Raw genomic sequence first — 138,565 nt, forward strand, 5'->3', positions numbered from 1 at the left:
AAGTTGCTGTTAAAAGGCCACTGCTTTTAAAATAATCGGGATATTTTATTTTTACCAAACACCTTAAACTGCTTAACTTTAAGTGAAGCAGGTTTTTGGCCAAAAAAAAACAATCCCAAACGGAGTCTAACTTCGTTAAAACAGGTTAAGAGAAATTGCACAAAAAGAAAGAGTCATAATGTTGATCTTATCTCACGACATTTGTTTTGGTATTGTGTCCATTTATTTATTTATTTTCTTTGGTTCAAACTGTCTTTTATTTTAGTAAGTGGTATTTTAGGTGTGCCATAATATGACACAGCCTATATATCTCAAAATTGCAATGTTCTTCCTTTTTATCTCATTATATGCCAGCTTGTGAATATTGTTGCTTGATGCCCTTGGATTTCATCTTTCATCTCTCCACCCGCTCTCCTAAGCATTTTAAGGCAACAGCTTAACATACCAGCTTTTCTTCTAATATTTCCAGTCACAATCATAAAATGGCTAGAAAGATGAAAAACACCCAAAACAAAATAAAGTGACACAATTTGGAGCTGGAGGGAGAGATTCCAGCAGAAAGTCAATAAATTTCCACTGATAGACCTTTCTTCATATTATATATAAACAATTAAGTGTAACAGAGATCTCATGCGGCAATGAACCAAACTTTCCCTGCTTCCTGCCTTCTCATCTACTGCCAGACAAGATTACAAATTTGAGACAAATGAATATATATTTTTAGGATAGGATCGTGGCAGACAATTTTGATATATCAGGCACCGGCAGCAAGATTCGGAGGTTGTTACTCGCTTAAGATTTGGAAGGGCCAGCACCCATTGATAAGCTCCTCACCGCAATTCTGACTGCACCAACGGCGCTAAGCTGCCTCATCTCAGGGCTTAGCCCATGTCCAACCTGGTTTTTACACCCTTCTTCCATCTGAACACCCACAAAGTATGCAATCTGAACAGCCATAAACATAGTAAGGGAAACAGAGTGACATATATAAAATAACCACAAGTTCTTTCTGGTCACTTAACATCAGATAGAGTCAAATGGAACTAAACTGATACCGTCACTTAGAGTACTAATTTTGATACTAAGGATTGAGGGATCATATGTCTAAGACTCTAAAGGGATCTGCAGGTTATACAGAAGAGGAACAGCCACATTGCAACACGCCAAAATATCAAGAGGTTAAATTATTCATCTAATGGAGAAAGATTAGAAAATGGTAAGCTGTAACAGTTCTGATATAGACACCAATGACTCCAGTTGTTATTAACACGCATACTAATGGCCAATAGCTTATTCTGATTATTGTGAGCTGAACAGGATGATGGAAATTGGTTAAGTAATCAAATAAATGTGCCACGGAAATGTTTACAGCAGTAAACTGAATCACTCCTCAGAATAGAAATACTTGTGCAACACAAATTGCATAGTTACAGCTCTGCCAAAACTTCTCCCAAAGTTAATAAAGTCTAGGCTAACATAAGCTTCTCATTTGTGTTTCATGCAAACATAGAAATCCACTGCAAGTGAATCCAAGCTAATCCTCTGTCAACCACATCCCACACTCACAAGCCAAGCTATTATAGTAATTGGAAATAAACTTAAAGTCCAAAAACTTCAAATTTGCATGTAAGAAAAACTTTTATCTCCTGTTTGTTTAGACCAATAAACAAAGTTGACAAGAGGTTGATCAGTTTAAAGCATATGCTGCTTTACTTTGCTCTTAATGAAGCCAAGGGCACATCAAGTAGACACCATACATGTCATTGACAAAAACAATAAACAGTAAGAAAATTAAGATTCAACTAGACTCATGAAAGCTTAGCATATAAAATACCTTGCCAGAAGCATTACGAACAGGTGATATGTGTAGGAGATTCCAAAATGAACTCTTATCCTTCCTGAGAATGAAGCAGAAATAAAAGTCAAAACGGATGAATAATGTGCAGTTCATGTAAAACATATTGAATAAGTAGTCAAGTAGCGACCTGTAATTCAAGATACGTACTGTGCATGCTTTTTCGTTTTGAATGCTTTCCTTTATCTGGGGAAAAAATGAGAAAAGATGGGATGGTACGCTAAAGACTATCTATTCCATCAAGTCACCAAAGTACATGGCGAAAACCAATAACCATGACAGAAAAGGAAAAATACCCGATATATCATTGAGGAATCTGTATCCACCCCACGTAAAAATCTACAATTGCGCCCCAAGACTTCATGTCTGTCATAACCTATATAGGTAAACAACTGAGTTGAGTAACTGCATATGCTGGATTCTTGAAAAGATTTGCAAAGAACGTTAAGTCTAGAATGGTTTAGCATCCCTCTGGAAAATAGCATTGTGAATGTTACCCGTCAATTTGAAGAAGGCATCACTTGCATAAACTATAGGTATGTCTGGTAAGTGCGGATCAGTTCTGCAAGGCAACACAATCATATCGAAGCAAACACAAAGTATAATCATCAGAAATCTTCAGAAGGTATGATACCTTCTGCAAAGTAAGAAAATGAGAATTTGCAACAACTCACAATACAAAGCTTTGTTTGATTCTACCAAGAGATATATTTAAGGATGAACTGAGAAGGCCCACCCCGGATAAGCTGCATCTCTTTCCACAGACCAATCTGCCCGTTAACTCGCTATAGTGAGTTAGCACAGACAATATGTTATTAATGGCAGTTGCAGCTCTTGTCTTCTCTACATCACTTGCCTCGCACGACTCTTCAATCTCCAATCCTGTATGTTACATAGTAAATGAAAACTCAACCACAACCAATACTTGGTAACAAAATAAAAAATAAAAACCACAAAATCACATCAAAACTAAACTAAAACCGCAACCAACAGAGCTACAACACCTAAAAGGACAGATCAGTTGCTAACCGTAAATGAATGTGTGACAAGTAACTTCAAATCCACTATCAACATTCATAGATAACAGAAATCATTAATTAAGCAAGTAGCATAGTCAAATATTACTTGGAATAGAAAATTAAACGATGCCTCTATCATTACACAAGTAAAGTATACTGCATTAGTCATTTATAGAACCACAACGCAAAATGATAAAGAAACAAACCTCTGTCATCAGCATCATCCAATGCCGACTCCAGAGACAAAACACGACCCAATTCAACCAAAGAATCGGAGCACACTTCTTTTCTACAAGACCCATAAAAGATATCATTCATCCTAGACCCCTCTTCGCACAAATTAACCCCATTTCTGCCAGACCGCCTCGGCTTCCTCGAAATCGGAATCTGAACTCCCACAAAATGAGTCACCCTCCCATCTTCTTTGTTAAAAACAGGGCACATATGAAACAACATCCAAAAGGGTGTCCCATCTTTGCGATAATTCAGCAAATTAATCTGAATAGCTCTCTCTTCCCTGATGGCCTCTCTAATTTCCATAACCGACCTTCTGCAAGTCCCCGGACCTTGAAACACTCTACCATTTCTGCCAATCACCTCGCTTTTCGAATAACCCAACATTTTCAAGAACCCTTTGCTCGCAAATACAATTGGGTGGCCAGAGAGACAAGGATCAGTGATTGTGAAACTGTCGGGCAATTCGCTCAGAGCTTCCTGGACCCAAAGCGAGTAACGTCTATTGAATGATTGCTCTATCAAACCCAACTCCGATTCCATCTTCCTTGTTCTTCAATCTCTTATACAAAACCTTCGTCTCTCTCTGTGTTCGAGTTAGTCCCAATCCCATGTGGGCACCTAAGCGGGTGTTTGTGCCGCTTGCAGCTTCAAAATTCAAAGACAACCCAGTAAGAAGAAGAACCAGAGCACCCAGAAATTCGAGGAATTATAGCATACAGGTCTCGCCCATTGATTTCTCAGATACTCTTTTCGATAGATGAAATGTAAAAATGGCAGCTTTGATAAAAACAGAAGGGTAGTTTTACGTGAAAAGGCTTACATCTCTTGGGAGAAAGTCAGCTGATAGTGAACTACACACACCCTATCTATCCATCACGACTTGCAGATGAAAATTAAAAAATATCTGGTGCGGGTTGTGAACTTGTGATTTTCGAATGAACAATAATCGTTGAGAAATACCCATCAATCGTTTTTGGTTCATTAGTGGAAAATTAAATCTGAATTTTTCTGATGCAATATTATATAGGACACAATAGAATCCACGACACAAAAGGCCTGATGCGGCTGTGCAGAGTCACAAAATATTCTATTTTAATTTTATTTTCGTATTATTTTTTCCTCATTTTATTTTTTCACTTTGGGACTGTTATAATTAATTTCTGTCTATTTATGGTTTACCATGAAAAGGACAAGAGTTAAGACCAACCACATGCATTGAGATTGAGATTGAGATTGAGATTGAAATTTGACACACAAACCAACCTGGGATTTTATGCGTTTCAGTAACTTTACAACGAGTCACTTTATTAATGTGACACTATAGAAGAACAGCTTCTGAATTTAACAATTTGAGATCACTGCAAGGAAAACCACAAAGAAAGTTCTAATTTTTTTCACAAATCTGAACTATTTTGTTTTCTTTGGGTAAATGGATGTACCAAAACAATGGACGTGAGATAAAGTTAGTGAATGAAATCACCTAGGATCCTTCCATAGTCATTGTTTGTGGCCATCCTCATATCATCTCACATTCCACAACACATCAACTAAGCCGCCTCTGGTTTGGCCTATAATGGAAATGAAGTAGCTCTCGTCTACATGTGGACCCCAACTCCACTCCATTATTGATTTTACACGTACAAATTCATAGATGTGTTAGTGATAATCGCCTATATATACGAGTGACTTTCTATCTTCAATGAAAATTGAATTCATTAACGAACGAGCGAGATTTCCTCACTTATCCAATCTTCAAATGAGCTGAGGTTAGTGGATTTCCAATCATTGTCGAATGAAGTTGGTTCGAGAAAACCAAATGGATTAAGTTCGTAAACCGACAAAACTAATAACAAAAAACAGAAAGGAAAGAACCGACGCTGATGATACTTATCCAATCCACCTCATTTGGTGTCGTCCCTTCTCATTTGGCATGTAACCACAAGCTGCCTTCTGTTTTCAAGGCCAAACCATAATGATAATATTGTTAACTTAACCTAAAACTAATCGCATGTGTCGTAATCACAAATCAATAAAATAGTTTTTGGGAAAACAACAGAAACATCAGGATATGGATAACGTAATGCACCTCCCAATATGAGTGTCAGTCCAAGCGGGTACCTTTATTGTATGTTGTTTGTGTTGCTACACACGACACACCCCAAAATAAAATTTCATTAGTTTGCCCTCTTTATTTTGGTAACAGGATAAATACTTTCTCAAAACAAAAAAGTTTGGATATTCACAACAAAATACAAATATTATCATCTTACAAAGCCGAAAGGTTGACAAGAACAAGGGTTCCTTTATGTTTATTTTGTGATTAGAGATTGGCTATATTATATAAACAAATTATTTTCCATGGGGCCTAATTTTACATTTCATCTTATTGGGTAAATTCACTTCACATAGAGGCGGAATTAGGATTCTCAATGTGGGGACGCCAAAATTTGTTAATCACTTGCATTTAACTTTCTCATCTTTAATCGAGTAACACTTAATTGCATTTAACTTTCTCATCTTTAATCGAGTAACACTTAATCACTTGCATTGTAAAAAATCAAGGTCACGACACGCCTTGTTGTGGCTCCGCCCTGTATTCACACCTAGAACCACATATAAGAAAACAAAAATTAAAGGTTTACACTACACACCTTGGTATATCCAAAAACACCAATTTATTATTTAGGAATAACATTATTATTATTATTATTATTATTTAATAAATTCCATCCATGGATGGCCCAACCTTAAGATTTGGGCTCCGTCTATAGTTGCGTTCTCTTCTGTTTTGGGCTTTATGAATTTGAAAGTTTCCGACAGAAAAACAACTCTCTTTTCTTCTTTTCCAGCGACGGTTATAGTGGTAGTGAAATGCAACCTGAAGTTTACAATTAGAGCTCTCAGAGGCTCCCTTCTGAATTCTGATCGCACACCACCGAAGTATCAGAGTCTTGCGTCCTCCGGAGCTCACAATTAGGACTTTTCCGGCAGAGAAGAATCAGAATCGGACAATTAGGGCTTTCAGCTTTGAGACGTTTCTGGCTTGCGATCACCTCTGAGGTTCAGGGGAGAGCTCGATCTCGGGTAAGTAGATTTGGTTCTGACGAACAGTTAAATCAAATTTCGATTTTGAGTCTCAGCCAAATGTGATATTGGTACGCATTTGGTGTTCGATTATAGTGCCAGCGTTAGACCCAATTACTGTGGATTCGGCATTGGAAGGCCAAACTCAAAACCAATGCCAAATCGTTGGAAATAGAAAGCGCCTTGTAGATTTCATGTGATATCTTTAGAGTATGCTTTTTATTTGCTTGTTTATTATAGATATGCCATGAGTGTGAGATTTATAGTGCTTTAACTGTTTGATCAAGTGCTCATTGTTGTAGTAGTGTGATAATAAAGCCTCTGGTTTGGATCCAGTGGTTGTTGATTGTAAATGTTGAAACTTGGTGTTTGAAAAAAGTGTTAGGAGGAGGTGATATAAATTTTTTAGTGTGGGGTGTTTCACTAGCCACTAGGCACTGCTGGTAATTTGAAGTTCTAAGTGATCTTTCAATGGGATTCAAACACCAGCTTCAATGACGTAGGTTTGCATGTTCAAGTCAGATATACATATATGCTTGCTTTAACATAACCCATGTTGTAATTGAATGACCGCATTTATAGATTTTGCAGATACTTATTTTGGTGGGACAATGAATTTCCTTATGCGGTCAAGTCATGTACAACGTGTGTCGGCAGAACAACCGTCTGTACCTGAACCACCTGCAGATGCTCATCCTACCCCAAAATCAGCAACAACATTGGAGGGTCTAATTGCTGAAGATTCATATCCACAATATTCCACAATCGATGATCATGTTGGAGAAAGTGAATATAGAGGTGAAAATGCCATTGGTGCAAATAATGAATCTTCTGTCATAGCAAAGCATTATGACGTATCTGATGAGGAGGGATGGATTACCATTCCATACAGTAAGCGATTTCCATTACACTCAACATACATGTTTTAATATTTTTATAATGTTTAGGATCGCATGCACACTTTTAAGTGTGCTCATAAACTGCGTTATAATACACATGCACATAGTTGATTAGGTGCCTATATTATATATATTCAATATGTAAAATATCATGGTCGTGATATAATATTAGTATATCTAAAGCTTGTTTTGCTCTTGCAGAAGAACTCCCTGATAATTGGAATGATGCACCAGATATACATTCATTACGCTCTCTGGACCGCTCCTTTGTTTTCCCCGGTAGCTCTTTCTTGAATTTCTTGACTCTTTTTCTCCAAATGGGAGATATATCCTTTGTTTAGGACCTGAAATTTATTTTTTAATCCAGGTGAACAAGTTCATATCCTTGCATGCTTGTCAGCTTGTAAGCAGGATACAGAAATTATTACTCCCTTTAAATTAGCTGCAGCCATGAGTAAAAATGGCATAAGACAAAGCCCAAAGAAACAAAATGGAAATGCTGAAGAGGGTAATGGTGCATTGTTGAGAAAAGGAGAAATGAGTCCTGACAGTCAAGGTGCAGAACAAAATGGTGAAACCCTGTCAAAAGAGAAGACTGATCTACAAAAGGATGTTACTGATAGTGAATCCCTTCTTAGAATGGAGGATCACAAAAGACAGACTGAAATCTTATTGCAAAGATTTGAGAGGTCTCATTTTTTTGTTAGGATTGCAGAGTCAAGTGAGACACTTTGGTCAAAAAAAAGTGCTCCTAAGAAATCTTCAGTATCTCTTGGGATGGATGGTCAAGAGTCTAAGGAAAATGGAACCCAGAAAAATGCTGTAAATGTGTCTCGACTTAATGCTATTATTGATAAAGGAAATTTTGATCCCAAAGTCTCTGGTGGTGTAGCAAGAAATAATGTCAAGTGTTGCTCTCTCTCTAATGGAGACATAGTGGTATGTGTAATGAAGCTTCTAGGTTCTTCCTTGTATACATACATATGTGTTACTTATATTCTCATCTTATTTCCACGATTATTCTCTTTTTTGCTAAATGATGGGTATTAATAAACTCATAGTTGTAGACTTCAGTTGTGCCAACCTAAAACGCAAAGGTTACGAATATGTATATTTGCGAGTCTGTGTGTGTGTGTGTGCTTATGCATCAATATATGTGATAAGTGACAGAAAAAATATGAGTAGTTGTGCCTTTTATGTTTGACATGCACCTATAAATCTTAAGCTTTCTGCAAGGTTTTACTGGAGGAAAGCCCTGGTGGGTCTTAGTTTGTACCAAAATAAGCAAGAGTGTTGTAACTCTGATAACAATTTGCTGACCCTGAAGTTAATTTTCTGCTGCTGCTTTGTTTATTCTAGACCTTCCAATTTTAAATATCTTAGATCTGATTTTTTTTTTCCTCTCACATTCATGGCTGGTTTAAGCAGTTGTTCAGATCACTGATTCTCATTCTATTTTCTTCTTTGGAAGGGTGCAGGTTCTTTTACAAGTGAATGTTGGTGTAGATTTTTTGAATGACCCTGTTATTGAGATTCTTCAGTTTGAGAAATCTCGTGAGAGAAGTTTGTCTTCAGAGACTCAGGAAAACTTAGTTGATGCAAATCAGGACCCATGTGGAGAATTGTTAAAATGGTTGCTTCCATTGGATAACACACTTCCGCCTCCAGCTCGCCCTTTATCTCCTCCTTTAACTTCCAATCCAGGAATGGGTAGCACATCTCAAAAGTCTGGTTCTCAACTCTTCTCCCATTTTAGAAGTTACTCCATGTCATCACTACCACAAAATACTACACCACCACCTGCACCTATTAAAGCCGCCAGTTCTAAGCCAACCTTTGATCTTGAAGATTGGGATCAGTATTCATCTCAGCAGTTCTGGAAGAGTCAAAAAACTGGTTACGAGGTGCTTTTATCTTTTCGAGGTGTGTCATTGGAGCGAGAACGATTTTCTGTTCGTTGTGGATTGGAGGGAATCTATACTCCAGGAAGAAGGTGGAGGAGAAAACTTGAAATTATACAACCTGTAGAAATCCATTCTTTTGCTGCTGACTGCAATACAGATGACCTTCTCTGTGTCCAGATCAAGGTGTGAGCAATGATTGACTAGATCAAGGTGTTTGTTAAATATGCCTGTCTTTTCATATCTTTCCAATTCTAATCACTCTTGTTAGAAATGTCATGTTTGTTAGGCTGTCTCACATTCCTGTTAGGTTAGCATTTTGTTTTGCGGAATGTTTCTCCAGAACGTATGTTTGTTAATACTTGATTTTGCCTGAAATTTTTATAACATCATTCTTGTTAGGAATGAGATGTTTGTTTGGCTTCGTTCCACATTCCTATTAAGTTATCATTTTGTTTTGCAGAATGTTTCTCCAGCACATGCACCACATATTGTGGTGTATATAGATGCTATAACAATTGTATTTGAGGAGGCTTCGAAAGGTGGACAATCCTTATCATTACCAATTGCATGTATTGAAGCAGGAAACGACCACAGTTTGCCAAACCTAGCCCTCAGGTTGTTTTTATGTCTTGGTATTTTAATTTGGTATTCATTTTTTTAATGCTGATTGTCCTTGTTACAAAATATCATGTTTTCTTCATGGTGATTGTGCATGCATTCTTGGAGCACATCAAATATCTGGGATTAGAAAATTGTATGGGTTGTCAACCCCAGGCAGTTGGGGTTAAGTTGCTGTGGAATATTGCTTAGTACTCTGTGTTGGTGGACTCTTAGTTTTGCATTTCTTCTTGGATGCTCATGCATCATTATTTAATGTCATCGCACTTCTTAAAATAAGACTTTCAGGATGTGATTACCTATTTCAATTCTCATTCCTGTTAACTCTAGCCTCCCTACAGAGAGAGCAGATGCTTATTATCTGGCAATGGTCATTTAGTGTGGATTGGCTGAACCCAGTACGGAGGTTTCTATTGTGAACTTTGTAAATTTGATGTTCACCAGAAACATGGAGTCTGTAATTGGAACATTTTTCTGTTTAGTTATTGGAATCCTAAGTGTATTTGTTCTCTTCTCATTAGAATTTCTCATGGCAGGAGAGGTGAAGAGCATTCCTTTATTCTTAAACCGGCAACATCCCTGTGGAAGAATCTCAAGGCTGGTGGTGATAGAAGAACTCAATCATCACAACTGCAGGCTGGAAATGCAGCATCAAGTTTGCGTCCGCCATCCAAGGCTGTTGAATTAAAGAGAAGTGCTTCAACTGCTGATCAGTATGCAATTATGGTATCATGTCGGTGCAACTACACTGGTAATTATATTCCTTTTAGTATACCCTATTTGGAGAACCTAAGTTATTCGTTTCTAATTCTTCATCTTTTATGTTACATCTGTAGAGTCGAGATTATTTTTCAAACAGCCAACAAGTTGGCGGCCACGTGTTTCAAGGGATCTTATGATCTCTGTAGCATCTGAAATGTCTGGACAATCTAGTGCACCCAGTGGAGGGGTCTCTCAGCTTCCTGTTCAGGTTTCATACACTTAGTAGTTCATATGCATATGTGGTGTTTTCTTCTTTTTTCCCTTGTATAATCACGTTTCATCTAATTTTTCAATTTGCAGGTCTTAACTCTTCAGGTTTCAAATCTAATGTCAGAAGATCTAACTCTGACGGTTCTTGCTCCAGCTTCATTCACTTCCCCTCCTTCAGTGGTCTCCTTGAATTCTTCACCTTCTTCACCTATGAGTCCATTTGTTGGCTTTCCTGAGTTTACAGGAAGGAGTCCTACAATGCAGAGGCTAAGCTCACCACTCCTTTCATCAGAGAATCAGAAACAAAATGGTAAAGGTGGTGTTTGGCCAGCTTCTTTCAACGAACAGGCTTCTCCAATATCTGACGCCATTCCTAGTAATGGTTTGTGTTGTACACATCTGTGGCTTCAGAGTAGAGTTCCACTAGGGTAATACTTCCATCTTTTTTCTTTTTTCTTATTCATAGATATTCCAATTATTATAATTTTCTATGGTCACAACAGATGCGTTCCCTCCCAATCTATGGCAACCATCAAGCTTGAGCTACTTCCATTGACTGATGGCATAATTACACTGGACACACTACAAATTGATGTCAAGGAAAAAGGTACTCATCCTATTATTTATACTATTTTATTTTTACATGCATCCTTGTCAGAAGAATGCTTATTGAGTGGACTCTATTAGGCTGTTAATATAATCAATAAAGAATTAGTATACCAGAAGACACTTGGGCTGGTCTTATGCACTCTCTGGTTCCTCCTTCAAAACAATAATTTCGGAGGGTTATCCTTAATTAAATGAAAAAACCCAACTGTCGAATTTGTTCTGATGGAGTTTCATGTTCTGGCATAACAGGTCTTACTTATATACCTGAGTACTCACTGAAGATTAATGCGACTTCCAGCATTTCAACTGGGATTATTTAGGAAATATCTAGTGCGCCGTGCATTTCTTTCAACATCTTAAACTGAACCGTGAAGGAATTTTTGAACTGTCACTTGTGTAGCGATCAAGCATCGGGTGCGCAACAACAGGCACCAAGGTTTCCCTTGGCTTTGTTTAGCTGGAATTCTCATGTCAATTCGTTCTAGTAGAAATATAAGGTCACAGTGTGTGTTGTAAACCCTGGTTTGAGAATGGGGATTGTTTGATACCCCTTTACCCCTTCCAGTGGGTGACTGTATTCTCTGTAGATGAATCTACTTGTGTGATATGTAATCATTTAATACAGAAAAAATTGTGTAGCTTCTTATTAAATTGACTCTTTGTTTCCATTCAAAAATTAATTTCAAGTTTTTATTTTTACTTCTTCCAATGTTATGTTAGTTTAACGGTCCTAAACACAAGGACCAAATTGGCCAAATTAAGAATACAGGGAATAAATTGGCCAATGTTGTAAAATACACGGACCATTTTGACATTCAACCCTGAAATAAAACCGATATTCAATTAAATTTGCTAAGAGTGAGGTGCCGCCCCATTCTTCTCTTGAATCAATTTTTCTCTACCTGTTGATGAAGTGATGTCAACCCCTTATGATTTGATGCTTTTTACAAGGATTTCCTTCCATGTGTCCATATTCCAAATGTAGACTTGCTAATCTATAAAATATGGAAGTGCAAATGATAAAATATGATCTTTCTAATTTTTAATCTACACTTAAAATAATGGGTTAGCCAAAAAAAAAAGTCATAAAATAACTATAATGCCTGAAAATGCAGGCAGATGATATTGAGTGGGTAATTTGTTACCAATATCATGATATAGGACAGGGTGGCCTAATCTACCCTGATTTTTTTTTTTTTAAAGTACCAATCATATGTGATTATTAATATCATTAATTATTCTCATGCCAAACTTGTTATAATTAGGTAGAAACTTTAAAGGGGAACATGTGTGTTTAGATCAGAGTGTTGCAAGCTCTATCTTTGTACTCAAATATAGTGAGAAATTCGAATTTGAGAGAATTTAAGAAATAGTTTTGTTGCATCTGGAATATATTACAACAAAATTTTGGACCCAACTAATTTAGTCATGGCTCTGATCTCGTCAGAGAAGAAAAAAGATAATCACTATCAAGTTCCACCCAAAAAAAAAAAACACCATCATCGAAAGGCAGGCACAACATTCTTATTCGCCATTTCAATGAGTATATTATAGTAATTAAAAGCAATAAAAAAAGATTAATTAACATATTGGATATTTGAAAGTCAATCTCTGTGTTGCAGGCGAGATTTCTTAAACCAATGAACAAGCTCTTATATTAATAATCTTAATATTCTCGTTGAATTTAATTTAGCTCTTGATAAGTATAATTCTCTAAGCCGCTCTTCACTCTGTTTTTGAGAGTACAAATGATGCCTTTTTAAAAAAAAAATAAAAAAATAAAATAATGGATACCTTTGAACACGGTTCATCTTTTATATATAATTCATATTGCTATTGCATTATCTACATCCCATGCCTTTAATAATTGATCACCCTTTAGCAATACAACATTACCAAGAAAATCTTATAAAACCAATATTATTTTTTTTGCTATGAGCATTTTTTTTTTTCCTTTTTCAAAGATATTACTTGCCTCTTTCCACTTTCTTGGAAGGAGCTCATTCTTGCAAATCACGGTTTGATACATGTGCAAAAATAATTCATAAAAAACATACAAAAAAACTTATGCACACATATCATGCCACTATTGGCAGTAATATACGAATTCCTACTTACATGGAAATGGGGTAAGTATTTTCCTTTTTTCAAAGCAATTTTTTTAATGGGTTTTAAATCAATTCCATATTAGAAGACAGATTCTAAAATATTTTTCATGTTTTAACATAAAGAAAACAAGGGAAAATTAGGGAAAAAAAAAGAGAGACGAGAATAAGAATGCATTACAGGCTTGTAGTAGTGATGATATCAACCTGACGCGCGCGTTTCCGTCCGCCCACCCAAGCTAGACACGTCACCATCTCAGTGGGTCCGGCCTCTCTCTTTCTCTCTCCTGCCCGCTGTCCCCATTTTTCCACTTCTCTCTCTGACCGAACTGCCCGGCCCCGACTCCCTCCTTTCCCAAGCCTTAATGCCATGCACCTCGTACGGTCAGCTACATAACGGGCAGTCCGGGCAACTATACTCCCTGCCCGTTTTCTCCGGGTAGTTCGATTTGCTTTTTTCTAGTCTTCGGTTCAATTGAAAATAGGGAAAAAAAGAAGAGAGAGAATCGATAATTCAGAGTATTATAAGTTTATAACGATATTTTGGAAAATATATAAAAAAATTTCACCCAACTTTAAACTGGTCAGCTTGTGGGAGTTCATTTCTGAGATTTATGTGTCTTTGAGCAGACATTTCTGGGTTAAACTGAAATTTGGTTGTTCCTATCTGTTAAAAACGGACACTTGCTCCTTGGTTTTTGTCTTTTTCCTCACTAGCTGTTCAATTTTGAGCTTCAAGGGTTTGTCGAGTTTGATCTACTTTCCGTGTGATCTAGCTCTTTTCTCAGCTGGGTCATCCTTTTTTCCACCAAATTTAGTTGGGTTTTGAGGAAAGTTTGGAAATTTCAGAGCTTTTTGGTGATTTTTTATATGGGTTGTGTGGAGGGCTAGAGACAGTTTTTGACTGGTTTTGTTGTGGGGGTGGGAGGGTTGGTGGTTGGGTTTTTTTATGGTATCTGGATTTCATTCTTTAGGGTTTGTGAAAGATGGGTTTGGGAGCTGAGAATGGTAAAGTGGAGTCTTGGAGCATGTGCAAATCGAAGGTGAGGAAGAAGAAGAAGAAAGATGATGATGATGATGATGTGGAGGAAGAGGAGAGTGGGTGTTGGGTTAGGCTGAGGTTCTTTGGGAGCTGCATTTCTTCAAGATCCAAAGTTGATAGCTCAATCAGTGGAACCAGTACTCACTGTGGTAACTTTCTATTTTCTTGGAATCACTTTTTACTAGCTCATATGCTTCAAGTGTTCTTGTTGATTTCTTTCTAGGATTGTTCTGTTGTTTCTATTTTAGCTTTTGTAGTCTGTAGTCGTACAGTTCTTCCTTTCTCAGCCATATCATGTTTGTCGCGCATATAGTCGTCATAGACAATAAAATTTAGGCCTGGAGATTCTGTAAGTAATTTTACAAATAATTGCTGTTAACATAGCCATTTCTGCTTGGGGCGCCCATAAGTTGGCTGCATTATACCACTATGGTCAATCTAAAGAGCTTTGCTCTTGATGGATTCTAATCAAAGCATGAAGGTCCCCATTGTTCATGAAGAGTATACCTGCAATAACCTGGTTAAGTTTTGGGTTTGGAGGCTGGTTTTAGAGCTCAAACCCAATTGAGCCCTTTAATCTATCTCTCATACGAGAAGAGCAGATAGGTGGCTGGAAAAGCTTCTTGGGCCTGGAAAAACATTTCACAGAAACATGTGAGCTTGCTTTTGAGAACACGAGTTATCCCTCCCTGCAGTCTCCTATAGCTGGGAAACAATAATTTGAGTCCAGACTGTATGACTAAATAAATACATAATAAGACATATGTTTTAAGGCAACTTAGGTATGTTCTGCCCAATATAAAGGATGAAGGGTTAGGCATTCTGATGTTATACTTTCTCTTGATTTGTTGTATGCTTTGTGTTAAACTTATCTGCTTGTGAGGATTTTCTCAATATAATACTGGTTGTGAGTTAGGGACAGCGGGTTAATTGGTAATTACAGGATTCGCTAGGAGATGGTGGGAGCATGCAAATAAAATTGTGGTAGCAGTGGTGAGGATGTGTCATATTGGTATGGAAAGTGAAGGCGTAAGAGATGTGTTGTTATTAGAAAATAGATTTTATGGCTTTAGGAATATTTTTCCTGATGTGATGAGGTTGGAAGAGTGGTCATCGAATTGGGTATACAGTAATTCTTGATAAAAACTGGTTTTTGAAAATACATGATTCATGTCAGATGGCTATGCTTATGGTATCTAGTTTAGATAATCTTCTAATTTCCTATTCAACACTTATTGACTGATATGATAGTCAGATTAAGTCTATTTAAGGTTTTATCCTGTGTTGGTCATGTGTAATTCTTACATCAGGTCCTATGTATGCTTAAACTTAATTTGCTTAGGGGCAATATTTTTTCAACTTGGTGCTATTAGAAGAACACATTTATTCTTTATTTTCAGTATTCTAATGTATTGGTTTCTTTTTTGGGGTTTGCAGAAACTAAATCTACAAATGATACAAGCAGAGACCAACCAACAGCTACTGTAGTCTCTTCCTCAACCACTAGTAACACAGAAAGTAATGCATCCACTTCCAAACTTGAAGAGGAACTTAAAGTTGCTTCGCGGTTACGAAAATTCACATTTAATGATCTTAAATTGGCAACAAGGAATTTCAGACCTGAAAGTCTTCTTGGTGAAGGTGGTTTTGGTTGTGTGTTCAAGGGGTGGATAGAAGAAAATGGAACTGCTCCAGTAAAACCTGGCACAGGGCTTACTGTTGCAGTTAAAACTCTTAACCATGATGGGCTTCAGGGTCATAAAGAATGGCTGGTTTGGAACTTTCCTGATTTGTTTTAACTCTTATACTACATAATGTTTTGGTGTTCTCTGCCTATGTTGTATACAATTTTTTATTCTTGTTCGGCTTTCTATGTCTCAGGCTGAAGTAAATTTCCTTGGTGACCTTGTCCATCCAAACTTAGTTAAACTTATAGGATACTGCATTGAAGATGATCAAAGGCTGCTAGTGTATGAGTTCATGCCTCGAGGGAGTTTGGAGAACCATCTGTTTAGGAGTACGTAACTGCGTTTCTGAAAATCTAATTTTCATTCAATCCCATTTAGAAGTATGGTCTTTTGGCTTTCTCTGATAATATCTACTATATGTAGGGTCCTTGCCTCTTCCATGGTCAATTAGAATGAAAATTGCATTAGGTGCTGCAAAAGGTCTTGCTTTTCTTCACGAGGAAGCAGAAAGACCTGTTATATATCGGGATTTTAAAACCTCCAACATCTTATTGGATGCAGTATGCCCTTAAAACTTTGACAAACTTACATATTCCCCCATAATATGATTCACCTTTCTAATAAAGTACCATTACAGGATTACAATGCCAAACTGTCTGACTTTGGACTTGCCAAAGATGGTCCTGAGGGTGATAAAACCCATGTCTCCACCCGTGTGATGGGAACTTATGGTTATGCAGCTCCGGAATATGTAATGACTGGTGAGTGCAGTTACCCTCAATCTTTTATCTTCCTAACATAGAATGTCTGCTATTTGTACCTATTTATATTTTCTTAAAGGATATCTTCCATTATCTGGAGTTGTTATTTATACATTAGCTAGGTCCAAAGAGAAGGCTTATCGTTTAGGATATTATGTTTTGGATACATGTAAACACGTCTTGATACCTTGTTGAAGTCCAAGTAGATTCACTTGTATTTTGTTGCAGGACATCTTACATCCAGGAGTGATGTCTATAGTTTTGGCGTGGTTTTACTTGAGATGCTGACTGGCAGAAGATCTATGGACAAAAATCGACCGAATGGTGAACATAACCTTGTGGAATGGGCACGGCCACATTTAGGCGAGAGAAGAAGATTCTACCGATTGATAGACCCCCGGCTTGAAGGCCACTTTTCAATAAAAGGTGTCCAAAAAGCTGCACAACTAGCTGCCCATTGCCTTAGTCGAGATCCTAAAGCCAGGCCCCTAATGAGTGAAGTTGTTGAAGCCTTAAAGCCGCTGCCAAACCTCAAGGATATGGCAAGCTCATCATACTATTTCCAGACCATGCAATCTGACCGCGTTGGGTCCAGCCCAAATACCAGAAATGGTGTCAGAACACAAGCAGGATTGCTAACAAGGAATGGGCATCATCAGCAGAGGAGCCTCTCAATACCAAATGGTTCCCATGCTTCTCCATATCACCATCAATATCCCCATCAATCACCAAAACCTAATAGCAAACCTTAAGATAGGGTTGGCAGCTGTCTGTATCATTTCCCACCCCATTGTCAGCAATCATTTTCCTTTTTTATCTTTTTCTTTTTTCCTTTTCCCTCTTCTTCGGTATAGATGTGTCATCTGTTAAAGCATTTGTTCATGGACAACTCAAAAAGCAACAGAGAAACATGTTTGCTTGATGTTATGTTTAGAGTGATGACCTCGAAGTAAGGGCATGTGAAGTTTATTGAGCAAAATGTATCGGTTAGAAATACCAAGACAAGATTGTTGCCTCCCGTTACATTATATCCTTTGTCATCTTGTTCCTTCGATGAATACAAGTCCTTGTTTCATGGTCATATGTCATATCCCTTTCTGGTATAAAACAAAAGACGCTACTACTTGGCTTAAGTACATGAGAAGAACCAATTTCAAATAAGCTACGTCTTGTCTCGTGGCCTAATATTTTGGACTTGGTGGAAAGTTTGGCGCCATTCAACGAGAGGTGGAGGGAGAGAGAGAGAGAGCGGGTTTGGTAGGATCTCACCATCAGATAGCAATATATATAGCATAAGATAAGGAAATTTAATCTTAAATTGAAATAAAATCATTATCCGCATCTTTTGCCACAACAGCTACAGCTAAGAGTCAATTGGACACATTTCCAAAGAGGCTTATTTTGCATTGAGCCCATACGACCAAAAAAAGAAAACCCATAAGACCTGCCTTTTGTTATTATTTCTATCAAATAGATATATACATGCTCCAACTCCTCCAATGGTGGCACATATGTATTTACATTACCATCTCAGCCTTGATGACCACTTTGTTAGATGCACACATAGCATGTTTACTAATCCGTAATTGGATTAGGGGGAATTGAATTAAGGATGAATTGAATTGATGAGAAGTTTGATTGAGGAGAATTATATTCCGGATTCCTATTGAAGTTGTTTACTAAACCATATGGAATTGAGGTAGGAGTTATACTAATTACTCAAATGTCCCCGTTGTTGGGTTAAAGTAGATGAAAATTTTGAAATTTTGAATATTATGTGAGGATATAATGGGTAAAAAAGATGAATTCCTAATGGGTTCATTCTTCAGGAATTAGAATACCATCTCCCACTCAGGAATTGAATTTCTCCAAATTTAAGAATTCAATTCCTAATTTTGTGTGGGCCCCACTTACTTTTCAATTCCTTGATGTGAAGTAAACGCAGGAATCCTCCATATGCGGAATTCAATTCCTGATGAGAATTCTAATTTCTGATTAGTAAACACACCAAACTTAATCCCTGAAGAGGTTTTATTTTTTGTTCCCCCCTTCTTTTTGAAGGATCTTCAAAAGTGAAATCCACTTCATCATTGTAAAGGATCATTCTTTCATGCAGCCTTCCTGGTCAGCTGCTCCTTGGATGTACTCTCGAAGATCTTGTCAGCATTTCCAACCTCAAATCCATCTCGCCTGTGATGCTCTTTGACCTGTGCAAGTTGCTAGTTCATAATTGTGCAACACAAAAAGCAACTTGAAAAACCCAAAATACCAACAGACAAAAGTTTGGTTACCTCTTCAAGGGGTAGATTACTGTACTGAGGCAGCACCAGGCGCTCAGCAAACTCGATATAGGAGCAGGGGACTGATTCAGTTAGACCATCAGAAAATTGGAAAAGAATTGAATCTGCGACAGTTGAACTTTGCTGAAGAAGACCATCGGGGCTCACTGTTAATGGAAGAAGTAAACTCATAATAATCAGCATTGAGTAATATGCAATAAAAGATATTGCAAGAAATTTCACTTAACTCAACTTCAGCTTATGGCATGCCACATTAATTCAGTTGATGATATGCACAAAGGCCCAGTCATGTGTTCCAACAAACATATCAGTTTCTGAATACCAATAATATCATTCTCTACTTTCCTATAAAAGAAATTATATCAATCTCTATCTCTGTTATCGTTCTTTTTTTTCCTTTTTATTAACAGAAGATGATGTATATTTACTCAAACCTTAGCAAGACGCTAACAGCATTTGCATGTTCTGCCTAAGAATGAGCAGCTTAGGTACATGAAAATGAACATGGTTTAATCTATAATCCTAGTATCATATCAGAAAAAAATATTGAACATATACAAAAATCACCACAAGATCGCTCCTAAGACATGTTTGTTGTGCTACAGATCATGTAACAAACCTTTCAGAGTTCCCCCTTCAGAATTCAACTTGAACCCATTCTTCTCAATGAACTGATTGAGGTTTTTAATATCTCTCAATCGAGATTTCAGCTGATGAGTTGAGATAGTGGCATGGTTTAGTGCATACCCATTGACAAGGGTCCAGGCAGCATATTCGCTTTCCCTACATATCCATAAATCAGATATAAGCCTTATATCATGCCAGAAGATAATATGCTACAATATTCAAATCTAACCTCTTTGGCTAAGATATGAAAATTTTGCTTGCACAATGAAAACCAAGTACCTAGCCAATTGTTGAAATTCAGAATGCAATGGCTTTTCCCACGTTAAAGATCCCAGTGCACTTGCTAGAGCAGCATGTTTATTTCCAGAACCAGATATTCCAGTGTACTTTCTGATTATATCCTGAATGTTGAAGAACACTCAAGTTTCAACTAATGGGAAATAGGACAAATATCAAAACATATTTGCGATAAACAGAGTAACATATATGTATATATACCTGAGTTTCTGGACTCATCTGATCCACAAGAAGCTCAGATACAAACACTCTTGGTAAAGGTCCATTAACACCGCTGCCACCATGAGGAGTTGGAACACTGGGAGGAGAAAACCACAATGCTCTCAATTTTTTGGCAGGGAATCTTAACTCCTCCCGAGGCGTGTACCCGAAATCCAGGAAAAATTTAGCCATGGAGTCAATCCCATAACCATTCACCTATTGATTGTTCCAAATGAAAACCAACTTCAATAACAATGCTAACAAGATCAATTGAAATGAATGCACATCATATGCACACTTGTTTAATGTCTTAATAATGAAAATAAAAATCAACACTATTTGGTATTAATCGAAGGAAAAGAGAAATTACCCCAAATGTCCTAAAAGCGAAATGATCATAGCAAATTTGGTCATCAGCAACCGACCCAACGAGCTCCAACACTGCTTTTGCTGTTGGGTTCCTGCTCAAGTAGACAGCCTCCATACTTGACAACACTTCCCTGAAAAATGATTCACCTCCCTGCAATCCACTCATGTATATAAAAATCATAAATAAATAAAAACGAAAAGTTTAATAGATGAGAGGAAAAAAACCTGGAAAGGGGAATCATGGGACCCATTGTCAGACTTGGAGCTACAAACGGTGGACATATTTTGCTTGTTGGTGAAGATTGAATATTTGCGGGGAGGAAACGATGATTTGTTGAGGGAGATGAAATTCCTGGTGATTGGATTTTTGGGGTTAATGCTGGGTTGGCGAGAAGTGAGAGAGTAGAAGGATGGGGGCAAAGTTGATGAGGAAATATGAGAGCCGTTGTTAATGGCTGATGAGCTTAAGGGCAACATTCTGGACAGTCTCATTTCTCTGGTAGCTTCAAATTTCAATCAATCAAACACAAGACCTTCTCTCTCTTTCTCTGACGTATTCATATAAAAATCTTCTTTTTGTTTGTAGCATGCGTCCGCTTCACGCAGCTCCACCCGCCACCTGGACCTTCACGACAATCAAAATCACGGCCAAACCAATTACAATACAACGATTTAATTCGGTTCGATTTGAATAAAAGTTATAAAGGAAACCGAATCAAATCAAACCAATTTAAGACGGCTTGGTTCGGCCGATTTGAGCCTAAACCCAATTCTTTTTCTTTTTGCATTTTTTCAACATTGTTAGCCCAATTATAACCAACAAATTCACAACTTACTTCATACATAAATCATTTTCTAGAATACAAAACCATCCTAAAGCTCAAAATGTCATAAAATTTTATATTTCACTAACTAAAATAGCTCAATTTAAATATTCATATATAGTTATTAACTAATCAGAGTATTACACATGTAAAATAAAATATAAATAAATAAATATTCGGTTCGATTTTTAAACCATTTAACTTTTTCTTGGTCAAAACCAAACTAAACTGATAATTATGGTTTAGTTGAACCGGTTTTATCAATTCAGCCGGATTGATGCCCACCCCTAAACAAAGCGTATCGATATTATTCCACTATCAGTCTTGTAAATGGTATATCTAGATATACAATTTTACAATCTGACACAAATTTAAAGTATTCTTTTACACAACTAAAAAATTCATGAAAATATTGTTGAATTTAAAATTTCAAAAGTACATTGCAACAAATAGGAATTGAAGGGTAAGCCATGTGTGGAGGTCTTTTTGTTCTAGCAGCCTGACGAATGGGCTGGGCTGCCGTAAGAAGCGAAAACGGGTAAAATTACCCCCTGTGTCTAAGTTCAAAGATCAAGCCCCAAGAATGCTTCGAAAGGACAGTGAAGCCTTAGGAAACACCCCGGTTACATTCACCAACAAAAACAACATCTGCTTATAGATAGATTTTTAACTTGGTATGAGAAGCTTGTGGCATGGGAGCAAAACCATCATGAGTTTAGCATAAACAGAGAGAGGGCTGTGAATTCCTATGAGAAACAGGGGTTCTAAGGAAAGGAAAGTGATTCTAAGAAGGTTGGCTAAGGGGGGAGAGAGATGAGGAGGAACGATGGGTTGTTTGAGTAATTTCCAGCAGCTTGACGAAAAGTCTGTTAAGATTTGGAATAGCTTGCCAGAAGAGAAAATTGGAGGAGATGGATAGGTGTGGCTCGAAATTGAAGGGTTCCAGAGGTGAGAGATGATGCTTTGTTGGACAGATTTAACTCTAATACTCTATCTATTTCTCGCAAGTGCACGAACCAATTATAGTATAGGAATGCAAGCACGAGGTCGTTCCACAGAGACTTGGATGAAAGACACTTAATACTACTACTTAGACTCACAAGTAATCCTAAGACTAAACAGAATTTAAATGAGGTTGTGTTGAGTTTGTTTGGAGTAACAACTACAAAAAGGGAAAGCAAATAGCAAGTGATTGAAAACTACTAGAAGGGAATGCAAAATAGCAAGTGACCAGCAAGTAGATGTTTAGAAAATTTAGAGACAAAGGAGACAAGCACTAGGGTTTCAACTTCACCATGACAATCCAATTTCAAGCTATAAGTTAACAACACCTAAGTTGATTACAATTTCTGGAGTTCGTTCTTTCTTATGTATGATTATCCATATGGTGTTTGGTTTTAATCAAGTACTCAGAAAACACAACTTAGCTATGGTGTTTAGTCTAGGCTATGAATCTGAATCCATTAAGCTTAAGAAGAACACAAAGGAACCAAGTAAACATTTAAACATGGTGTTTGTCCTAAATGCATTACCCATTCATTCACTAATCGGTTCAAGAGTCATATGGTGTTTATGTAAACTTGAACTAGATAACCAATATGCATGTGTTCATAGTGGCCAGTTATTTAAACATGCATAAAGATTCAACTAAGAACAAGTGAATGAGACCAGGAAATTAGAAGTAATCAACAAGGCTAACATTAACTTGAAAACATGAAATTGTCTTGTCAGGTTACATTGAAACCCTAGCTATGGTAATTAGTGTTAGAAATATGCCCTAAGAGCCAATACATTTGATGTAATCTCCTTAGAATACATTTCATATATGATATATAAAGGGCAAACTTAATTTGTTACCTTTTACATCGTGTAAAGAAACAAATGTCCAGGGTATGCTAAATAAGAGATAAAGTAATCTAAAGAAGATTAGATTCATGAGACCTTTAATCTCTAATTGTAGTATCCCAAAATGTTCCTAATCATAGGTTATCAAATGGGCATTGATAAACCGTCAAGATTAGCGCATATTATGTATGCTCAATTGGGAGGATGGTTAGTCTCAAGCCATTTGTGTAGTTGACACTAATACAAGTATGTGGGTGCTCATTAGTGAATGAGTACACTGAACGCGATCAACCGTAGTTCTCATATGGAGTATTTATCTACATGTCAAATGAGAACTCATAGTTGCAATAATGCAAATTAGTCCTTAGACCTGAGGCATCATGGTTGTCTTGTGATGCGTTATTGATCTTTGATAGCTCTTAAAGGCAAGCCGTAAAAGATTTGTCTTAAGTGTTGTTGGGATCTCTTAATTCATCATAGGGGCATGTGAATGTACAATAAGGAATCTCTACTTTTGATAAAGAAGGAGAATGTTTCAAGATGTGATTCAGTAAATCTTTGGCCAAAGTATTTTGAGCTTGATTTAGAAAGTTGTTCTTAATCATGTTCTTTTGAATCACATGAGGTTATAAATCATATTAGGGGTTTGACATAAACAATCCGTACCCTAATAATATGATTTGAAACATTGTATAAGAGAAGGACCGTATTGCATTGCAATTCCAACTGAATAGGTTCTTCATCTATTCTGGTTAGCTTGGGTAGCCTTGATATATTGCTAGATGTCACTCTTGGCTTGTGGAAGTCCTAGGATTGATTGTGATTGATCCAAATAAAGGAAGAATTAAAAAGATGGTTTTAATTCCAGTTGGTTAGAAAGAGTTCTAATATTTTCCCACTGCCTTGCTAATTAGAACCTAATGGATCGCACACCTTAAATTGTTAACTTTGAGTAATACAAATGAGAATGAGGAAATCAATTTGATTGATTTGATGTGGATGATTTACTACGTGTAAAAAACGTATTTGGGCCTCTTTAATAGTTAACGGGAAGCCTAAATGGTTGGGTATCAAGCCCAAGGGCTTAAGACAACTAAATATTATGTTTAAGTGTCATAAGGCCCAATTTTGGAAGCCCAATGGGGTTTGGCCGAAAATGCTTAAGTGAATGTGTATGGAAATTGTTTCTATAAGCTCATTGACACACAAACACAATCCAACATCAACCAAATGAGTTTGGGAGATCAAAAAGAGATAAAAGAGAGTTTTCAAGAGTGAAACACTTTCATCTTTCAAAGTGATTCAGATTGAAACCAATCTTGAGAATCTTGCACTAGCATCCAAGTATTCTCAAGATACTTATTCTCATCTCAAGGTTCCATTGGTGTGGAGACTTAGAGGCCATATACTTTTGTGGCTCACATGGAGGAGAAAGATCAAGGAGCAAAGATCAAAGATCAAGGAGGAGATCAACAAAGAGGAAATCATCAAGGGAAGACCAAACACAAATTGGTTCATATAATTGCTTCAAGGGTAATTAGATCTTATCCTTTCTCTTGAATTTTCATTTATGAAAAACATATCAATGTTCATGGCTTAAGATACTTGGAAGAAGTTTTGTTTTTGAATTTAAACAACCACCATAGACTTCCGCTGCGATTAATTTGATTAAATGCATGTTTAATATTCAAATGAACTTTGGAAAAATGTTTTGGAAATTCCTACAATTAGTTACACTCCATTAATGGAAAATGCATTTGAATCATAATAAACATGGAGAGAGTAAGAAAAACCCGTGAAGAACGAATTATGTTGTTGTAGAGCTTCTCACAGCTTCCACCATATATGCTGCAGCAAGAGATGAAGAGTGGTGTAGATGGTGTGGATTGTATGGATTGTGTTTGGGATTGTGGGAGTGTTTGAGAATGGCTGGAGTGAATTGTGAGGTTGTGAATCCCATGATTTTTTTGTGTCTTGAATGTGGAATGGAAGTGGTATTTATAGGGAGAGGTGAGTGACAAATCTGAATTCAATATGGCTAATGCATACAACACTTGTATTTAGAAAATCAGAATTGGTTGCTGCACTTCACCAATAAATCCCACCAGCAGCCCTAGCTTATCTTCATGTCAGCATGACCAAACTTCCAACCAGAAACAATAGCTCATGCCTAGCTCACCATGACCAAGCTTCCAACCAGCTCATCCTCATGTCAGCATGATGAACAACTTCTTGGGCTTACGAATTGGGCTAGGCTGAATCAAATGATGACTTTAAGATGTCCATTTTGAAGTTCAGAATGTCTCTGATCCAACCACACAAGTATTGGCCCAATCCAAGTTCGGATGAAGAAGATAAGTCCGAAATGAAATTCTATCTCAGTCTCCAGTTTTTGCACGTTTTTGCACCATTTTGCTTCAAATGCCTCAAGTGGTACCTAGAGCTTAATGAACTGAATAACAAACACAAAATGGATTAAAAGCACAAGTTTTACTTAAAAACATAACCAAACAATAGGGTAGAGTGCTACAAAATGATACAGAATTATGCATTGATCAATACCCCAAACCTATATTTTGCTGGTCCTCAAGCAAAACTAAAACTTAAACATCACAAAACAACACACAAAAGAAACTTATTACACCATTTTCGTAGATGACACGATTGCATTGAGCATATGCAATAAGCCTTTAAACCTCTAGGTGTCCCTAGTAGGAGGAGTTGTGTCTCCTGAGGGTTTACAGTTATGACTCCCACAAACATCTACAAATTCTGCAAGACAACTAATAGTTAAAGAATCACTTTTAAACAAACTAAGGAAAACCAATGAATGCACAATCACACTTTCAAAACTAATGGTATGCCACTTCAGATCTTCACACCAGGGTGTATAGTGTATTGCCATTGCAAAAAGAATTCCAGCATTGAAGTCACCGTACTCAAATACTTAGATAGAAATCGCCTCAACTCTAGGTCTCACGGGTATCGCTCAAATCTTCACAAAGAACCTAGGGTTTAGTTTCTCAACAAGCATATGTGAATGACGTTATGTAAAAGGAAACAAGATTTCACATATGAAATAATCATAAAACAAAAGCTCGATTTCTGGAAATAAGATCTCATGAAAGGAAATCAAATGCTAAGAACATAGAAAGAATACATTGCATACCAGCACCCATGAACCGGACTTCCCCAAAGATCAGTTAGGTCTTAATCAAGCTTGTAATGTCAGGCTGAGGGTAAAGGTTATGAAAAGAAGGGAAATAAAAACTAAGAACTCAAGAACATGCCAAGAGTGCTTCTTCTTGCTGCAAGGTAAATGGCTACACTTTGTGAATATTCAAGGCAATGACTTGTGCTCTATTGAACTGAATTTGAACTTTGATCAAGAACATGTTTTGTTTTGTTTTGTTTGGTTTTTTTTGTTTTTTGTTTTTTTATAAACGAATTTGGCCCTCTTTTTCTTTTCTCCTTGAATTGCACTATCACACTGATTCTCTCCACAATATAACGTCCATCCTTGCTTCTTCATTTTGTTGAGATCTTGACATGTTCTCCAGTTATAGGGTATGGCTAAACAAGGGATGGTATCTTAGATTAAGATACAAGGGTAGGAGTAATGTGGGTGATGAAAGAAAGGCTTAAGTATTTGGATGCAAAATTGGGTAAATGAAGCACACAACAGGGAAGGATAGCAAAGCCTTTTAGTGACTTAAACACACATAGCCTACATCATATCAATGGGTACATCCTTTCCACAAATGTCAGCAAGCAACATAGCATCTGCAAAAGATCAAATAGTTCTTAGTATTCGATGAATATAATGAGATCATCATAAAAGGAATTTGGGGAGTTGTAAGAGTAGAAACAAATAAAACCCTCTCAAGGAATGGAATAGGCTCAAATGAGCTCACTAGGGTAGTCTCCGCAATTCTTCTAAAGATATCTGAGTATAGCACCTTGTGAACCGAAATTCCAATTGCATGACAGTGTGTATGGTAGAAATTCTGATGCAAACACTTTCATGGCAACACACTAGCAAAGAATTAGTGACAATGACATTGCATATACATCTTCATTAGTAAGCAAAAAGAAATCTTTCACTAAGACTCAGAAATTCAACAACAGACTCAAAAATTCAACAAGTTTCATCCCACACCCCAAACCTGAATGAAACATTGTCCTCAATGTTTAAAGGAAAGGAAACAAAATGCAAAAACCAAACTAAACATAAAACGCAGGAAAGGAATCAACTCTAAACTAAAACTAAAACAAAACAACAAAACCTGGTTGGGTTGCCAATAGTTAGGGTGTGGTGAACTCAAGAGAGTCCACAGCTCGTGTTTCCACTACATCATCCAAGTATTGTTTCAGACGCTGCCCATTCACCTTGAAAGTTGTCATGTCCCTTAGGTTCTCAATCTCAACAGCTCCATGAGGGAAAACTTGAAGCACCTTGAATGGCCCCAGCCATCTAGATTTCAATTTACCTGGAAAGAGACACAAACGTGAGTCATACAACAAAACTTTCATACATGGCTTGAATTCTTTCCTGAGGATGGCCTTGTCATGATAGCGTTTGGTCCTCTCTTTGTAAATTTTTGCATTCTCATAAGCTTCGTTCCTTAGCTCCTCCAATTCATTGAGCTGCAATTTTCTGACATTCCCAGCTTCTTTGAGATCAAAATTGAACTTTTTAATTGCCCAATATGCTCAGTGCTCAAGCTCCATTGGTAGATGACAAGCCTTCCCAAACACAAGTCTATAAGGGCTCATCCCGATAGGAGTCTTATAAGCTGTCCTATATGCCTAAAGTGCATCATTGAGTCGCAATGCCCAATCTTTTCGAATAGGATTGATAGTTTTCTCCAAAATATTCTTGATCTCTCTATTGCTGATCTCGACTTGTCCGGAAGTTTGAGGATGATATGGAGTTGACACTCTATGTGTGATATTGTACTTCTTCATTAAGGCCTCAAATGGTTTGTTACAGAAGTGGCTGCCACCATCACTAATGACAGCCCTAGGAGTTCCAAACCTAGTGAAAATCACATCTCTCAGGAATTTCAGAACAACTCTATGATCATTAGTCCTTGTAGCCAATGCCTCCACCCATTTGGATACATAATCTACAGCAACAAGAATGTAAGTATAACCCAAAGAGGAAGGAAAAGGTCCCATGAAATCTATACCTCATATGTCAAATAGCTCCACCACCAAAATGTTGTTCAGTGGCATCATATTCCTCCGGCTTATGTTTCCCATTCTTTGACACCTATCACATTTAGAACAGAAATAAAATGCATCTTTAAAAAGAGAGGGCCAAAAGAAACCAGATTGAAGAACCTTAGCTGCTGTTTTCTTGGCACCAAAATGACCTCCACATGCAAATTCATGACTAAACTTGAGTATGCTTTGCTGCTCATTCTCTGGGATACACCTCCTTATGATTTGGTCGGGGCCATGTTTGAACAGATATGGATCATCCCAGAAGTAATGTTTGGCTGTGGCAAGGAACTGCTTTCTTTCCTGAAAAGTTAGATCATCTCTCAAAACACCACTAGCAAGATAATTAACAAGATCAGCATACCATGGTTCTTGATCATGAATGGCCAATACCTGTTCATCAGGAAAAGATTCATTGAGGGGTAGGACATCCTCAAACTTGTGGTTCCCATCGATGAGACGAGAGAGATGATCAGCAACAACATTCTCACACCCTTTCTTATCTCGAATTTCTAAATCAAACTCTTGCAACAGCAATACCCATCGAAGCAAGCGTGGCTTAGCATCCTTCTTGGTTAACAAGTACCTAAGTGCTGCATGATCAGAATATACAATCACTTTAGAACCAACAAGATATGAACGAAACTTCTCTAAAGCAAAAATTACAGCAAGCAACTCCTTTTCAGTTGTTGAGTAATTGAGCTGAGCATCATTTAATGTTCGGCGAGCATCATTTAATGTTCGGCTCGCATAATAGATGACATGAGGGAGCTTATTCACTCTTTGACCTAGAACTGCACCAAGAGCATAGTCAGAAGCATCACACATTAATTCAAAAGGTAATGACCAATCTGGTGCCTTGATAATTGGAGTTGATGTTAGTTCAAGTTTCAGAGTGTTAAATGCATTCAAACAATCTTTATCAAAGTTGAAAACAGAATCTTTAGCCAAAAGATTGCATAGAGGACGAGTGATTTTGGAGAAATCTTTAATAAAACGACGATAAAAACCTGCATGTCCTAGAAAACTCCTCACACCCTTCACTGAAGTAGGGGATGGCAAATTAGAAATCAAATCAATCTTTGCTTTGTCTACCTCAATACCTTTGCTGGAAATAGCATGGCCTAACACAATACCTTGCTTCACCATGAAGTGACACTTCTCCCAATTCAGAATTAGATTAGTTTCCTGGCATCTTTGAAGCACTCATGACAAGTGGTTAAGACAATCATCGAAAGAGGATCCAAAAACTGAAAATTCATCCATAAATACCTCAATGAACCTCTCTATCATGTCTGAAAAGATAGCCATCATGCATCGTTGGAAGGTAGCTGGGGCATTGCATAAACCAAATGGCATTCGTCTATATGCAAAGGTTCCAAAAGGGCATGTGAATGTTGTCTTCTCTTGATCCTCCGGGGCTATTGCAATTTGATTGTAACATGAAAAACCATCAAGGAAACAATAATGTGAGTGACCAGCTAGCCTTTCAAGCATTTGATCAATAAAAGGCAAAGGAAAGTGATCCTTTCTAGTGGCAGTGTTTAGCTTCCGATAATCAATGCAAACTCTCCATCCCGTGATGGGTCTTGTTGGCACCAGCTCATTGTCCTCATTCTTGACCACTGTGATGCTTGACTTCTTTGGGACAACTTGGATAGGACTCACCCATTTGCTATCTGAGATAGGATAGATGATTCCTACATCAAGTAATTTGAGTATTTCAGTTCTTACAACATCCTTCATATGTGGGTTGAGTCTCCTTTAGGGCTCACGAGTTGGCTTGGCATCCTCCATCAAAATTCGATGCATGCACATTGTAGGGCTTATTCCCTTGATATTTGCAATGGTCCATCCGATGTCATTCTTGTGCTCTCTCAAAACTGTAATCAACTTATCCTCCTCTAATGGTGAAAGGTCAGAAGCTATAATGATGGGAAGGGTTTCTGTCTCACCAAGATAAACATATTTAAGGTGTTGTGGAAGAGGTTTTAGCTCAAGTTTAGGTGGCTTGACAATGGAGGGAACTAGTTTAGTGGTGGCAGGTATAAGAGGTTCAACAATGGGTGAAATGGAAGAATCAAATGGTTTCGAAACCTCAAGGGCAGCTGCCACTTCAATGAACTCAGATTCATCATCAAGGTCACCTAAAGGTTGTGTCAAAACAATTTCTAAAGCATCATCAGATTGTGCCTGCACAAACTTAGACAAAACCAGGGAATCCAAACAATCAATTGAAAAACAATCAAGTGAATTAGAAGGATGAGTTAAGGATTCAAACACTTTGAATTCTATGGTTTGGCCAAGGACTGTCATTTTCAGAATGCCATTTTTCACATCAATAAGAGTGTTTGCTGTGTCTATGAATGGTCTTCCAAGCAAGATAGGCAACTCACGATCATGAATGGGTGCATCTTCCATGTCTAACACTACAAAATCAGCAGGCAATATTAGCTTATCAACTTGAACCAAAATATCTTCAACTATACCTCTAGGATATTTCACTGAGCGATCAGCAAGTTGTAAGCTGAGTGGTGGATTTTAACTTTCCCAAACCTAGTTGCAGGTACACTGAATAAGGCATTAGATTGATACTTGCACCTAAATCCAACATGACTTTCTCAGCTCGTTTATCTCCAATGGTTATGCTGATGGTAAAACTGCCTGGATCCTTGAGCTTAGGAGGAAGTTTTCTTTGAAGGACATCACTCACATTTTCAGACACCAACACCTTCTCATGAGGACTATACCTTCTCTTGTGTGAGTTCAACTCCTTAAAAAATTTAGCATAAGTTGGCATGTTCCTGATCACATCAAGCAAAGGCAAGTTAACATTGACTTTACTAAGTATATCATAGATTTCATTAAAAGACTTATCCTGTTTGCTTTTAGCAAGACGTCCAAGAAAAGGAATTGGTGGCACATAAGGGTTCTCGGCCTTGTGCAATATAGGTGAAATTGTTGACTTGCCAATGGGAATTTCTTCTTTTGGTGTCGTCTCTTCCTTGCGTTCATCACCTGCATTCACAACATCATGATTAGTAACTTCATTGCCAACTTTATTATCAATAACCTTACCACTTCTGAGAACTGAGATTGCTTTGGCTTGCTCATGATGCTTGGGATTCACATTTGGCTGGCTAGGGAATTTTCCAAGTTCTCTTTGGTTCAAAGTATCTGCAATTTGTCCCAATTGAATCTCCATCTTGGTAAGGGCAGCAGAATGTTGTTGAAGAGCACCATTAGTAGTTTGCTGGAATTGCAAAGTATTTTGGGCCAACATCTTGACTGTGTCCTCCAATGAACTTGGTTTAGGCTGGAATGGTGAACTTGCTTGATTTTGATTTTGATTGTTGCTCCAAGAGAAATTTGGGTGATTCCTCCAACCAGGATTATAAGTGTTTGAGAAGGGATCATTTCTTGGCCTTTGGTTGTAAGAATTCATCATGTGGGCTTGTTCTTGGACAAACTCAGGATAAGCATTACTAGCTGAACACATGTGAGTTGAGTGTCCTTGAGAATTGCAAATAGCACAAACTTCAACTTGAGAAGCTTTAGGTACCATATTGAGCACAGCATCAAGCTTCCTTTGTAAACCAGCCACCTGTGAAGCAAGCTCATTGTTAGGACTAATCTCATAGATACTAGCTTTACCTCTTGTATCTTTGTGTTGAGCATTGGATCCCAACATCTCAAATATGTCATATGACTCTTGAGCATTCTTTTTCTTTAAAGCTCCACCTGCAGCATTATTGACAGTAGATTGACAAGTTTCGGTTAGTCCATCATAAAAAATTTGCATTTGTAAGTATAGAGGTAACCCATGATGTGGACATTGCATTAGAGTTCCTTTGAAACGCTCCCAGCATTCGTTGACTGGTTCGCCGTCATGTTGTGAGAAGTTGAAAATCTTGGACCTCAAGGTGGCTGTCTTTTGGGCGGAGAAAAACTTCTCTAAGAACTTCTTAGCAACAGCATCCCAAGTGGTTAGTGATCCAGGGGTTAACGACATCAACCAAGTCTTTGCTATATCTTTCAAAGTGTAAGGGAAAACCCTCATCCTCAGATTTGCTTCAGACACATCCTTCAAAGGCAAAGTACAAACAACAGTATAAAATTCTTTAATGTGAGCCAAAGGATCTTCGTTAGGTAAACCATAAAAAGAAGGAAGCATTTGAAAGTGAGAAGATTTAAGCTCATAGTTTCTAGCTTCTCTGGACAGCAAGATGCATGAAGGTGAATTTGGTATGATTGGTTGAGCAAGATCCTCCAAAGCAAGTTGGTCATTAGCTGCCATCTTTTCTTCTTCTTCTTCTTCTTGATCTGAGTTAAAGATGTTGAACAGAGAGTACTCTTCTGAGCTTGCTGAATTTGAGGTTTCTGCTTCTAAGGGATTGAGAATAGATTCAATGGCTGCCTCCCTTGCTTTAACAAGCCTTTGTTCAAATTCAGCCAGTGATGGTTGTTGTGTACCACGGATTGGTTGGATCCTAATGGTTCCGGATTGAGAGTGTTTCTTGACCGTTGATACAACTTGTTCAAGCAATGGTTTGCTCGACATGCAAATACCTGAAAACAAAGAAAAACTAAAGAAAGTAAGCAATAGTAACAAGACTCTTAGGCTTGGTTTGGGGTTGCTGCGCTTAAAAAATAAGCAGCTTTGAAAAGAAGTTTTGGAGGTTTAAGTGTTTGGTAAAACCAATCCAAGCTGCTTATTTTATAATCTGCTGCCATTCAAAGCCAAAAAGTAGAAGCAGCTCAGACCCTGCTTCTGAAAACTGCTGTGCGGAGAAGCATGCGGAGGGTTTAATGAAACTTTCAAATTGCCCATATTGCCCTTATTTGTTTCAAACAATTACATGCTATATCCTCATCATCCCGAGTTCGAGCCTCCCAAGTGTCGTTTCTCTTGGATTTTCTGGATTGCTCGATTCATCCTCTCTCTGCAACCTGCTCCCTTTCCTCAATCCGTCAAAGCTACCATCTCAACCCAAAACCCCACCAACCCACCTCCCTATTTTACAGACCCAGAACTTCTTCCCCTCCAACCCAAAAAACCCCAACCTTAGCTCCGCACTTTATCATCTCCATAGCCACAAAAAATCCAACATCCAGATTACCCACCAGTTATCTCCTCTAGCAAAAGAAAACCAAACCCCCAACTTCCTTGTCTTCCCCACCAAAACAAAACCCAATATTACAATCCCACTATTCACATTCATAGAGCAAAGAGAGAGAGGTGGGGATGTAGCATCCACGTCCCAAGCGACATCGCCAAACCCAAATACCAACTCAAGGTTGCCGACATCCCAAGCCCCCAGATCTTGATGAAATTTAAGAGATGGATGGATGGAGAGAAAGAGAGAAAGGTGTGAGATGGAAAAGCTTACACTTTTGACTAAAAAAAAACAGACTTGCAGAGAAGGGAGAAGAATGGTCTCCGTCAAAAAAGAGAAAGAAAGGAGAAGAATGGTTGAGAGAAAAGGGAGAGAGAAAAAATAAAGAAAAAAGATGTATTGAAATTTTTTCTCTTTTGAAAAAGAAACATAAATAAATAATTTTTTTTATCGTACCCTTTTGGTCATTATACACAATCACATCACTTTTACAAAAAAGTTGACCAAACACCACAACACTGCTTTTTATATTCACAGCACTTTTATAAATATATATTACCAAACACTTAGCTGCTTCACTTCACAGCTGTTTATTCTCACAGCACAGCAGAAGCAGTTTTTTTAAAAAAGCACAGCAATACCAAACTAAGCCTTAATCAAGTCCCCGGCAGCGGCGCCATTTTTTTTGTTGGACAGATTTAACTCTATCTATTTCGCGCAAGTGCACGAACCAATTATAGTATAGGAATGCAAGCACGAGGTCATTCCACAGAGACTTGGATGAAAGACACTTAATACTACTACTTAGACTCACAAGTAATCCTAAGACTAAACAGAATTTAAATGAGGTTGTGTTGAGTTTGTTTGGAGTAACAACTACAAAAAGGGAAAGCAAATAGCAAGTGATTGAAAACTACTAGAAGGGAATGCAAAATAGCAAGTGACCAGCAAGTAGATGTTTAGAAAATTTAGAGACAAAGGAGACAAGCACTAGGGTTTCAACTTCACCATGACAATCCAATTTCAAGCTATAACTTAACAACACCTAAGTTGATTACAATTTCTGGAGTTCGTTCTTTCTTATGTATGATTATCCATATGGTGTTTGGTTTTAATCAAGTACTCAGAAAACACAACTTAGCTATGGTGTTTAGTCTAAGCTATGAATCTGAATCCATTAAGCTTAAGAAGAACACAAAGGAACCAAGTAAACATTTAAACATGGTGTTTGTCCTAAATGCATTACCCATTCATTCACTAATCGGTTCAAGAGTCATATGGTGTTTATGTAAACTTGAACTAGATAACCAATATGCATGTGTTCATAGTGGCCAGTTATTTAAACATGCATAAAGATTCAACTAAGAACAAGTGAATGAGACCAGGAAATTAGAAGTAATCAACAAGGCTAACATTAACTTGAAAACATGAAATTGTCTTGTCAGGTTACATTGAAACCCTAGCTATGGTAATTAGTTACACTCCATTAATGGAAAATGCATTTGAATCATAATAAACATGGAGAGAGTAAGAAAAACCCGTGAAGAACGAATTATGTTGTTGTAGAGCTTCTCACAGCTTCCACCATATATGTTGCAGCAAGAGATGAAGAGTGGTGTAGATGGTGTGGATTGTATGGATTGTGTTTGGGATTGTGGGAGTGTTTGAGAATGGCTGGAGTGAATTGTGAGGTTGTGAATCCCATGATTTTTTTGTGTCTTGAATGTGGAATGGAAGTGGTATTTATAGGGAGAGGTGAGTGACAAATCTGAATTCAATATGGCTAATGCATACAATACTTGTATTTAGAAAATCAGAATTGGTTGCTGCACTTCACCAATAAATCCCACCAGTAGCCCTAGCTCATCTTCATGTCAGCATGACCAAACTTCCAACCAGAAACAATAGCTCATGCCTAGCTCACCATGACCAAGCTTCTAACCAGCTCATCCTCATGTCAGCATGATGAACAACTTCTTGGGCTTACGAATTGGGCTAGGCTGAATCAAATGATGACTTTAAGATGTCCATTTTGATGTTCAGAATGTCTCTGATCCAACCACACAAGTATTGGCCCAATCCAAGTTCGAATGAAGAAGATAAGTCCGAAATGAAATTCTATCTCAGTCTCCAGTTTTTGCACCATTTTGCTTCAAATGCCTCAAGTGGTACCTAGAGCTTAATGAACTGAATAACAAACACAAAATGGATTAAAAGCACAAGTTTTACTTAAAAACATAACCAAACAATAGGGTAGAGTGCTACAAAATGATACAGAATTATGCATTGATCATGCTTGCTCTCTGGGTTTGGTTTGCTTGCCTTCGATTGAGTTGTTTTCAATGGGTAGAAGACACTCCTTTTTATAGCCAATGGAAGCTCCTCCTTCCCAAGAAACCCTAATAGCTTTTCTCCAATTTTCCCAAGTCTCCCCTTCCCTTTTTCTTCTCTCCTTTCGATTCATCCTCTTTTATGCAATTTTCCTCAGTCCAAACACATCAAGACAAGGTTTTTGGGAGCTCTAAAGCCTTCCCGCAGCTGTTCCAGTGTTGAACTCCTATTTTTGAACACCTTCGCACCTTCTTTCCTTCCCTCTTCAATGGTAGGAGCTGGTAGGAGAAAGAAATTGGTAAGGGCGTTGGTTGGAAGAGTGCCCCTCCTTCTAGCAACCTGTTCGCGCCATTATCCTCTGGATCTTTGCATGTTTTTCTTTGAAGTTTGCTATGCCTATGTGTTGGAGCCTCTCAGCAGCTCACCGACATACACTTTGGCTTTCATCATGGTTCACGTTTCCAGCTAAGTGCTGGAGACTAGATATTTTCTTGGCTGCTTGGGTTTTTGCTAAAGTGATAGGTGTAGGGGCCTTTTTCTTCCGGCAGCAGGTGGGCTGGGCTGATGAAATTGTCCCCTTTGTCTGAGTTCGAAAATTAAGCCCCAAAATGCTTCGAAAGGGCAGCAAGGCCTTAAGAAGTATTTTGGTTACCTTCACCAACCAAAACAGCAGCAACTTACAGATAACTTCTTCAGGCTTGCAGAGAAACTTTTGGGCTTGGCATGAGAGGCATGTAGCATGGGAGCAAAATTATCATGGGTTTAGCACTTTATGAGAGAGAGAGAGTTATGGGTTTCGATGAAGGTCAGGGGTTCTAATGGAAGGGAAAAGAGGTTCTAAGGAGGATTGGGGGAGAGTTTTGGGTGATTTTTGTAGCTTCCGGCAGCTTGACAGTGACTCTATCCAAGCTTCTATCAATCTGCCAAAACAGGGGAAGCAAAGGAAGATGGGCAAGGATGGCACGAAAATTGCTAAGCTTGCAAGTGAGAGAGAAAGCTTGCTCTCTGAAGGCTGTGGGTTGTGTTGTGTTGGGTAGAAGAGGCCCTATTTATAGTTGCTGAGGTTTGTTCTTCTCCAAGAAACCCTAATGGTTTCTTCCCAACCTAGCTAAGCTTTCTTCTTCCTTTCTTCTCTTCCTTCTTGACCTACCCCATGGTGGCAAAGTCAGCTCTACCTAATCCTACAAAATCAGAGATTTTGGGTGCTCCAGGCTTCTTCCAGCGGCTACCTCAGAGGGGAACTTCCCTTTTTCACCCATCTTCTTTCTCATCTTTCTTCCTCTTTCCATGGCCAAATCTGATGAAGGAAAGAAAGTGGGTGCGCCTGTTGGTTTAAGGGAAGGCATCCTCCCTTGCGTGCCAAAATCCCTTGGTTTCTTGAATTCTTGCACTTGGAACTTGTTCCTTAGCCCCCCAGCAGCCACTCACGTGTAGATTTCCAAAGTTCCTTCGTGGTTTTGTCTCCAAGCTGAGTGCCAAGGCTTATGCTGGTTTTTGTTCTAATTATGTTGGCTTTTAAGACAACCACATGATCTATCCAATGGATGAGATGGCTTTGTCAAATGTTGGGCTTTTGGTTAGTTTGTTCTAATTGGATCAATGGGCTATTTTGGCTAGTTTATTCTAATTGGGTCAATGGGCTATTTTGGTTAGCTTATTCTAATTGGATTAATGGGCTATTTTGGCTAGTTTATTCTAATTGGGTCAATGGGCTATTTTGGTTAGCTTATTCTAATTGGATTAATGGGCCATTTTGGTTGAAGCAATGGTCCATCTCCTCTCTTGTGCTTACCCACGTTTGGGCCTAAGAAAATGGGCTTGAGTCCCGATGCCCCCAAGCGACCCGAGACTTCCATTTCTTGACCCATCAATGGGCCCCATGACAACTTGTTACCATCCATACCACAACCCACTCACGCAAGCCCCGGGCATTCGAGTGGCTTGGGCCCACTTAAGCTTGTTGTGGGATAATAATTTCTCGCTTGGCATGGCATGTCGCTTGGCGTGCTTTTTAAGTATGACGCTTGATAGGATGATTGATTGGCACAAATTTGCAGTGCTAAATGCATCCTTATAATTTTAATCTCAGCTTCTATCATGATAGATTTCTATTTTGGCGCGGCATGTAGGATATGGCTCGTGCATGGCAGACTTTTGTGCACTTCAAATTGAATAATATGTCGTCTTGGGCCGGGAATTTACTCGGGCCCAACCATGGATTTTTTGGGCCTCAACAATAGGTTAGCCCATTAAGAGAATGGGCTAATTTCCTAGGGTATTTGGCTCCCTTTTCTCTCTTTTTTATTCTTACCCGCATATTTGGGCTCAAGAAATGGGCTTAAGTTTTGGGGCTCCCAAGGGGCCCAAAACTTCCATTTCTCGGCTCATCAATGGGCCTCATGAAAGCTTGTTACCATCCATACCACAACCCACTCAGCAAGCCCCGAGCATTTGAGTGGCTTGGGCCCACTTAAGCTTGTAGCGTGGTTGGGTGTGAAATAATAATTTCCCACTTAGCATGGCGTGTCGCTTGGCATGCTTGAATTTTGTCGCCTTTAAAAGGGATATGATGCTTGACTGGATAATTAGCTTGGGCTCGTAGAGCCAGTGTATTTTATAGGCTATAGCATGGCAAATTGCATATTTATTTGGCATGGCACGTGATCGTGGCTCGTGCAAGCGTGCATGACGAATTTCGCGTGCTCTAAACCGGGTCTTTTCTTAATAAGGTGTCGCACTGGGCCGGAAATTTATTTGGACCCAATCCTGAATTTTTTGGGCCTCAACACTATGCAACTCCTATAAATAAGGATTTCTAAGCATGACTCGGTTGATGAGGGGACAAATAATTCTTGGGTCTTTGCTTCTTTTTTTTTCTTCTTTCTATTAAACAATCAATTAATTAATGTTTATCTGTATGACGTGACGATTGAATGAGAAGACAAATAAAGAAGGTTGACTTCTAGGCAAATGGATAAATATGTGATTAATAAGTGAGTGAGATAATATTGAAGAAGATCTTAATTTGATTGGCCCATCATATATATCATTACTCATTCGTAGAACGAAACTTCGTGTACCACATGTGCTGTCACTTTCATTAATTGGAGTTGTTTTATGGTGAGTATATAAGGAGATTTCTAATCGTATATCATGGTGAGAACTCCTTTAATTAACGGTAAAAAATCTTCCATGTAAGTAAAAACCCTTTTGTCAATATTGATGATCTATTCGATGATGCAATATATGAATGTAACAAAGAGAAAAGTTTCTCTAAAATTAGAAATGCAATTAGTAATAGGGAGTTATTCACTACACGAAGTACAAACAATGGTAATATCTATACTTGGAGTGGCCATGGTTGTGCTTCGAGTGATGGTGTTCGTGTTTGGAGTAGTAGTGCATTAGATGCGTGTGCTTGGAGTTTGTACGCGTGATTGGAATGACATTGTTGTGCCAAGAGCGATAGTGTACTAGTTCAACGACTCAAGTTACCATCCAGGTAATCAATGTACTAGTTAGACGATGTGAGAATGCGTTTAGATGACGCTAAAGAAAAACTGGTTGATGTGGATGCATGAGAGAATGACATTGGAGACACCCGGACACAATTGATTCGTGGTTGCAATCATACAATTGGAATGTAAACAAGGCACAAAGAAAAGAGGTAGATTCTCGGAAAAAGTTAGTGGTGGTGCAGTGTTTTTCATGTTGTTTGTGTTTTGGACAATGATAATGCGCATTGATAAAATGTATATGATATTTTGATCCTTATTATTGTTTTTATGAAATCAAGTCCACTGCCTTGGTCAATACGGCTGTTTGGGGCTGTTGAAAATCACGGGCAGATTTGAAGCTATGTCAAGAGATTTTGGCCGGGCTATGTGAAGAAAGAGCAGCTGGAGGTTTAAAGGTGGATGAGTTATTGAAACTTGGAGATCAATATTTAAGTTCTTTGTGGTTGGGTGAATGCGGCTGAACTTTGGTTAGTCTCCAAAATTGGGGCTGAAAAGTTTGTGAGGAAAAAACTGATTTTATATACATACATGAATGAATGGGTGCAAGCAAGGTACGGCCAAACTTGGAGCTTTTGAATTGATTGGGATGAGGGATTTATCCTATTATATATATATATATATATATATATTATATATATAATAGGTGGATGGAGAAGAAAAGTAGGCTGAAGAAAAGTAGAAAGTTGGCTGAAGGAGAGTTGGCTGAAGAAAAGTTGGCTGAAGGAGAGTTGGCTGAAGAAAAGTAGGCTGAAGGAGAGTTGGCTGAAGAAAAGTTGGCTGAAGGAGAGTTGGCTGAAGAAAAGTAGGCTGAAGGAGAGTTGGCTGAAGAAAAGTTGGCTGAAGGAGAGTAGGCTAAAGAAAAGTTGGCTGAAGAAAAGTTGGCTGAAGGAAAGTAGGCTGAAGAAGAGTTGGCTGAAGAAAAGTAGGCTGAAGAAAAGTTGGCTGAAGGAAAGTAGGCTGAAGAAAAGTTGGCTGAAGGAGAGTTGGCTGAAGAAGAGTTGGCTAGAGAGATGGCGGCTGGAGGCATTGGAGTTTTGCAAAAAGAAACAATGCAAGTGCGGCCAAGGTTGGATGTTTTTTGAGAAGATGGGCCAAAAGTTATTGTGTCCTATTGTATATATAATAGGGAGATGAATGCAAATTGCAAAGGTGCAGCTGGAGCGGGCTGAAGAGTTTGTTATTAAATTAACAGATTGCAAGTGGCGGAGTTTAAAGACAGGAAGACATTAATATCGGGAAGATTTCCAAGACGTCGGGCAGTTCGTGCCTAGAGCTCCCGAAAGCATTAATATTGGGAAGATTTCCAAGGCAGAGTTAGTTGAATGGCCAAACCCATGAGCTGAGGAGCTCTATAAATAGAACATCAGATGAAGAAAGAAGGACCTCCGACTCAACACACAAAATCTATCTTTCTATCTTGTACTTTTCAATTCATAGTCTAGGATTTTATCTTTCAAGTTCTTTAGATTATCTAAGTTCTTCGTTTTCCTAGTGTAAGCTTACATTCTTGCAATTTAATTTCAATTGTCTTTACATTCAAATTTAATTCAAGTCTTTATCGCTTTAATCTATTTTATCGCATTTACATTTCTGCCATTTCATTTATCGCACTTACATTTCTGTCATTTCTTTTATTGCATTTACATTCAATACACTTATCACAAAAATCCTAAAAATAGTCATACAAAGCTCAATCATCCTTGACCTCAAGGAGGAAAAAGAACCTAGGCCAAGAGGAGGTTCCTTGCTTGGTCGATCAATCGTTCGATTAAGAAGTCAGAAGCGCAAAACATTCACACAATCTTTCCATCCAAGCCATCAAGTGGTTTGGTGGTGGCACGCCTACGCATCTCAAGAGAAGAAGGACCAAAAACTCCTTCCGTCGGCCTACTCGGCCGAAAAGAGGGAAACAACGGCCAAAGGCTAATCCCAATAATATTGTCCAAAGAGCCATAATAGTTGCTTTCAAGCCATTACAAGTTGCAATATCAATTCATGGTTGCTTTCAGTAAAATTGGAACACTAAATATAATCCAATCAATAAATAAAAAAATATGTTGATGCAAATTCTAAAATTTAATCATTAAATGACTGCGAATCACCATTAATCATAATCTTTCTACGAAAGAACATGGCACGGTGTCCACTACCCACACTTTAAAAGGTGACAAACAAATTGCCTTTCGCGCACTCGGAAAATTCAGCGAAATAGCTGTCCGCGAAAGCGACTCGTAACTTCCCCGAGAGGCTTGAGGCTGATCCGAATTTTTACTTGCCTTTCTATAAGTATCTATTTCTTTGCAATTTATTTCCCCCAATTTCACGCGGTTTTGTGAATTTGTTCTCTCTCTCTCTCTCTCTCTCTCTCTCTCTCTCTCGCTCTCGCTTCCTTTCTGTTAGATTTGCAGACGAACGCTTCCAGTTCCGAGAGGTACATAGCCGGAATTCTCACTGTAATTTTACATGCCTTGTAGTTCTAACTACTGTAATTGTCTGATTTTGCCTGCTTCTTCTAGCTCTCGATTTTATATAGTGTACTGCGCTTGGAGCTTTACATGAACTGCCGAGTGAAACTTGTGTGATTCGATTTGACTTTGTATTTGTATCAACCATTGCTCGGCAGATTTTCTTTAGAAATTTTTAGGTTTCTTATTTTGTAATTGTTGATGTTTATATAGGATTGAGTTGCATACAAACCCAGTTTTATGTTTTTTTTTTGTTCGAAGTTTTATGGCTTTGAATTGTAGATATGAATTGCTTTTTGCTTTGATCTCTGAGATATATGTTAGTTTTATCATAGAGTTCGCCTTTAACGCTTTACTTAATTGGCTTTTGTTCTCTTGTGTTGGTTTGTTTTCTTTATTCTCTGTTACTTTATATGGTAGCTTTGCATTATTTATTAAAGATACTTATAAATATTGCCTCTACGGTCTCCTGTACACACACAAGACATACACGCGCCTCGCCAGCTTGAATGGGTTATAAAAGATATTCATTGAAAAGAAAAAAGAACTAAAAGACTACCAAGTTCTTGTTATTTTTAATTGTAGATATACAGTTGCTACAACCCATTTTAGCATCATAATTGAGTTGTTTAAGGCTTAGGTTTGTAAGAACCCAACTCCGCTTGACCAATTCAGCGTCGAAGCAGTTAGCCAATTGTTCCATTTGGCAGCTCATCCATGTTATCCAGTAGTTTATATGTTTTTCTGACGGCCTATGAAGATTTCATCATATTTGCTTCTTTATCTTGTTACTTGTGCACTTGTCAAAGGTTTCATCTAGTATTATACAGTGACACAATATATCTTATTCTTTAAGCAAGTGTTGCGTGTATAAACCTTTAAGTTGAAATTCAAATGTAAAATGGTTATTGCCATTTATTTTAAAAAATATTGTAATCCTTTTCTTCTAAAACAAATTAAAATTTTCAACTCTAACTCTGACCAAGAAACTAGATAATGTTAACTATACTTTTATGAATTAAATGGTCAGGTTCATTCTCATGGTTTTGCTCATCGAAATTGGGGTTGACATCAACTATTTCCTTTTGTGGTTATAACAATAATTTGAGGATAATTGTTTAATGTTCTTTAATTCCCATTCCCTTCTGGGGTGGTAGTTGATGCGGCAGCAATGATATGAGGTACCACCCTCAGTTTGCTCCTTAATCTAGGGTCAAAATTTTCATATTATTATGTTTTTATGGTTACTTACTTGAGGATAAATTATTTGGAATACATTGTTCAACGCTTTTTCTTGACTATTCCTACTACATTTCTCATTGAATTGGTTATAGAGGTCTGAGATACTACCTGGGTAAACTTTGTTTAGTTCAGTGACCTCATTTCATATGTATGCATAAATCCACACACGCAAACAAACATACACACCCGTGCATCTTGGTATATATGTTTTGACGATGTCCTCATCACTTTGTGATTAATATATTCTATTTTGACTTGTATAAAAAGCAGTGTCTGTGTTTTTACTTAACAAATACGGGTGGTTCCAAATTCTTTCTAGATATTGTAATGCACATACAACTGACCGTCTGTTCAAGTTTGAAGAAGCATACGTTTCATTTGATTTTATATAATCTATTTTGAATTTCTTGGGTAATCCATTAGTACTTAAGTTTGATTCAAAAGCATGTCGGTGATCCTGGTGAACAGATGGGGCTGTGATATACATTTATTTTTGTTTATTGTTGACATTAATCAGAAAATGGGACAAGCTCTTGGTTGTGTTCAAGTGGACCAGTCTACTGTTGCTATCAGAGAAACTTTTGGGAAGTTTGATGATGTGCTTGACCCTGGTTGTCACTGTTTGCCTTGGTGTTTGGGTAGCCAGATAGCTGGTCATCTCTCTTTACGTGTGCAGCAATTGGATGTTCGCTGTGAAACAAAGACAAAGGTTTGTTTCATATTGATTCTCTTTCAACATGAAGATTTTGCTATAACCTTCTAAGTACACACAGTAAGCACTGCATACGCACAGTAGGAGTGTCTCTTAGTATTACTGTAACAAATTAGGAAGAATATGTTATTGTGTGAGAGTTATGTGTAGGGTCGGATCTAGGAATTAGAAGTGCAATCTGTCAGCCAATTCTGATCTATGGTATCACTTCAGGATAACGTTTTTGTTACTGTGGTTGCATCTGTTCAATACCGAGCTTTAGCTGAGAAGGCTTCAGATGCCTTTTACAAGCTCAGCAATACCAGAGGGCAGATCCAATCTTATGTCTTTGATGGTATGGATTTGTTACCGAAATTCGTAATTACTTTCATAAGTTTGTGGGTTTTTGTTTGTCGTTTTTTTCCTTCTAACAATCAAGATATCCATTTATAGCTAGTTCAATTGTGTCATGTATCATCATTTATCCCAGGGTAGCAAATAGTGCAGCTTGTGAACGATTGTGATAAGTTTTCTGTAAGTTTTGGTGGGGTTTTGATTTAAATTTTCTTTTAGATCTGATTTTGAACTTCTAAAACATAAATTTGCTTGGAAACAGAGATGGAAAAACAAAAAGAAGCTTTCCTTTTTTTTGCATTTGTATCGTTTGAATTCTGGTGTAGAATATTTCTTAGCTTGTGGTTTTGCTTTGAAATTCTAGCTAATTCTTGTTCTTGTGTCATTGTACCTTGGAGAGGAATACAGTGTGGTTTTTTTAGATTGTAGCTTGCAGATAGAATTTACAAAATTCTATTTTTCATTTCAGTTATCAGGGCAAGTGTTCCGAAGTTGGATCTAGATTCAACCTTTGAGCAGAAGAATGACATAGCCAAAGCTGTTGAAGAAGAACTTGAAAAGGTGTGGATCTGTATGCCTTGTTTGGTTTAGAATTCCCTAAGAAACATCTTGGTAATTTATTGTGTATATGCAGGCCATGTCACATTATGGGTTTGAGATAGTTCAAACACTAATTGTGGATATCGAACCAGATGAGCATGTGAAGAGAGCAATGAATGAGATAAATGCAGGTACAATATGTACATATGATATATGGAATGCAATGTGTTTTTTACTCCTTTTCTATAGGCTATTTTTTTCCGCATGCCATTCCAAGTAAAGATTCATTTATTTAGAAACTTTACCAAGTGCTAATGATAATTGAGCCCTGTTGCATTTGGTAAATAGAAGTATTAGGAAGGTTTGCTCTTGTATGGCCTTCGACTCCTATCATCCAAATAGCATCAGTGTGTCTTAAAACAGAAAGATGGTACCCATTCTTGAGATGCAGTATGCAGTAGGATTCTCCTCCATTTCACCCCTGGAACCAGAAAAGTATTGAGACCCGAAGTCTCATGGGTCTCTTTGGAATATTGATTCCTTTTTGTAGGACACAAACAGAATGACATTTGCAGTAAAATGTCTTGCTTAGAATAATTAATTTTGTTTTTAAAAATGAAGTTTTCTTAAGCTATAACAGCTGCAGAATGACTAATATATGCATGTTTTCCAATAACCAACAGCTGCAAGGATGAGGTTGGCTGCAACTGAGAAAGCTGAAGCAGAGAAGATATTGCAGATTAAGCGAGCTGAGGGAGAGGCAGAGTCCAAATATCTGTCAGGGCTTGGAATAGCAAGGCAGCGCCAGGCCATTGTGGATGGGCTGAGAGACAGTGTGCTGGCCTTCTCTGAGAATGTGCCGGGGACATCATCAAAGGATGTCATGGACATGGTTCTGGTGACCCAGTACTTCGACACAATGAAGGAGATCGGTGCATCCTCAAAGTCCAATTCGGTTTTCATCCCACACGGCCCCGGTGCTGTGAGAGACATTGCTTCACAGATACGAGATGGCCTCCTTCAAGCAAATCCACCTCAGGTGTAATGTCATTACATGGTACGAAGTTGGAGGCCGGCTCTTTAAGCTTCCGATTATGCAGGACTGAAGTTTGTGTGTGCTTTAGGATCTAAGAATGTGGTTTCTTTAGTATTTGACATATAATGTATATAATTGTAGGTGATTTCTCCATGCTTGTTGATACCTGGCCTCTAAAGGGTTTGAACTTTATATAGCATAGAAGATGCGATTCAATATATTTGGTTGGTTTTTGTTAGAGCGTGTTTCCTATTTGAATTGTCTTGCTCTAATCGTGTTTAAAATTTGCTAGCTTTTTTCGCCTTTCGATTTCGTGACTAGAGTTTCTTGAAAAAAAATATTTTTTTGAAAAAAATTGAAGAAAAAGAGTACCATCGTCCACGCCCACTGACCTTACCCCCCTACCTTCCCCTTCTGTATTTTTGGAAAAAATTGAAGAAAAAGAGTAAACCTAATGCCAACCCCTTTCATCTCCTCCTTTCCTCCTCCCACTCCCCCATGACCACCATCCTTTACTCCCAGACCAATCCCCTACCCCCACAGACCCTTCCCCCCACCTCCCCCTTCTGTATTTTCATCCCCCGAACCCAGCCCACCCCCCCTTTCGTCTGGGTTTTTCTTCTCCTCCCATTCCCCCATGACCACCACCCTTCACTCCCAAACCAACGCGCCCCCCCCCCCCCCCCCCCCCCAACCCCTCCTGACCCCCACCCATAGAACCCAGCCTACACCTGCACAGTGAGTGAGAGAGAGAGAGAGAGAGAGAGAGAGATTGAGTTGCATGCAAACCCAGTTTTATGATTTTTTTTGTTCGAAGTTTTATGGCTTTGAATTGTGGATATGAATTGCTTTTTGCATTGATCTCTGAGACATATGTTAGTTTTATCATAGAGTTCGCCTTTAACGCTTTACTTAATTGGCTTTTGTTCTCGTGTTGGTTTGTTTTCTTTATTCTCTGTTACTTTATATGGTTGCTTTGCATTATTTATTAAAGATACTTATAAATATTGCCTCTATGGTCTCCTGTACACACACAAGACATACACGCGCCTCGCCAGCTTGAATGGGTTATAAAAGATATTCATTGAAAAGAAAAAAGAACTAAAAGACTACCAAGTTCGTGTTATTTTTAATTGTAGATATACAGTTGCTACAACCCATTTTAGCTTCATAATTGAGTTGTTTAAGGCTTAGGTTTGTAAGAACCCAACTCCGCTTGACCAATTCAGCGTCGAAGCAGTTAGCCAATTGTTCCATTTGGCAGCTCATCCATGTTATCCAGTAGTTTATATATGTTTTTCTGACGGCCAATGAAGATTTCATCATATTTGCTTCCTTATCTTGTTATTCGTGCACTTGTCAAAGGTTGCTTCTAGTATTATACAGTGACACAATATATCTTATTTTTTAAGCAAGTGTTGCGTGTATAAACCTTCTTTAAGTTGAAAACAATATTGTAATCCTTTTCTTCTAAAACAAATTAAAATTTTCAACTCTAACTCTGACCAAGAAACTAGATAATGTTAACTATACTACTTTATGAATTAAATGGTCAGGTTCATTCTCATGGTTTTGCTCATCGAAATTGGGGTTGACATCAACTATTTCCTTTTGTGGTTACAACAATAATTTGAGGTCTGAGATACTACCTGGGTAAACTTTGTTTAGTTCAGTGACCTCATTACATACGTATGCATAAATCCACACACGCAAACAAACGTGCACACCCGTGCATCTTTGTCCTCATCACTTTGTGAGTGTATAAAAAGCAGTGTCTGTCTAGGTTTTTTATTTAACAAATACGGGTTTCAAATTCTTTCTAGATATTGGAATGCACATACAACTGACCTTCTGTTCAAGTTTGAAGAAGCATATGTTTCATTTGACTTTATATAATCTGTTTTGACTTTCTTGGGTAATCCATTAGTACTTAAGTTTGATTCAAAAGCATGTAGGTGATCCTGGTGAACAGATGGGGCTTTGATAAACATTTATTTTTGTTTATTGTTGACATTTTGCTTTCGAGCCTTGTGTTTCTTTGAAAAATTCATAGAGTTTATGACAGGCCTTCTGGGTAGCCTATATAGCTATTAAGTATTTATTGGCAACGCAATTCAAAAACTGCATTTACAAATTACCATTGGATAACCTTGATTTTACTGTTCTTGGCAGAATCCGAAAATGGGACAAGCTCTTGGTTGTGTTCAAGTGGACCAGTCTACTGTTGCTATCAGAGAAACTTTTGGGAAGTTTGATGATGTGCTTGACCCTGGTTGTCACTGTTTGCCTTGGTGTTTGGGTAGCCAGATAGCTGGTCATCTCTCTTTACGTGTGCAGCAATTGGATGTTCGCTGTGAAACAAAGACAAAGGTTTGTTTCATATAGATTCTCTTTCAACATGAAGATTTTGCTATAACCTTCTAAGTACACACAGTAGGAGCGTCTCTTAGCATTACTATGTTATTGTGTGAGAGTTATGTGTAGGGTCTGATCTAGGAATTAGAAGTGCAATCCATCTGCCAATTCTGATCTATGGTATCACTTCAGGATAACGTTTTTGTTACTGTGGTTGCATCTATTCAATACCGAGCTTTAGCTAAGAAGGCTTCAGATGCCTTTTACAAGCTCAGCAATACCAGAGGGCAGATCCAATCTTATGTCTTTGATGGTATGGATTTGTTACTGAAATTCGTAATTACTTTCATGAGTTTGTGGGTTTTTGTTTGTCGTTTTTTTCCTTCTAACAATCGAGATATCCATTTATAGCTAGTTCAATTGTGTCATGATTCATCATTTATCCCAGGGTAGCAAATAGTGCAGCTTGTGAACGATTGTGATAAGTTTTCTGTAAGTTTTGGTGGGGTTTTCATTTAATTTTTCTTTTAGATCTGATTTTGAACTTCTAAAACATAAATTTGCTTGGAAACAGAGATGGAAAAACAAAAAGAAGCTTTCCTTTTTTTTGCATTTGTATCGTTTGAATTCTGGTGTAGAATATTTCTTAGCTTGAGGTTTTGCTTTGAAATTCTAGCTAATTCTTGTTCTTGTGTCATTGTACCTTGGAGAGGAATACAGTGTGGTTTTTTTAGATTGTAGCTTGCAGATAGAATTTACAAAATTCTATTTTTCATTTCAGTTATCAGGGCAAGTGTTCCGAAGTTGGATCTAGATTCAACCTTTGAGCAGAAGAATGACATAGCCAAAGCTGTTGAAGAAGAACTTGAAAAGGTGTGGATCTGTATGCTTTGTTTGGTTTAGAATTCCCTTGGTAATTTATTGTGTATATGCAGGCCATGTCACATTATGGGTTTGAGATAGTTCAAACACTGATTGTGGATATCGAACCAGATGAGCATGTGAAGAGAGCAATGAATGAGATAAATGCAGGTACAATATGTACATATGATACATGGAATGCACTGTTTTTTTGACTCCTTTTCTGTAGGCTATTTTTTTTCGCATGCCATTCCAAGTAAAGATATTCATTTATTTAGAAACTTTACCAAGTGCTAATGAAAATTGAGCCCTGTTGCATTTAGTAAATAAAAGGATTAGGAAGGTTTGCTCTTATACGGCTTTCGACTTCTATCATCCAAATAGCATCAGTGTGTGTAAAACAGAAAGATGGTAACCATTCTTGGGATGCAGTATGCAGTAGGAGTCTCCTGCATTGCACCCCTGGAACCAGAAAAGTATTGAGACCGGGAAGTCTCATGGGTCTCTTTGGAATATTGATTCCCTTTTGTAGGACACAAACAGAATGACATTTGCAGTAAAGTGTCTTGCTTAGAATAATTAAGTTTGTTTTTTAAAATGAAGTTTTCTCAAGTTATAACGGCTGCAGAATGACTAATATATGCATGTTTTCCAATAACCAATAGCTGCAAGGATGAGGTTGGCTGCAACTGAGAAAGCTGAAGCAGAGAAGATAATGCAGATTAAGCGGGCTGAGGGAGAGGCAGAGTCCAAATATCTGTCAGGGCTTGGAATAGCAAGGCAGCGCCAGGCCATTGTGGACGGGCTGAGAGACAGTGTGCTGGCCTTCTCCGAGAATGTGCCGGGGACATCATCAAAGGATGTCATGGACATGGTTCTGGTGACCCAGTACTTCGACACAATGAAGGAGATCGGTGCATCCTCAAAGTCCAATTCGGTTTTCATCCCACACGGCCCCGGTGCTGTGAGAGACATTGCTTCACAGATACGAGATGGCCTCCTTCAAGCAAATCCACCTCAGGTGTAATGTCAATACATGGTACGAAGTTGGAGGCCGGCTCTTTAAGCTTCCGATTAGTGCTATTATGCAGGACTGAAGTTTGTGTGTGCTTTCACCAAAAAAAGAAGTTTGTGTGTGCTTTAGGATCTCAGATTGTGGTTTCTTTTGTATTTGACATATAACGTATATAATATGTAGGTGATTTCTCCATGCTTTGTTGATACCTGGCCTTTAAAGGGTTTGAACTTTATATAGTATAGAAGAAGCGATTCAATATATTTGGTTGGTTTTTGTTGGAGCGTGTTTCCTATTTGAATTGTCTTGCTCGAATTGTGTTTAAAATTTGCTAGCTTTTTTTGCCTTTCGATTTCGTGCCTAGAGTTTCTTGAACTTCTAAATTTGTTCAGTAAATCCTTTTAATCTACTTACGTATAAAAAATTACGTTCTTATTCTGTTTTTTTTTTAACTATTCCATTTGTTCAAAAAAGTTAGGAAAAAACCTAATCACATCCATCATTAAATATACAAATGCCACGTTTTGATCTCTCATTTTCTAACGAGGCGAGTGGTAGGAAAGAATTCTTGCAAATAAGAAATTAAATTTTTGGTACCTGATAATTATTCAACAGAAATATTTTCTTCAATTTTTTATTTTACAACGGTGAGAATGCAACACTTCCCAGTTGTTGGAGAAATTTTTGTAGGTATCCGATATATGGTGTACCCACCAATAAGAATAAGACACCTGTAATAATTTATTTTTAGCCTTTTAACTATTTCTTCCGTTAGCATTCTTCTATTAGCCTTCTTTCGTTAGCCTTTTAAGGGAAATAGGCACCCTCCCAAGGCACTCGACTTGCTGGACAATCTTATTTTGTGAATAATACCGGGAAGCTTATATTTTTGCAGAAGTTAGCATTTATTTGATGTCAGTCCTTCGAAGCATACTGATGCTAAGTTTCGTTTTCTTTTTAAAAAAATCCACACTCATTTCCAGCCACTTAGTAAACTTAAATTGTATTTGCACCAGAGCTAGTTGCATTTGATTGAAACTGAGAGAACAATCCAAAGAAGCACTTTGCATAAATTATCAGAAGACTACTTCCAATCATTTGAATAAAAAATTGAATGAAAAATTCGAACACAGCAATAGAATCTACAAGAACAAGAAGGCAACCATAGACCCACAAGGATAGGCATGCATAGCTTCAATGGCTGCAGCTCTGCTCAAATCAACAAGAGCATACCCATTCTCCTTTGAATCCGAACGGGTGGACCCAACAATTTGTTTCACTTTCCCCTGAAACCAAATCAACATAACAAGTACAGAAAATCAACAAATAAGAAGATGAGAAGACTAATAACCATACCACTATTGGAGCAAACCCCTAAGCATCCAAAACCAGTGCTCTCTCCAATCCCAAACCCAACACTTCCAAGTGCACCCAAAATCCCATCAACTCCTCACCCAACCCTCACTCTCTCCCCAACTTATAACCACACCCACCTCCTCAACTTCCTCAATTCTCTCTTTTGTTCAGATTGTGCTTTGAATTTTAACAAGGGGGAGTTCGATAAATTTGGAGAACAAAAGAGAGAATTGAGAAATAAAAATGGGAAGACAGCAAAAGCCTAATGGAGAGAGAGTTAAAAGGCTAACGGAAGAAGGCTAACAGAAGAATGCTAATGGAAGAAATAGTTAAAAGGCTAAAAATAAATTATTACAGGTGTCTTATTCTTATTGGTGGGTACCTACAAAAATTTCTCCAGTTGTTGGGACGAGATCCGTTATTTTCTTAAAATAAGCTCAACGTCAAAACCTAACAAAAAAACCCAAAACACTCAAAACCAAAACGTAATACCGGAAATTAGTATATTAAGTAAACTCAAAAATAGTCCGGATCCTCTGCTCTGATTTTCTCTGCCATGATCTGCTATACTTTTGTTCTCCATACGCCACATCATTAAAATTTAATCTAACGGATTTAAAAGTTGACACATCAAAAACTCAATTTACTCCTAATTAAAAAAGAATAAAAAAACCCTAACACCCAACTAACTGTAGTTAACGTCCTCCTCTTTTTTCTTTTTTTTTTTCTCCTTCTTGCTTCAGGTTCTGTGCTCCTCTCCTTCTTGCTTCAGGTTTTGTCCTCTTCTCTTTATTCAATAGTTAACATCCAAAGCTCTTTTTTTTTCTTCTTCTTCTTTGTTCTGTCCTCCTCTCTTTTTTTTTCTTTTTTTTTTCTCCCATACATATTAATTAGGAAGAAAAGGATAGAATTCTTGTCCCGAGGACCCAATACATATTAAAGCTAGATTCGATACACTTACACGGGGGTGAAAAAAACAATTAAGAAAAATGTATTAACCAATAACCTCATGCTGGGTTCGGGGGTGAAAAAAAATAGAAGGGATGAGGGGTCTGTTGGGTGGGGGATTGGCCTGGGAGTGGGGGGTGGTTGTCATGGGGGAATGGGTGGAGAAGAAAACGGCAGGTGGTGGGGAGGGGTGGGTTTTGGGAGAAGAACAGAAAGTGAATAAGGAGAAGAGAAAAAAAAAAAAAGCTGGAGGACAGAACGAAGCAAGAAGGAGAAAAAAGAAAAAAAAAGAAGAAGAGGGCTTAGGACGTTAACTACAGTTAGTTGGGTGTTATGGTTTTTTTATTCTTTTTTAATTAGGAGTAAATTGAGTTTTTGATGTGTCAACTTTTAAATCCGTTAGATTAAATTTTAATGATGTGGCGTATGGGGAACAAAAGTATAGCAGATCATGGCAGAGAAAATTAGAGCAGAGGATCCGAATCCTAGTTGGTAATAGTGAGTGCAGTTTTCCTTTTACCATTTCTCCTGTGCCCACTTATCACCCATATAACTTTTTGACATTTGTCCTTCCATTTAACTCTAAGTTAACAGTGTTAAGTTTAATTAAATTAAAAAATGAAAACTAAAAATTGAAGGAAAAAAAAGACCCAAGAGCGAACACCCCCCCACCCCCCACCCCCACCACCCCCAATCCTCAGCAACCCCAAACCAGCCGGCAGCAACCCCATCTCCTTCTCACCATCGGCAAAGCCTCCTTTTCTCTACCTCTGCCCCCCTTCTCTCTCTCTCTCTCTCTCCCCCCACCCCCCTTTTGATTTCTCTGCGTCCCTCTTGATCTCCCTCTCTTTCAAAGCAGAGCAGTGCTCGATTGACGTTTCCTTGGGACAAATATTTCATGGAAGCACTTTATCTATATGGGTTTAAGAGTTTCTTGAAGCAAATGGACACAGTGAGATGGCGGGTCTGATGAATGGGTGTGGTGGTGGAGATTATATATAACTTGCGGTCCATCATCCCATGAAGCCATAAACAAACCCTTGGCGGATTTGATGAACTTGGTCTGGAGCAGCAAAAACAAAGGCAAGGTTTTTGCTGAATAGATGAGGCAAGGAAATGGAGTTTGTTTTTTTCAATAAAGTTAACAGTGTTAAATTTATGTTAAGTCATGTAACACATATAAAAAAATATAAGAAGAGAAATATGGGGGCACAGGGGAAATGGTAAAAGGAAAATAGCACTCGATAATAATAGGGTGTTTTTTTGAATTTGTTTATAGAAATTAAATGGTATAGTATTTATCTATAACAATAATACTAAGAATAAATATATTACTAAATATTTTTAATGGAAATACTTGCCTACTAGAGATGGTATTAGTAGACACATGAACAAAAGTTTAAATTATCATTTTTTGTACAATTCTTTGTACGAGTATCAAGTTTAAATGATCAAGACTGTTCCTCAAGAAAAGAAAACAGCACGGGAGAAAAAACAAAATTCTTTTTTTCAGCAACGTGTCACAAAACAGCACCAAAAAGGCGAATATGCCAAACACAACCTCCCCTACGATTCTCGAGGTTATAAAAGCACCAAGACCTTTCTTTATATCAACGGCCAGAAAAGCCGTACCTCTACCGAACCCAAGATCCAACGGTCCAAATCTGTCCTCCCAACAAACACTGATTCTAGGGTTTCTTCGATTATACACATTATGCTTCTTCTCTAGTCTGTCTTTCTATCAACAGCTGAGCCAAACACAAATACCCCTCTCACTTTCTCTACAATTTTCCTTTCGAATTTTCTCGAGAAACAATCATGGTGAAGGGCCCCGGTCTCTACTTGGATATCGGCAAGAAAGCCAGAGGTTCATCCTTTTCATTTTTCTGTTAATTTATTTTTCAGACAAATTGTATTTTCCAATTTTTATCGATATTTTTCTTTTTCGCTGATAAATATGTATTTTTATTTTTCCCCCCAGATCTTCTTTACAAGGATTACCAAAGCGACCACAAGTTCACCGTTACAACTTACACTTCTACTGGAGTTGTAAGCTTCTAGTTTCTTTTTATTTTTTATTTTTATTCCGGTTTTGATGTTTTCATTTTTATCCGCGAAAGGAATATGCATCTCATTGTTCGAATTTTTTTCTGTTTGGTTGCTGAGAAAGCAGTTGAAACTAGAATAAGAAATAAATAATATACTGAGCTCCATGCTTTATTTTACTGTATCGAATAGTTTAAAGCTCCTGATGTGTACGGCTGAGCTAAGTTGAGTTTGACCATCAAAATAAAATACTTACAGTTAAATAATATTCTTACATTTTCTGGTCAAACAAATGGAAGGTCTAGTTGTGTGTTGAATCTAGAGGACTGAATGATTGTTTTTAAGCTAAATGATAAATAACCTGTTGGATCGTGGGTAATCTGGAAAAGAGAATTATAATGTATGTTGTACTGGCTTCTGGATGCTTGTAGTGTATGATTTACATCTAAGTTTTATATCTTTTCATTTTATCTGACTTTGCTTTCTTCTGTTATTTTGATTCATTGTACTTCTCAAGGCAATCAGTTCAACTGGAATTAGGAAGGGTGACCTCTATCTGGGAGATGTGAGCACTCAGCTGAAGAACAAGAACATCACAACTGATGTAAAAGTTGACACTGACTCTAATGTAAGTCAAAACAGCTTATCACATGTCTGTTTAATTTGCCCCTCTCCATTGAGCATCTTTTCTTCTCGTGTAAATAAATCAATGTGTTAACCAGAAACCCCGGGGCCTTGAATTTACAATTGCTTGGTTCACTTGTTGGATGGATGGTACAATGAATTTGTTTGGGTTTGTTTGCTAATGTACATGGAAGCGATGCTCCATGTAATTAAACATAAAAAATTGTTATATAAAATTTCCGAAGCAGACTTTGTTTTATCATTTTAAGTGCTCTGTTTTTTTCCCCAACTACTAGATAAGACCATAAACACACTAGGGCTGCGTTTGGTTCATGGGAAAGCAGGCCTGGGGATGGGAAATCAATTGCTGTCCCATGTTTGGTAAGTCCATGCATGGGAAATGGTTGCCTGTCACATGGGAAAATAGGGGGAAAATGTAACCCTCCTCCCCCCTTGGGTTTCATTTTCCCTTCCCATGGGAAACTTTGGGAAAATGGGCCAGCATTAAATGCACATTTTTCATGACCATTTTGACCCGTCAACAATTTAGAATTACAATATATCATTAAATGCATTCTTTTTTCAGAATTACAATTTAGAATTACAATATACAAACTTTGTTTTCCATTCCTACTCAAAACAAACATGGGAAAGGAAATAAAGTGATATCTCCTGGTTACTTTCCCAGCATTACCAAACATGGGAAAGGAATCTTCCATTTTCCATCCCTTGGGAAATGACATGGGAAGTGATTTCCCCTCAAATCCGTTCTGTGAACCAAACGGGGCCTAGATGGTGTTATTTCAGCCGTACAGGCCAAAATTGTTATGAATTTCGTTACTCATTGCATAAGGTGCTGTTAGTATTGTGTCAATTGAAATGCATTGATTTTTCCTTCTTGTATGGCTCTTATAATTATGTTCTTATCTTCTATGATTAATTGGTTGTAGCCAGAGTTATGCCTTTAAATGTTTGTATTCTCCTTTTTTTTTTGGCATGTGTAAATTTCATGTGATGAACAGGAAAAAAAGTTATGTGAATGAAGTAATTTGTTTATCTGAATATGAAGTTCATACTATGATATTTTGACTTATAATTGCCTGTTACATGCAGCTTCGCACAACCATTACCATTGATGAGCCTGCACCTGGTCTAAAGGCAATCTTTAGCTTTATTGTACCTGACCAGAGATCTGGCAAGGTAAGAATCATAGTGTCCGTTTCTTGACTTATTAGTTAATGTTGTTGAAGATGTGAACATTTTTGCTCTATTGCTGCATGTCATATTGGGTTTGATGTGCATGAGAATCATTGATTTATGGTCCAAACTTGGGTATTTTGTTAAACAGGTGGAGCTCCAATATCAGCATGAGTATGCTGGAATAAGTACTAGCATTGGGTTGACTGCCAATCCGATTGTTAACTTTTCTGGTGTTGTTGGGAACAATCTTCTCTCGCTTGGAACAGATCTTTCCTTTGATACAGCCTCTGGAAACTTCACAAAATGGAATGCAGGGTTGAATTTCACCCATACTGATCTCATTGCTTCCCTTATACTGTGAGTACTTCTTTTGATGCCCAAACAAAAAACTGAAAGAGATTTATTTCAGTTGAGTGGTGCTTATTGCATGTGTATTTCAGGCTGATGTGCTTATTGCATGTGTAATGTTCATGCTGATGGGCTTCTTTGTGTGATCTACTGATATTGTTGATGCATACAGGAATGATAAAGCCGACACTGTTACTGCCTCCTACTACCACACTGTAAGTCCACTCACCAACACTGCTGTTGGCGCGGAGCTCTCCCATAGCTTTTCAAGCAATGAAAACAGTCTCACAATTGGAACTCAGCATGCGCTTGACCCCCTAACCACAGTGAAGGGTCGTGTGAATAACTATGGCAGGGCAAGTGCTCTCATCCAGCATGAGTGGCGCCCCAAATCTTTCTTCACCATCTCAGGAGAGGTTGATACCCGGGCAATCGAAAAGAGTGCAAAGATCGGTTTGGCCTTGGCACTCAAGCCATAGGCTTAAGCGGGTATCCGGTGCAAATGGGAAGGTGGGTTCAGTTTTTGCATGGTGGAGGGCAATAAGGGTAGTTAGATAGAAGAAGAATTTTCTCTGATGAACTTGTGGTCCTATTGTGGTGCTATTCGTTTTTCATTTCATATCTTGGTGGTAATGGGTTGTATAAAATAATTGGCACGGACCGATATCATATTCCTTCCGAATTTCCGGCCATCCCAAAGTCAATGGAGGGTGTACTTCGAAGTTTAAACACAATTTTAATGGGGAGTTTCGTCACCTGATAGTTTCATGCATCCCAAAGTTCTACCCTCCGAGTCTTAATATTTCTCCTCTGGTTCTGCAATTACATAATGACGTTGCAGATTCAGGATTAATTTGAAGCAAGGGTTCAGTTTTGTTTATGTGTTACTTAGATGGAACACAAAGAGCTGTTTCAACCCTTTCCGATATCACAATCAAGTTTCAGGTTTTTATGCAAAGACGATCCGACTTTTTTGGTTAATTTGTCTTTGAATCTCGCAATCTGATTCTTAAGTGCACAAATCTCTTAACGATACAAAAAATGCCTTACGCATGTGTACATGGACAAAAGGTTCCCATGACCCGACCTTAGTGAAAGGGAAAAAAAGACTAAAGAATATCCAATGATACTATTTGCGTGAACGTAAATATTTCACAGTACATAATGATGTTCATTTTCTTTCTTGTGGAGAGCATATCAATCAAGTGGCGATGAAAATATCTGGCATGACTTTTATCTATAAAAAAAATAAAATTCTTATGAAGCAGTTATTCATATGATTTTTTCTTTTCTCTCTTTTGCACGCATTTGAAATGTGCTTCAAAAAGTACCAATGATGTGTTAGTTGAATTGGCCCGGAACTTTGGTATGCGCTCAAGTGGTTTTGAGACTCTTGAGTTCTAGCCCTTATGGTACCCGTGTGTGTAAGTATTCTCTATTTATCTTTCTAACTCTTTTTTTAAAAAAAAGCTTCAAAAAGTGTAATTATTTTTTGACACGGAAAAACATAAATGCTTTAATAATTCAATCCACAGAAAAAAACAAGACGCTCTTAAATATCTATTTGACCCGTAGTCGAAGTCGGCACGCTTGCTCACCAAAAAGCAAAGGACTGGGCGTGCTTTATTCTTTTATTTATTTATTTTATGGGGTTTCCAAATTTGGGATGTTCTTGCTCACCAAAAAGAAAAAAGGTTGGGCTTGTTTAAATTTTTTAAATTTATTTATTTTAGAATTTTTGTCATTGAAAATAAAAATATCACTTCAAAAATTATGAGCTAGTTTATATTATGCATCTTATTCGCATACAGTCAGCGTGGTTTTTACAGCAACGTTGATAAATAATATAAAATTTTAAAAAATGGAAAAAGCTAAATAAATAGAGTTCCACCTGTCTCGTTCCTTCATTAATAATGTCCATAAATTTCGTTTCATTTCCATAGTCTCAGTGGCGTGGCTCAAACAATGTCGACGGTTAGAATAGAGCCTCTTCTCCACTACTATCGCAGAGAAAAACCCAGCTACCGTCCTCCATCGAAGTCATTCAAGCTCAGCTCTTTGAATGCTTTGCCTAAGAAGCTGGTCTACAATGGCAGGAGCTTCTGCAACTTCGAGCCTCCCACTCCCAGGGCTCTCACTCTCAGAGCTGCCTCTACCGACGCAGCTACAGTCGAGACCTTTGAATCGACCGACCTCTTCTTCAAGGAGACCTTTCCTCTCAAGCGGACTGAAGTGGTTTGAGCTTTTCCTTTCTGGGTCGTCGTCTTTTTCTGTTGGTTTGTCGAATCTGTTTGTATTGTATTCAGGGAAAAGAAACTATTGAGATTGAATTTGAAAATAAGCAAGAAAAGAGACTTTTGAGCTTGAATTTGAAGCTCTGCAATTTCTCTTGATGATCAGTGTTTTCGAAGCTGGAAACTTGTAGTGGTGTTCGTTTATTTCTTATAAATTTTACTCTTTCCTCTGTTTTCTCGGCTACCATACAGAGCGTCAAGTTTTATTTCTGAGTTTTAGCGATGTCTTATTTAGTCTACTTGAACTTGTAGGTGGAGGGGAAGATCTTTGTCAGATTAGATCATGGGAAGAAAGCCAAGAATTGGATGCTGACCGTTGGTTGTAGTCTTCCTGGAAAATGGGTTCTTCACTGGGGAGTTTCTTATGTTGACGACGTTGGCAGGTAAAGCTTCCACTTAATGTTAGATTGCAATTACTCTCTCTCTCTCTCTCTCTCTCTCTCTCTCTCTCTCTCTCCATGGTGTTATACTAATCTCATAATAACTTAAAGAATGCAAATGTATTTTTTTGCAGTGAATGGGATCAACCTCCTAGTGAAATGAGGCCACCTGGTTCAATTCCCATCAAGGTATGTATTGGGTTCTTAAGTTTGATTGTGGAGCTCCGTTCAATATGAATTTGAAATACATGTGGAATTTCAGGACTATGCAATAGATACACCCTTGAATAAATCAGCGTCGCCCGTAGGAGGTGATCAATCTCATGAAGTGAAGATTGATGTTAAACCCAACAGTGCAATTGCAGCGATAAATTTTGTTCTCAAGGTTCGAATTTTCAACTATTAACAGTTGAGAATTTCGTCCCTTTATGTTAGATATGCTGGCTGTTATAATGTTATGCATCTTTTAGTGAGAATTTCTGCCCTTGTTGGGGGGTTTTGGTGGTGCAGGATGAAGAAACTGGTGCTTTTTATCAGCACAGAGGGAGAGATTTTAGAGTGCCTCTTGTGGACTACCTGCAAGAGGATGACAATGTGGTTGGAGCAAAATGGGGCTTGGGCGCATGGCCAGGTTGTCAAAGCCATTCTATTCTCTGGTCTACTTGATTTATTTTGTACGTAATACTGTTGGATCTTTTATGCTTTCCAACGATTTGCAGCCTGAACCAATTTGTGATTTTCCAAGAAATGGTGTAACAAAATCCTGGAGGAGTAATGAGTGTCCTAGTAAAACATAAGAGTGAAACTGACTCCCTTGTTTCTATACATCTTTAAAAAATAAATTGAGGACAGGACCCACTTTCAAAACAGACTAGTAAGGTCAATATGTATAAATGATTCCTTGTCTAGTTATTCTTGTAGTTATATACTGAAATGGAAATCAGGTGTTGTTTAGTAGCATGAATTCTTCCTAAGTTTATCTAGCGTGAATTTATGTCAATGCCAATAGTTGAGCCAAGTGGCTGTCTCGCAGTCACTGCTACTAAGTTGTATAGGCCAAACATGCCCACTCTTGTCGGCTGTGGAGGTGGGTTATGGGTGGTTGGTTTATGATCTTCAGTTTTTCTCCAGAGTTATCCAACTTGAACTGAAAGAAAGTTGCTCGTCTCCTTTTCAATTCTAGGAGCTTTGGGAAAGCTATCAAATGTGTTTGTCAAAGCAGAATCATCGCACTCCAAAGATCAAGATAGCAGCAATGAATCCAGAGACCCTCAACAGAAAACTAGGCGTGTAGAAGAGTTCTATGAAGAACTGCCTATTGCAAAAGAAATTGCTGTGAATAATTCAGTAACTGTTTCTGTAAGGAAGTGTCCTGAGACTGCTAAGAATCTTCTATGCTTAGAAACAGATTTGCCTGATCATGTTGTTGTTCACTGGGGAGTTTGTAGAGATGATACTAAAAGATGGGAAATTCCAGCTGCCCCACACCCACCAGAAACAGTAGTATTCAAGGACAAGGCTTTGCGGACTCGATTACAGGTTTCTATGACCTTTTCTTTTCTTTTCTATTCCCTCCCCTTTCTTGTGCGATTATTTCTTGATGGCTTTGCTATTGGCTTTTTTTTTGTTTTTTGTTTTTGTTGGTAATATAACATTGAATATATATATACCGCTTTTAGATATTATCACAATGTTACTATTCTAATTACGGGATCACTGTTAATTTCTTTCTGTTTTTTTTTTTAAAATTTTAGATTTTTGCTCAAAGAAACAATTTCGAATACTTTTGCAGGACAACATAATAACTGGAGATCAAGGAGTTGAGTGCGAGTTTGTGCTCACTTGATCATGCACAAATATGTACCTTTTAAATTTCTACTTAAATTACTAATTAGGTCATCATCTTTGAAGATCATGAAACTCATGCTACATTGTTAGTTTTAGATAACTCTTCAGGCATACAAATACCTTTGTGTTGGTTGGAGCATGATTTTGAACAATGGAGACATGGGATTGTTTTTGAGAGCATTTATATGATCAAAACCCAATCTGAAGATTTTGTTAGCAGTTCAGTGCACACGTACTTGGTGTACATTATTTAGATGATAGAGAAATGGTGAATGCATATAAGTTCTGGCCATAATCATCTTCATGCTTGCAATTGTTTGGTTAATCATTAATCTTAAATTTACTGTCATTATACTATATGTTCTTCTCCAGAAAAAAACACCTTTAAAATCAAGGTTTCCTAGTTGTGTTGTGCCTACTTGAGAAATTTTCAATTAAGCTGATCAATAATGGATTATTTTCTTGATCAATTTTGTTATTTTCATGGGTATCCTTTTTTTGTTTGGTCGAATTCTCATGGGTATCCTGTGTGCAGCAAAAAGAGGGTGGAAAAGGATGTTGGGCATTGTTTACTTTGGAAGAAGGACTCGCAGGATTTCTTTTTGTTTTCAAACTAAATGAAAGTATGTGGTTGAAATGTGCGGGCAATGACTTCTACATCCCTCTGTCCAGCTCAAATCACTCAATTGCTCTACCAAGAGAGGTTCCATCTGAAGATGCAAAGGTACCTGACAGTAGTACAGAAGCAGTTGAAGAAAAAAAATTTACTGCATATACCAATGGAATAATAAATGAAATAAGGAACTTGGTGAGTGACATTTCCCTTGAGAAGAATCAAAAGACAAAGTCCAAAGAAGCACAAGAAAGCATTCTTCAAGAAATAGAAAAATTGGCTTCCGAAGCCTATAGTATCTTCCGAAGCACTGTTCCAACTTTCACAGAGGAAGCAATTTCAGAGACTGAAGAATTGAAAGCCCCCGCCAAAATATGCTCAGGGACAGGCACAGGTTTTGAAATATTGTGCCAAGGTTTTAACTGGGAATCTCATAAATCTGGAAGATGGTACATGGAACTCCAAAGTAAAGCTGCAGAATTATCTTCACTAGGTTTCACTGTGATTTGGTTACCACCCCCTACAGACTCTGTGTCACCTGAAGGGTACATGCCGAAGGATTTATATAATCTGAACTCCAGGTACCATATCTTAAATTCATAATACACATAATAATTTTGTCATGGTCTTCATACTTCATTCCAAATAATTGAGCTAGCTCTGTAATGCTTTCACTTTGATTACTATTTTCACTTGTGTTTTTCAAAAATTTATAACTATTTTTGTAACATCTCTTGAAAAAAAAAAGATAGTTTGGCATACCTCTGCTTGCTTGGTTTATGCACATTCTGATCAACATACCAATCACTTGTTGAACCTTAAGGTTTCATTCTTTATCGTTTATGGGAATGGTAGTAAATTTCCTTTTATTTGGTTCAGAGGGTTACTTTTCTTTTCTAGTCTTCATATTGAACTTTCATATAAGAGATGCTAGTTAGTATCATTGTATAGAGTATACTGTAAAAACTAAAAAGTACTGATTGCTGCTGTCTCATACTTCTCAGATATGGAAATATTGACGAACTGAAGGAGACTGTGAGGACATTCCATAAAGTCGGTATAAAAGTTCTTGGAGATGCTGTGCTGAACCACCGTTGTGCAGATTATCAGAATGAAAATGGTATTTGGAATATCTTTGGTGGTCGTTTAAATTGGGATGCTCGTGCAGTTGTTGCCGACGATCCACATTTTCAGGTATTTATTTTTTCTTCCACATTTTCAGTTCTTTAATTTTCTGTGTCCGTCTTAATTTGATTTCTAGAATGTTCATGGGTATGCTCAGAAAGAGACATGATATTTAGTTTATTTCATGTGCTCACGTGTGTACATCTGATACTGTAGTTTATGAACTTGTTAGCATGTGATGCTGCAGTTTATTTCATGTGCACAGATGTGCTCGTGTGATACGGTAGAATATGACCTTGCTAGCATGTGACAATCATACAAAGTAACCTGAAATTTGTTTCTGGAATGTTCACGGTGCTCAGCATTACAGGGGACAAACATAGTGCATTTATGGTCCAAATCGACCAAACGGTGACCCTAAATTCGTGTTTGATTTCAATAATATGAATAATGAAAAGAACTCTTTACTGGAACATGTTACCTGTTCTTTAGACTATCTTCTTCCGTCCCCCTTTCTTCACATGTATAGTTAAAAAACTGATTGTCTAGGTCTGTTCATTTTATGGTTGATTGGATACTAATTTTGGAAAGTATTTTGTAATCTCTATAGGTTACTAAAAGTAATATAGAATAAATGTGATATGTAGGAAGAAGAAATTATATTACTTATAGATTTGTATTAGACTACTTTTGTTGAAGGGGTAAAAAGTGTGAACCTTGCAGCTTATGGAATTGCCTTCGTATGTCTATCATATGTGCAGAGTGTATGTTTATATGCCGAAGTTTGCCTAGTACGTTATCTTGGTGACATTTTGTATGCGGTATGTTTTGAGATTGGTGAAAATGCCTTCTTTCTGTTATACAGGGCAGGGGCAATAAAAGTAGTGGGGAGTGTTTTCATGCTGCTCCAAACATTGATCATTCACAAGATTTTGTGAGGAAGGATATCAAAGAATGGTTACACTGGCTAAGGTTAATAGTCTGGACTATTTACTCCATTTCCTAAGATGTTCTTATTATTTGAGAATTCAACTTAAGATTTGTATCACACTATCACTAAACACAAATACTGTATGTAAAAGAGAAATGCACATCCTAGAAACTAAAAAGTAGATCCTGAAGCTAGATCATCTCTCTGTTATAGGACGTGTGTTAGTTCGGGCACATTCACATGCTAGATCATAGACTTGAGTTATTGTGCTATGGAAATTAGAGTAGAGGTCTAGTACCTTCAAGGGGTGTCTCATAGCATTTCTCAGGATTTTCCATAGAGTAAGTCCTAGTTGCCACCTAGCCTTGAGACCCTTTGTTCTTTTGAGAAATAAATGTACTGATGTCTTCTTGAGTGGGTTCATGGTCTTTTGAGTTTAAAGGCAGTCTGTTAAAGGTTTCATTGATGGTATAAACTTACATTGTTTTTATTTTGACGAGAAAAATGTAGTATACTTTTACTGGTTGTCTTTTCTTTCCATGGGGCCATTTTATGCTTTCTAGTGAATTGCTTCTAATTTGGGTTTTCCAACAAGCAATTGGTTCTTTTCATACTTCTCCTTTTCTTGAATTGAATATTTCAAGAGTTCTTGAGATGAGGTTGTCTCACACATTTCTTATACATATGCTGACGTACAATATCAGTTTGGCCTTCACATTTAATATTTATGGACGTTCCTTCAAAAATTATGGACTTGTTATATTTTATCGTATTGAAGTGCATTTCCCTTATGCTGCATATGTTGAAAGTTTACTCTATCATTTTGATGTAAACGTATGAGTGACTGTCACAGGGAAGAAATTGGGTATGACGGATGGAGGCTTGATTTTGTTAGAGGATTTTGGGGTGGTTATGTCAAGGACTACATAGATTCTACTGAGCCCTACTTTGCTGTAGGCGAGTATTGGGATTCCCTATGTTATACATATGGTGAAATGGATCACAATCAAGATGCACACAGGCAGAGAATTGTTGATTGGATCAATGCTACTAATGGAACTGCTGGTGCATTTGATGTCACAACAAAAGGGATTCTCCATGCAGTAAGTGTTCATCTTTGTAATTTTAAATTGCAACTGCCAATTTTGTACTCAATTGGTCCCTATAGTACACCACAGTGGTATCAGATGGGCTTGTATTGATTCATAGGTTTATGTTAATTTTATTTTTCTTCATACTATAGTGTTGACTTGTGTGTTGAATTTTAGCATCCATTTAGTAGGTGCCGCATTATCAGGCATTATAGTAAAATATTGCTTATAGTTTTTGGCAGAATTCTGGTTGTTCCATAAGAAGCAGTATCACCTAGTGGCAAACCATGTTTCTAAATCAAAGAAAAAGGGCTTTTGAGAGTGCACACCCTACTTAGAAAGGACCTAGTTTGCACCTCAAGTGTTGGCCTAAAGTTAGCATTTTAAGTGGTACATAATACTCGAATGCGTATATGTGATATGATCAACTATATTAGCTTGTTTTCCTTTTATAATCTGATTTTGTTCGATGTCCAGTCAAGAGGTTCAGTAACTGTTCTGAAGAATGATATGCTTTTGGATACACTAGCCATTGTCTATAAACCATAGTTATTTGCTTTCCATGTTTGTATGATACTTTTGTTCACATAGAATATATTTTGTAGGCACTGGAAAGATGCGAGTATTGGCGATTATCAGATCAGAAGGGAAAGCCTCCAGGGGTTCTTGGATGGTGGCCATCTCGTGCTGTCACTTTCATAGAGAATCACGATACTGGTTCTACTCAGGTTTGAACTTCTTTGATCTTGAATCCCCTGTTATTTTCTAGCCAAGAAGAATATTGATCTGTCCCTATCGGGCAGCTGAGGGTAAAATCCACCTACATCCAACAGCCCGTATCAGATTCAAGCTTGGGTAGGACATTGTTCTAAATTTTACCTTTTAACATGATACAATCCAATTGAGAATGAAGGCATTTTCCTACACTGAATTGTTTTCCTTAAATAAGGGGCAACGTTTATTTGTAGACGACATTCATGAGAAATCCTGTAGATGATTTCAAATTTTGTTGTCGTTTTAAGACCTCTTTGCTAGAAAACTTAAAGTTCACTACCTGGGTTTGAAATGGGCCCTTCCATATGAGCTCTTCCCAAGTGATGGAATTGGTCTCTTTTACATTCTGGATGGATCACCATATATCTTGAGTTATCTCTTGCTCCTCCAACCTTCTTTTCAGGAATTCAGATAAGTGGAGAGCAGAGAGTAGTGTTTGGACCTTTCTATAGTGTAATCGTTACTTTTGATATTTTAGGAGTAACCAGCTACAAATTTTTACTTTCATTCTTTCCTTTTGAAGGGTCATTGGAGGTTTCCTCAAAATAAAGAAATGCAAGGATATGCTTACATTCTGACTCATCCAGGAACACCGACAGTTTTCTATGACCACATTTTCTCTCACTACCATTCTGAAATTAAAGCTCTACTCTCTCTGAGAAACCGGAACAAGCTTAACTGTCGGAGTAGAGTAAGTATCAATAACCAAGTTGTAGGCTTCATTCACTATCAAACTAGATGTCTGTTTCCGTTCTTCTGTGGAACATATTATCAAAGCATCGATTTGATTTTTCATTTTACAATATAGGTTAAAATTACCAAGGCAGAAAGAGACGTGTATGCGGCCATTGTTGATGAAAAAGTTGCCGTAAAAATCGGACCAGGTCACTATGAACCCCCAAGTGGACCTCAAACATGGTCTAAAAGTGCGGAGGGCAAAGACTACAAGGTCTGGGAAGCATCATAACTTTGTCCACAACGATATTATGTAGCTATGAGTATATAAAAGTTGATTGCAGGATGATTCAATAAGTTCGTTCCCATATTTTACATCTAAGCAAATCAAAGGGTGCCAAGATAGAATAATATGTACTTCTCTCTGGAGGTCTGGCTGAGAACCTTGAATTGAAGTTTTCTTGCCATGCATTTCCGGAGTTCAAGGGATTGCTCAAGAGACGATCGGAAAGACCTGCTTTCAGCAATAGAAAATTGCAGCCAGTCGGCTAGGTGTAGAAGTGGTGAGCATGTTTTAGGTTCAAAAGGGCAGTGTTTCCATCATTACACTATTGATATTTATTGTGATTCCTTCTATGCAAAAACATGTTCTGGTGTATATTCCATTAATGTGTAAACAAGTTATTGTTCATTGATTAATTAATAAAGCAATGTTTTTAACTAAAAATGTTTTAATTGCATGGAGCTTGTAGCTCAAGAGGTTAAGAGTATTTACTCATGTTCATGAGGTCTTAGGTTTGATTCCCTCCTCCCCAATATCGCTTGTATATAAAATATTTTAAAAAACTCATAATGTTTTAATTAGTGCATCACAAAAATAACTTTTTTTAGTAATGGAAACATAATGACACGTGGGATAACTTCCTCGTGTCATTGTGTTATTGGTTCCCCGTGTCATTGTGTTATTGGCCGGGGATACCAAAAAGTGCTATCCTCATTGCATGAGTCTCTCTCCATGGACACTGAGCCGATTATAGCAGTTTTATTTAAGCTTATTTATTGTAGTATTCCTTGAAACTTCAGTCAAATCTCATTTTACCCCTTCTACCCCAAAGTTAAAGTGGCCCACTTAACCCTTTTGACTGCGGTTTTGTATTTCACTTTACCCCCACCATTAACGCTATTCAAAAGATAGTAAAAAATGCTGACGTGATGGTAAAAGCACACATAGTGGCCAATTGCTGAGCATAAGACAAAGTGGACCCCACATGCTTTTAAAATTGAAATCTAAGTAGCTGAGTTTGTAGATTTTCCAAAGTCGAACAAATTTGGGGATTAGGGTTTGGAGTGTATAATGAGAGAGAGAGAGAGAGAGAGAGAGAGAGAGAGAGAGAGAGAGAGAGAGAGAGGAGCGAATATTGCAAAAGAATCAAAGCAAAAGAATCGAAATCTTGGGTGAAGTGTGTATATTGGAGAGACTGAAGAAGACAATGAATCAAAGCAAAAGAATCGAAATCTTGGGTGAAGTGCGTATATTGGAGAGACTGAAGAAGACAATGACGGTACCGAGAGAAAAAGGAGGTTCTCAACGCAAGTACAGTAAGTGGCCCTTCACTTCTGACATGGAATCGATGAAAGCGAGAGACTTACAAAGTGTGGTCCAGGTTTAAGCTTCTTTATTGTCTGCTTGCTTTGTTGGGTCTGGTCCAAAGGCGTTGAGTTTGAAAAGTCTGGAATTAAATATTGTTGTGGTCCCCTATGTCTTGATGTTATGTTTTCCTATTTACTAGTTGTTTAAAGGTTCATTTAGTGCTTTAAAAATATTAGTGTGTGTGTGAATGTTGCTCTATCTCTGTTTACTAGTAATTTGGTTGTTGTGTTCTCCTTTTTAAACTGTACTTATGACTAGGCAGTGGTTAAAGTGTGTTTTTTAATGTTCCATTCTGCATATGACAAAGGAATAATCACATTTGAAGTACACCATGGAGGTAGAATGATAAAGTCCCCAAACCTCAACGAGTGGTGGTTTTATGTGTGGGAGGAGAATGGGGCCCCAGGGGAGGGGGTGGGGAGGGAGGGGTCTGTTGATTATTTGGATTAGTGTCTTGTGAATTACATAAATTTGTTAGAGATATATGGGTATGCAAAATGGTAAGAAAGTGTGTATAGCCAATGATGCTCAGCTACTTTAATGGTGTCATTTGGTGCCTCATAGACTTGAAAGAGTGACTGTAATTTACTTGGAACACCCCACTGTTATTAATGTGGATGAAACTACAGTGGCTTAGAGGGAAAATGGGTCCTAGTTGTTAGATATATGCCCCAGAAACCAGTATAAAAATGAAATATTCTAAGGATATAATATAATTAATATAATCAAAGGGGTGTGAATGTTACTCTAAGATACATAATGTACACAAAGAAACAAGTCCATGGATAAAGATATAAATGCAAAGCAGTCTAAAGTAGTTAGATTCATGAAACCTTTCCATCATAGAAGTATTGTATCCTAAAAGGTTCCTGGTCATAGGACCACCAATTGGACAATGGTGAACCACAAAGACTGGTACATGCTATTTCTGCTCAAATAGGAGGATGACTAGTCTCAAGTCATTCGTGTAAAGACACTGAGACATGTGTGTAGGTGCTCTATAGAGATGGAGTTCACTAAATGCGATCAACTCAAGAATTCTTGTATGAAAGTCTTACTCACAAGTGTCAAACAAAGAATTCTAAAGTGTGATAATGCAAATTAGTCCTTAGACCTGAGACATCATAGTTGTCTTGTGTATGAGCTATTTGTTTTTTAGAACACTATACAGTCGTATCATAAGGATGTGACTTAAAGGTGTTCTTGAGGATACTTAGCATAGGCACAAAGGCATGTAAATGTATAACAAGAAATCTCTACTCTTAGTAAGAAGAGAGAATACTCTAAAGATATGATTCGTTGAATCTTTAGCCAAAGTACAATATGAGAATTGAAACAAGAACGTTTGCAATTAAATCCAAGTGAATCATATAACCTAGAGATGTCATGTTAGTGATTTGACACGAGTTAAACATATACCAACAACAACAAGACATAGAGTATTGCATTGTTCTCAAAATGAATTCTATTTAGCTTGGGTAGTCGTGACATACTGCTAGGTGTCACTCATGGTTTGTGGAAGCTCTGTAAGGACTAATTACAATTAGCTTTTGCCAATTAGAAGAATTGTATGGAGGATACAATTTACATTCGGTTTAGAAGTAATCATCTTCCCCATAGCCTCACTAATAAGAACCTATAAGGTCGCACACCAAAAAAGTATGGATCGAGAATTGAAAAGAGAATAAATGATTTTGCGGCTTGATCAAAGTCAAGGTCAAAAGTCAAAGTTAAAGGTTAAACCATTGACTCGAGACTTGACGTGGTCAACACAATGTTGACTAGGACCAATGCTTGTTAGACAAGTTAGTGATCTAATTAGTTAAATCATTAAATCAATTAAACTAATTAGATTAGCTTAATGAATTAATTAAAGTTTTGGTCCTATATGACTTAAACATTTATAGGAAAATGGACCTTACAGACTTAGGAAAAGTGTGACACATTATAAGATTAATGTGATAGATCAAAGTAGCCCAAAAGGGCCAAGGAAGAGGAGGGTGCGGTACATGGGGTCTTTAAGGGCACATGTGTGACAATATGTCTCTATATAATCATAGTCATAGCACAACACCTCCTTAGGGTTTCAAGTTAGGCATTTAGGAAGAGAGGAAAACATCAAACCTCCTCCTTATCCTCCCTTGGCCGGCCACCATAAAGGAAGTAAAGGCTAGCACCCATTTTCTCCTCTTGGTTTCTTATTCTCCTATTCTCATTCTACCTTGGTGAAGATACTTTGGATAGGCATAACCTCATTGTGCCTATTTGGAGAACAAGGTGGAGAATCAACAACTAAGGGACCATTCCCTTTACTTGAATACTATCCTTGGATTCAAGATTCGCTCCAAGGGTAATTAAGCTCACTTCCTACATTCTCTTTAATATGTGATATTAGTGTCAAAGGTGCAAACTTTCATAGACCTATAAAGATTGGGACATAAGTTGAGATTTGCATGAATCTCTAGCTATTTTCTTGCTTCCGTTTGATTTGATTTCATATTTTATATGCATAGGCTAGATGATTTGTTCTCTCATATATTCATGTGATTTTAGAAATCCCTACACCTAATTTTCCCTTCACTATTGCAAGAAACCTAACTTCTGAATTTGAACAAGAAGATAAGTGTGATGAACAATCTGGTTATGAGGGTATGTATAAGGAGGATAAGGATGATGAAGAGGCTATAAATTGTTCGGTTCATTTTTACACATGATTTATCATGTTATTCACCCATTATTTTGAGTTAGTTCTTGACATTTTATAGCTTTTTACTTTCTTTTTGTGTTTTCATAGATTTTACCTTGGTCAGAATGAAAATGAGCTAAAAGTGCATTATTGGTTATAAATTATGTTTTTGTTCATTTTCGTAGGTCAACTTCTTGGCCTTGGATCAGCATGCTCCGATACTCGGATGAGGTGAAGATCTTCATGAAACTTGTTTCAATGGATGTTGACTATAACATATCCAAATTTGAGCTTCATTGGACAAGTGTAGCCTATCCAACTAATCCAACAATTGATTCTGGCTCTGGAAATTTGTCTTGGGCCAGTTTTACCTCCATAATGTTATGTTGATTCTTCTTGTTACCATACCATTTGGTAACAAGAAATTACTTTGATTGAGTGTAATTTCTGAGACAAAGAGCATCTTTGTGAAGACAAAAACTCATCATGGCAAGGAGACAAGGAGGAAACAAAGTCAAAAGTACCATGATGAAAGGAGGAGAGAGATGAGAGCATAGAGCTTTAGGCAATTGACTTGGGCAGATTGTAAGAAGGAGGAACGTATCATTCATTCAGAATTTGGTAGAGATTTTGAGAGCTAGAGAGAGCTAGAAGGAGGAGAGCAAGGAGCAACCAAGGAGGGGGGGAGAATGACATAACAATTGGAGAGAACCTTGGGGAGCCTTGAGGCAAGGATCCAAGGGGTTGAAGATGCAATTCTCTTTCCCCTCTTTATTCTTAGTTTCTTTCATTTTATTTGTTTATTGTATTTTCTTAGTTTCAATGTAACTTCTTAATTTTCTAGGGCTTTGGTTGAAGCCCTAAACATGATTACTCCATTGTTTTGATCCTTTGAGTTTATGAAATTTTAGATGTTGTTGATGGATCCCTTTCACTAATTGAATCCTATGATATGTGTTGCTTCCTTTGATTGATCACCTTAGGTTGTATGCATGTAGCTAAAGTTGAGAAGTTGTGTAAGATATCCAAGAACATAATTTCTAATTAGCAACAAATGATAGAACTTGTAGGAAAAGTGAACATCATGTGAATTGGTTTCTTGACAACAATTGATGAATTCCTATTCACCAAAATAATCTATCCTTGATGTATGTTTTTCCTTGGTTGGCCATCTTTGAAAGCATGCTTATTGAGATTGTTGGGATTATGTGTATCTTCATATTGTCCTAAGCAATAAATGAATGAAGTAAGAATCATCCATGTGAATTGGTTTCTTGAATACCTAATGTAAACATCATGCTTTAGGGTTTTTGTGATGTTCATATTCTCTTTGAACTTAACGGGTTTTCCTTGTAATTGAATCGAAGTACGAACTATACCTAGGTTCGGTTATGGGGAGGGCACAAGTATTGTAGCACGAACCCTGTACTCTACATATATTAGAGAGAATCAATGCGTCTTGAGCTACTAATCCCGGTCTTGATTGCGAACATCTTCATCAATATGTTTAGAGTTAATTACTTGAGTATCCATGAACATTGGTAGAATTGTTTAGGGTGGATTCCGAAACCCTAGTGTTTGTTACATTTTACTTTCACATTTTGATTTTCATTCTTGTCATTCTTGTTAAATTTAAAGTACATTTACTTTCATGCATTAGAATTAGGTCACTTGAATCAACTCAAACCTCCCCCCCCCCCCCCCCCAATGTGTGTGTGTTTGTGTTGTTAGAAACGTTGTGTATTTTCTTCTTTGAATTCTGTTTATTTCCGTAACTGTTTTTGACTTTTGGTCTGTGTTGTGTTCTTTGTTTTTCTGTGTTGAATCCAACCGTATAAAGAACTTGAAATTTGGACAAACGGTTGGAAAGTTATGGGTCAAAAACTGAACAGAGATCGAAGTTGAAAAACAGAGAAACGAATCTGTCCAAATGGTGATAAAATGGTGATAGAAAGTGCTGTTTGTGTTTTTCTTTGGTTTCTTGTTATGTTTCTTTTCTTTTACCTTTCTTTACTCATTTTTAGTTTCCAATTTGTATTGTGCTTTTGTGTTGTGTTAAATAAGTGTTCTTTAAGTACTCAAATTAAAATTTGTAGGAAGCTGATAGTTCTTCATGGGATCGACCCCGTACTTACATAATCTATACCTCAATAGATTCGTGCAGTTGCGGGTATTTTTAATTGGTTGTTTGCACATTTATTTGTGTCACTTATGAATACAACATAAATGTGGAGGATGAGGGTTATAAAGAGGCTATAAATGTGGAGGATGAAGGTGATGACATTGTTGTTGATGAGGCTATAAATGAGGAGGTTGAGGGTGATGAAAAGGCTATAAATGAAGAGGGTGAGAATGACAAAAGGGCTGAAAATGAGAATGAAGACAATGAAGAAGATGAGAAAGACCTTGAATTTTATGATAGTACTTATGAGCAAAGTGAAGATGAACAATGCTTGCTGGAAAATGATGATGAATCATTTGACAAATATATGGCTATAAGTGATGTTAATAGCTCATGTGATGAGGTTGATAGGTTTGTGAGAAAGAGGAAGAGGAAACTGCCCAAGTTTGATGATTTTAGGCCTGATATAGATTTGACTAACCCGATCTTTAAGATTGGTTTAACATTTCTCAGTGTCTATGTATTTAGGAAAGCGATGATAAACTATTCAGTATTTAACAGAAGGAAAATTAGGTTCTCCAAGAATGATAAAGATAAGGTTAGAGCAGTTTGTGTTGGGATCAAGGATGGAAAATGTCCATGGTTTGTTTATGCTTCAACTGTAAATGGAAGTAGAATGGTTCAAATTAAGAGTTATGAAGAGGAGAACACATGTGGGACTGTTGAACGCAATGTACATGCTAACTCATCATGATTAGTTGAGAGATATTCTACACAGCTGTCTAGAATAATAAATTGGGATGTAGGAGCTTTTAAGGATAGGGTGAATGAAGATCTATGTGTCATAGCTTCAAGATCACAAATATATAGAGTAAGGAAAGAAACAACTGCTATAAGTAAGGGGACTTACACAAAACAGTTTGAGTCTCTTTGGGATTATGCTGAGGAGCTAAAAAGGATTAATGTGGGAAGTACTGTAATCATTAAGTCCAATTTGGAGGGAGACAAATCCAGATTTCATAGGATTTATATATGCTTGGCAGCTTCAAAGAAAGGGTTTATTGATGCTTTGAGGCCAATTGTAGGTTTGGACGCTTGTCACATCAAAGGGTAACACCCTGTCCAATTACTCTATGATGTTGGTGTTAATCCTAACAACGACATGTATCTAATAGCTTATGCAGTGGCAAAGGTTGAGATTTATGAAACTTGGATTTGGTTTTTGGAACTCTTAGGTGTTGATATTGGCATTAAAAATAGCAATGGGCATGTGTTCATTACAGATAGACAAAAAGGCTTAATTGATGCAGTGGGTGATATGTTCCCAAACTCTGAGCATAGGCATTGCCTTAAACATGTATATGCCAATTTTATACATACAGGCCATAGAGGATTAGTGCTAAAACAACATACAGAGGCTGCTGCAAGAAGTATAACTATACCTTGGTTTCAAGCAGAGATGAAAAAGCTCCAAGATTTGTCAGGACCAACTTTTGATTGGTTGGCAAGGCTTGATCCAATGCAGTGGTGTAGATCTCAATTCCGAACACACTCAAAGTTTTACATTCTCTTGCATAACATATGTAAGGCATTCAAAAAGTCTGTCATTGATGTTAGAGACAAACCTATTATAACAATGCTTGAGGGGGTCAGGTATTACATCATGTTGTTGATGGCAAGTAGAAGCTATGGATAAATGGGCTCATGATATGGGGCCAAGAGTTTTTGCAACTCTAGAGAAGCTTAAGAAGTAGTCAGCCTGGTGCATTCCAAGGCTTGTTGGGGAAATATGAGGTTAAGTGTTTTGGAGGCACTCAGGTGGTAGTTGATTTGAGAAACAGAAGTTGTTCATGCAGGCAATAGGATCTAACTGGGATCCTATGTAAGCATGCTTATGTTGCCATTGGGTAGTTAAATGGCAATCATATCAGTTATGTTCATGATTATTACAAAAAAAAAAAAAAAAAAAAAAGCCTTTATGAGAGCTTACAAACCCATGGTTCATCCAATGGCAAGCTGATATGATTGCTAAAATAAATTTCCCACATTTGCTACCACCTAAGTATCACAAGCAGTCATGGAGGCAAAAGAAAAACATGGTTAGGTAAGCTATTGAACCACTTTCAAGCTATAGTCCTAAACCTAAAAACTTGAAAAGTTATAACTTGGAAACCAAGTGTTCCATATGTAATCAAGTAAAAATGAAGTAGGGAGTAACAACTAGGTATATTCAATGCATCTCATTTTAAAAGTTTTGTATATTCAAATTAAGATATGGATTCATATGTGATGTTTGTTGGTTAGGTACCATCACAAAGGCAAAAGATGAGAGCACCTCAAGGCAACAAATCAACTCAGAGAGTTACAAGACAATCAAGGTATAAACAAGCATCATCTTCTACACAATTCAGGCAAAAACAATCAATAAGTTGGGTTTCTTTTATTTAAGTTGTAAGATCTCACATCGACCGACGGAGAGGGGGTGATGTACCTTATATATACATGCCCGCCTCCATCTAGCACGAGGCCTTTTGGGAGCTCACTAGCTTCGGAGTCATGGGAACTCCGAAGTTAAGTGAGTTGGGGGCTAGAGCAATCCAAGGATGGGTGACCCACTGGGAAGTTGGTTGTGAGCTCCTAGAAATAAAACTGTGAGGGCAGAGAGGGGGGCCCAAAGCGGACAATATCGTGCTACGGCGGAGCCGATCCGGGATGTGACATAAGTAGCATTATGAAACTCTTAATTTGTTTATTTTAGTAACTGCTTATGTTTATCTAACTCTGCCACAATTTTCAAATTATATCAAAAGTTGAAAAAAAGACCAATAATGACCAAGCATCTTCTCATCCTAACAAAGCTCCTTAACCATCCCCACGAACTAGTTCAACCATCTCAAGCTTCTCAGTTTGAACAACCATATTAGTCTCAAGAACCAAATTGGTCTCATCCTTAAGCATCTCAACCTCCAGAAGCTTCTGAAAAAAGGAAAGTTAGGTTTAAGTCTCCAACTAAGAGGAAAGCATTCTTGGCAAAGTTTCAGTCATGTAGATATTGAAAATGCTCTGCTCTGTTTTAGTTATCACATGTGCTTTGGGTCAGAAAAAGCATATGAATATGTTTTGATGGGTTGAATGTTGGTTTTATGTTTTGCTCTGTCTTGGTGAACACATGTGATTTTGGGTAGAAACTGTTTGGCATTGCCATGGATATCCCAGGTGCATATTTAGTCTTATTGTATTTTGTTTGTGAATTTCTATGGATTGAACAGGTGCATATCCAGTCTTCTGTATTTTGTTTTGGCATTGCTATGGATTGAACATGTGCTTACAAAGTCTTTCTTTTAAGTTATGTACAAGTTATTAATCAATGGTAGCTTAAAAGCTTTGAAAGGGTTAAAGAATTCTAGGTCTATACAAAAGTGTTTAGTCTTGACCATTACAAAAGGGCTTTGAAACAATTAAATTTGCAAAATGCTTTAGCCATTACATAAGCCTCTCATCTCACTAAGTTGCTATTCTAATAGGTGCATTACACCACATTACATCACATTGCCTAACTTTCAAACATACCACATTGCCTAACTTACATTACACCACATTGCCAAACTTTACATTACATAAGTAACATTGCCAAACTTCACCCTAAACACAAAGGCCCATAAAATAAAAAGAGCAATCCACAACTTCTTCTCTCTTGTTCTCACACGCCCGATTTGATCTTCAACTTCTCTCATTGTCCTCAACAGCCAAGCCATCAGTGCTCTCTCACGAGGAGTCATTTCAATATCAACTCATACAAAAAACCCACAACCATTTTTTCCCCTTTGCATTCAAACAAAAGTTCCATCACATTCTCACAATTTATTGTCCAAATTTCGATAAAATAGCAAATCCAAAACCTACCCTTGACTTTGGACACACAAAGAACCTTCGAAGTGGGTTCGACTCTGTCCAAGAAGTCTACAGCCTTGTAAGCCTCCCAATAAGGTGTAGCAACAACCATCTCTTCTCCTCTTGGAGATTCGTGCCTCATCTTCATACCCTTTAATGGAAGAAAGATAGAGAAATTTTTATCTGGGTATGGAACTTTCAATCCTCAAAATGGTGGTAAGTAAATTTTGTTTTTGGGGTTCAGAAACCCTTTTATCAAAAAAGAAGAGAGACTATTGTAAATTGGGGTCCACTTGACCCCTTGAGCTGCTTACATTTCAATTTTAAAAGCATGTGGGGTCCACTTTGCCATGCATGACTTTGACTATGCTCAGCAATTGGCCACCGTGTGTGCTTGTACCATAATGACCCTGCCACATCAGCATTTTTGACAGTGTTTTGGATGGCGTTAACGATGGGGGGTAAAGTGGAACAAAAAACCACGGTCAAGGGAGTTAAGTAGGCCACTGTAGGGGTCTTTTTGTTCCAGCGGCCTGACGAATGGGCTTGGGCTGCTGTAAGAGGAAAACGAAAAAAACACCTCCTGAAGCCTGAGTTCAAGAACTAGGCTTCCAAAAGAATTTTTGAAAGACTTGCTGAAGCCTTAGAAAAATACGTATGGGTTCTTTTCACCAACAACCAGAAGAACGTATCAAATTCGTTAATGACTTAGCTTGAGGAGCTTGTGGCATGGGAGCTAAGCTTTCACAAGTTTAGTAATTTGAGAGAGAGAGATCAAAGCATGAATTTCTTTTAGAAAAGAAGGTTTAGAGTGGAAGAAGGGGGAATTAGGAGAGTTTCTATCTCAGAGGGAGAGAGAAACGATGGAAATAAAAGATGAGGTAAATTCCAGTTTGCTTGACAAAGCTTGGTCATGCTCTGGAATGGTGTGTGTTTCTGGGTAGAGGAAGCTTTCTTTTATAGGCATTTGGAACCCTAATTTCGTTGATCCTCCATTCTCACTTTTCCTTTGCCTTTTTCCAATTACTCCCTTTCTTGTGAAATATCTTCGATCAGAGCGCCTGAGCCAATGGTTTCTTAAGGTTCCAAGGTTTTATGCAGCTGAGCCTCCCCATGGGGGTGAGGCTCCACTTGCTTTTTCCCTTGTTTTTCAAACTGGAGCTCGCAGAGGAAAGGAGAGAATGGGTGAAGTCTTTTACCCAGTGGGTATTCCTTCTACGTTCATAGATTCCCTATGGTCCTTGCTATGGTCCCTCGTTGACCACATGGGAGTTCTGATATGGGTGAAGCTCGATGCTGGATTTTTTAACAAGGACTTGGGCTGGGCTTTGTTCGTAGATGCTGGGTTATTGGTGTTCTTTTTTCCAGCAGCCCGCATGTTTTCGTCGAGCCGCTGGAAGTGGCCTATTTGTTTTGGGCGTTCTTAATTAATCGTGGGTTTGTCTAAGTGCTACAACAATCTATGAGATGTTCTCCTAAGGCATTGGGCCCCATTTTCCCTCTCTCATGCTAACCCATGTATTTGGGCCCGGGGAATGGGCTTGAGTTTTAGTGCTCCCAAGTGGCCTAAAACTTCCATTCCTTGGTCCCTCAATGGGCCCTGTGAGTGCTCGTACCCATCCATGCCACAACCTTCTCAGCAAGCCCCGGGTAATTACGTGGCTTGGGCCCTCTTAAGCTTGTAGCATGGCTTGATGGCATCGCGTGTTTATTTGTTGCGCTTGTGCTTGAGTTTTGTTGCACCATAATAAACCGAGGTCAAATTAAATAACACCGGATAGGTTCGTGAGCGTGAGTCTATAAGGCCGTCGTATTTTGACCCTTTCGTGCGCGCTCGCTTGGCGTGATTCGTGACCCATGACTTATGTAGGCGTGCCCTACAATTCCTTTTCATGTCCCCATTAGGCTTTTCTTGTAACTAATCATTTGTACCGGGCTAAGAATAAGTTTGGGGCCTAGCCCTTGGATTTTTGGGCCTCAACAGCCACATTCTTATAATTTATTGTCCAAATTTCAATAATAGCAAATCCAAAACTTACCCTTGAGTTTGGACTCACAAAGAACCTTTGAAGTGGGTTCGACTCTGTCCAAGAAGTCTGCAGCCGAGCAAGCCTCCCATAGTAGCATTGAGGTGCATCAAAGGCCATCTCTTCTCCTTTTAGAGGTTTGTGCCTCATATTCACACCCTTTTTTTTTTTTTTTTGATGAAGTCATATTCACACCCTTTAATTGAAGAAAGATGGAGAAAAATTTCTCTAGGTATAAAACCTTCAATCCTCGAAATAGTGGTAAGTAATTTTTTTGTTTTGTTTTTTTGGTTTAGAAACCCTTTTATCGAAAAGAAGAGAGAGGATTGTAAATTGGGGTCCACTTGACCCTTTGATTGCTTAGATTTTATTTTAAAAAGCATGTGGGGTGCACTTTGCCATGTAGGATGTTGATTGTGCTTAGCAATTGGCCACCGTGTGTACTTTTACCATAATGACCCTGCCACGTCAACATTTTCGACAATTTTTTGGATGGCGTTAACAACGGGGGGTAAAATGGAACAAGAAACCACAGTCAAAGTAGTTAAGTAGGCCACTTTAACTTTGATGGAGGAGGTAAAATAAGATTTGATCGAAATTTTAGGAAGTATTACGGTAAATAAGTCTTTTATTTATTTATTTATATTTAAATTTATTATTTTATTTTAAGGAACAAAAATACGACTCATTTAATTCGACCTCAAACCTCAATGATATATTTTTTTGAGTGCGATGGTCATGTGATTGTAGGAAAGTTAGGGTGAATTTTAGTAATATTCCCTTTTCCTGGTTGATTTAGAGTTTGATGGATTGCGTTTTGATTGAAGCTGTCAAATCAAAGTCCATGTCAAACAACAAAAGAAAGTAGTTACTAATATTTCTAAAAGTGGGCTCCGCTTTTCACTGTCAACCGTAGCTTGGAAGTGGTTCCCCAAACTTCCCGCCATATCTCCCATCATTACTGGCAAATCCTCCATAGCTGCCTTAAGTATTTAAACACCCCACCTTAAAGAATTATCCCAGGCCAAGCAAACCAAAAGATATTCGATTAAACCCATTTTGATTCTCTTGTGGGTTCAATCTGTTTGGCTTGGGTTGGTTGCCTAGGTTTGCTCCAAAGGCTAGCCCTCGAGTTAACCTTGGCCTCGCTCGCCCGCCCGCCCCAGTACGTACCAGTTTGTTTCTCGCAAAGGGAACCAAACACAAAACACAAAAACAATGGCAAAATTATTTAACTCATATATCCTTCTCTTCTTCTTTTTCTTATCCTTTGCTGCAATTATTGCCAATGCCGAAACTGATCAACCTCAAGAATTAGATGAGTATTGGAAAAAACGAGCTGAGCAAGCCGAAAACTACACCATGGAATCTTACGAACCAAATCCTGAGAGAGTTACCGACGAGTTCAATGCTCAAGTTGGCGAGTAGGTCTTCTTCATCAATTAATTTCCTTGATCACAATATACATCGTTTCAATATGCATGCATGTTTCTCTTACATTTACATAAATTTTAGTATCAAATTTCGTGGCTTAAATTTTGCATGCATGCAGGCTTATAATGGGGAAAAACGAGACAAGAAGGAACTTGAAGGGTCAAAAGAAATATGTTGGTCCATGCAAGGTAACCAACCCAATTGACGCCTGCTGGAGGTGCGACCCTAACTGGGCCAACAACCGCATGAAGATCGTGGACTGTATCCAAGGCTTCGGTCGCAAGACCACCGGGGGTAAAGGCGGCCCTATTTATGTCGTGACTGATCCCTCAGATGGCGACTTGGTAAACCCTAGACCGGGAACCCTGCGTCACGCTGTGATTCAAAAAGGGCCTCTTTGGATCACCTTTGCACGCAACATGGTGATTAGGCTGCAGCAAGAGCTGATGGTGGCTAGTGACAAGACCATTGACGGTAGGGGAGCCAATGTTAACATATTTGACGGTGCTGGCATTACCATCCAGTTTGTGAAGAATGTGATCGTCACCAACCTTCACATCAAAAAGATCGTCGCCAAAGAAGGTGGAATGATCAGAGACTCCGTCGACCATTTTGGTCAGAGGACCAGGAGTGATGGTGATGGCATCTCCATCTATGGCTCCTCCAACATTTGGATTGATCACGTTTCCATGGAAAATTGCGCAGATGGGCTCATAGACGCCATCATGGGTTCCACCGGTATCACCATCTCCAACTCCCACTTCACTAAGCACAATGAGGTACGTACAAACCCTAAATTATAATATACACACACTCTCTCTCTCTCTCTCTCTCTCTCTCTCTCTATATATATATATATATATATATATGTGTGTGTGTGTGTGTGTGTTCGTGGATATATATATATATATTAAAAATTTGATATGCAGGTGATGTTGTTCGGTGCCAGCAACAGCTACACTCAAGACAAGATGATGCAAATTACTGTGGCCTTCAACCACTTTGGTAAGGGTTTGGTGCAGAGGATGCCAAGGTGCCGGCACGGATTCTTCCACGTAGTGAACAACGACTACACCCACTGGCTCATGTATGCCATTGGTGGCAGCATGAACCCTACCATCATCAGCCAGGGTAACAGGTTCATTGCTGCTTTAAATGCCGCCACCAAAGAGGTAATTTTTCTTGTATAATATTTGTACCATCTAAACTAATCAACCGCCTTATAAGGCCTGAATTATTTTTCTAATAGTGTTTGCCGCGTGTATTACAAAAATGGTAGCCTTGATGGTCAGACGAGATAGTGAGTTAATGATTGGTTGTGACTAAATATATGATTAGGTGACGAAGAGGGAGTATACGGAAGAAGCGGAGTGGAAGAATTGGCTCTGGAAATCTGAGGGAGATTTGTTTATGAATGGAGCATACTTTGTTGAATCTGGGAGCCCAGCCAATTTGCACGCAGACAAGCTTGATATGATTCCCTTCAAGCCCGGCACCTACGTCACAAAAATGACTAAGTTTGCCGGCGCTCTTGAATGCTTTGTGGGCAAACCATGTTAGACAGAGAGCTTTAATTTTTCCAGTTGTACATTCCTGCATGCAAGAAAATGTCGACGACGGAGGATGAGAAAGAAGCCTACTTTTCTGTCTTCACCAACAGAAGAAAAAGAGAAGAGTTTGTATTGTATTATACTAAACGTTACTTTTTTTATTTTTATTTTTTCTTTTGGTTTGTTTGGGAAACACTTGCGCATATTTTCTTAAATTAGAATGTATCTTTAGCACTACAAATTAAGAACACGTACGTGCTATTTTTTGAAATTTAAATAATTTCAGCTTAACCGCATGACAAGTGTTACTTCTCCTAAAGCATTAATATTAATATTGTTTTAAAATAGCATCTGGAATGATCGCACTGACCAAAATAGAGTGCCAGGATTGCGTGAATGAAGAAGGTGCAGAGTCAGCTAGCATATAAGTATTACCAGACTATCAATCCTTACCCCCAACCAATAATTATGCATCCTTTCTTGTTTAATTTTTACTATTATTATTCATTACTTTTACAAAGAGTCTAGTGTACATTAATCGCAAAATTCACTAAATAGTCAACAATAATAATTTTAAATATAAGTAATGGTCAAAACTACTCTAAATTAATCTAATTTATGGAAGAGGACTTCAACTTTGGTGCAAGCGGATGGGTTCACTGCCGTGGCCAATTGACCTAACCCACCTATGCAATTCTAATCAATTATTTGTTTGCACGTTAATCAACATTAACAGTAAGGTGCAATAAATACTAGATCACTACGGCTTTTTGTGCAAATTTCCTACATTGGAATATTCGGAGAAGATCCTTGCGTCTCTTGAATGAACTCTTTTAAGAACCCTACAAAATCAATGGTGGTCAATTGGAGAACACAGGTGTGTTGTTTATCAAAAGCCCACTACTAGAAAACAGCCATTACCCACTGATTATCTAGATACAAATACATAAAAGTAGCTTTTGAATTTTTTTTAGAAACTAATTCTCCCACCATACCTATTAAAAGTATTTGGGATAGACTTTGGTGTGTAATAAAAATAAAGTGATTTTCATTTTTTTCCTTTCATATTTGCCCTTTTATCAGTCCCAGTTTGTCAAACAAACTCAGCCCCATCTCACAAATCAGCCAAACAAGCTTGGTTGGCTCCCCCTTTTTGTTTGCAAACTGACTTGCCTCCCCTTCACTCAGTCGCCTTGGCATTTTGCCTTCAATTGGATACTGACTTCTTTTTCTAGTCTCTTCCATTTATTAACTTTTTTCCTACAGAAACTAATGTTTAATAGTGAAACAACATAATTAGAACTTTGAAAAACCTTATTGGCGGCATAAGTACTATTTCCTGCTGATTTCAAAATACGAAATTTCAAATAGGCGGGAGAATGTCTCTATAAAACAGAGAATCTCTAGTTTGGTATGATCAGATGGATCTCGATTCTCTGTATTTAGGTTTCGTGCATTTACCTGCATTTAGTTTAATCTCAACAATTACAATAATTCAATGGTTAAAAATATAGCCACATACCTTAATTTTAGTTGATCTTTTTTATCAAAACTGATGGCTAACTCCGTTACTTTACGACTTTTACCAGTACTTTGGCTCCCAATCCATCACCACACAACTGCATTCGTTCTTTTTTAATCGTCCGAGAAGTTTAATTCAATGGATTTTTGAGCTCGGAGCATCATATGTCTGGATAAAATTTGGTGTCGTTGGCTTTGTTTACTGGAAGTTGGGGGTTGGGTTCAACCAATTTTGATTTAATCCCAACTTCCCCATATGTTTTCCAAATTTTTTTATAGCAGATTTTGTGTTTTGAAAAAAATTCAAATTTGAGTGTCCCACCTCCATTAGCTTGTTGGGTTTAATCATTGTGTCTCTTTCTTTCTCCCTTTTGTCATTGTTGAAGGTAAGGTCATTTTCGACCGAAAAAAAAAAAAAAAAAAGATTTATGGGCACATGTGGAAACTACAATACGAGGGTTGTGCAATGGGTTAATCAATTGCCTATTTTCCTGCCATTAGAAACATAGTTAATAGTCCATGTTTTCCTGTAAGTCGGAGGAATAAAAAGCAAAGAAACCAGCAACAATTGAAGAAGAAGACGACAAGCAAAAAAACATTAACACCGTAAATTAGGCCTGGGCGCGGATCGGTTTGGAACGGTAGAGGGCTCTTCCGTTAACCAAACCAAAGACTTCGGTAGACCATTTTCTCTTCCGTTAACCAAACCAAAGACTTCGGTAAACTTCGGATCGGTTAACCTAACATTCGGTTCGGAACGGGTCGGTACGCCGGTAGTACCGTAATAAAAACATACTAATAAAAATACAATTTATAATACTTTCACATAACATAAGTTCTTGAACAAATACACCAAATTATCCTTTTAAAATATAAAAATCTAATAACCTAATTCATCCAAGTATGAAATCAAACAACTTAGTCACTATATCATTCAATATGTCCTCAAGATGAATTGGGAGCCACTTGTGTTTGTTGTTTGAACTTTTGAGTGTTCTTTTTATTGAATTCTCTACATTTATGTAAATGGTTTTGACATTTGTTTTGCGTTGGGTTCTTTATTTTTTTCATGCTGAATCCAACCATATAAAGAACATAAAATTTGGATCAACAGTTAGAAAGTTATAGGTGAAAAACGGGACAAAGGTCGAAACTGGAAAACATAGGAAGTTCATAAATTCCTCTCTGACCAAAAAGTGCTACAGTACTTGGATAAGTGATACAATGGTGATAAAGCAGTGATACAATGGTGATAAAGTAGTGATACAATGATGATAAAGAAGTGATACAGTAGTGATAAAAGAGTGATACAAAATGCTGATTGTATTTACCTTTGGTTTCTTGTTTTGTATTTAAATAATAAAATAAGTATAAATATCGGATCGGTACGGGTTTCCGTCGGGTTAGGAATTTTGTTTCCGTTAACCAAACCAAACATTTCGGTACGGATCGGATCGGAATAATTAAAATTAAAAAATAATTATTTAACCAAACCAAACCAAACCGTCGGTACGGTACGGTCGGTACGCGGATAATTCGGATGAGATGCCCACCCCTACCGTAAATAACATTAAAGTTAAGATAGATGATGTGGCTTGACTTTTAACTATTGGATTATTGTGATGGTTGAGATTAAATTAAATGCGGGTAAATGCATAAAACTTAAATGCAGAGGCTCGGAATCCTGAACAGACATGAACTAGCTCCTCTACAAGATAATTTTCTTATTGTTGGTCGGTCTTTATGAAAGATCTAATGTGGGACCTCCCTAAATTATAATTAGGGCTTCTTAGATATAGGTCCATTTTCATCAAGATATAATGGATGCAGTCCACATGCTCTCTCTTTTCAATTGCAGTCCAGTCTCACCAATTAAACAATTAGTATGTCCATAATTTTTTTAAAATTTACAGGATATGCCACTATCATAAATGGAATTATATGAAAACACTTTCCTAAAATTCAGTGTTTCCTTATATATATGTGCATGTGTATGTATTTCCTTATATATATAATGCGTTTTCCTTGTATGTATATGTACTTGCCTTACAGGTAAGTCTTTTTTTCTTGAGTTTTCTTAAGCAGTTTTTTCTGGAGCTTCATATTTATATACATACGTACTTGTCTTCCATGTAATAGTGTTTTTTTTTTTTGTTTTTCCAAAGAAATTTTGTATGGATTTTTATCTCAGTTGAGTTTAAAGATCCATACCAAGATATTATATGAGTTCAATTACCTGGGCTACAGGGTATAACTACCTAGACTAGAGGTAATTTATGGATTTAATTACCTGGACCAGAGTAATTTATGGGTTTAATTACCTGCATACTGAATACGATGTGTATGCATAGGTACCTTACCTATTGTTAAGGTATGAAGTTTTTATGAACTCTTATTACAAATTTTGATGTCGGTATACCTTGGGAAAATTTCAGAATTCAATAAATAGATTTGCAATTAAATTCAAATCAAATATGATAATTAATGTCCTACAAATCAATAACTTACAAGTTTTACGAATTCATAATTTACCTTATTTATGTTTTAGGTGCATAATTGGAACAAATAATAAATAATAAATAAAAGTAAATATCAATAAATTGAAAAAGGCATGTAATCTTATGTGGCGCAAAAGTCAAAGGACTTGGATCAACAACAATTTCTGCGTGGATTGCACTCAATATCTCTCCTTATAATTGGACTTATGCCAAATTTTCTATTATAATTATTAGGAGTCTATGTTTCAATTTGTTTCCTTTTTTACACAATTATTTGACCTAAGGAATATTCAATTTTTCACGTGTCACCATCTGAATAGTTGTCGAAAATCCATGTTCCTACAAATGCTCCCTAACTTCTGCATGGCGCGTGTAGGACATGTAGGAGATGTGAAATACTTGTCGGGCTTTTTAATTTCCAATTGCAGTTGAACTCCCTTTGTGGGTTGAATTTGATTCCTTCTTAGAGTTGGGCTCCTAGTCAAAGAAAGCTTTTTGGGATTCTTTATTGGCTAAGAAATCCCAATGGTTATAAAATAATAATAATAATAATAATAATAAAAAATAAAAATCCAAACTCTGTCAAAGGAAATAACTACACGCTTAATGCCAGCATATTGACAGCTTTGACAGATTGACAGCGGATTGACAGCCTTGACTTATACAAATTTAATACAAGCAGATTCTTTCCTTAATTAGGATATACTAGCTGTAGGCTATAATTAGATTGATGTATATACGATAGGTTAGCTGTTTTTCAAGGCTGAAGATCAGCCTGTGTTCTTTCCTAATTAACTCGTATTCTGTCCATATAATGGGGGATTCTCGATGAATAAAGATATACTTTTTCAGAAAGAACTCTAAATTGTCATGGTATCAGAGCCTAAGCTCTAAATTGTCTCTTGATCTCAAGTCCCTTAGTCTCGATTATTCTTGATCAAGTTCTCTTGACCTCATGTCTTCGGATAAGTCTGATGTTTCTTTGATTCGTTTCAATGGCAAGAACTACTCTGCTTGGGTGTTTCACTTCAGGATTTTCGTCAAATGTAAGGAGTTGTGGGGACATGTTGATGGAAGTAACCCAGCTTCTGACAAAAACAAAGACAAAGACTAGCACACCAAGTGGGAAGTCAAGGATGCTCAAGTTATGGCATGGATTTTAGGATCTGTCGAACCCAATATCATTTTGAACCTTCTATCCTCTCAAACTGCAGCTTAGATGTGGACTTACTGAAGAAGATCTATAGTCAACGAAACACTACTCGTCGGTTCCAGCTTGAACATGAATTGGCCACTCTCCAACAGGATAGTCTTTCTATCTCTGATTTTTACTCTAGATTCACTAATCTTTGGGTTGAATACCCTGATATAGTTTATGCTGACTTACCATTCGAAGGTCTTAGTTCTGTTCAATCTGTCCATGAAACAACTCAGAGGGATCAATTTCTAATGAAACTGAGACCTGAATTTGAAGGCACCAGATCCAATATTATGAACCGAGAATCTGTCCCCTCCTTGGATACATGCCTCAATGATCTCCTTCGCGAGGAACAACGCCTTCTCACTCAAACCACCATGGAACAATGGCGATCTACATTTGTTCTTGTGGCCTATGTAGCACAAGGTAAGCCATGAGGCAGGGATATGAGCACTGTTCAGTGCTTCTGTTGCAAGGGATTTGGCCATTATGTTGCAAATTGTCCTCGAAAATTCTGCAACTATTGCAAAAAGGATAGCCATATCATCAAAGAATGCCCTACTTGACCCCCCAAGAAATCAGAGACAGCATATACTGTCTCAGTTGGTTCTTCTAGTGTTGGTAGTTCTGTGAATACAGCACCTTTGACACAAAGTGCTCCTGCTCCTGTCCAACCTGTGACCCCTGACATGATTCAACAAATGATCATTTCTGCATTTTCAGCTTTAGGACTCTCAGGTACATCATCTCCTTGGTACTTTGATTCCGGGGCTTCCCATCATATGACAAACAATGCTGATTCTCTTACCAATGTAAACAAATGTTTTGGAAATCTCAAAATTCATACTACTGATGGCAATCCTTTACCTATCACAGCCACTGGTGATGCTTCTCCCTCTCTCACTGATGTCTTCGTATCTCCCGGCCTTACCACCAATCTTGTGTCTGTCGGTCAGTTGGTTGATAATGATTGTAAAGTGGAATTCTCTAAATCTGGTTGTGTTGTGCAGGATCAACAATCAGGGAGGATGATCATGAGGGGGCCTAAAGTGGGACGTCTTTTTCCTCTTCAATTTCCTTTGTCTTTGTTTTTTCTTTGCCCTTTGTCAATTGTAATTCTACTCATGTTGATTACCGAGCGTGGCATAAACGTCTCGGACACCCAAACTCTCATGTACTTCATGATTTACTGAAATATGATTTTCTTGGGAATAAAGAATCACCAGTAGACTTGGCAAAAGTAAGACTCTGCCATTCCCTATTCACACACCACATGTAGTCCAACCTTTCGATCTGATACATAGTGATGTGTGGGGTATGGCACTAGTCACTTCTCATGCTAATTACAAATACTTTGTCACTTTTATTGATGACTATAGCCGTTTCACATGGATATATTTTCTTTATTCTAAAGACAAAGTCTTTTTTGCTTTTAAGATTTTTCATGCATATATTCAGACCCAATTTTTGGCCCATATCAAAATCCTTCATTCTGACAATGGGGGTGAGTATATGTCTCATTTGTTTTAGGACTTCCTACAGAATCACGGCATCATCTCTCAACGGTCTTACCCTTCAACACCTCAACAAAATGGGGTGGCTGAAAGGAAGAACCGTCACCTTCTTGATGTTGTTCGCACTCTCTTGTTAGAGTCATCTACGCCCTCTCGTTTTTGGTGTGAAGCTCTCTCCACTGTTGTCCATCTCATCAACAGGTTACCTTCTCCCACATTGAACCATGACTCTCCTTTCACCAGGTTATTTGGTCACCCTCCAACTTATTCTAACCTTTGTACCTTTGGTTGTGTCTATTATGTTCATCTTCCTGCACATGAACGCACAAAACTCACGTCTCAATCGATTCAGTGTGCTTTCCTAGGATATTCAGTACACTAGAAAGGTTTTCTTTGTTATGATCCAAATTTGCGTCGCATTCGAGTTTCTAGGAATGTAATCTTTCTAGAAAATCAGTATTTTTTTTCCACGCATCAAGATCACGTTTCTCCTTCATTTTCTGTTTTGCCTATGTTTACTAACTCTTCTGCAGCTTCAGTCCCTTCTAAGCCTCTCCTAGTGTATCAACGACGCTCCTCCGCCACTTCCCACCAGCCTTCAGCACCTCCCGAGCCCCCTCAAGCTCCTTCCCCGACTGCTGCTCTTGTTCCAGCAACTGTACCTCCCTCTCTCAGACACAATACTCGGGTTCGTCGACCCCCAGATAGGTTTAGTTCCTCTCCTCCTTCATCCTTCACAGCCACCTTGTCTTCTATTTCTCTTCCTTCATCTTATAAACAGGCAATGGAGCATGAGTGTTGGCAAAAAGCTGTTGAAACCGAACTTCTCGCACTTGAGGAAAACCAAACCTGGGACGTTGTTCCATGTCCCTCCTCCGTGAAACCCCTTGGCAGTAAGTTCATGTTTTCTATCAAGCTTCGTTCCGATGGGTCCATAGACCGTTATAAGGCTCGGTTAGTGACAATTGGCAACAAACAAGAATATGGTCTTGACTATGATGAGACCTTCGCACCGGTCGCCAAAATGACCATTGTCTGAACTATCCTCGCCCTTGCTGCATCCCAATCTTGGCCCTTACATCAAATGGATGTCAAGAACGCTTTCCTCCACGGTGATCTCAAGGAAGAAGTTTACTTGAAACTTCCCTCTAGTATGCCTACTTCCTCCCCTAATGATGTTTGCAAACTGAAACGTTCTTTGTATGGTTTGAAGCAAGCACCGAGAGTATGGTTTGAAAAGTTTCGATCCACTTTGCTTGGTTTTTCTTTCACTCAAAGTCAGTATGACTCCTCCCTTTTTCTACAAAGGACATCCATGGGTATCGTTATCCTCCTTGTTTATGTGGATGATATCGTCATCACCGGCTTTGACTTGGAGGCAATCTCTGCAGTTCAAACTTTGTTGCATTCTACATTCCACATGAAAGACCTTGGCCAGCTCACCTATTTCTTGGGTTTAGAGGTGCATCATCAGCCTCACGGTGTCTTCTTGCATTAGCACAAGTATAGTCAGGATCTAGTACAGTTAGTTGGCCTCACCGACACTACTTCCGTTGACACCCCCATGGAACTTAATGTGAAATATCGACGTGACGAAGGAGAGCTTCTTCAGGACCCTACTATCTATCGGAAGTTGGTTGGTAGTCTTATCTATCTAACCATTACCTGACCAGACATCTCTTATGCTGTTCACACTGTCAGCAAATTCATGCAAGCCCCAAGGCATCTTCATCTATCTGTCGTTCGCCGCATCATTCGCTACATTCTTGGCACACCTAGTCGTGGCTTATTCTTCCCTAAAGGTTCTTCACTTCAGCTACAAGCCTATAGTGACGCTGATTGGGCCGGTTGCCCAAACACTAGGAAATCTACTATTGGCTGGTGTATGTTTCTTGGTGATGCCCTTATCTCTTGGAAATGCATGAAGCAGGACCACGTCTCCAAATCATCTACTGAGGCAGAGTACCGAGCCATGTCTGCTGCATGCTCCGAGATCATTTGGCTGCGTGGTCTCCTCACAGAGCTTGGTTTCAGTCCAGTTCATCCTACTCCACTACATGCTGACAACACTAGTGCCATCCAAATTGCAGCCAACCCCGTCTATCACGAATGCACCATGCACATCGAGGTTGACTGTCACTCAATCAGAGAAGCCTATGATCATCATGTTATCACCCTTCCACATGTCTCCACTACTCTGCAGATCGCAGATATCTTCATCAAATCCATGCCACGTCAGCGCCATAATTTCCTCATTAGCAAATTGATGCCTGTCGATTTACCAGCATCAATTTGAGGGGGGATGTTAAAGGAAATAACTACACAATTAATGCCAGCAGATTGACAGCTTTGACAGATTGACAACGGATTGACAACCTTGACTTATACAGATTTAATACCAGCATATTCTTTCCTTAATTAGGATATACTAGCTGTAGGCTATAATTAGATTGATGTATATACGGTAGGTTAGCTGTTTTTCAGGGCTGAAGATCAGCCTGTGTTCTTTCCTTATTAACTCATATTCTGTCTATATAATGGGGGATTCTCGATGAATAGAGATATACTTTTTCAGAAAGAACTCTAAATTGTCAAACTCCTCCCCATGTTTTGCACTTGCTATTTTTTTCTTCTGCTTTTTGACTTGCGGCAAGGAGAAGAATTTGGAGGAGTTGATCTTTGCATGTTGAGCAAATAACCCAAGAGACTCGGGGGGCACGACTTCGGCCAATTTTGCAAGACTGGCTGTGAGGCTGCTGGCAGTTGTCATTTTTTTTTTCTAGAACCGAGACGATGCCATGATTAGTTCTGTTGAGCCTAGCAGAGCTATGAGCCAAAAGGCCTGGTCGCACTCACGCTAGCTTGGGATGTGCTGGCGATGAACAAAAGTTATATCTCGCAAGTGCACAAATCGATATGATAGTAAGAAAGTACGAGAGTCGTTCCCACAGAGATTTGTAAAGTTTATCAATTAATTCCAAATATGAATACCTTAAGAAAAATAGAAAACAAAAACGAAATATAAAAATACCTAAATAGCTGAAAATTACTCAATTTTAATCTAAATGTTGAGAATTAAGGCAATAAAATAAAATAACAAATGCTGAAAATTGGTTTTGAAAATCAATGGATGAATACTAGTACTTCGACTTCACCATAACAATCTTATTCTATGTATTGAGTTAATTTTGATAATAAAGTTCCAATTCAATTCCTAGGGTTCGTTCTTTCTTTATTATGATGATTCGTTTGGCCACGATGTCACCAAGTATTCTCAATTAAACCTAACTAATGAACCCCATAGCCAAATCTAATCGAGAACCCATTAAGTTCAAGAAGAGCAATCAAGAACCAAGAAGTGTTTTAGCTTGAACCCTGGCTTTAACAACAACCCATTCATTCATAGTGCACATAAGATTAGGGATGAGCTCCTCATCCAATCTTATCTTAGACAATCCAAAATACCTATAATGACCAATTACAAGTATCAAGATTACAATTATAATAATGAATGAAACAAGGAATATAATTTGATTAAAAATAAGAAATTAACTCAATAACATAAAATCATCATGTTAGGTTACATCGGATCCCTAGCGAAGAATTTAGTTACCCATAGCCATCTTAGAAACAAACAATATATTTATGAACATAAAATACAAAGTTTGAATTAAGATAGAAAAAACCCTTAGATGAATCCACTACAGTTGAACTCCTCATCCATCAAATCTTGAAGGCTATGAACAGCTAAGAAAGTAAATATGTGTGAGTTGGTGCTTTTTCTCCCGACCCTTGAACAATATGCTAAGCCCCCTTATATACTTCCCACACCCAAAAAGAATAGGAAAATAACTAATTAAAAAACCTAACATAACTTGGAAAACAAGTCCTTATTGAAGAAGGTAAGGAAAATTAAATAGATAGCCTAAACTAATTAAATTCCTAAAGCCACTTGGAGAAAACCCACTGCTAGCTTGCACTCCAACACCTCCATCATGTCAACTCGCATCTTAGTCCATACAAAATAACTTCCTTATTTTGCTACAGCACATCCACATCTTATTGGAAATTCAATTGACAAACAGATCATATGTAATTGGCATTCCACTTTGCGAAAGCCGACCGCCTTTAGCAATTGCCAAACGAGATCTGCCATTTGATTATTCTCATTCATTGCTCATTTTCACCATATTTTGCTCTGTTTAGCTCCAAATCACCTTTAGGGTCGATTTCCTACAAAACTAACACTAAACACAACAAAACAACCAATTTCTCTTGCCACAAATTAGGGTCTTGTGGTTTTGATTTGTGAATTGACTTGTGATTCTAACCAGCTTCTTCCTTTTTGTAGTTGCTCAGCTACCATGTCTTCTGACGAAGGAAGTTGATCATCTGCTTCACAAGCGCCCTTGTATTTGCTTGGGGTTCTTTTGCTCACAAAAACAGGTTCGTGCCCAACTTGCACTATGTCCTTGATGAGGCACAATTCCAATGGTGGTGATCCCAGTTTTCCGTGGCATTCCCCCCATGTGCATGTGAAGTTGGTGATGCCCTCGTCTAATGACGTGGACCGAGCGAACCCGAACGACTCGGTCGTGAGAGTGATCACATTTCGTCCGTTCTACTTTTCCTTGGACTTTAGGTTTCCCATGTCAAAGTTTTGCAAGGAAGTGTTTCATGCTATGGGCCTTGCCAGTGTACTCCGAACGTCTACCATGCTGTGATCTGCTTTGACAACTTGAGCCGCTTCTTCAACTAGGCATTGACAATCCGCAAAGACTAGTATACATTGTATCTGCTTAATTGGGAGGAAGACTGGTCTCAAGTTATTTGTGTTGAGACACTAAGATAAGTGTATAGGTGTTCACTTGGGAGTGAATACACTAAGCGTGATCAACCGGGGATATTGAATGGAAATTTTACTTGCATGTCAAACAAGATCTCCATTGTTGCAATCATGTAAATTAGTCATTGACATGTGTCACCACAATTGTCTTGTGGAAGCGTTGCGGATCTTAGATATACTAAAATGTTGTGCTCTTTAGGGGATGACCATATTGTAGGATTGGGGTTCGTGATCAATTCATGGAGGCAAGTGAGTTTACAATGAGGATCTCTACCTTCAGTAAAGAATGAGAATGCCTTGACAAGTCTTCAGTCAAAGCATTAGGTATGATTGAGAATGGTGATTCCCATAATACTTATATGAGTCATATAAGCTTGGAGTTCACATTAATGGCTTGACATGTTTTCCATGCCCTAATGATGTGACCAAGAGCATTGTGTTATAGAGAAGGATCGTATTACATTGTAATTCCAACTAAATAGGTTCTCCACCTTATTCGATATTGGCTTGGATAACCGTAACATGTTGCTAGACGTCACTCACGATTTGTGGAAGCCCTGAGGATATGTCATAACTATGTCCTCATAATAGGAAGAATTAAAGGGGGTTTTAATTCACAATCGATTACGAAAGAGTCTGAATTGCCCACTGCCTCACCGATTAGAATCTAACGGATCACACATCCATAAAGGTAAAAGATGGAAAATTAATTAGGAGATGATGGGCAAAGATTAATTAGTTAATAGAGATTAATTAAATAATCAATGCTCGGGACTTATGTTGGGCCTAAAATTAGTTTTAGAGGTTTAAGGCCCATTGGTCTTAGACCCATTAGGCTCATAAGATGAGTTGTACATGACAACTTAAAAGATGAAGCCCAATAAGCAAGGAATTTCGGCCATATGGTAGAGATGGTGGGTTTTGACTTGCTTGATGACCCACATAGGTCATTTCAACTGATATGGGTCATAGGTGACCTAGCTTGAAATGCCTAGCCTATATATAGATAGAGATGAACATCATATTTCTCTAGAGTTTTGGATGATGGGAGGTTAAGGAGGCAACACCAAGCTCCTCCCTCCCATCCATTATGGTTGGCCACCACTAGGAGGGGTACTAGCACCTCCACCTCCTTGTGGTTCTTCATCTCCTCCTTCATCTTCTTCCTTTGGTGTGTATGAAGTTAGAGGCCAAACATTTGGGTGGCTCTCTTTTGAAGAATCATTTGGTGAAGGCCCTCCAAGGGTGATCAACCTTGAGCTTTGCTCAAGGTAGTGCTACAAAGCTATAAAGAATTTTCTACTCTCTCTCTCTAGTAGTTTATAGAAGTGTCTATGTGCTTCAATCCTTTTAGGCCTAAAGATATTTGGGTTAGATTTTGTTTTAAGCTTAAGGTTTTAATTTTTGCTTCTATTGCCTAGAGATTAAGTGTAATCTCATCTTTGTGGCTTAATGAATCTAAAATATCCTAAGGTTTCCTTCAGTCAATCGGAAAACACCGATGTGGTGTTGGGCAAGGGCCCTCTGATGTCAAAGTCAGTAAATGGTCTCAAGGAGATGTAGATTATACTGAAAGGATAAAGTTTTCTCTTCGGGGAGAGAGGGTGGCATAGACGCCGAGAGAGAGAGAGAGAGAGAGAGAGAGAGAGAGAGAGAGAGAGAGAGAGAGGTGTGTAGCCTAGGGTTTTTAGAGCTTGGAAGAAGTTACCCAATTGTAGTGTGATGCTATCTTTATATAGAGCCTCCTTGTTTGGTAGGATTTATGGAGAATAATTCATATATGGAAGGGAATTATTCTCTCTCTTGACTAAAGAGGTGGAGTGAATCAAGGAGATTTTATACAAATCATATCCTTGATTTGGGGAAGATATTCCTATTTTAAGTCTTGATAATTGGCTAATTAAATGGAATTTAATTAGCACAATTATTTGACCTAAGGAATATTCCCTTTATCACTTGTCACCATCTGAATGGTTGCTGAAAATTCATGTTCCCACAACTGCTCAATTAGTAGGTCCTTATATCCTGATCAGTCAACCATCCCTTTTTTGTTATTGAGAAATTCTAGGATTGCATTCATAATTCAGACAAAAAAGCAACTAGCCACAAATGACCAATACAAACTAGCCACAAAGAGCCATCACAATAACAGAGTGATCTAACATCAAAATTAAGACAATTTGGTGCACCTCCATTAACGATCACATAGGATCGAAGAAACTTTGGCATAGGCATCCCAACTAAGATTGCGAACTTAGAATAATAAAAAAGAGATAAAGTTTGAAAAAACCAAGCCATAACAATACAAATAAAACTCTCACAAAAGAGATATGAAAGCTCTAACAAAGGAGAGGTGAAAGCTCTCACAAAGGAGAGGTGAAAAGCTCTCACAAAAGGAGAGGTGAAAACTACGCAGAGAATCCAAAGAGTCTCTATGACTTATTCCAAACATAAAAAAACTGCAATATGGATGATTGGTAGAGATTTGACACCGAAACGCAGGTGCAGAACCGACGTCGAGACGCAGCCACCTGTGATGGTTGGAGGAAAATCATAACAAAATGAAGACATATAGGGAAAATCTTATGTCTCTGAAAATGGGGAAGAGCAGAAATGAGAAAGAGATGTGAGGAGAGGGGAGGAAGAACAGTGGCTTCCTTCCCCCTCAAAGTAAAAATGGCTCTAAGAGTGTTTTTTGGGAGAGAGGGGCTAGAGTTTCTCGTCAACAAGCCCTTCAACTGGGAAATTTTGCATGCCAAGTTAAACAATCTCAATTCAAGGTTCTCGGCTAACGTTTATGGCATATCCTTTTTTTGTATTTTTTAATACAATGTTGGCATCCTTTGAATGATTATTTGAACGTAAAATTAATAAGGGGAACTAAATTTACCGGACAATATATGGCAGCGAGAAGTATGTTTTTCTCTATAATCTACTATGATGACAGCCAAAACAGATCTTTCATCTGGTTGGAAGCAAATTCAAATTAATTAATCATGCTTCTAGCATGCAATATTTCTCCTTTCAAACCTTTTTTATTTCAATTAAATTTCAAGTTTTCAACTCATAAAAATAAGAAATAATTAATATATACTTTATTTACTACCACGTACATGTGTAAGTCTTTCTTTTTCAAAACGAAGAGACATTGACTTAGTGAAAAGGGAGCAAATTTAAGGAAAACAAAAAGTCCCAAGGTTCGATATTCTTTGTGTTGTGCGGATAATTCTGACAACCACACAGATATATTTGACTCTTTTATTTTCCATGCATGGTCTTCTGTACAAGAAAGAACATTTCAAAAGGCGTGGGATTGGTTCCCCACACTTCCCGCCATATGTTAAAAATAGAGGCTTAATTGGCTGCATGCATGCATGCCTTATTTAAGCGAGTCTTATCTTGTATTATGAGAGACATCCCCCTCCCCCTCCCCAAGACAAAGCAATTGATGAGCCGGTGATTCTCTTGTGGCCGATTCAATCTGTTGCCTTGGCTTGGCTGGGTCTCGATCTATCGAGAGCAATCTCTGCCTCGCTCAAGTACAGATTGCTCGTTGCAAGGGGTGGGGGACTGCAAAACAAGAAAATAATAAGGAAGATTAGATCATCAAACCAGTAGTTAATCTCACTGCGGGTGCATGAGATAACAATGGCAGCAATTAACAAATCGTTTTTCTTTCTCTGCTTCTTTTTCTTGTCCTTTGCTCTAGTTATTGCCAGCGATACCGCTGGAACTGATCAAGACGAAGTACAGTTAGATGCCTACTGGAAACAACGAGCCGAAGAAGCCGAACAAGAGGCCATGCAATCTTTTGAAACAAATCCTGAGCTAGTCACCGAGGAGTTCAATTCTAATGTTGGCGAGTAGGTCTAATTATCTTGTAAATCTAGATCATTAATTGGTCAACACTTAACACTTGCTTGATTATGTGGTACATACATATTTATACATATATTTTTATATGAATTAATTCATGTGAATGCATGTTTTTATTACCGCTGACATTAGATAGATGCATATATGCTGCAGGCTTTTGATGAAGCAAAATGGCACAAGAAGGAACTTGAGGGGCCAAAAGAAGTACAATGGTCGATGCATGGCCACCAACCCAATTGATGCATGCTGGAGGTGTGACAAAAACTGGGCCAACAACCGCAAGAGGATCGCCGACTGCGTCCAAGGCTTCGGCAAAAGGACCACCGGCGGCAAGGCCGGCCCTTTTTATGTGGTGACTGATCCCTCTGACTTGGACTTGCTAAACCCTAAACCTGGAACCCTGCGTCACGCAGTGATTCAGAAAGGGCCTCTTTGGATCATCTTTGCACGCAGCATGGTGATTAAGCTGCAGCAAGAGCTGATTGTGACTAGTGACAAGACCATTGATGGTAGGGGAGCCAACGTTAACATATACGACGGCGCTGGCATTACCCTCCAGTTTGTGAAGAATGTGATCATCACCAACCTTCACATCAAAAAGATTGTGGAGAAAGAAGGTGGCATGATCAGAGACTCCGTCGACCATTTTGGCCAGAGGACCAAGAGTGATGGCGATGGCATCTCCATCTTTGGCTCCTCCAACATTTGGATTGACCACGTTTCCATGGAAAAGTGCGCAGATGGGCTCATAGACGCCATCATGGGTTCCACAGCTATCACCATCTCCAACTCCCACTTCACTCACCACAATGACGTACGTACTGTACTTCATTTATTTATTAAGCTCAACCAACTAAATGCAGAGGTTTGGAATCCATTATAATAATGTCACATGCATGTATGGATGCAGGTGATGTTGTTCGGTGCCAGCAACAGCTACACTCAAGACAAGATCATGCAAATCACGGTGGCCTTCAACCACTTCGGCCAGGGATTGGTGCAGAGGATGCCAAGGTGCCGGCACGGATTCTTCCACGTGGTGAACAACGACTACACCCACTGGCTCATGTATGCCATTGGTGGCAGCATGAACCCTACCATCATCAGCCAGGGTAACAGGTTCATTGCTGGTTTAAACGCAGCCGCCAAAGAGGTAATTTTTCTTGTATAATATTTGATTCAAATAGCAACGAGATTATATATATGTGCCATTGTTGAATTCCGAATTCCAAATTATATAGGTGACCAAGAGGGACAACACACCAGAGGCAGAGTGGAAGAAATGGGAATGGAGATCAGAGGGAGACTTGATGATGAATGGAGCAATCTTCGTTGAATCTGGATCCGGAGCGAGCAATCACCCAGCAAGGATGGATTTGATGCCCTTCAAGCCGGGAACCTATGTCCCAAAGCTCACAAAGTTTTCCGGTGCTCTTGAATGCTTTGTTGGCAAACCTTGCTAGGCATTTCCCCCCTTTTTTTCTGCCTGCATAGGAAAGTCTCACCATGGACTCGTTTTTTAGTTTGCAAACACAAATAGTACAAAACGGCCCAATCCATATGTATTTGTGCATGAGGGTATAGAGGAAGATTACTTAGGCCGTGTGTGCGTGAGGGAGGAAATCAAATGTTGCCAATGTTTGCTGTCCTTGTTACATTACATGTCCCTATTTTTCTCAATTACTTTCTCTCTTTTTTTCCGGTTGTTTGGGAAAAATGGATTTAAAGAAGACAAAAAAACAGAAGAAGGGACGAAGGTTTAATAATGATGCAAAACAAAAAGGGAGAGGATGCAAATGTGTATGTCCTCTCTATTGCACTGGAGTACAAACCATCTTTTCAAAATAAAGGAAAAGGAAAAAGAGGATTGATTAGGAAGTGTTAACACTTAATGAAGATCAAGAATGATGAATTAATCTTTAAGTGTCAAGTAATTAACATGAGTCTTGAAGCATCAGAAGGTTCGATCCCATGTATATAGGGATTAACGTGGTGCATGGAAAGCAACTCCACACATTTTAATCACCTACAAATCTACCAATAGGAAATGGACAGGTTTGCCATTCATACAAGTGGACATATCAAACATATTCAAGTCTTATATTGGACGGAGAAACCGAAGGTAAAAGCACAACAACACAAAAGTTTGCACATCATCTGTTGTCGTATAGCCACACAAACGACAGGTTTGGTAATGCAACTCCTTATCCCAGAAAACAAAACTTTAGGCATTTGGGATATTATTTCATCTCGTACAAGCCAAAATCACCTTGTCTTGTGTGCTGCTTGTCCACTATGATCCGCCAAAATTATCAGTATTTTTTTGTTCCCCTTTTTTTTTTTTTTTTTGGGAATTAAAGAAAAAAAAAAGATTTGGGATTTAAGAAAAACAACCAATAAAGGATTTAACATCAATTAATATATATTTTGTCACACAAATCGAATTTGACATGGTCAGCCTTAGCTTCTTCTCTTGAATGGCTTGAATGTTTTAATATGTCAAATTAATTTGTGTGCCTAGATTATGACGAAGAGTTACCAATGAAATTAATCTTCTATCCGAAAAAATAAAGACGGTGAAAGTGTCAATTCTGCCTAAACCAGTACATGGATGATGGAGGGAAAGAAAGAATTTTAGTGATGCTCTAATCAGACCCTGAAGTCGGCCAGAGTTCCTGCTAGCATGCAGGCACTCATATTTGTCTCAAATGGCACCGAACTCATCGAAACTCAGAAACAAACTAAGCATAAAACAAGTAATGGAACATGTATATAAGCACTTGCATTCAGTTTTCCAACAGCAAACCACTTGAAACCAATTGTCTTTTGTTGTTTGCTATTGACACAGGAAAAGATAGAGATATGGATCATCTGACTAGTGTAAAATCTGAACTGAGCCAAGGAAAGCGTCCATTGTGCATTATAGAAGTTGATACTTTGGTTAACAAGTGTGTCAAGAGACGGCGCAGAGATTCGTCTGCTGTTGTTGCACCTGCAGGCTGCAGTGATCAACAGCAAGGTGATCAAAGACCACAACAGCAGGCGCAGCAGGCTGGTCAATCTACCGTTGCTACGACTACAACTGTGAAGAGAAGTTCCAGATTTCGAGGAGTCAGCAGGTCTGATATCTTGTGTTCATGTGGACAATTTGCTTATTTTTTGGTTTTGTTAAAATGATTAAGCTTAATTTTGAGAATTATATATGCAGGCATCGATGGACAGGAAGATATGAAGCTCATTTATGGGATAAAGGGTCTTGGAACCCAACACAAAGGAAGAAGGGAAAGCAAGGTAATAAACATATAAATCACTTGTTCCATTTGTACACTTTTTTCACTTTTCTTAATCTTGTGTATCACTTACATGGTCTTCTTTTTCTTTCTGGTTCTGCATTCGATTTGATTAATTACTTGGATGGAGCAGTTTATCTTGGTAAGTAGTTGCATGACAGATTAAAACCACTTAATTCGGTCTCATTTTAGAGAGAAGCTAACATTTTTTTCTAAAAAATCCAACAGGGGCTTATGATGAAGAAGAATCTGCTGCAAGAGCTTATGATTTGGCAGCACTAAAGTACTGGGGAACATCAACTTTTACCAATTTTCCGGTATGATTATCAGACATGATGACTTGAAAGTTCTGTGCTTTTCAGAGGAATCAATGAAACTGATCAATATCTTCTAAAACTTGTTCTATATTTTACTTTTTAGGTGCCTGATTATGAGAATGAAATTGAGATAATGAACACATTATCCAAGGAAGAATATTTAGCCTCTCTGAGAAGGTAAATTTCATCTCCTGATGAGCCCTCCTCTTCAAAACTTTTCTGTAAAAAGTTCGCGTCCATGATCCCATTTTGTTTTGTTTATAGAAGGAGCAGTGGCTTTTCAAGAGGTGTATCCAAATACAGAGGAGTTGCAAGGTAAACAACTTAAATATTTGACCTTTACAAGTTTAAACAATTCATTCCAAATTTCTAAGGCTAAACTGGTGTGGAAATTGCAGGCACCATCACAATGGGAGATGGGAAGCAAGAATAGGGAGAGTGTTTGGAAACAAGTACCTCTACCTTGGCACTTACGGTGAGTTTCAATTCAAGCTCTTTAAGTCTGTTTGCTCCTTCTGCTGCTGAGTGAGAAAAACCTTACAAGGCTTCTTTCATTTCATCACAGCCACCCAGGAAGAGGCTGCTCATGCATATGATATTGCAGCAATAGAATACAGAGGCATAAATGCAGTGACCAACTTTGACTTGAGCACATACATCAGATGGCTGAGACCAGGAGCCAATTCTCTTGGTTCTCAGGAACCAAAACTAAACACAGAGTCTCTGCCCATGCCAGCCTCCTCTAACAGCATCCCAAGCAAGGAAGGAAAGCAGATGTCCATGTTCCAACCCAACTCTTTCCCAGTAGATGACATAGACACCTCAAGAAATCGCGACATTTTCCAAAGGCAGCAGAAGCAGCCTATGCCCATCAGCCCTTGCACCAAGTCATCATCTTCCCCAACAGCACTTGGCCTCCTCCTTCAATCCTCAGTATTCAAAGAGCTGGTGGAAAAGAATTTAAATGGAGATAATGAAGAAGGTGAGAAGAATGACATAAGGAACCTTCTTCCAGTGCAGACAAACAGTGACAATCTTAAGAGGATCTTGTACAATGGAATGCACAATAACCCTTTTACATGTCCTTCCAACGCCAGTGTTTTGCCTGCTTTAATGTCGCAGGAGGAGAGCATATTGCCCTTGTGTAATTCGAGGGGGCAGTCAATTTGGAATGGTGCCATAAACATGTTTTCTTCCCCTGACTTTTAACTAAATTAACTTTAGTTTAGTTTAATTACTTGTAAGCTCCAGCTAGATCCTTCTGTTTTCTCTTCTTCTTCTTCTTCTGACCGTTGCAGTTTGATGTAAATAAATCCTAAGATTTCCAAGTGATGCAGAGGCAATTGGAATAATAAAAAATAAGAAATAAAGGGATTAGTTCATTAGTGGTTACATTTAATCTTATGTATGACAAAAGTAAGACCAGCCAGTTGGGTTGGGGTAAATATACGACTTCAAATCTCTTTTTCATTTTCCTTTTTCCTGGTGAGAATGGCAAAAGAGCTTGTGCCCTAGAAAACAAATATAATCGCATACCCTTTCATAAAGAGAAAAAGATTTGATTCTACGGGTTCTAGTTTACTCCATGGATCACCTCTATGGGACAAAGCTTCCTTCTTCCCCTGTCGTCTGTAGGTTTCAACTTCACACTTTTTATATACATGTATGAGAACTTGTGGCTATTTACGGCCTTCTAACACTTAGTCTGCCATTCCAAAGTGGGTTGGAGATTTTTTGAGTTGAATGACTGGAAAGACTTCAGATGACAGAAACTAGAGATTTTGAAGAAAATGGGTTACCAAGATTAAATAATAGATTTTTATTCAAACAGAAACTTAAAAATTGATCTTTTCAACAAAGATTAAAAGTCGTATTTTTTGTGAAGTATCATCGGATGTTAGAACTCTAGCTCCATATTTGTGAGGGGAGAACTTATTCGGAATCTTTCATATTTGTAACCACTTTGCTTGTTATCGGAGGAAGAAACATAAAAAATAAATAAAAAACAAACAATGTGATTTCAATTATTTCAAAAGATTGATGTCAATACCCCTTTTGTTTGACATTATAAGGGCACGTCTCACACAATTACGCCCACAAAATAAACTAAACATGCTATAAGCTCCACAGTAATATTTACTTCATCTCCATAATCAGAATCTTGGGCAAAAAAAAAACCACGGAGAAATACATGAAATGAAAAACAACTGGGCAGTTACTGTGAGATTGTGTACATCAAACTTGGAACAACCAAACCAATTAAAGCTAAGCCATCTCATACGTATACCTACATAAAATAACAGTGTACGGCCAGCCATGCAGCCATCATCTTCTTTAGAATATTGCAATCAACACTTGGTTGAGACTGACCTGCAAAAACAACTGGGTTAAGTACAGAGGCAGGGCAGTTCCCGAATTAAGACCTAAGTTAATTTGTAACTGCCACCAAGTCAGTTCATAGTGCCAAATGCAGCTATCTGGCACACAGATATGACAAGCCAAAAGAAAAAAAGCAAAGTAAAAAAGTAAAAAGAGGCATGACATAAATGGGAACCTCAGCAGAAGGCATCAGATATGCACACAAGCAGATTGGCTCCATTACAATGTTCAAGAATGATGTAAATACTAGATAAAAGAGTTCTTATTCAAACCTCAGCAGGTTTCTCGGTTTCATTCCTGGACCTTCAATATCGTCTTGCAGAATAGCATCAGTTGACTTATTCAAAGTTCCAGACAAAGACTCCGCAATTTCTTTTAGACCCTGCAAGAAAGTGGCATGCCTTACATTTATTTTTTGGATACACGCGAGAGTCTAAACTACTCTAAATTTATCCAATCTAGGAGAGGGGGGGGGGGGGGGGGGGTCAAACTTGGGTGCAAGGGGGGGGATATAAGTGAGAGTCTAAACTACTCTAAACTAATCTAATCTACGGAGAGGGGTACTCAAACTTGGGTGCAAGGGGATGGGCTCCCTGCCCTGGCCAACTACCCTAACCCACGTTTGCAATTAAGTAGCAAATATTAAGGATTTAACTATCAAGATTCCAGTTGCTGAAATAATAGTATCTGAAACCCCTAAATTAAAAAACACAAATTGCAAATGAGATAGCATCGAATGGAATTACACCCTGAGAGAAATGTCATTATTAAAGACAGACAAACCTTAATATACAACATGGCCCAACCCACCCTCATATAAATCTAAGACATTTTGTAGGGCAGGGGAAAGAAATCACAGGCCTATGATTCTCAGTAGCCTTAAGCCTCCTGCTTGCATCTTGGAAAAAAAAAAATTACTTAGGAATAGCTCTAAAGGAATCCCTATTTGACCTCTTTCCCTTCCCCCAATCTCATGGTGTAAAATTAACTGGAAACGAAGGGCAAACCTAAAGCATAATGCTCCATCAATGCTTTACTAATTTTAGCATCTAATCGCAGTGTAATCTATAGGTTATTTTCTTTCTTTGTTCTGAAAAACAATGGGCACAAATGCTTTACATGAGTCCATAATAATTAATAAATGCGAAGACCTCTGTTCAATATTTCCAACTAGGATAATGTCTGCAACCAGAAGAAAAGAGATTCTTAGAAACAAACCATCAGACTCTGAGTTTCTGAATATGTCACTAAACGACCGCGTGGATTCCCAGTGAGTTTAAGTTTCGTCTGCAAGTAGAAAAATTAATTAGAGCAGTGATCATATATACCAAAAAACACTAAATAAGAGACTATATTGAGGGCCTCAGTAAAAGGTAAAGAACAAAGTGAGATTAAATGATGGCGGGGGCTTATCTTTGACTACGACATGATCTTATTACTTACAGGTAACTTTGATACAATGAACATAATCTTTTCATTTTTCACAATATAAAAATATTAAGAAAGTTGGAGAGCCAATAACACATTTAAATCCATACACTGACAGGTACAAACCTGCTGAGGCATTTCAACTTGTTTTCCCTCAACAAAGTTGACGAGGTAGAAAAGACCAAGATTTGAAACATCCTGCATGAGGCATTTCCATCAGTACAACCTTAGGCAGATAAATAAGGTGATGTGTGTATCGAAATAAATGCAACAGCCACTGCAAGTACTCCAAAGCAAAGACATATCTTACTTATAAAAGTGTTACAGGCTGGTGAAAGAACAGAGTTATATGCACATTAATTATGGCTTCTAATAAATACTACACTTTCTCATCAATTAATTATGGCTTCTCTATTCAAATAAAAATAAAGCTGTTTTACCTGCTTTTCTGAAATAGAACCTAGCTTGTAATCCTGCAAAAGGGAAAAGGAAGATAAGTTACTACAAATTCAAAGAAAAATTTCTCTGGGAGAGAGAGATGTAAAGGAAAATGAGTACATAAGGGGAAAGTAAAAAACTGAGAGAGCACATGTAATGTAAAACTCTAGGAATTCCCAAAAATACCAAATTTGGCCTACACCGATACATGTCGAAGCAGAACTCACCAAACCAGTAAGCGCGCTTTGCAACTCAGTCACGGTAACGTAAAGTTCCTCAATACTTCCTTTCGTATCACCAACCTGTTTCACAAGTTGTAACCAAATTTAGAGATGATGCCGAAAATATATTTCATATGCTACAAGACTCCATTTACATTAAATTTGAATGCAGGATTTTAAAATACTGAATTGCATACATTTAAGACATGGCACATCACATATGGATAGTGGATACCTAACCAGCTGTGACATTCATCCTATTAGTTCGACTTTGATAATGTCAGAAGTTTTTGCTTAGCCTCATCAAACTAGAAAATGGACAAGTATGTTTTTTTTTCAATTTATGAATTAAGAACTAAAAGCTCATAATATGCAGAAAAGGACATACATTCTCCAGAATCGACTTTGAGATCTCTTTCTGCTCCAGCAATTTATCGTCCAAATTCTGGACTCTCTGTGTCAGGTGCTTCTTTGTGTTCTGTCCAGCATAAGAATGTTTAATACAGTCATTTCAATTGTTTCTACAAATTCTATAAGTAATATTGATGAGTTCTGTAAATCTATTTGATTTTGGGAACAAACATGGTCCCATAAACAGAAACTCAAACAAAACAGGATTTTTTTTTTTTTGGGGCATAGACAGCCGAAAAGAAACTTACAGCAATAGCCTCTGTCACGCTCTCCAGATGTTTATGCAAGTTTGAAACAGCAGCAGTCATACTACGCTTTGTCACATACATAAGATCTGAGAATTTTAGACCCTAACCATTTGTGAAGAGCAAATGTTAGATTATCAAAGAATAAAAACACTTTGCTTAAAGAAGAAAACAACTCACAGAACCAATGGTTGAAATAATATAAACATAAATATATCATCTGGATACCTTCCACCACATGTAACCATAACCCAATGCCCCCAAGGTAGCTGCTGGCATTATTAGTGATGTCAAACCTATTTAAAAATCAATGAAAAAAGACAACCAATTATAAAATGTTTCTATTGCATTATGAAATACATACGTGTAAGGAATAGAAGTTTTAGAACTTAACCAAAAAGAAAGGGCGGGACCATGCATTAATTTAGTGGTTATAGGCAAGAGGAAAAAGCACAAAGCATGCTAAGAATTCATTTGAACACATAAGAGAAAGTAAGATACCAATTTGGCTGCCATTCCCATTCAGGACGGTTATCTGTCGTGACGAGCCAAGTTGCCGGACCTCAGCTGCCAGTCGGCGCACCTAAAAGAAAGTAACACAGGAAAATTGATATCCATTAGAAAAAACAAAAATTTAACACGATAAAGCATCCTTTGACACTAAATTTATAGCAGTTTTTCCAATACCTGTGATGCGATCGCATCAAAGTCACCTTCTGATTGTTCTCCGGTTCCATTCAACAAAGACTGCAAACAAAACAGAAATAAACACAAATCCATCAATTTTTTCAGCAACTAGACACAAGGTCCTAAATAAATAAACTATCTAACTGATCAAAACCCTAGTTTACCAAATGCATTAAAAAATTAAAATCTCATACAAAAATAATACCATATAAAAATTTGCTACGAGTTCCACTAGCAAAGCAGAGTAAAAAGTATGAAAATAGTACCTGAAGTTCACCGATCAAGTCAGATAATTTACCATTCTTAAGCAGGATGGTGCTAGTATACCCTGTACAGAGAGAACAATCACTCAGATCGAATACAGCTAAATACACAAGGAAACTAATCCAGTATGCAAGATGAAAGACGAGCGATTGGTACCTGCCCCAGCTAAGATCAGGATCTTGGAAAACCCTATTCCGCTTTGCATAGCCATGGCTGTGTTTGTTTGGATCAGAAACTCTAGGAGGGTGGGTAGGGAAGAGTGTTGATTTCGGGAAAGGAGGCTTGGGTCACGGAATTTTGAGGTAGGGCGCTCGTGGTGAAGACGACCTTTTCTAAGATGCTGGGTATGTTGCACTTTCTGCGAAACGACGACGTATTAAGAAGTACAGGGAGAACCGCCTTTGACTCTTTTCCACTCTCCACGACGTCGTTGCAAAGCACTCCTTCCTTGCCTCTTTTTTGCAAAGCACTCCTTACTAATGACGACAAGATTGACCAAAAAATAATACTAATTACGAAAGTGACATAAGTTGATAAATGACAAAATGAGCCCTCCGTGCGTGCTTTACTTGGCGCAATTTTAATTTATTTATCCTTGCCATATTAAGCTTAAACAAAATTAAAATTGATAATCATCAAGTATTCTTAAGCTTATACAAAATTAAAATAATTACAAATGGGAGTTAAACTGGCAAAAATAATAGAACATAGAGTCAGACCAGCTAAAATAATAGCATAGAGTAGAGAGTCCATCTATCTCATTGCACCCGAGTTTGATTGTTCGAATTCATAACCAATTAATATTTTTTCGCTTCTTTATGTTCTTTTGGTTTTTCTTTTTCATTGTCTTTTTGTCTATTATTGAATTTCATGGCGGGATGCCAGTTTAGACTTCAGACAGTTGATGCATGACCAATTTCATTTTTTGGATTTGTCTGGTAAGGCAGAAAATTGTTCGTTGGTTCAGATTGATGACCAATCTTTCAAGAAGATACAATTTTATTAGGACATGTCCTACTATTATGCCCATTTTGTTGGCACAACTTGCACTTGTATGCTCCTCTGCGACCAGAACTGTGAAAGCCCTTCTTTATATCAACACTAGACTTTACCCCTATCAGTTTAGGGCATGTCCTGCTATTATGGCCTCTTTGACCACATATATTGCAATGGTGATGTCTTCTAACTGCGCTTTTGTGGCTGCTCAACCTTGACTTTGGGCAGGTTCTTCTGTTATGGCCTTTTTCCCCACAAACGCCACACACGAACTGCCTATTTATCAGACTACTTTTCAGTTCTGGACAGTAGTGTCTCCTATGCCCCTCACGTCCACAGTGTCTGCAATAAAATTTCACTCCTGTATCCCAGAAATGAAGCAGATCAAAGCCATGAGGAAGGAGGCTGTGTAAGGCACAATCAAAGAGTCGCAAATGTCACTAACAACGGATGGAAACATGGTATGCAAGTTCAACTAAAGCTGTTGTAGCAGTACACGTGCTATGAAGTATAAGAACTCACCCTTCATCGCAATGCTCCTTTTGCGACGGTTTTCTGGGTCACTAAAGAAAACTTTTAAAGCTTCAGAAGCACGCTTTCTTGCTGCAGCAGTTCCCTTGGCTTTCTGCGATGCATACAAAAAGATGATGTTGAACATTTTAAATTTTTTATTTCAAAGTTAGAAATGAAAGCTTCAACACAAACATCCTTTCAGGCTGTAAATAGTCAGTGCTAAAGTTGCTTAGGATTTAATTATCATATACCCTTCCACTTCCCTTCTACATCCTAAATGAAATATCATTGCTTAATTTTGTTTCATTTGCTATTTACCATATGAAAGGAAATAATAAAAAAACAAAATATTGAATCCTTGTTCTGCTTCTTTTAACTACTTCATCAACCTTCCGTGCAAAAAGACAATCAAAAAGAGTATGATTTGTGGAAGCCTTGACATTTTGGTTTGATGTTTTATCATGAGTTTTGAAAGTCCCTCGATGTAGAGACATTTTAAGTAATCTAATTAGCAACAAAGTTCCGTAGAATATATAAAACAATCACCCAAGATAAATATTTTATCATATCAACACATGAACAGTGATCAAAGTTACATATCCGAAGTTCCAAAAGAGTAATTAATCTTAAAGTTCCTTACCTTAATTGCAGCCACTCTTTGAGCATGAAGCATGGGATCCCTATGGATGATTTTCATTCGCTTACTAAATAGACCAGTTTTGGCATTCAAACTCTGCAATCACCAAACTAGACAAAGAAGATTAATTCATGATAGGGCCACTAAATATTGATGATTTTCCTTTAGTAGAACACTTGAAGAACAAATATATGCAAATGCAAAACTGAGCTTCAATACAACAAAACAATATTCCTGTCATGTTTTCTACATGCAACATGTCAGGTAAGGTTGAAGCAGACAACTAACTTTTAGAGATCGGCTGATCTTCAGTCCGACTTCAGGAGGTGGTGACTGGTATACTCGCTTTGATTTTTTCTTCACATCCAGCTTTATGTCTAAATTGTCGACTTCATCATCTTCCTTCATTTTGAGAGGAGAACTGAGAGGAGGAAAATAATTAATAAAGAAAAAAAGGTCTACGATCACTCTGCATCACCAGAGAAAATATTTTCAGCAGGTATAGGGGGGCCTCACTTTAACCACATATAAGCCTTTTCTGTGATTTTGAATAGCACATAGATTACTTATTTCAATGCACAAAAAGTAAGGGTTCAAGGTACCTTTAATGACTGTAGTTCCAATAGAATAATTTGTAAGTACAACTGTGGGTTTTAAAATTAGTGTGTTTAAGAGCAAGTAAATGTTTGGGTTTAAAACACCACTCAGAAAAGTAGGTCAAACATGAAAGAGTTACTAGTTTGATCTGAAAATCTAAAGCAACAGTACATGACCAGATAAGAAAGGCAGTGGCTAACATATTATAAATTAGATGGCAAATACAAGGCAAGGAAAATTATAAAATTTGGAAATTTAACCAAGAGTGTAAGTTAAATTGTTAAAGTAGGAAGGTTAAGAAGTTACATTGAGCGGGCTTTCTCCCATGGTCGTTCATCAATTGACTCTTCCCATATGACACAATCTCCCGAGCACTGACGACAAGTCATTATGCCCTGTTACCATAAGCAGAAGGTTAACAATTTATTGAGTTGCCCTTGAAAATCATTGCCTTATTCCTTCATAATCATTATGCGTCATAGTTACCATCTAATGATCGCACAATCATCCAACCCAAATAAATTAAAGATAAGAGGTAAGGAAGAATAATGTTCAAAACAACATTCAACAGAAATGAACCAATTTGGTCGGTTGTGATATTCAAGCACACTACTGTCCTTATTATTAAGTGCAGATGCTTCTCATGGTTTACTGATACACAATAAACGGGAAGAGTATTATACCTTCCCAACACACTGTGAACAATCTGATCTGGACCTTTCTATACCACATTCTGAACAGGGAGTATAGCCCCTCCCTCGACAACTTGGGCATGGTAGCTCTCTGATATACTGACCATTTGGACCGAACCAGGATCTTGGTTTGCGTGCACCCAAAGTAGCATTCCTAAAATTAATAAAGCTGTATTAGGAAAACATGAGAAGCATAGATGCAGACAGAAAATCCAATAAAATCCAAATTAATATCATTTAATGTATCAAAAAAAGAGCAATGATGCAGATAGAAAATGCTAAAAACTGCAAAATCAAAGATTGAGTAGGTCACTGAAGAAGAAAGCAGGCAACTTTAACTGTTCGCATAGATGCTGCATATAATCTTTAGCTGAAAACAATGCCAGTTGTACTCTAGTCCGCAATTAGCATATATTGGGCCAAATAATATCCATAACCCATGTACTATAAGCAATAATAAACGAAGAAAATCCATGATTAACAGAATTAAAAATGAAATGCTATACATAAACAAATGAAAGCTTAGGACTTCGAAAAGTTATAGACTCGCCTTGGCTTTAGATTGGCCTCGAGCCCGAACAAGTCCTCAGAAGGATCATAACCCAACTGCCATTACAATCCCAAAATACCAATAATCAAACAAAATGCAATCAGATTTTCCACAAAAGTTAAGAGTTTGAGAGAGAGAGAGAGAGTGCCTGTGTTGCTTTGGGAGCTGAAACAGAGTTGTCGTTGGTTGAAGACGAAGTGATTCTGGGCACGAAGCTGCTGCTACTACAAGCCCTTCTCTTTGAGTGAAGGAAGAGCAAGAAGCGCACGCTCTTCTGCCTCCATTGCGGGGCAAGTCCTAAGCAGCACAGCGACGACATTTGACATGAAAAAAGCTCGAGACTTTGCAGCCTTTGTTGCGATAGTACTGACATCTCACGGGTGGCTGAAAAAGAGACAAGGGGGAGCGCCATTTCACTCCCGAGGTCCACGTGGCACGCTGTGAGCCCATGAGTTAATGGGCTTGGGCCAAAACTTAAAAACCAAAAACATCAGCGGTTGGTCCATATCTGGCCCGCCATCGGTTAAAGCATAGGAGCCGGGAAGAGACAGAGTGACAGAGAGAGAGAGAGAGAGAGAGAGGAGTGTTAAGGATGCTGAGACTACACTCCCTATCTTCACCGGCGGTGGCTGCACAAAAGCCTAACCAAAACCCTAAACAGTGCTCGCCCTCTAGGGTTTTCAGCACCAACAGCTTTGGCTTTGCTCCGAGTTTGAGCTCGTCGAGGAAGAGGCTCTCCTTGAAATGTCGCCAGTCTGAGTACTTCGACCAGCAGAGGGCCAGCACGGCCTCTGCCCCTAACAAACCTTCTCCTCCTGCTCCACAAACTCCCGCAGGAGGTACCTTTCTCTGTTCTTACTATTTTATCTGTTTGGTGTTGTAGAAAGTTGCTTCAAAATTGGATAGAGTTAAGGAACTTTTAGGTTACTGATTTATGAGCAAATGAAGAATTAGAAAGTTTAAACCTTTTCCACTTGATTGAGTTCTGTATATCCATATGGCCTGCTTAGGAGCTGAAGTACAAGGTCGAATTTGAACATGTTAAACTTAATTTTCTCCACCACCAAACAGGGGGTTTGAGTGGTTAAAGCTTGCAAAATGCTGGATTAATGTAATGAGATTTAACTAGAATTTATTTGTTTTTACTGGGATTAATAGATGTGTTGGTTTGGTTTGCGTGTGTAGGAACTGGGTTGCCGCCTAGGTTTTTTGTGGGTCACTCAATATACAAAGGAAAGGCAGCTCTTACCGTAGAGCCCAAAGCTCCGGAGTTCACTGCTTTAGATGTATGTTTGGTTTGACTGATGCTTCGTTTTGTTTTTTTAAGACTACAGTTCTTGGGCCATATTTGAACTTATCAACATGAACTGTGATTATGATGTGGAAGTTCTCATTGCTTGTTATTGTGATGTTCTGGTGTCTTGGGTAGTCAGGGGCATTCAAACTCTCCAGGGAAGGCTTTGTTCTACTTCAGTTTGCTCCGGCAGCAGGTGTTCGTGTATATGATTGGAGCAGAAAGCAGGTGATCCGTGCTACTTTTGTTACCATGAATACTGAACAATGTATGGATTTACAAGAAATTTGAGAATTAAAAACTTTTAGTAAATGACAATGGTCAAATGTTTACTTTGAATCACCTGTATTTTCAAATTGCGGGATCCTATAACCTTGATTGTTCACTTGTCATTTCATAATACTTCTATTCAAAAACATTGAGGTGTATGGTTACTACTTACCATTAATAAAACTTTATGGTAACTGTGTGTGGTTACCACTTATCATAATTGGAATTACGATGATTGCTAACATATGCAAAGTGACAATTTGGTTTGTGTAGGTATTCTCACTATCAGTGACAGAAATTGGAAGCCTGGTTTGCCTTGGCTCGAAGGAGTCCATTGAATTCTTCCATGATCCTTTTAAGGGGAAAAGGTACCATGCTAATTCTCTCTACTTCAATATTTAATGGAGAGTGGAAATTTGAACTCCTTCACTCTCCCTTTTTATGCCTTACCATGGATTTCTGTAAAACTGATGGTGTTGCCTGTGTTGTATTATTTGTATAATATTTCTAATATCATTATTGAGATATCTAGACAACCAAAAAGTTTCAATTTTGTGATTCATTGTGACTGCAATAACTTGGTACCCTCACGATATGTGTCTGATGTCCATGTATGTAGATACACATGATCATATTTCCGTGCATCTTGTACATGTTTCAGTGAACCTGGTTAATTAGAAGATTACATAATGTAAGTAATAAAATATGTAGAAAACTGTTTTGTTTTGCAGTGACGAGGGCAAGGTCAGGAAGGTGTTGAAGGTGGAGCCTCTTCCAGATGGATCTGGCCATTTCTTTAACCTCAGTAATCCTCTTTTTCCTTGAAAGCTTAGTGGTGAACATCACAATAATATTCACCTTATTATGCCATACTAAGTGATTTAATGCAGTGATTTTTTTTCAATTTTCAATCAATGTTTTGAGTATGGTTATTTATTGTTCGTACATCGATGCTTTAGACAAACTTTCCCATTTATTCCTCAAGCGATAGACTTTTCAGTCATAACTAAACACCATTATGATGGATGTTTAAACAATGGATATGCACATGGAAGAATTTAGGTACCGTATGTAAGCCATTTACTTTACTTATTGTATGGTAGTCATGTTTTTAACGTATATTCTGTTTCTGTTATCATTATGGCATTGTTCAAGGTGTTCAGAACAAGCTTATCAACTTGGATGAGAGCGTTTATATTCCTATCACCAGAGCAGAGTTTGCAGTTCTCAAATCAGCTTTCAATGTATGATCTCTCTCCCCCTCTCGCACACACCCACTGACCCAAATTATATCCTTGTATAGAAGATACATGGATTTCCTGAATTCTTACTGGTTAGGACTCATATCTTTCTGTTCTTTGCAGTTTATCCTGCCGTACATTTTAGGTTGGCATGCCTATGCAAACTCCATAAAACCAGAAGATTCGAGCCGTCAGAATAACTCTAGTTCTAGATATGGAGGAGATTTTGAATGGAGCCGGTAGTGGACATTGAGGGAACTCTTAACTGCAAATGATGTTCTTTTGATCTTAATCATTTGTGTTGTATCTGTTCTGTTATTAAACCAGTCCTCAAATTTTGGCTATGTCGTTATGGTAAATTTAGTGCAGACTGAAGAATGAAGTGGCTGACCCTGTTCTTTTTCTCCCATCCAGTAGGCTTACATTTCATCAATCTTTTTCGAGTCCTGAGGGTCAATGCCCAAAACTTTATGGCATCATTTTTCATCACCATATAGCCAAAAATAGATGTTTCTTAGACGTGGAAATGCGAATTGTAAGATTTTAATCGCTTAGGAAGCACAATTCTCATTTTTGCACGAGATTTTCATTTTAATTCTCATTTTACAGTGGACGGACCCAAAGTTGGTTTTTTTCTTCCCTCTTTTCACAGTGGAAAGTTAAATTTTCCGATATTCTGATATTAACCATTCAAATATTATTACTTTTATGTTAACTACGTGTTACAAGAGATGGTATTTTACAGATTTAAAATGTTAACTTCTCTCCTTACCTGTAGTTAAGACTATTGTTTGTACTCAAAAAAATGTTAAGCTAATCGTTGAGTTTAGCATTGCCCATTAATAATAGTTTTTGGATTCAACACATTCAAATGTCACAAATAAATTAGTAACGGATGAATGAATAATTAAACAATGGACATGTTTGTATCCATGAAGTTTCTTTGTATCTATGCAACATGTATCTTATAATTTCTAGCAGGAAATGGTTGGTACTTAGTTATCTTGTTAGTTGATATTCTAATTATTTTACTTATTGGCTGTATTCTTGTGCATGATCTAACTCGATTGACTAATATATTGTTTTAAACTATTATACTGCTGCACAAAACGTCATGCAATTATTAATATTTCATTACACAAATAAGACAAACTTGTTGGTCGCTATTTATTTTTAGATATTTATAAAAATACCCAATCCTAGACATGTATTTATAAAAATACCCAAGCACTATTTAAACATAGAAACATACCCAAAATGGGTTTTGGGTATGTGTGTAATGATGGGTTTTGGGTATGTTTATAAATGGGTTTTGAGTGTGTGTAATGATGAGTTTTGGGTATGTTTATAAAGTGTTTTGGGTGTTGGGTATTTTTATAATTTCAGCCCCCATTTTGGGTATTTTAGTGAAACTCCCTTATTTTAATCCTACGGCTAAACTACTTTATTTTTAAATATCTGCAAAAAAAATTAATTATCATAAAATAATATTTGCATAAATGCTTACAACCCATGTTGCCAAGAGTACGTCGTCCCCGCATTTTTAGTCCAACTGGAAAATACTTTCATATTCTAATTGACAAGTTTATGTTAATAATTATGTCCAGGGTTTTTTAAATTCATGAGAAGTTAAATTCAACATTAATTAATTCAGTAACTTCCGCATAACATGAGAATTTTTTATTTTTTTACTATTTAACTTTTAAATCTTAAAAAAAAAAAACTATATGTCAGGGATTTAAGTATTTTAAAGATTTAATTTGTAATGCCATTTAATTAAATAAATGATTCGATTCAATTATAATGGTTGGAAAAATATGCTGTATTTGAGCATTTGAAGGGGCTTTGACTGGCATGAAAATATATGGACCAACTTCATCATATAATCTGAGCTTTGGCTTAAAGTAGAGTTATGGAAGTTTGCTGTTTGTCTAATTAAACATACACAACCAGAGTGGGTGGTCCTTAAATTTGTTTTTAAAAAAAATTATACGATTGCATTCATAATTCAACCAAAAAAATCACTAGCTACAAAGGGCCAATACAAATTAGCCACAAAAGGGCCATTACAATAACATCAAAATTAAGACAATCTGGTGCGCCTCCACTAACGATCACGCACTATCGAAGAAACTCTGGCATAGGCATCCCAACTAAGATTACAAACCTAATAATCAAAAAGAGATAAAACTTGAAAAAAACCAAACCAGAGTAAGTGGTCCTGAATTAAACACATCAAATCGCATTTAGCAAAAACCCTATAACTAATCATATTATATTATACGTGAGTAGGTCAATCTATTAATTTATTAAATGCCTAGTGAGATAAGTTTAATTAGTTTTTATTTAGACACTTGAATCAGCATCCATTGACCTAGGTTGATATAATAAAGACCAGTTGGTTTTTTTTACTAAGAATCTTAATTATATACAAAAAGTTTTCAAAGGTTTTTTAGATTGATTAGTGAGTCATGAGTGGCTTCCTAATCATGTGCCTGTGAGCTATCAAACCGTTGGGTTGAGCTGTCAACATGTACAAAAACCCTTGACCCTAATTATAGTTGTTAATTTTCTTAGCTAGATTTTGTAAGCATGTTTATTAGAGTACTAAAACCGGATTATACGATAAGATCATTGCTTATGATGTGTAACAAGTTAGAATTAATTAAGTTTTCATCAATAGCCTATGATCTGGACGTTGAACTTGAACAAGTTGTTTAATTTTTAAGTTGATTGCACCTGCTGATTGCTGAAATTAAAATCTGTAAATATATTATGTATACTAGCTAAGACCTGCTGGCTACTGAACATTAATTTTTGTCCCTATAACTTGTCTATGTGTTATAATATAAATGAATATGTATTGATATTATTCTTTAAAAGGGAGAAATATCAATCATGTCGTCCACCCACACATGTATAAATTATACCACGTGATTATACTACCGTACTATTCTATAATTCCTGAAAGCTACAAGTTTGAACTATTCATAAGTCTTAATAATTCCACTAAATTTTCCTTAATTATTAATATCTACACGTAACTCTACGTTTCCAAAAAATTTCCTATAGATTAAGAGAAGAGTCTCAGGGTACCTTATTAAAATAATTATCTTTTAATTTTTCTTGTGGCCGCCGGCCCGCTTTTTAATTAATAAACCACTTGATTTATTTCACCCGATGATTTCAGCTTCATGCTCTAAGAATTGGCCGTATACCTTAGTGTACTCTCTCTCTCTCTCTCTCCATATATATATATATATATATATATATATATATTGCTCAAAGGCTTCAAGCAATTTGCCTCCAAATAATTCGTCTATAATTAGAATTTGGAGGATATGAGATTGTGACAGTGCAGGAGGGCGATGGACGCATGACTCAGAAAATTTTACAGACTTGGTCGAATTAAGCTCTTTCTTTCACCAATTGACCTTACTGGGCAAGGCAAAGATCAATAATGTCTTTGTCAATTCAAATAATTCAAATTTATATATATTTTTTACTATTCAAATGGAGTTGTAAAAGACTGATCTTTATGCTCAAAAGCCTATCTAAGTGGTGCCAGTTACTAAGAATCAATATTTTTTTAATCAACTATACGATATTTATGAAGATATATTTTTATAACGAGTTAATGTATTTACAATAAAATTACGCTATTACAATAGAATTATTTATAACTAAATAAGTATCAAACTTAACTCACCACAAATATATATCATTATTCTCCAATTAAGTGGAAACAATTATACTACTAAACCAAATATGAAATCAGTGAATTTGGTTAGCGATGTAATAAATGATATCATATGCGCACCTCCAAAAAATAAAATTGAAAAGATTAATTGGTTTGATCTTTCATTATATAGCAAGGACTTCTTCTTCTTCTTCTTCTTCTTTTATTTTTATTTTTTATAATATGGACTTCAATATTTAAGTAAAGAAATAACTATAAGAAAGAAAACAAAAATGGTTGAAGCTTCATGTATTTATGCTTCAACTTCAAGACATGTTCATCATTTATTTTAAAATGTCATTAATTCTTAATATCATATGCTCCAAGTTGACAACAATTTCTCTAAGTATATATACGACAACTGTGGCTTTCGAAAGGTCAGAATTAAGTTTCATTCTTTTATTTTTTTGGTTATAGTTAATTGATCCAACCCAAGTTATTGATGTTAATGATGGTGGCACGTTGCAGATTGGATATTTTTAATCAGGATTAGCAAAATTCATTAATTTGTTTAATTTATTATATGATGACGATGTTTTTCCCATTTTCTTTTGTTTGCTTTAACGTACCTTTGTCAACCTCTATATGCTCTTAGCAGTCACTAGTCATATATTCTGTAGAAAATAAATTTCAAAAACACAATTATTTCAATTTAAAGGAAAAAATACATCCAAATAAGATAAAAATTCTATATAAACAAGGATACAATAAGAAGAAAAAAAAAATTATTGACACGCAATTGAGCATGGGTCGAGAGACTAATATATATTAATTAAAAAGTACTAACATAAATAATTATTTGCTGAAAACGTTTTCTCTCATGCTCATAAGAAATAACAAGCCATTTCTCTTAGTTGACCTAAACATGACACACATATGTAGACTAGGGCTGGCATTTTAGACCGAAAAATTGAAAAATCGCAAATACCTACCAAGGTTTTATCGCATCTAAACCAATCTATCACAAAAACCGACCGCGACATGTAGTTTATAAAACCGACTGCAATATGCAGTTGCGGTTGCAGTTCCACATATCCAAATAATGCGGTATACCGCAAACTGTAATATAATTGAATTAATTATTAAAATAAATACTTATAATTATTTTATATTAACTAACATAGACTAGGACTTTGTAATTTAGATGAATCCTTCTCTCTTCCATCTTATATCTTATCTCTTCTTTTTTTTCTTTTTTTTCTTCCTCTCTCTCTCTCTCTCTCTCTCTCTCTCTCTCTCTCTCTCTCTCTCTCTCTCTCTCTCTCCCTCATCTTCTTCCACAACCACCATGAATAATTGGCTTGCCATTTTGAATTTACTAGCACAAGAATCCACAACCAAAGTAGTGCAATTTGATAGGTTTTTTTGAACATTGTCACTTACATTCTCAACAAAAAATAAAGAGAACATTATCACGTAGAATGACAAATGTTAACACATACCTGCAGGCTGCATATAGAAAATTCTAACACATTAGTCGACCACCCTAATTTTTTTAAATTGTGACATACATTTGTTTAAAAATAAAAATAGAAAATAAGCGTCCCCTCTGGTTTCTGAAAAACCCTCAAGAATGAGCCAATGGTGTTTTTTAAAAATAAAATAAAAAAGATAAAAAATTACACCGAAAAAGCACCGAAAATCTGAAGGACCTATGAGATTTGAGAGGGGCATGAAGGAAGTCAGTGGAGTCAAAGGTTTGATGACGGCGGATGAGGTTTGACCCAAATAAGGCAGGCAGGCAGGCAGTCGTGTGACGTTTTTACAACTCTTAAAGTCTCTCAGCCTCTCTTTCTCTCTCAATAACGTTGAAATTGAACATAGCCATAGCTACCTACCTACGTTTGTTTATATAATTTAAATAATTTAATATCAGTAATGGTCCAAACTTAAAATATTGAATTGCTTCTTGGAGGGTATTTGGCTAATACCCGGCTCCTCTTTAAAAAACTGTGATTGGGTTGTTTTTCTCAATGAGAGATAGCTTTTATTTTAATTTTTATAGTATATATATATATATATATATATATGCAAATTAAAGATAACCACTGGGTGTATATTGAATATACACAAAGTCAAAATCTATTGGCTCTATGTCTCTCTCTCTCTCCCTACAAATATAGAAGAAGCCAAACTGCAGCTATGGAAATGCCAAAGAGGCGTTCAAAAGCAATGGAGAGCAATAATACTGAGGAAAATTCTTTCCTTGGAAATACACCAGTGGAAGACAAAACTAAGAAATCTGATGGTCATGATGAAGAGGGTACTTCCATGGAGATGGAAATAAGCAAGGTGAATTTCATATATATTTGCATGCCACTTATTTAAATTAATGTTGTTGAAAGTTGAAACTTGATGAGATTGTTCACTGATTATTGATGTATATACATGAGATGTTTTGACTCTTTTTAGTGTTCTCATATTCCATTCATCATCATAAATTTATTTCTGATTTAAGAGTACTATATATTCTAGTATTTTACGTATACATCGTCTTGTTTTGATCTTAGTCTTCCTCATCCATGGATATCACAATTCAGGGAGGACATGGGTGGCTTGCTGAACCAGAGCAAACAAACACTTTGATGCCGTCTTCTTCTACTGGAAAAGATAGAGCCCTTGTCAAGCACACACAGGTGAGAAAATTACAAACTTAGAGTAAGAAGGAAAAACACAAGAGGCTGTATTGTCGTAAGAGTTCTTTTTATGTTTTGATCAAATATAGCTGATTTAAGCATATAGGATGATGAAATCTTAATCTCATCAGCTCATATAGATCTGTCTTATCATCAAAACCTATGACTTTAAAAGATGCTCACATGAATCTAGCAGACGGGCCCACCAAGTCAATATATATTTAAATCGTCATATGAACCACCATATATATATCTTGATTTCATTCAGTGATATTAAGGTCTAATTTTTTTTTTTTTTTTCCCATGTGCAAATTTTTATATCTCAACATGATATTATTGAACTCGATACCATCTTCTAAATCATTTGCTTTCTTCTTCTTCTTTTTTTTCTTTTTTTTTTCTTTCTAAATTAATCTAAATCATTCATAACTATAGTTATCCCTTCCAATATTACTTTGTAAGATTTCACTAAAAGTTAATTCATAAAATTAAGCCAAAAAATTTGATTTGTATTGTCACCAGGAGGATGAGCTCCAATCAGCTAAAGCTGAAATGGGGGAGGTTAGAGAAGAAAATGAAAGGTTAAAGCTGTTACTATCGCGAATCGTGAGGAATTACCAGTCTCTTCAGATGAATTTTCTTGGCCTTCTTCAAAAAGATGAAGAAGCTAAGAAATCTATGGATCCTAGTAGTTCTGCTCGTGATCAGTCGAACGAACAAGATGAAGACGCTGACGAACTTGTGTCCCTTAGCCTTTGGAGAAGCTCAAGCACTGATCAGCCCAGAAAGGATGAACAGACGAAAAAGAATAGCCATTTCAGTAAAAATGGGAAAGGTGACGATGAAGAAGGGCTCAACGGAGCTGGACTTGCACTGGAGTTGGGCTGCAGATTTGAGCCAGCTGCTGATCAATCAACTGAAGTTGTTATGAAGAATTCAAGCTCTCACAATAGCTGCGGAGACCCCAAGGAAGACGACCCGACTGAGATATGGCCACCTAGCAAGACTTTGAAGACAACAAGAAGTGGGGATGATGAGGTTTCACAACAAACCCATTTGAAGAAAGCTAGGGTTTCTGTCAGAGCTAGATGCGATGCTCCAACGGTTAGGATATGTCAAACTTAAATTAACCTTTGAAGCATAATTTTCATGCATGTCATCAACAATATACTGAAAGTTACTTGCATGCTAGCTTGCTTGATTCATTTGACACGTTTGATATTATCGGGCTAAACTTATATTGTCATATATATTGTGAATGAATGTAAATCACATGTTCAAATCGAAAAATCAACTTGATCAACAATCTAAGTTCATAATCTTTTTTTTGTTGCTTGACAACAGAAACATGATTCTTCATCATGACATGCATGACTAGCTATTTTATATATACTTGATCATGGATTAATCGAATATTTTTTTTATAGATGAATGATGGATGTCAATGGAGAAAATATGGACAGAAAATAGCAAAAGGAAATCCGTGCCCACGAGCGTACTACCGCTGCACTGTCTCACCATCCTGCCCTGTGAGAAAACAGGTATACATGTATCTTCTCATCGTCAAATTATTTGAATATATTCTATTGCAAGCATAAGAAAAAGAAACTATTAAATAGCATTGCTTGGATGGTTAGGATATGAAATTTGTTATGTGTAATTAAGTAATCTTGTTCAACTTTCAGGTCCAAAGATGTGCTGATGACATGTCCATACTAATCACAACCTACGAAGGAAGCCACAACCATCCACTTCCTATGTCAGCCACAGCCATGGCCTCCACCACCTCCGCCGCGGCTTCCATGCTTCAGTCTCACTCCTCTACCTCCCAACAAGGCCACACCGCCATGGCACCCATCTCTGCCTCCACCAACCTCCAAGGACTAAACTTCAGTACAAGTACTCTCTCCCAAAATTCAAGACTACCACAACACTTCTATTTCCCCAACAGTTCAATCTCAACCACAAATTCCCACCCAACCATCACTCTTGATCTTACTGCTCCATCTCCCTCTCACTTTGGAAGATTTCCTGCAGCTGTCTTCTCTTCCAACCCAAGATATCCCTCCACATGTCTCAATTTTTCCTCATCTCCCTCCTCTTCTTTAGACCACAACAACCACACATTGCAGTTGCAAGCACCTTGGAACAACAATCACACAGCAGCTGGCTATTTGAACTACGGGAATAGAGTACTTAACCAAGTTGGGTCAGCCCCAAGCATGGGAAAGCAATCAATATTTCAAGAACCTAATAATTTGTACCAATCTTACATACAAAATCAGAAGCCTCCTCCTCCTCCTCTTCCTCCCCCTCCGTATCAGCAGTTGATGTTGACAGAGACAATAGCCTCTGCAACAAAAGCAATCACATCAAACCCTAAATTCCAATCAGCATTAGCAGCTGCACTCACATCTTTTGTTGGTACTAATAATGGGGGTAGTGCTACTACTGGGGTCACAGAAAATCCTCATCATCATCGGCATCAAAGTAGCACTTCTACAGAAAGTGGGCTGAAATTGAAGTGGGCTGAATCTTTTACAACAAATCCAATCTACCCACCAAGCCCAAATGGAATAGGGTGCGCATCAAGCTACTTGAACAAATCTTCGTGATTATTGATTCGTATTATCTTCCTTAGATACAAGCCAGTCTTGGAGCAGGGATGGTGTAATGTAAATTAATTAAGACTAATACAGGTTGTAAAATTTTATGTTAATTACAGAATTCACATTATTATAATCTATACATATTTTATGGGCTAGGCCCAATAAACCCAGTAGGCCCAAGTAAATATACCCAACTAATTCCAAATATACCTAAAGCCCAACGCGCATCCGCCTACCTACACATGGCAAAGCTTAGCTTCATACATGCAAAAACTGAGAAAAAAGGTACCAAATAGCAATTGGTTCTGCGTGGAAATTAGAAAGTTATTTAATTGTGATTTACCGCGCCGCGGGGGGGTGGGGTTGGTATTGAAATTATTTTTTAAAAGATTTTAAAGAAGTTTAAAAGTTTAGGTGTATTCAATTACGATTTTATAGAAGTCTATTCAATTCAGACTTTTAAAACTCCATTCAAATTTTGATGTATTCAATCACGACTTTAAAATACTTTATAAAAGTTTGGGTATATTCAAAAACTCATTTATTTTAAAGGAAATACAAAAAGTGGTGAATTTCGTTTGATTATAGACTAATTTTAGGCCATGACAAATCTTTGCTTTCCCCCCTTCCCCCAGAGATTTTGATAGATATATTATTTTTATTCATAAAATATGATTTTTCACCACTTCTACTACCACCATCTTATAATGACTGATCCATAGTCATCGTCGCCGCCACCACTACCGCCATCTCCGCCACCCCTTAGCACCACAACCACCCACAACAGCCCCCACTACCAGCCCCACCATTACCCCCACCGTCACCACAACTACTGCCAGCACCATTACTGCCACAACCACCACCGCCACCACCCTTACCCGCACCTCCACCACCACTACCACTACCACTACCATCCCCACTATCAACCCCACCATCACTACCACCACAACCACTCCCAGCATCATCACTATCACTGCCACTGCCACCTCCATCGCCACCACCTCACTCCCGCCACCACCACCACCATCACTATCACCCCCACCTCCTCCACCACCTCACTCCCACCGCCACCCTTACTACCTCCCCCACAAACCACCATCGCTCCTGCCATTGCCATCACCACCATCATTATAAACTCCATTAAAATCAATAATAAATTTCTAACAAACTCAGTTAAAATCTATATACGATTTCAGTCAAAATCTATGTGGAGTTTGTAGAATTTAGTCAAACTCAATTAAATTCAATTAAACTCCATCAACTTTATAACTCTTTTAAAATCATTTAAAATCTAAATTGAATACACCTTCCTTAGTTTCCTATTTTAGGCGAAGCGTAGTATCCTTCCAGGTGTTGTAGCACAAGACGTATTTTTGGTAATCTCTCGAACTCTGCTTGCGCACAAAATGTTCAACAATATAGATCCTGCATCTGAGATGGCCTTCCCTCGCCATCTCCAATTGCTCCCTCTGAGGAAGGCCTAGACACCCTTCGAATCCTCTTCATATGCAGCAAGGCATCGATCCGTCTCCTCATTGTGACTTACACAAACGAGTGACCCCATACTCTGATTGAGAAAAACCTCCAAATGATGGATATTTGTCAGGTAAATTTGTCGAGACTCTTTCCACAGAAAACTTCTTGTAAATAGCAATGACTATTAGTTGATGCTGCAAGTTGGTGACATTCCGACCACTTTCAATGTATCGGGAAAGAAGCGATGCCATGGATTCAGTTAGTGGCGGTTCTAGGATTCAAAAGCCGGTTGGGCAAAACTTACATACTGTGGGGGTCTTTTTGTTCCAGCAACCTAACGAATGGGCTTGGGCTACTGTGAGAAGAAAGCGAACAAAAGAACCTCCTGAAGCCTGAGTTCGAGCACCAGACTCCCAAAAGAATTTTAAAAAGACTTGCTGAAGCCTTAGAAAAATACGTTTGGGTTCTTTTCACTAATGACCAGAAGAACGTATTAAATTTGTTGATGACTTAGCATGAGGAGCTTGTGGCATGGGAGCTAAGCTTTCGCAAGTTTAGCGATTTGAGAGAGAGAGAGAGAGGGCAAAGCGTGAGTTTCCTACAGAGGACAAAAATTAAGACTAGGGCAGGGGAAAATTAGAAGGATTTTATCTCAGGAAAAGAGGAAAACAACGGAGGAAGGAGATTGGGAAGCTTGAGTAAGTTTCAGGTTGCTTGACAAAGCTTGGTCGAGCTCTGAAACTGGGTTGGTTTTCTGGGTAGCTAAGGTCCTCTTTTATAGCCACGAAGAACCCTAATTTTGTCCTAGCTTTTCCCCATCTTTCATTGTTTCGTCCCACTATAACTTCTTTGGTAAATTTCTCCCTTCCAAAGCGCATAGGTAAGGAATCCTTCATGGTTCCAAGGGTTTGACGCAGCTGGACCTCCCCCATAAGGGTGAGGCGCCACCTGCTTTTCTTATCAGTTTTCAAGATGGAGCTTGCAGAGGGAAAGAGAGATGGAGGGAGCTCTTTCGTCCAATGGGTATTTGTGCTTCACGCACGGATTTTTGTTGGTTCTTGCTATGGTCTCTCGTTGGCTACCTTGGGGTTCTGATAAGGGTGGAGCTCGATGCTGAATTTCTTATAAAATGCTGGGCTGGGCTTTGTGCATAATACTGGGGTTACTGGTGCTCCCATTTCCAGTGGCTCGCACGCTTTCGTCCAGCTGCTGGAAGTGGCTTATGCGTTTTTGGGCATCCTAATTATCATGGATTTTCCTAAATGCTACAGCAGCCTATGGGATGTTCTCCTAAGGCATTGAACCCCATTCTTCTCTCTCTCATGCTAACCCATGTTCTTGGGCCTGAGGAATGGCCCTGAGTTTTAGTGCTCCCAAGCGGCCTAAAACTTCCATTCCTCAGTCCCTCAATGGGCCCTGTGATTGCCCGTACCCGTCCATACCACAACCTTCTCAGCAACCCCCGGATAATTATGTGGCTTGGGCCCAATTGAGCTTGTAGCATGGCATGATGGCATCGCGTGTTGATGTGTCATGCTTGTGCCTGAGTTTTATTGCACCCTATTAAACCAATACCGAATTAAATGGCACCAGATAGGTTTATGGGCGCGAATTTATGAAGCAGTTGCATTTTTGGCACGCTTGCTTGGCGTGATGTGTGGCTAATGGCTCGTGTAGGTGTATCCTACAATTTTCCATTGTGCCCCAATCGGGTTTCTTTTGTGATTAATTATTTGCGCCGGGCCGAGAATAAGCTTGGGCCTAGCCTCTGGATTTTTGGGCCTCAACACATACTAAACTCGACGATCCATAAATAAAATTTCAACAAATACAAAAGTTAAAACTAAAACCAAAAGTAAATGCAATGCAATACAAAACTGTTATATAACTAAGGGAAAATTGTAGAGAGAATTGGAAGGTAGAGAAAGACAATAGAAATTGTGTCAATCAACTTGTATCAACTTGTATCTCTCGTCCTGGTAAGACCTCTTATTTATAGGCTTACAGTGATAAGAAGACATTAACAACTCATAAATTACAAGCCCATAACTATGGTATTTAGTGTATAGGTTACATAGAATTAGAAATGATGAATGCTAAGAGGTATAGTGGTCATCCACTAACTCATGCATTTACAACACTTCCCTTTGGATGTCCACCATACAATGACATAGTTGTCTCATTAAAAACCTTGCTTGGAAAATCCAGTGGGACAAAACCTAAGCAAAGGGTAAAAGAGTGCAACATTCTTATGAATCATTGATATGGCGTTGGACACGCTTATGCTGCCTCGTTAAAACCTTGCTAGGAGAAACCCGGTGGGACAAAAACCTAGTTGAAAGGAAAAGAGTATAGCGTGCATAATCCTGTATGTAGAAAATCGTTGAATGCTCCCCCTGTTGAATTACTCCCCCTGATGATGACAAACTTAAATTATTTGAAGGTGAAACACAATCGATATTGATATCTCATTTTCTCTCTCACAGAGTGAGCTTTGGTAATGTTTGGATAAAATTTCTTCAATATCATCATTGGAGGATGTATGTGTGTCATTCCTTTGAATCCCTATTGAGGTTAGAGTCATACCAAAAATATCTAAACTATTTTCACAAATCCTTTCACATTAACAATTCTTAAAATAGCATCATATTCTATAATATCATCAAAATAATAATATAAGTAAACTCCTACGTTATAGTTACGAGGACAAGAGTATAAAATTGCATGATGTAATAAGCTATTCATATAAATTTTTGTATACTATGCTAGTGTTGGGGTCTTTTTCATTCCAGCAGCTACAAATGGGATGGGCTGCCGTAAGGAGTAAATTGGTGAAATTACCCCGTGTCTGAGTTAGCGAGAACTAGGCCCAAAGCATCCTGAGGGAGTAGCAAGTCCCAGGGGAGTACTCTGTTCTTCTTCCAGTGGCTGCGTGTTTGGTGTTGATGTTTCCGGCAGCTTGACGAAGAGTTCAAGATGACTTGCTGATGTTGATATGAGATTGTGTGAGCTTGGCATGAGAGCTTGGAGTGTGGGAGCTAAAGACCCACAAGTTTAGCAAATGAGAATGCATGTGCTTGGCTTGGTGTTGGATATGCTTAAGTTTGGGGTGTTGATAATTTGTTGTTTGTGGCTATGGCTATGAGGATTTAAGAGTTTCAAGAGGAGGATGGGAGGAAAAGCTTGAGATTTGAAGCTATGGTGTTTATAGCTTGGAATGAAGGAAAAGCTTGGAGTTATGCTTGGTGAGGCTTTATGGATTTAAGAGTTTCAAGAGAAGGAGGATGGGGGGAAAAACTTGAGGCTTGAAGGCTATGGTATTTAAAGCTTGGAAGGGTATGAGGAGGAAGGAAAATCTCGGTTGTCATGGTTGAAGAATGGCTAGGATGGCTGGGATGGCTGCTGGAATGCTTGCAGCAGCCAAATGGAGGAAGGAAAGTGGTTCGACGGTTGCTGGGGTGCTTGAGTAACCAAGAGATGTTGGTTGACAGCTGCTGGGATGCTTGCAGTAGCCAAAACATGGAGGTTGATGGTTGGGATGGCTGCTGGAATGCTTGCAGCAGCCAAAAACAGGAAGGAAGATGAGTTCTCATGATTGTTGGGAGGCTTGCAGCAACCAAGAGATGGTTGGTTTTGGCTGGGCAAATGCCTCTCAATTTATAGAGGGTGAGGGTTTTCCTTTATCTCCAATAGGTAAAAGGAAGTATTGGAGCTAGTCTATTTCCTAGGGGTAAAAGGGAGCATTAGGACATTCTTATTTCCAACGAGTAAAGCTAAGCATTGGAAAATGACTATTTCCAACGAGTAAAGGGAAGTGTTGGAATTGGCTTGTTTCCAATGGGTAATAGGGAGTGCTGGAAAAGGCTTATTTCCAACGGGTAAAGCTAGGAATTTGGAAAATGACTATTTCCTATGGATAAAAGGAAATGCTTGGAAAATATCTCATTTGCTTACCCATATTGGAGAACTCTAAGAAATGGGCTTGGACTTTGGTGCTCCCAAGTAGCTAGCCCAAAGTCTCCATTATCCAAGAGCTTCCGTGGGCCTTGTAGACCTCCATAACCTTCTGATAAACACATAATTATTACAATTTCTATCCCTAATCTATATTTGTTAGTACTTTGTTTCAATGAATTTTGAACCAATTAGAATATTACATTGCATTTTACAAATCCATTTGCACTTCATTGAAATAAAGACTAATTCAGTTGAATTTTCTATTAGGTAGCGCTCTCGTTGCAAGCAGCCCAAGGAGAGAAAAGAAATGAAGCCCAAACTCCAGTCCATTTTCAGAAGCCAACTTGCAAGCCCCAAAACGCATGTTTTTACTGCTCAGATGGAAATACAGTCTTCATGAAAGTTGGTCCAATGGGTGTCTATTATAACATATCCAAATTTGAGCTCCATTGGATACATATTGAAACCTATGGCCTTCCTACACCAAGCCTGGTTCAAGAAGAATTCTTTTTTCCAGCAACCTAAAGGAATGATTGCAGCCAACCAAAAAGATTGTCAGCAACTTTGGACAGCAACCATGCGTGCAGCAGCAAAGTCACATGATTTACCACAGCAAAAGAAGTGTAAAGCAAGTTGTTGGCTGACACAAGATTGTCTGCCGCGCAAATCTCACGGCCTGGAGTTCCGGGCCGAGGGGATGTGCGTTAATACGGGGTTTCCTGCTTTTGGGTGCGGTGCGGTTGTGCGCGGGCGTGCCAGCATGGTCTACCGTGCGTTGATGTTTCGATGAGTGTTGGATGGATAAGTGGTGCGCCTGTTTGATCTGTCTTCCTAGTCAAACGATTGTAGCCGAGAGAGGAACTGGTCTCGGCTGTTAGGTTCACGGCCTGAACTACAAGGCCGTTGAGTGATGGTGTTGGTGGTGGGTTTTGGGCGCTGCTCCGACGCGCTGCTCAGGGAGCGACGGTCATGTGATATATGGGGTGAGTGAACGAATAACAAGGATGGTGCTCCGGCGCCTTGAAAATCAAGGGTCGTATGATATATTGATGAATGGATTTTCCTTACAATCTACCACTACTCCTAGGAAAGCAAGTAAAGATATTGAAAGTGCATTACAGGAAAAAATAAGTTGCTCCGTGGGAGGCTTTGTTTTGGTGTTGAACCCTTTGAATGTAGCTCGAGTCTTGTATTTATAGGAAGAGTCCCTGGATGAGTAATCGAGGCTGAATTTATGCATAGTGGAGTCTGATTAGCGCAAGTGGGCAGTCCAATCGACATTTGGGATTGTGAAGCATGGTGGTGAGACCCCAGAAATCCCGGTGAATCTCGGTCGCCGCCCTCGATCGTGGTTTCTGAGCCTCTGGCCGTGGAGACGCATTTATGGCCTGGATAGCTGGTGAACCAATATCTCAGGCTGTCAGAATTCTTGTGAGAATGTCCACGTCTAATCAATCTGATCTCCATCACCAAATCCTGACTTCAGTCACTTCCAACCTTTCCTCATGCATTAAATGCTTCTTTGTGGCCAATGGGTTTACTGCATTAAACAGGCACTACTTCATTAAATGAAGCATGGGACCCTGCTGTCACGTGATGATTTGCCTTTAATGCCTTGGCCGCAATTTTGTTCGGCCTCGGCCTCGGCCAACGCTTGAGGCCGAGATGATCATGCCTTAGCATTTCTTCTTTTCTTTTTAGGAAGGCGAAATACCCTGGTGAAACACTGCGTTTCAGCTTCTGCGAACAAGTGCCAGGGCCGAGAGAAAGGGCTCCTTCGGCCAGCTCATGGCCGTGATTTATCAGGCACAAACAAAGATATGAAATTCAAATGCCAATATGCCTACAAGTAATGAGCAGAGAAACATAAAGAAAAGAAAGAGGGATGGCAGCTGCCAAAAGAAGAAAGATAATGAAAAAGAATGTTGAGCTGTAGCTTACACGTGAAGAAAGCATGGGTATTTGTGGTCAGCCAAAAAGAAAAAGTAATAAAAAGATGTTGATGTAATGATATAACCCACGTTGGTAATGGTTTAATAGCAGCTGCAAGAGGATCTCACTCCTCTATAAATAGAGACCAACACAATGGAAGAGGAGTGCAGAATTTGTGTAAGAGTTTTGGCACCAAAATAGATAGTAGTTTAACAGCTGGGGAGCTGAGAGGCAAGGATCCAGGGAGAGGAAAAATGGCATATAATTGGAGAGAACCTTGGGGAGCCATGAGGCAAGGAACCAAGGGGTTGATGATGCAATTTTTCCTTCTCCTCTTTGTTCTTAATTCTTATCTTGTATTGTTATTTTATTTATGTCTAGCTAAACTTTGTTAATGATGAAATACCATTATGAAATGAAGTTCTAGTTCTTAACTTTCAATTCCCAACTAATATATTCTTCAAAGTTTATAATTTCACCTTCACATGATTAATAGGTTAATTTTCTTTTCACCACTTCTATTATGTATTTGTGGTAGTTAGGAATACAAGTTAATCTATTAATGCATCCTTGGTTTTGTATTACTAATATACAATTTTCTTTGATCCTTTGTAGTTAAACAATATTTTTCACATAGGATGGCTTAGAATTTGTAATTATGAAGGAAAGGGGAATTTACATAAGATTCATTAAAATGCATGCTTAATTGATATATCTTGAGAAAGTAGTAAATTGATTTTTAGATTCCTACTCTATGGGAATTGTTAGAGTTTATGGAATAATGGTATGGAATCTAAAACCTTAGTTTTTCCCTATTTTAGTTTATTTGCATTTTCAATTATTTGCTTTATTTCATTAGATATTTATAAAAATACCCAATCCTAGACATGTATTTATAAAAATACCCAAGCACTATTTAAACATAGAAACATACCCAAAATGGGTTTTGGGTATGTGTGTAATGATGGGTTTTGGGTATGTTTATAAATGGGTTTTGAGTGTGTGTAATGATGAGTTTTGGGTATGTTTATAAAGTGTTTTGGGTGTTGGGTATTTTTATAATTTCAGCCCCTATTTTGGGTATTTTAGTGAAACTCCCTTATTTCATTTCCTTTTTCAAATTTGAATTAACTCGGGTTGGGTTTGTTTTCCATCTTTTTCACGCACTCTCTGTGGGTAAGACCTCGCACTTACACACGCTTATTCTACAAACGATTTGTGCGCTTGCGAGTTTTATAAATTTAAAACATGCACCTTCGGGTGGTCAACACCTTCCACACCACAATCCCTCATGCAAGCCCAGTAAACCACATGACTTGGGTTCATGTGAGGTTGATAGGTGATTGACCTATGGAAAATGTATTATTGGCTTCGCATGGCATGGACACTATTATTTATTTAATGACCAACATTTTATGTTATATTGGGCTTTAAATGTCTTTGAGCTTCTCGTGACTATTTTGGGCCTCAACAGCTAGCATGTCATAGACTCTTCAAGAGACCTAAATATTCTTATAACTTCTTTAAAAATTTGAATATGTTGCAACAATATTGAACTTGATCTCGAACTCATAATTCAATCAAAGTACTCATTTAGGCAATTAGATAACTTTCATTTCATGATATTTGAGTACATACATTGAGCTTCGGGCTTCTTAACTTCTTAGAATTGTTTTTTTTAAAACAATTTATATAACGTATGAAATTTTACATATCTCAGAATTTATTCCTATGCATTCTTCAAAAGATCGTTTCTGGCGATATGCTTAACTTCATAATCTTTTTAGTTTTCAATACAAATGCAAGTCTCTATAAATATGCAATCAACATGATTCGTAAGAAGAAACATGCCTGCATCTACATAATATACTAGGAGAATATCATAAAAATTCCATGTCTTTACATGGGTACATTTTTCCCTATCAAGTGATTTTATTTCACTTCATTACAAACACCGATTTGTAACCTATACAATTTCATATCTTTTGGGGTTCGAACTCTAGGTCCATTTCTTCCACGTTTTTCAAAAATATTCAATTTTATTGGATTGCCTCTTCCAGTTTGGCCAATCTTTCTTTACATTGTTGAAAATGAAAATAAAACGTGGATCAATATCATCATAGCCATTGATAACTTTAGTACGTTCTATATATAAACAGTATCATTGATAATCATCAATTTATAAACCCACATTTCTCTTTATGCATGCATAAGATATAGACATTTTCATAGTCACTGGGTACCCGTGCCTCTTCAAGGGATTTCATTGTTTTCTAATGGACTTATGTCTTCTTATAAGACTGTTTCTCTTCCGAGAATAAATATATAGGAAATGTGGATATTTCATATAGTATTATATTATTTGGAATGCATGGCCCTTTTAATATAGTCTCAACTTCAACGAAGCCCATTGTTGACTACTTAGGCACACAACTAGATAAATCATTTGCCACCACTTTAGATTCCCTAATTAGGACATCAATATTTTGATGTGATTTGTCACTTTAGCTTTGTTTTTAAATGCTTCTAGCATTTGACTTGCAATCTTCTATATTGCAATTTCTTTCATACCTTACTTTCATATTAGGTGGCACAACATTTTGATGAAACAATAATGAATGTATTTCATAGCAATTCACGTTGTTCTTCATAAACAACCTTTTCTCCCCCTAACAACGGGAAATTGGTCTCATCAAAATAATGCTATTTGATTGGAGTGGTAAGTGTTATCCTTCAGGGACAAAATATAAATAATATAAAGATGATAATGTGAAGAAAAATCTTCAGGTTCGCTCAATATATAGTGTAACATAAATACCACCAATCAAAAAATAAAATTTTCACATCATAAATTATTACGTATCAAAAAACTTTTGGTTCTTATCAGAAAATGAGTTCATATGAAGCAAATTATGATTAATATGCTTCTGGCATGAGACCATAAGTACAAGTCATGTTTATTCATAATTTCAACATTAACTCCATTGTGTGTATATATGAAGCTATGTAATTTTCTTCTGGAAATAAGTAATATCGAACATTGTAAGTATATAATTTGACCTGTCAATAGCTTTTGGTCAGGTTTGTAGAACCAATATGATATTTACCAAAATGAGTGGTAATTAAACTCAAAATAATTTTCAACTCAAATAATTGTGTGTGTTGTTTCACTAACAATAAATATCATAATTCTCGGAGGCTTTGTCATACAAGACCATCTCTTTATACTATTTAACTTCAAACATATATTTCATTTCCCGGACAATGTGTAAGTGACATGTTAAGCTCATAATTTCATACATATACATGCCCAAATTTACTTACTTTGTGTGTTTTGTAGGCAAATAGAGCAAGAGAGCATAATCCATGCAATTCAAGCATGTTAAGGCCTAATTTGGATGAATGGATGAAGAGCTTAAAGACAAACTCATTTTGGCTACAGCCCCCTCCCAGTCCAGTTCCGTAGGTCACATTGTAATATTTGTTTCAGCAACCTACATAGCTCGGATGAGGCCGCATTCTTCATGAAAGTTGTTCCAATGGGTGTGTACTATAACATATCCAAAATTCAGCCCCATTGAATAAATATGGAGTCTGTTACCTAGCAAACACATAGCCATGATCAGGATGGATTTTATCAGCGCGCAAAATGAGTTAGAAATTTGTTTTGGCCTTAACTTCCTCCTCCGACCTTGGATTGGCCCAAATGATATATGGCTGGAAAGAAGACATTCTGAACTTCACGTTTGAGTGCTTAAAGTATTAATTTGCTTAAGGGAAGCCCAATTCGTAAGCCCTTGAAGTTGCTGGTCATGCTGACCTCAGGATGAGCTATTGTTTCTGGTTGGAAGCTTGGTCATGGTGAGCTAGGCATGAGCTATTGAGCTGGTTGGAAGCTTGGTCATGGTGACATGAAGATGAGCTAGGGCTGCTGGTGGGATTTATTGGTGAAGTGCATCAACCAATTCAAATTTTCTAATACAAGTGCATCAACCAATTCATATTTTCTAATACAAGTGTTGTATGCATTAGCCATATCAAATTCAGATTTTCACTTCCCCTAGGCCTATAAATAGGGATGTTCTCTAAGCTTGTAAACACACCCCAAGCGGGGGAGCTCTCAAGCACTTCTCTAGAGCTCCCCTCCCTTCTCTCCCTCAAATTCTCTTAGTTTTGCTTTCTAGTTCTCAATTCTAGCTTTCTTTAATGTTTTCTTAGTTGTAATTTATTTTTCTTGTAATGTACATTCTTTCTTAAGTATTCAAGTTTAATTAGTTTCCAAGTTTCAATTATGGTTTTTGTTCTTATTCATTATGCTTATAAGTTAATATGCTAGTTTGAATGATTGATCACCATTTAGGCTTGCATGTTAGCTATCTTGGTTTGAATTAAGAGTATACACCATGCTTTAATTCGAATTGAACTATGAATAGGAAGAGTATGTATGGACATTCGACAACAAGGATTAGATACATACTTGGTTGTTTAAAATGTTCTTCTATGCTTAATGGGTTCCTAATGCTTAATTTTAGGTTAGACAACAAATGATCAAATTAGGGAATTAGGAACACAAGGTTATGACCACACACCATGGCTTAATCATACTTTAGCTAGAATCAATCCATTAATCTAAATTGAACTTGGGAACTTATTTGCTTGAGTTACTTATTTCTTTCTTCCTTGTTTTATGTTCTTTCTTTTTGTTTCTATTTTGTGTAGGGAAACTAAATTGGATCATTCAATCACCAATCCCTGTGGAATCGACCTCGCACTTACATATGCTATACTACCAACGGTTCGTGCACTTGCGAGTATCACAAGTTGAGGATGCAGCTTAATCCATTTTGGTGGAGCTAAATCTACACAACATGACATTCATTTCCGAAAATAATATAGAGCTTACATTCGCTTCAGGGAATTATGTATGCTTATATTTCTTTATGAAATAATACATCTAATCAAATGAAATTCATGGATGTATAATAGAGACTTTTTATTTACCAACAATTGAAACACATCATATTTTCCATATTGCTACTGCTGGAGCACCTGGAACATGAAAAGATAAATTTATTCCTTTATGCTCTTCCATATTACAATATACTTAGATCTCTATTTTCGTTCTTAATTGTATATATAATGCAATGACACTAAAATGAATATTCACTTTTAGGTTCCAAGAAACAGAGAAATATTTTTTTCATTGAACTTCTGATCACATAAAAACATTCTTTGTGGATTTAAAATTTCAAAATCCATAACTTCTGGTTTGGTTGGAGATAACTTCTGGTTCATAATACAAATTAAATATCCAAAACTTCAGGTTTTGATTAAAATGTGTAATCAAAACTTCAAGTTTTGAATTAAGTATGTCATTGCAAATAGTTCAGATTTTTATAATCTCAAATTAATTTTTGTATTTCAACTAATTGCTTAACATGGAACTTTTGGTCCAAATAAGATATAAATAAATAATTCACAAAGACAAAAAAGCAATACTAATTAAAAAAAAACTTATAATAATAATAACACCGAGTTCTAAAAATAAAAATAAAATATGATAAAATATGAAACATAAAATAGAATGTTATAAGATAAATTGAATATATCAAACAGTTCTAATATAAATGTAATTTATAGAATTACATGTTCTAATATGAAGATATTCGTAAATTTCTATTATAAACTAAAAATTTAAAAAGTTTCGAACTTCAAGTTTTAAAGTATAGAACTTTGGATTCTAGCAAGTCATATAAATAAAACTTCTGGCTATAGACTAAATTTGATCTTGAACATGAAGTTCAAAAAGATCACATGAAAGTATTGATTTTAAGAAAAATATGTTCAAAACTAAAAGATGAATCAAAGGTCTATAATTCAACACTCCCCTAGTCTTGAGCTTATTTAACTCCAAGCATACTCCTAAGATAGTTAAACCGATCCTTAGACAGTGGTTTGGTGAAAATATCAGCAAGCTGCTCTTTAGTGGGACAATACACCAAATCAATGATTCCTTCCTGCAGTGCATCCTTAATAAAATGATACCTTCTGTCAATGTGCTTGGTCTTCTGATGAAATACATAATTCTTTGTAATAGCAATGGCAGAAGTGTTATTACAGTGAAGAGGAGTAGCTTCAGTTTGTATTTCTCCAAAATCTTCCAAAACGAACCCCAGCCATATTGCTTGAGTTGTGGTTTCTGATGCACTTATATATTCAGCCTCTGCAGTTGAGAGTGCAACACAGTTTTGCTTGATCGAAGCCCAAGAAAACACCCCACTGCCAAATGAGAATGCATATCCTGATGTGCTTTTGCTGTCCTCCAATGAGCCACCCCAATCACTATCACAGAAACCTATTAAACAAGCTTTCCTACCCTTCACATACTCCATGCCATAATCCAGAGTTCCCTTGATGTATCTGTGTACTCTCTTTGCAGTTCCATAGTATCTATTGGTAGGACAGTGCATAAATCTTGCCAATACACTTGCTGCATACATTATATCCGGCCTTGTAGCAGTGAGATATAGAAGGCTTCCGACAATGCTTCTATACATTTCCTCACTCGCAGATCCACTTCCATCATCTTTAGATAACTTCTCAGTAGCTACAAGAGGATTTGTGACAGTCTTTGCTTCATTTAATCCAAACTTACTAAGTAAAGACCTTGCATGCTTCTTTTGGTGAATGAAGATGCTAGAGTTAGTTTGAATTACTCCCATTCCGAGGAAGTGGAGAAGGAGTACCAAATCTGTCATCTCATACTTCATTTTCATATCTTCCTTGAACTCTTCTAGCATTGATTTGCAACTGCCAGTGTAAACTATATCGTCCACATAGATAGAAACAATCAAGATATCTTCTCCCCTTGCTTTTATATACATAGTTGGTTCACTCAAGCTTTTCTTGAAACCACATTGTGAGAAATAGTTGTCAATCTCTCCATACCAGGCTCTTGGAGCTTGTTTTAGGCCATAGAGATCCTTATGATGCTTGTACACCTTTTCCTCCTTGTCTTTGACTACAAAACCTTCAGGCTGCTCAACATATACCTCTTCTTGTAGAACTCCATTCAAGAAGGCCGATTTCACATCTAACTGATACAGTTTCCAGCTCTTTTGTGCAACCAAGGCTATTAAAGTTCTAATGGTATCCAACCTAGCAACCGGTGCATAAGTCTCATTGTAGTCCAAACCAGGCTTTTGTGCATAGCCCTTTGCAACCAGCCTTGCTTTATTCTTCAACACTGAGCCATCAAGATTTAACTTGGTTTTGTAGACCCATTTAACCCCTATAACAGGTTTTTCAGTTGGTCTGTTAACAAGCGTCCAGGTGCCATTTTTTTTCAATCATAAACAGCTCATCCTCCCTAGCTTTTAACCAAGACTCATCTTGTTTGGCATCCTCATACTTCTCTGGATCCATGATACACAGATTACATTGAGCCAACACTTCATTCAAATTCCTCCACTTCAGTGGCGTATGGTCAAAGGCTTGATTGTGCCCTTCACTCAAGTGTGACAAGCTTGCAGGTTCATTTGAGATAGGTGACTGAAATTGAGCTTTAGAGTCTTCAATACTAAGAACTCTCCTAGAGGTAGAAAATAGCACCATTCTATCACTTCTTCCTGTACCTATGTCACCATGAATAAAGCTTCCAGTATTGAGGGATATTGACTCTGAGTTTCCTTCCCAATTCCAGGCAACTTCTTCATCAAATACAATGTCTCTTGACAAGAATAGTTTCTTGGATAAAGGATCAAATACCCTATACCCCTTTTCACAAGTTGCATATCCCACAAATACCTCTTTTAAGCTCTTAGGCTCAAGCTTGTGTCTGTGTTCAGCTGGGACATGAACGTAGCATAGTGAACCAAATACTTTTAGATGTGCTATTCCTGGTTTTCTTCCAGAATAAGCTTCAAACGGTGTGATGTTGTTCAAGGCCTTTGTGAGACATCTGTTTAGAATGTACACATATGTATGCACTGCTTCTGCCCAGAGAAAATATGGCATCCTCTTCTCATGCAACATGGATTTAGCCATCTCAATCACAATTTTGTTCTTCCTCTCCACTACTCCATTTTGTTGTGGAGTATATGCAAGAGTGAGTTGTCTTTGTATTCCTTCCTTTTCACAGAATAGATCGAATTCAGATGACTTGAACTCCCCACCTCTATCACTTCTCAGACACTTAATCTTGAATCCACTTTGTAACTCTGTCATAGCTTTGAATTTTTTAAAACAGTTGAATGCATCAGACTTATATCTTGGGAAATAAACCCAAGTCATTCTGGTGAGATCATCTATCAACAACATGAAATATTTATTTCCAACAATTGAATCATTCTTCATGGGTCCATACAAGTCAACATGAGTTAGTTCAAGTGGAGCAGTGGCTCTTTGTGCTTGATTTCTTGGAAATTCTTCTCTGTGTTGTTTTCCAAATTGGCAACCTTCACAAACTCCATTGTAGTCTTCCAGCTGAGGCAACACATGCACCATTTCCTTGTCTCTCAATTGTTTGAGACCACCAAAGTGTAAGTGCCCAAGTCTCCTGTGCCAAGTCTCAGTAGAGTGAGTGACACTAGCTTTTAAAACCACTTGGTTCTCAGATAGTAAAGCCAATGGATAGCATCTATTCACTTTCTTCTTCACTTTCATAACTAGGC

The 138,565-nt window shown here is 37.8% G+C and overlaps 15 protein-coding genes, 1 non-coding gene and 1 pseudogene across 25 annotated transcripts; 12 read left to right on the top strand and 5 right to left on the bottom strand.

Moving 5' to 3' along the window:
• Positions 1–529: 529 nt before the first annotated feature.
• On the bottom strand, positions 530–4,112 carry PLPB (PAS/LOV protein B). Of its 4 annotated transcripts, none has more exons than XM_021951834.2 (7): positions 3,081–4,112; positions 2,530–2,737; positions 2,353–2,417; positions 2,152–2,231; positions 1,986–2,041; positions 1,835–1,898; positions 530–921 (listed from the first exon to the last, which is right to left on the bottom strand). In XM_021951834.2, exons 1-7 carry the CDS (start codon positions 3,649–3,651, stop codon positions 793–795), a joined length of 1,173 nt encoding a protein of 390 aa, XP_021807526.1. In that variant the 5' UTR covers positions 3,652–4,112; the 3' UTR covers positions 530–792. The 4 variants fall into 4 exon arrangements, 2 of the variants coding, with proteins under 2 accessions (XP_021807526.1, XP_021807525.1); XM_021951833.2 differs by having other exon boundaries at positions 530–945; XR_002525850.2 differs by having other exon boundaries at positions 860–945; positions 2,006–2,041.
• Positions 4,113–5,909: 1,797 nt separating this feature from the next.
• LOC110751320 (heat-inducible transcription repressor) lies at positions 5,910–11,906 on the top strand. Of its 2 annotated transcripts, none has more exons than XM_021951764.2 (11): positions 5,910–6,195; positions 6,778–7,086; positions 7,296–7,373; positions 7,462–8,033; positions 8,573–9,181; positions 9,459–9,613; positions 10,153–10,367; positions 10,453–10,586; positions 10,679–11,016; positions 11,092–11,195; positions 11,447–11,906. In XM_021951764.2, exons 2-11 carry the CDS (start codon positions 6,807–6,809, stop codon positions 11,515–11,517), a joined length of 2,556 nt encoding a protein of 851 aa, XP_021807456.1. In that variant the 5' UTR covers positions 5,910–6,195; positions 6,778–6,806; the 3' UTR covers positions 11,518–11,906. The 2 variants fall into 2 exon arrangements, with proteins under 2 accessions (XP_021807456.1, XP_021807455.1); XM_021951763.2 differs by having other exon boundaries at positions 6,787–7,086.
• Positions 11,907–13,811: 1,905 nt separating this feature from the next.
• Positions 13,812–17,874, top strand: LOC110751275 (serine/threonine-protein kinase PBL34). The gene is made up of 6 exons (XM_021951716.2): positions 13,812–14,493; positions 15,782–16,116; positions 16,226–16,361; positions 16,456–16,592; positions 16,670–16,793; positions 17,022–17,874. Exons 1-6 carry the CDS (start codon positions 14,289–14,291, stop codon positions 17,543–17,545), a joined length of 1,461 nt encoding a protein of 486 aa, XP_021807408.2. The 5' UTR covers positions 13,812–14,288; the 3' UTR covers positions 17,546–17,874.
• A 665-nt stretch (positions 17,875–18,539) lies between these two features.
• On the bottom strand, positions 18,540–21,156 carry LOC110751276 (2-oxoadipate dioxygenase/decarboxylase, chloroplastic). Its single transcript, XM_021951717.2, has 7 exons — positions 20,813–21,156; positions 20,589–20,738; positions 20,219–20,434; positions 20,000–20,121; positions 19,713–19,876; positions 19,085–19,239; positions 18,540–19,000 (listed from the first exon to the last, which is right to left on the bottom strand). The coding sequence occupies exons 1-7, from the start codon at positions 21,077–21,079 to the stop codon at positions 18,902–18,904; spliced, it is 1,173 nt and encodes a 390-aa protein (XP_021807409.2). The 5' UTR covers positions 21,080–21,156; the 3' UTR covers positions 18,540–18,901.
• Positions 21,157–27,154: 5,998 nt separating this feature from the next.
• LOC148297833 (uncharacterized) lies at positions 27,155–33,573 on the bottom strand (annotated as a pseudogene).
• Positions 32,301–32,407, top strand: LOC148297834 (small nucleolar RNA R71). The gene has a single exon (XR_015833301.1). It is a non-coding gene; the product is annotated as a small nucleolar RNA R71 (small nucleolar RNA).
• An 8,064-nt stretch (positions 33,574–41,637) lies between the features above and the next one.
• On the top strand, positions 41,638–46,014 carry LOC110751394 (hypersensitive-induced response protein 2). Of its 2 annotated transcripts, XM_021951858.2 has the most exons (6): positions 41,638–41,879; positions 43,673–43,864; positions 44,081–44,201; positions 44,670–44,761; positions 44,835–44,931; positions 45,424–46,014. In XM_021951858.2, exons 2-6 carry the CDS (start codon positions 43,676–43,678, stop codon positions 45,783–45,785), a joined length of 861 nt encoding a protein of 286 aa, XP_021807550.1. In that variant the 5' UTR covers positions 41,638–41,879; positions 43,673–43,675; the 3' UTR covers positions 45,786–46,014. The 2 variants fall into 2 exon arrangements, with proteins under 2 accessions (XP_021807550.1, XP_088102722.1); XM_088246596.1 differs by lacking the exon at positions 41,638–41,879 and having other exon boundaries at positions 43,654–43,864.
• Positions 46,015–47,533: 1,519 nt separating this feature from the next.
• Positions 47,534–50,287, top strand: LOC110751395 (hypersensitive-induced response protein 2-like). Of its 2 annotated transcripts, none has more exons than XM_021951860.2 (6): positions 47,534–47,691; positions 47,949–48,146; positions 48,324–48,444; positions 48,913–49,004; positions 49,067–49,163; positions 49,658–50,287. In XM_021951860.2, the coding sequence occupies exons 2-6, from the start codon at positions 47,958–47,960 to the stop codon at positions 50,017–50,019; spliced, it is 861 nt and encodes a 286-aa protein (XP_021807552.1). In that variant the 5' UTR covers positions 47,534–47,691; positions 47,949–47,957; the 3' UTR covers positions 50,020–50,287. The 2 variants fall into 2 exon arrangements, with proteins under 2 accessions (XP_021807552.1, XP_088102607.1); XM_088246481.1 differs by having other exon boundaries at positions 47,567–47,727.
• Positions 50,288–53,934: 3,647 nt separating this feature from the next.
• Positions 53,935–57,301, top strand: LOC110751318 (mitochondrial outer membrane protein porin of 36 kDa). The gene is made up of 6 exons (XM_021951761.2): positions 53,935–54,178; positions 54,293–54,360; positions 54,875–54,985; positions 56,095–56,181; positions 56,330–56,538; positions 56,702–57,301. The coding sequence occupies exons 1-6, from the start codon at positions 54,130–54,132 to the stop codon at positions 57,006–57,008; spliced, it is 831 nt and encodes a 276-aa protein (XP_021807453.1). The 5' UTR covers positions 53,935–54,129; the 3' UTR covers positions 57,009–57,301.
• Positions 57,302–58,446: 1,145 nt separating this feature from the next.
• Positions 58,447–66,987, top strand: AMY3 (alpha-amylase-like 3). Of its 2 annotated transcripts, XM_021951900.2 has the most exons (14): positions 58,447–58,764; positions 59,076–59,206; positions 59,338–59,392; positions 59,466–59,588; positions 59,714–59,834; positions 60,387–60,742; positions 60,996–61,022; positions 61,587–62,245; positions 62,669–62,858; positions 63,655–63,761; positions 64,574–64,823; positions 65,417–65,539; positions 66,109–66,276; positions 66,394–66,987. In XM_021951900.2, the coding sequence occupies exons 1-14, from the start codon at positions 58,495–58,497 to the stop codon at positions 66,550–66,552; spliced, it is 2,739 nt and encodes a 912-aa protein (XP_021807592.1). In that variant the 5' UTR covers positions 58,447–58,494; the 3' UTR covers positions 66,553–66,987. The 2 variants fall into 2 exon arrangements, with proteins under 2 accessions (XP_021807592.1, XP_021807593.1); XM_021951901.2 differs by lacking the exon at positions 60,996–61,022 and having other exon boundaries at positions 58,448–58,764.
• A 12,679-nt stretch (positions 66,988–79,666) lies between these two features.
• On the top strand, positions 79,667–81,968 carry LOC110751298 (pectate lyase-like). Its single transcript, XM_021951740.2, has 4 exons — positions 79,667–80,061; positions 80,190–80,850; positions 81,001–81,243; positions 81,410–81,968. Exons 1-4 carry the CDS (start codon positions 79,856–79,858, stop codon positions 81,629–81,631), a joined length of 1,332 nt encoding a protein of 443 aa, XP_021807432.2. The 5' UTR covers positions 79,667–79,855; the 3' UTR covers positions 81,632–81,968.
• Positions 81,969–96,596: 14,628 nt separating this feature from the next.
• On the top strand, positions 96,597–98,757 carry LOC110751265 (pectate lyase-like). Its single transcript, XM_021951703.2, has 4 exons — positions 96,597–97,061; positions 97,228–97,888; positions 97,985–98,227; positions 98,316–98,757. Exons 1-4 carry the CDS (start codon positions 96,847–96,849, stop codon positions 98,535–98,537), a joined length of 1,341 nt encoding a protein of 446 aa, XP_021807395.2. The 5' UTR covers positions 96,597–96,846; the 3' UTR covers positions 98,538–98,757.
• Positions 98,758–99,904: 1,147 nt separating this feature from the next.
• On the top strand, positions 99,905–102,342 carry LOC110751264 (AP2-like ethylene-responsive transcription factor At2g41710). Its single transcript, XM_021951702.2, has 8 exons — positions 99,905–100,193; positions 100,283–100,365; positions 100,498–100,506; positions 100,593–100,681; positions 100,785–100,858; positions 100,946–100,996; positions 101,080–101,156; positions 101,247–102,342. The coding sequence occupies exons 1-8, from the start codon at positions 99,937–99,939 to the stop codon at positions 101,888–101,890; spliced, it is 1,284 nt and encodes a 427-aa protein (XP_021807394.2). The 5' UTR covers positions 99,905–99,936; the 3' UTR covers positions 101,891–102,342.
• A 334-nt stretch (positions 102,343–102,676) lies between these two features.
• Positions 102,677–107,101, bottom strand: LOC110751263 (uncharacterized). The gene is made up of 13 exons (XM_021951700.2): positions 106,911–107,101; positions 106,757–106,818; positions 106,491–106,550; positions 106,305–106,386; positions 106,032–106,099; positions 105,807–105,908; positions 105,536–105,625; positions 105,154–105,228; positions 104,929–104,961; positions 104,615–104,686; positions 104,279–104,347; positions 103,333–103,442; positions 102,677–103,051 (listed from the first exon to the last, which is right to left on the bottom strand). The coding sequence occupies exons 1-13, from the start codon at positions 106,963–106,965 to the stop codon at positions 103,030–103,032; spliced, it is 900 nt and encodes a 299-aa protein (XP_021807392.1). The 5' UTR covers positions 106,966–107,101; the 3' UTR covers positions 102,677–103,029.
• A 558-nt stretch (positions 107,102–107,659) lies between these two features.
• Positions 107,660–111,119, bottom strand: LOC110751262 (zinc knuckle (CCHC-type) family protein). 2 transcript variants are annotated; one of them, XM_021951698.2, is made up of 8 exons: positions 110,888–111,118; positions 110,740–110,795; positions 110,181–110,343; positions 109,804–109,892; positions 109,189–109,321; positions 108,904–108,996; positions 108,273–108,375; positions 107,660–108,111 (listed from the first exon to the last, which is right to left on the bottom strand). In XM_021951698.2, exons 1-8 carry the CDS (start codon positions 111,110–111,112, stop codon positions 107,738–107,740), a joined length of 1,236 nt encoding a protein of 411 aa, XP_021807390.1. In that variant the 5' UTR covers positions 111,113–111,118; the 3' UTR covers positions 107,660–107,737. The 2 variants fall into 2 exon arrangements, with proteins under 2 accessions (XP_021807390.1, XP_021807391.1); XM_021951699.2 differs by having other exon boundaries at positions 107,970–108,155; positions 110,888–111,119.
• A 153-nt stretch (positions 111,120–111,272) lies between these two features.
• LOC110751260 (single-stranded DNA-binding protein WHY1, chloroplastic) lies at positions 111,273–113,977 on the top strand. The gene is made up of 7 exons (XM_021951697.2): positions 111,273–111,578; positions 111,925–112,025; positions 112,169–112,261; positions 112,577–112,671; positions 113,035–113,108; positions 113,459–113,547; positions 113,668–113,977. The coding sequence occupies exons 1-7, from the start codon at positions 111,332–111,334 to the stop codon at positions 113,785–113,787; spliced, it is 819 nt and encodes a 272-aa protein (XP_021807389.2). The 5' UTR covers positions 111,273–111,331; the 3' UTR covers positions 113,788–113,977.
• Positions 113,978–119,394: 5,417 nt separating this feature from the next.
• On the top strand, positions 119,395–122,682 carry LOC110751302 (WRKY transcription factor 72B-like). Of its 2 annotated transcripts, none has more exons than XM_021951745.2 (5): positions 119,395–119,575; positions 119,794–119,919; positions 120,442–121,023; positions 121,347–121,460; positions 121,605–122,682. In XM_021951745.2, exons 1-5 carry the CDS (start codon positions 119,426–119,428, stop codon positions 122,532–122,534), a joined length of 1,902 nt encoding a protein of 633 aa, XP_021807437.1. In that variant the 5' UTR covers positions 119,395–119,425; the 3' UTR covers positions 122,535–122,682. The 2 variants fall into 2 exon arrangements, with proteins under 2 accessions (XP_021807437.1, XP_021807438.1); XM_021951746.2 differs by having other exon boundaries at positions 119,824–119,919.
• The last annotated feature ends 15,883 nt before the right edge of the window (positions 122,683–138,565 follow it).

This window comes from Prunus avium, chromosome 1 (assembly GCF_965620075.1).
Source record: "Prunus avium chromosome 1, drPruAviu1.hap1.1, whole genome shotgun sequence".
Classification (NCBI taxonomy): domain Eukaryota; kingdom Viridiplantae; phylum Streptophyta; class Magnoliopsida; order Rosales; family Rosaceae; genus Prunus; species Prunus avium.

Excerpts from the sequence above, each read along its gene's own strand:
- PLPB (XM_021951833.2), bottom strand. The coding sequence starts at position 3,651 with ATGGAATCGGAGTTGGGTTTGATAGAGCAATCATTCAATAGACGTTAC. Across the intron at positions 2,738-3,080 it reads GGATGATGCTGATGACAGAG|GATTGGAGATTGAAGAGTCG; the intron begins GTTTGTTTCTTT and ends TGTAACATACAG. Across the intron at positions 2,232-2,352 it reads TGCCTTCTTCAAATTGACGG|GTTATGACAGACATGAAGTC; the intron begins GTAACATTCACA and ends TTACCTATATAG.
- LOC110751320 (XM_021951764.2), top strand. The coding sequence starts at position 6,807 with ATGAATTTCCTTATGCGGTCAAGTCATGTACAACGTGTGTCGGCAGAA. Across the intron at positions 9,614-10,152 it reads TTGCCAAACCTAGCCCTCAG|GAGAGGTGAAGAGCATTCCT; the intron begins GTTGTTTTTATG and ends TTCTCATGGCAG. Across the intron at positions 10,368-10,452 it reads ATGTCGGTGCAACTACACTG|AGTCGAGATTATTTTTCAAA; the intron begins GTAATTATATTC and ends TTACATCTGTAG.
- LOC110751275 (XM_021951716.2), top strand. The coding sequence starts at position 14,289 with ATGGGTTTGGGAGCTGAGAATGGTAAAGTGGAGTCTTGGAGCATGTGC. Across the intron at positions 16,117-16,225 it reads AGGGTCATAAAGAATGGCTG|GCTGAAGTAAATTTCCTTGG; the intron begins GTTTGGAACTTT and ends TCTATGTCTCAG. Across the intron at positions 16,593-16,669 it reads CCAACATCTTATTGGATGCA|GATTACAATGCCAAACTGTC; the intron begins GTATGCCCTTAA and ends GTACCATTACAG.
- LOC110751276 (XM_021951717.2), bottom strand. The coding sequence starts at position 21,079 with ATGAGACTGTCCAGAATGTTGCCCTTAAGCTCATCAGCCATTAACAAC. Across the intron at positions 20,435-20,588 it reads TCGCTTTTAGGACATTTGGG|GTGAATGGTTATGGGATTGA; the intron begins GTAATTTCTCTT and ends AACAATCAATAG. Across the intron at positions 19,001-19,084 it reads GTAATCTACCCCTTGAAGAG|GTCAAAGAGCATCACAGGCG; the intron begins GTAACCAAACTT and ends CAACTTGCACAG.
- LOC110751394 (XM_021951858.2), top strand. The coding sequence starts at position 43,676 with ATGGGACAAGCTCTTGGTTGTGTTCAAGTGGACCAGTCTACTGTTGCT. Across the intron at positions 44,202-44,669 it reads CCAATCTTATGTCTTTGATG|TTATCAGGGCAAGTGTTCCG; the intron begins GTATGGATTTGT and ends TTTTCATTTCAG. Across the intron at positions 44,932-45,423 it reads AATGAATGAGATAAATGCAG|CTGCAAGGATGAGGTTGGCT; the intron begins GTACAATATGTA and ends AATAACCAACAG.
- LOC110751395 (XM_021951860.2), top strand. The coding sequence starts at position 47,958 with ATGGGACAAGCTCTTGGTTGTGTTCAAGTGGACCAGTCTACTGTTGCT. Across the intron at positions 48,147-48,323 it reads GCTGTGAAACAAAGACAAAG|GATAACGTTTTTGTTACTGT; the intron begins GTTTGTTTCATA and ends GTATCACTTCAG. Across the intron at positions 48,445-48,912 it reads CCAATCTTATGTCTTTGATG|TTATCAGGGCAAGTGTTCCG; the intron begins GTATGGATTTGT and ends TTTTCATTTCAG.
- LOC110751318 (XM_021951761.2), top strand. The coding sequence starts at position 54,130 with ATGGTGAAGGGCCCCGGTCTCTACTTGGATATCGGCAAGAAAGCCAGA. Across the intron at positions 54,179-54,292 it reads TATCGGCAAGAAAGCCAGAG|ATCTTCTTTACAAGGATTAC; the intron begins GTTCATCCTTTT and ends TTTTCCCCCCAG. Across the intron at positions 54,986-56,094 it reads AAGTTGACACTGACTCTAAT|CTTCGCACAACCATTACCAT; the intron begins GTAAGTCAAAAC and ends TGTTACATGCAG.
- AMY3 (XM_021951900.2), top strand. The coding sequence starts at position 58,495 with ATGTCGACGGTTAGAATAGAGCCTCTTCTCCACTACTATCGCAGAGAA. Across the intron at positions 60,743-60,995 it reads CTTTGCGGACTCGATTACAG|GACAACATAATAACTGGAGA; the intron begins GTTTCTATGACC and ends ATACTTTTGCAG. Across the intron at positions 66,277-66,393 it reads AGCTTAACTGTCGGAGTAGA|GTTAAAATTACCAAGGCAGA; the intron begins GTAAGTATCAAT and ends TTTACAATATAG.
- LOC110751298 (XM_021951740.2), top strand. The coding sequence starts at position 79,856 with ATGGCAAAATTATTTAACTCATATATCCTTCTCTTCTTCTTTTTCTTA. Across the intron at positions 80,062-80,189 it reads TTCAATGCTCAAGTTGGCGA|GCTTATAATGGGGAAAAACG; the intron begins GTAGGTCTTCTT and ends GCATGCATGCAG. Across the intron at positions 80,851-81,000 it reads ACTTCACTAAGCACAATGAG|GTGATGTTGTTCGGTGCCAG; the intron begins GTACGTACAAAC and ends TTTGATATGCAG.
- LOC110751265 (XM_021951703.2), top strand. The coding sequence starts at position 96,847 with ATGGCAGCAATTAACAAATCGTTTTTCTTTCTCTGCTTCTTTTTCTTG. Across the intron at positions 97,062-97,227 it reads TTCAATTCTAATGTTGGCGA|GCTTTTGATGAAGCAAAATG; the intron begins GTAGGTCTAATT and ends TATATGCTGCAG. Across the intron at positions 98,228-98,315 it reads TAAACGCAGCCGCCAAAGAG|GTGACCAAGAGGGACAACAC; the intron begins GTAATTTTTCTT and ends CAAATTATATAG.
- LOC110751264 (XM_021951702.2), top strand. The coding sequence starts at position 99,937 with ATGGATCATCTGACTAGTGTAAAATCTGAACTGAGCCAAGGAAAGCGT. Across the intron at positions 100,194-100,282 it reads AGATTTCGAGGAGTCAGCAG|GCATCGATGGACAGGAAGAT; the intron begins GTCTGATATCTT and ends TTATATATGCAG. Across the intron at positions 101,157-101,246 it reads CCTCTACCTTGGCACTTACG|CCACCCAGGAAGAGGCTGCT; the intron begins GTGAGTTTCAAT and ends ATTTCATCACAG.
- LOC110751263 (XM_021951700.2), bottom strand. The coding sequence starts at position 106,965 with ATGGCTATGCAAAGCGGAATAGGGTTTTCCAAGATCCTGATCTTAGCT. Across the intron at positions 106,551-106,756 it reads ACTTGATCGGTGAACTTCAG|TCTTTGTTGAATGGAACCGG; the intron begins GTACTATTTTCA and ends TTTTGTTTGCAG. Across the intron at positions 104,687-104,928 it reads GTTCTATTTCAGAAAAGCAG|GATGTTTCAAATCTTGGTCT; the intron begins GTAAAACAGCTT and ends TGCCTCATGCAG.
- LOC110751262 (XM_021951698.2), bottom strand. The coding sequence starts at position 111,112 with ATGTCAGTACTATCGCAACAAAGGCTGCAAAGTCTCGAGCTTTTTTCA. Across the intron at positions 109,893-110,180 it reads GTTCACAGTGTGTTGGGAAG|GGCATAATGACTTGTCGTCA; the intron begins GTATAATACTCT and ends TTATGGTAACAG. Across the intron at positions 109,322-109,803 it reads TGGGAGAAAGCCCGCTCAAT|TTCTCCTCTCAAAATGAAGG; the intron begins GTAACTTCTTAA and ends TCCTCCTCTCAG.
- LOC110751260 (XM_021951697.2), top strand. The coding sequence starts at position 111,332 with ATGCTGAGACTACACTCCCTATCTTCACCGGCGGTGGCTGCACAAAAG. Across the intron at positions 112,672-113,034 it reads GATCCTTTTAAGGGGAAAAG|TGACGAGGGCAAGGTCAGGA; the intron begins GTACCATGCTAA and ends TTTGTTTTGCAG. Across the intron at positions 113,109-113,458 it reads TGGCCATTTCTTTAACCTCA|GTGTTCAGAACAAGCTTATC; the intron begins GTAATCCTCTTT and ends GCATTGTTCAAG.
- LOC110751302 (XM_021951745.2), top strand. The coding sequence starts at position 119,426 with ATGGAAATGCCAAAGAGGCGTTCAAAAGCAATGGAGAGCAATAATACT. Across the intron at positions 119,576-119,793 it reads TGGAGATGGAAATAAGCAAG|TCTTCCTCATCCATGGATAT; the intron begins GTGAATTTCATA and ends TTTTGATCTTAG. Across the intron at positions 121,024-121,346 it reads CTAGATGCGATGCTCCAACG|ATGAATGATGGATGTCAATG; the intron begins GTTAGGATATGT and ends TTTTTTTTATAG.